Raw genomic sequence first — 144179 nt, 5'->3', positions numbered from 1 at the left:
ACTTCAGTTATTGAGAATCTATATTTGTAGCAACATTTTAAAAATATATATGTATAATTCCATCTAGTAACAATTTCGTCTGGCATGAATCTGGGTTTAAGGTTATACTGGACACACTTATTCTTAAAATCCTTTATTCTAGATTGTCTATTATTTCCTTGAATAACACGAACTGCTCTTCTAACATGAGTAATCTCAGTTGAAAATAAATCAAGGTCACTTTTAACAATTAAATTATAAACATGACATGCACACCTAACATGAAAATTTTCATCAAGAGCTGGTTGCAAATGCAATTTTAATATTGCAATTGCAGCATTATTGTTAGAAGCATTATCAAAAGACATACACAAAATTTTTTGCTTGAGATTATAAAATTCAACAACTTCACAAATAGTACTACTTATAAACGCAGCAATATGACCCCGATCTTCATCATATCTAAAAGCGATAATACATTTTTGCATACAAGTAGTATCATTTATCCAATGACATGTAATTGTCAAATAATCATTTTCATTAACAGCATGGCCAATATCAGAAGTTAGAGAAACTCTACAAGGAAGGTGGAAACAAATAACGTATGTATGTTTGATGTTGTCCATGAAGTCTAAAGATATCAGCTCTACATGTACTTCTAGGGATACTTTTAAATAAAGGACTGTAAATCCTTTGAATATACATAATAATATATGATGAAGAAGCAAAAGAAAAAGGTAGACAACCCAAAGCAATCATTTTTGCTAACTCCTCACGATCCTTCATTTTATCATATTTCACAAGACCTCCAGTAGTAGGGTTAAGAGTTGTTTGATTTCCATCACCATCAGCGCCCCATTCTATGGGATGCTCAGTTCTCATATATCTACTAAGCGTCCCAGTCCCCCCTAAATTTCCTCCAGTCAAATGTTTAAAATCACCTTTACAAAGTTTGATTTAACTCTATCAGTACCTTCTATTATTTCAAAAAAATTCGAAACCTTACTTCTTTTTCTACGATTAGTAGTCGGAGCCACAGATGGTCTACTACTAGTACCACGACCACCACCCCTTGTAGCAACTCCAACACTACTAGCTCCAGCACTAGTAGGTGTAACTGGTATCTCATCTTTCATTCCTAATTCATTATCTTCTATTCCAAAATCTTCTTGTAATTGTTCATAATATATATTATCATTAGGCGATGTTTCGGAAACATGTGTAAATGTTAATGGGTTATTACTATTACTACCAGATGCTGAAGGACTACCTCTTTTTTTATTTTCCCTACCAGTAACTTTTCTACACGCTCTTTTAGCAGCATTAAACATATTATAAAAATTAAAGTATAAGCTAAAATTAAATATGCAATTAAAATAGTAAATAAGAGAAAGAGTTGGAGGGAGTGTACTGAATTTGACAATAAATTGAGCACTTGATTACGCAATTCCGATGTTACCACGAACAAACGTCAAACAAGTATTTCAATTTTGAAGTTCAATTGTTCAAACTTCAAAATCCGAATGATAAAACACGATAAATTAAATTCAAGAAAAAGGAGCCAAATCAAATTAGAAGATGAATTGAAGACTTGAAGTCTTGAAAATTGGAGAATGAGAGAATGAGAGAAATTGAGACTGAGAAATAAGATTTGAGTGAAGAAATGAAGAAGAGGGTGGGGGGTATCTATAGTTTTAGAGAAGGTTAATTTTGTAAATTGAAAAAAGGTTAAATTTTTAAAAAAAGAGAGGCTATTTATGCAATTGACCCGTTGTCCAATGGATCAATTCCAGGTCTGACCGTTGCCAACGGTTAGTAGGACCCACTTAATTCAAAAAATTAAAAAAAAAAGTTATAATCGTTGTACCGATCCGAGCCGGGCCGGTTAAACCGGTACACGGTACTGTTCACGTGGACCGGGTTTGACCTGTCCGGTTAACCGTTATCAAAAAATAAACAGAACCAACCCCCTCTACCCCTCCTACCCAGCCCCACTCGGCCCCTATGTACCGGGCTGGTCCGGTTTCAATTTTTTCCGGTCTGGGCCGGTCCGGTTACGGGTCAACCCGGCCCGTTTAACACCTTTACACCAAACCTACCCCAAATCCAGGCCCAAATTTAAATTACCCGATCCAACCCCCCATCTAAAGCCAAACGACCCCGTTTTTGATCCCTTGAATCCTAATTGTTGATCTCGTGTGATCCAACGGCTGGGAACCGGCTTTGACTTGATATAAAACTATCCAAAAACCCTTCACCCCCATTTGAATCATGTCCCTCACTCTCATATTCCCTAACAAAACCCTAGATACAACCGCCCCAAAATCCTCGCCGCCTCTGCCGTCAACCACCCACTGAAAATCACCTCACGACGGCTCTGGTGCTCCAAACGCTCCCAAATTAACACCCCATAGTCTCCTTCCCTCCCCTTTCCGAATCCACAAAACTTTTCTCCAAAATCCCCACCCAAATCCTCAAATCTTAGATCTAAAAATCAGATTCTAAACCCTAGTTCACCCAAGTTCACCCAAAACATCATCACACAGTCTCCTCACTCCCCTCGACCTTAATACCTCACAGATTTTCCCAAATAACCCCGCAAAATTCTGCAATTGTAAATCCAAGTCAAGGTTCTGTCTGGTTCAAACTTGCTGGTTCAATTTTCGTTCGAAATCCAAAGCCCTTTGCTGTTTTCCTTCAAAGATTAGGCTCTCAAAAGTCTTTTCTTTTAAGGAGATTCGGTCAAAGCCATGCAAGACCGGATCCCTTGAAGGAAAAGACCTATGTTGGTCAGTCAAGGCGGAGACGAAACTCAAAAGCCGTTTTGTTTGCTTTCTACTCTTCAAATGGTAAAGTCTCATCTACCTCTCCAATTTCCTTCTCTTTTCTTCAAATTTCGGGTCAGTGTTCTTCCTAGTTTGATTTTTAGTTTGTTAATTTGTTTGTTCTTCATCTTTTTAACAGTCGTCCCTGTTTTAATCATTGGTCATATTCAAAATCATTTGCTTGGGGGGTAATTAAATTAGTCTCAATGCACTGATTAATTCAGCCTAAGTCTTGAGTGGTTTCTTTTTGCTGTCATAAGTTGTTAGTTCCCTTCTTGCATGATTAGCCTAAATTGTTAGTTATTTATTTTAATTAATGCATATTTAGATTAGGTTTAGTTTTTATTCAAGTTGTTTTGTGATTGTTTGTTTACTCGTCTGCCTATGCATTGTGAAGTTTCTTATGAACTTGGTCTGTTAGAAGTTAGGTTTATTTAAATTTTCAGATACTTATGCTTTTGATTCTTTTATTTGATTTGTTTTACTGGTATTGGCCTATTTGCCTATGTTTGCATAGTTTATTAAATTACTAGATACTCCTAGGGTGTTAATTGAACATATGAAAACTTAGGAGGGTAATTTGGGAAATGGGAAATAGGATTTTTAGCTTCTAGATTAGGGGTAGCTCAGTAGCCTCAAGTGTAATGACCCGACCGGTCGTTTTGAGCTATAGCGCGTCGTTCAGCAGTTGGAAGTCATGAACAACTTCATTTCAGGTATATAGACTTGTACGTATGGTCAGAGTTGAATTTCGGGAAATTCGGAGTCAAATTGGAAAGAAACTTTTCATTGCGGCAACCTTAAGTTGAAGAAAAAGGCTAAGATTGGAATTTGGAGTAAACGACCTCGGAATTGGGATCTGAAAGTTCTAGCATGTTCGTATGATGATTTTGGACTTGGCGTATGTCCGAATTTGGTTTTGGATAACCCGTGAGCATTTCGGCGTATATTGTGGAAGTTAGTATTTTAGAAGAATTTCATAAATTTGGGTTGGAAGGCATTTCAGAGTTATAGATGTCCGTTTGGGATTCTGAGTCTAGGAATAGCTCCGTATGGTGATTCTGGAGTTGGGAGCGCGATCGGAAGTGAATTTGGATGTCCGGAGGTCATTTTGAAGTCATTTGGCTAAATATAGAAATTTCAAGGTTTTTGAGAAAATTCGACCGGAAGTGGAAATTTTGATATCGGGGTCGGAATGTGATTCCGAAAATTGGTGCAAGTCTGTAATGTCGAATGTGACTTGTGTACAAAATTTGAAGTCATTCGGACTAGTTTTGGTAAGGTTTGAGACACTTAGTCTCTTTTAAGGAAGCTTAAGTTGAAAAAGTCAACCGGATATTGACTTGTGTGTTAGAGGGCTCGAAATATGAATTTTATGATTGGGATAGCTTCGTTAGGTGATTTGGGACTTAGGAGTGTGTCCGGAATATTTTTGTGATGACCAGTGTAGAATTAAGCTTGAATTGGCAAAGTTAGTATTTTGGCGAATTCCGGTTGATAGGTGAGATTTTGATCCAAGAGTCGGAATGGAATTCCGAGAGTTGCTGTAGCTTCGTTATGTCATTTTGGACTTGTCTACAAAATTTAAGGTCATTCGGACGTGGCTTGGTTGAGTTTTTGATCAAAAATGGAATTTGGAAGTTCTTGAGATTCATAGGCTTGAATCCGATGATGATTTGATGTTTTGATGTTATTTTGGGTGTTCCGAAGGTTGGGACAAGTTTGAATGATATTGTGGGACATGTTGATATAATTGGTTAAGGTCCTAAGGGCCTCGGGTGGATTTTGGAAGGTTAACGGAATGGAATTCGAACCCAAAAAGAAAAGAAAAAGTTGCTGCAATTTTTGCTGCTAAGCTGTCTTTGGACAGCAAATGTGCAGTCGTGGAGCGTACTTCGGAGGCCTATAGCTTTTGATCAACAAGGAACTTTGAGATGATTCAAAAATTAAAGTTGTAGCCATTCGTGTCTAGTTTCCATAAAGCTACGGAAATTATAATTTGGACATATGTAGGAAAGTTATGATCGAATGAAGATGACTGGTAGAGCAGTTTCTCCAGAATATTTGGATTTCATGGAGCCGACTTTAGAAGCTCATATCTCGGGATATATAATGAGTTATATGGTGTACAACCTATCAAATTAAAGATCTTCGAGTCTAGTTTCGAAATCTTCAAACCGTTTGTAATTTGGATATTTATACAAGACGTTATGGGTGTTTAAACAGAAGGTGTCCGACAAGGGAAAATTTTAATAGGATGTACAACTTGCATAGCACAAGTGCAAGGTACAACTCGACGAAGCACGGGCAGATTCTTTAAACACAGATTTGGCTTATTTCTTTCATTTCTTTCATTTGGCTTGGATGATTTTGGAGAGAATTTCAAGGGGGATTTTATCAAGCATCAAAGGTGAGTTGTTTCTACTTATTTCCAAGTTAAATACAAGATTATATGTGAATTAGAATTTGAAAATCAGTAGAAAAGTGGGGTTTTAGGGCTTGTGCTTTTGAGATTTTCTAGGGTCGATTTGAAGGGTCAAACGAGCTCCGATTTTTGTGTTCTTTATATGTACGGACTCGTGAGAGGATGAAGAACATCTTGGTATAAAAATTTCTGAGTTTTGAGACGTGGGCCTGGGACTCGGGTTTTTTCAAATTCGTGAATTTTGATATTTTTCGATTGCTTTCGATTGGGTATTGTCCCTTTAGCATAATGCGGCATATTCGTTGTGATTTTGGGCAGATTCGACACACGTGGAGGCCAATTCGAGGGGCAAAGGCGTCACGAGCTAAAGAAGTAGCTGGTTTGAGGTGAGTAATTGATTTAAATGATGTCCTGAGGGTTTGAAACCCCGGAATTTCACATCGTAACGCTATATTGAGGTGACTTGCACGCCGGATAACAGGCATGGGGTAGAGCATCATTGGGGATTGTGACTTAGTCCGTCCCGAGAGATGTTTTTACCGTGTTTTCTACTTGGATTTAATTGTTATATTTGGGCTTCTTGCCAATTATTTGAATCCTTCAGGGATTGACATCACTGTTTTCGCATACATGCATATCATTTGATCTCAGTCCAAGGTTTTAAATACTGTTTTGCAAACTCGGCCATCTTTCTAAGATTTGAAAACTTAAATTATATTTCTAAATGATATTTCGGGCTGAGAACTACTGTTTTACAAATGCCCAAGGGGCTTATTATGATTTCTAGACTGACCATGGATCGGGTTGTGCGCCGCAATAGTGATTTGAAACAGTGGTAACAATGAGACTGTATGATGTGACTTGAAACAGTGGTAACAATGGCACTGTATGGTATAAATTGGTCAGGTAACAATGACTAACCAGGACTTGATTGATGCCACGAGATGGCTTGTTATTGCGCTTGGGATGTAGGAGCCCCTCCGGAGTCTGTACACACCCCCAGTGAGCGCCGTCGACGATAAATAAATATGGATGGCTCGGTCTGCACGCCGCAGTGGGTACCAGAGGGTACCGTCATATGCATTGCATTACACTCATGCATTTATTCCTCATCTGCATTATCCGCCATAATAATTATGTGCTCTTATTTCATTGACTGGTTGCTTCATACTGTTCTGAGCCTGAGGGGCTGATACTGTTCTGAGATACTGAGCCCGAGGGGCTGATACTTTTTTGAGATACTGAGCCCGAAGGGCTGATACTTTTCTGAGATACTGAGCTCGAGGGGCTGATACTGTTCTGAGATACTGAGCCCGAGGGGATGATACTTTTCTAAGATACTGAGCCCGAGGGGCTGATACTATTCTAAGATACTGAGCTCGAGGGGCTGATACTGTTCTGAGATACTGAGCCCGAGGGGCAGATTTCTACTTATTATTTTGATACTAAGCTCGAGGGGCAGATTTCTACTTATTATTTTGATACTGAGCCCGAGGGGCAGATTTTTACTCGTTGTTTTGATATTGATCCCGAGAGGTAGATTTCTACTCGTCATTTTACTGCCAAATTACCTGTTTTTACTGGTTTTAAAGAAATTTCACATGATGTTTCACTGAATTGTTATTTTAAATGATTTCACTGCTTCTGTATAGAGTGTTGTGTGCCTTAACGTGTTTTCTTACCCTCAGTTATTATTTATTATTATTACTCACTGGGTCGGAGTACTCACATTACTCCCTGCACCATATGTGCAGGTACAGGTATTCCCGAGGCATAAAGCGAGTTTTCTACTGTTCAGTTTTCATCGGAGTTATCGAGGTAGCTGCATGGCGTTCGCAGACCCGTTTTCTCCCTTATCTTCTGTATTTATGATATCTTCAGATGTTGTTCCTAATTCCATACATTGTAGAATTTTAGTAAACTCTGTAGTAGCTCATAACTTGTGACACCCCGGTTAGGGCTGAGTTGGGTTGAATTTCTGGATTTTATCTATACTTTCCGCTATTGGATATTATTAAACTATGTTTACACTATAATTGTGTTAATTAATTGTCTTAAAAGGATGAATTGGGTTGAATGGTTGGCCTTGTCTTCATGAGAGGTGTCATCACGACCAGGTTCGAGAATTGGGTCGTGACAAGTTGGTATCAGAGCCTAGGTTACATAGGTCTCATGAGTCATGAGCAGGTTTAGTAGAGTCTCGCGGATCGGTACGGAGACGTCTGTATTTATCCTCAAGAGGCTGCAGAACCTTTAGGAAAACTTCACATTCTTGAATTCTTATCGTGCGTTCTTGATTCAGCTTGAAAAGTAACTCTTGAAATTCCTTCCACGCGTTCGCATGCGCGCATGAGCGCTCAGTATCAGATGTGCCTTGATGGCTTGTGATTCCCTGATTGAGGGGCGAGACGTGATCTCTATGAGTTGATGTTGGGCCAGTCTGAAGGACTTGAGGCCGGATATTTTCCTACGGCTTAAGCACCAAGGTACTGATTGTATGAGCAAGTGTTTTGAACTTATATGTCCGGTATTGCCCCTATTAGCGGGAATGACGGCTAGGTAGCAATGTGATGGGTATGTTAGTACTGTGAGATGTTTCTATATGAATTGGAAGTGTCGAGGAAGATCTACTGGATGATAGGTGAACTATTAAGTGTATGATTTCCATTGTGATTAGAGGTGTAGCTCCGAGTTATGGGCGTGAAGAATCTTTTCAAGTCTCCTGTTTGGAGTGAAGTGAATTTCATGTTACAGTATGAGTTTAGACCCAGGAAGACTAAGTGATTGTGTAATGTGTATGACGGTGGGAGGTATACAAAAATGTTAATTGGAGGCAAAGTAGGTGGGTTATCTCATGCGGAATAATCTACGTAGGTGTGTTCCTTATAATGTTGAGTAGAGAGTTTCTTTTCTACTAACAGGGTGTATGTGTTGAGATTTGAATTTGACTCTAATTGAGAAATTTGAGTTGATTGTCACGAGAATGAAGGTGATCTTAGTAGTGGAATTGAGGTATTTTACGGTCTGTGTTACCTAAGCTTGTGAAGAATATTTGTTCAACTAGCTGTAGTAATATGGCAATATTTCTGAGTTTGATGACCTGCGTGGCCTGGTTGAATTAGAGGAATTTAGTTCTGATAGCTTGATTAGGAGAAAATGGATTTTCAAGTGTTCTTGATGGTGTCTACCATGGTTTAAAATAGATACTTTCTACAGGTATGGGGAACGTGTTGTGTATTGTGAGTTCCTGTATATTTCTTCATTATTGATGGGGTACGAAGGTTTTGGAGCGAGGTTCTGTTTAATGTGGGGTTTCCTACTGGTACTTGGTTAGTTTGAGTGGTTATGGTGATCGAGAATGGTGTTGCGAGTATACGAGTTGTGTAGTATGTTATGCGATTATATCTAGGGTTATTGTTATGGCTTGACACAGTTTGTTCGGACTTATACAGTGTGTGTATATGAGATTCGGGTCTTGAAAAGAATTCTGGATGTTAGAAATTGGGCTCCAAGGATTTGGAGTAAGGTTAAAGTAATGTTTATTATTCACTACAATGGGTTTAATGTGTTTCGGAATAATTGGTTCCAACTTTTTTTTATAAATTATATGCCCTACCGGTATGAGGTTTCGTTATGTGCTATGAAAAAAAAATGTTTACGAAATTTATTGAGAAGAAGAAAGAAAGGAAATTGAAAACTGTAGTTGGCACAATATGAAATATTTAAACCGGGCTGCAAGCCGCGGTGGAGGTTATGTAAGGACAAGGTCCTTGTGGTAAATAATTATGAGTTTAAAGTTTTCCTTTGTAAAGTTTAATTCGTACGATAATATTAAAGAGAGTCATGCCAGTTAGGTTGATTTGATAATTCTTGTATATTTTATGTTCATATTCAGCCATTTTCGTACTGTAAACATTGAGTTTTAGCTTATGAGATGAGTTCCTAGGTGGCGTTAAATGTGACTCATTAATCCGAGTAAGTAATAATGGGGTCTTCATGCCTCACATTCTGTTGTCGGTATTGTGAAAATTTGAAATGAGGTGGTGGTTAATATGAGATTTATTGATAATGATGGAATTATTTATGAACAACTATTAAGACCAGAAATGTGGTTATGATTATACAAATGATGCGTTTCATGTCAAAATATCATTGTGATAATATCGGGCTTGTAATGCGGAGATTAGTGTTATTGATATACTTGTGGTGCTTGTTGGGTTGTGGACATGCTGTTAGGAGTTGTTTTGGTGTTACTCTGACAGGTGGATAGGCCCAATTACAAGGGAGACTCTGCCGAAATATTTGAAAAATCTGGGAGTTAGTCAAATTTTGGGGACTTAAGAAAGTTGAAATGTTGGAAGAATATCTAAGATCTATATGAAGTCGTTCGGTTCATTTGGTTGTGGATTGTGGGGTGTTGTCCCGGCTATGGTGGTAGTTCTTTCATGTTATGAGAAGAAATGACTTATTACGGGTCCAGGAAAGGCTATCATCCTAGTTCAGTGCGAGCAGAATCGACCTGAAGTGGGTGAATGGATTTAAATAGGATTATGGGCTTCATGTGAGTCAGATGTGTTCATTTTAGTATAGCTCTCCTCAAGGAGGGGTGTTGGAATATCATATGTTGTTCCGTGTTCGTCAACTCATGTAATATTGTGATTGTGCCATGTGTGCTATGAAACGGCTTGATAAATTCCTATTCTCTAGGGAAAAGTCCATATTAGTTGTGTGAGTTGAGCAGTCCATTCCTGAATCATTTCCTTATGTATCTTGTTCGCATTATGGCCTATTGGCGCATTTTTGCATCATGTGAGACCGTTGGTCATTGTCTGTGGTGATTGGTTGTCTGAGCAGCTCGTACTAGGTGAGGCGAGACTATTGGTATCTGGGACTATTGCAGTGGGATAATGTGAGGTATATTACAGGGCAATTACCAGTATTTGGGTAGTAATGAGGTGATGATTTTAGTCAAAAAGGAGAGAATTAATGTTTTGTTAACTCTGCAATTGGTTAGAAATTTCTGCACATCTCCTCCATTGTGGTTGTATCATCAGCATTATAACAGAATGTATATGTATATCATCATATGCATTGGGAGCATTAGAGTCGTAGAATTTTGGTTATTAAGGTTCATGGAGTGTCATTGTGGTTAGATGGTGAATTATGCGATGTATGGTGCTAATTCAACAAAGGTACGTAGTTGTGTTCTGGTACCTCGTGTGGTAGTTGATACAGTGTTTATATACAGGGAACAAGTCTAGCAGAGAATTTCAGGTGTTGGAATTGGGTTCTGAGCTTATTGTATGGATAAAAGAGGATATCTGCAGATTTGATCAAACTAATGTGTCCATATGAGTTGTGGTAGCACGGGCAGGTGCACGAGGTGTTAAACAGTGATTTCAGATAACTTAAGAGCAGTTCTTGGAACGTTCGAGGACGAACGTCTATTTAAGTGGGGGAGAATGTAACGACCCGACAAGTCGTTTTGAGCTCTAGCGCGTCGTTCAACAGTTGGAAGTCATGAACAACTTCATTTCAGGTATATTGACTTGTACGTATGGTCAAAGTTGAATTTCGGGAAATTCGGAGTCAAATTGGACAGAAACTTTTCATTGCGGCAACCTTAAGTTGAAGAAAAAGGCTAAGATTGGAATTTTGAGTAAACGACCTCGAAATTGGGATCTGAAAGTTCCAACATGTTCGTATGATGATTTCAGACTTGGGCGTATGTCCGAATTTGGTTTTGGATAAACTGTGAGCATTTCAGCGTATATTGTGGAAGTTAGTATTTTAGAAGAATTTCATAAATTTGGGTTGGAAGGCATTTCAGAGTTATAGATGTCTGTTTGGGATTCCGAGTCTGGGAATAGCTCCGTATGGTGATTCTGGAGTTGGGAGCGCGAGCGGAAGTGAATTTGGATGTCCGGAGGTCATTTTGAAGTCATTTGGCTAAATATAGAAATTTGAAGGTTTTTGAGAAAATTCGACCGGAAGTGGAAATTTTGATATTGGGGTCAGAATGTGATTCCAAAAGTTGGTGCAAGTCCGTAATGTCGAATGTGACTTGTGTGCAAAATTTGAAGTCATTCGGACTAGTTTTGGTAAGGTTTGAGACACTTAGTCTCTTTTAAGGAAGCTTAAGTTGGAAAAGTCAACCGGATATTGACTTATGTGTTAGAGGGATCGAAATGCGAATTTTATGGTTCGGATAGCTTCGTTAGGTGATTTTGGACTTAGGAGTGTGTCTGGAATATTTTTGTGATGACCAGTGTAGAATTAAGCTTGAATTGACAAAGTTAGTATTTTGGCGAATTCCGGTTGATAGGTGAGATTTTGATCCGAGGGTCGGAATGGAATTCCGAGAGTTTTTGTAGCTTCGTTATGTCATTTTGGACTTGTCTGCAAAATTTGAGGTCATTCGGACGTGGTTTGGTTGGGTTTTTGATCAAAAATGGAATTTGTAAGTTCTTGAGATTCATAGGCTTGAATCCGATGATGATTTGATGTTTTGATGTTATTTTGGGTGTTCCGAAGGTTGGGACAAGTTTGAATGATATTGTGGGACATGTCAATATAATTGGTTAAGGTCCCGAGGGCCTCGGGTGAATTTTGGAAGGTTAACGGAATGGAATTCGAACCCAAAAAGAAAAGAAAAAGCTGCTGCAATTTCTGCTGCTAAGCTGTCTTTGGACAGCAAAAGTGCAGTCGTGGAGCGTACTTCGTAGGCCTATAGCTTTTGATCAACAAGGTATTTTGAGATGATTCAAAAATAAAAGTTGTAGCCATTCGTGTCTAGTTTCCAGAAAGCTACGGAAATTATAATTTGGACATCTGTAGGGAAGGTTATGATCGAATGAAGATGACTGGTGGAGCAGTTTCTCCAGAATTTTTGGATTTCATGGAGCCGACTTTAGAAACTCATATTTCGGGATATATAATGAGTTATAAGGTGTACAACCTATCAAATTAAAGATCTTCGAGTCTAGTTTCTAAATCTTCAAACCGTATATAATTTGGATATTTATACAAGACGTTATGGGTGTTTAAACAGAAGGTGTCCGACAAGGGAAAATTTTAATAGGATGTACAACTTGCATAGCACAAGTGCAAGGTACAACTCGACGAAGCACGGGCAGATTCTTTAAACACAGATTTGGCTTATTTCTTTCATTTCTTTCATTTGGCTTGGATGATTTTGGAGATAATTTCAAGGGGGATTTTATCAAGCATCAAAGGTGAGTTGTTTCTACTTATTTCCAAGTTAAATATAAGATTATATGTGAATTAGAACATGAAAATCAGTAGAAAAGTGGGGTTTTAGGGCTTGTGCTTTTGAGATTTTCTAGGGTCGATTTGAAGGGTCAAACGGGCTCCGATTTTTGTGTTCTTTATATGTACGGACTCGTGAGAGGACGAAGAACATCTTGGTATAAGAATTTCTGAGTTTTGATACATGGGCCCGGGACTCGGGTTTTGTCAAATTCGTGAATTTTGATATTTTCGATTGCTTTCGATTGGGTATTGTCCCTTTAGCATAATGCGACATATTCGTTGTGATTTTGGGCAGATTTGACACATGTGGAGGCCAATTCGAGGGGCAAAGGCGTCGCGAGCTAAAGAAGTAGCCGGTTTGAGGTGAGTAATTGATGTAAATGATGTCCTGAGGGTTTGAAACCCCAGAATTTCACATCGTAACGCTATATTGAGGTGACTTGCACACCGGATAACGGGCGTGGGGTAGAGCACCATTGGGGATTGTGACTTAGTCCGTCCCGAGAGATGTTTTTACCGTGTTTTCTACTTGGATTTAATTATTAAATTTGGGCTTCTTGACAATTATTTGAATCCTTCAGGGATTGACATCACTGTTTTCCCATACATGCATATCATTTGATCTCAGTCCAAGGTTTTAAATACTGTTTTGCAAACTCAGCCATCTTTCTAAGATTTGAAAACTTAAATGATATTTCTAAATGATATTTCGGGCTGAGAGCTGCTGTTTTACAAATGACCAAGGGGCTTATTATGATTTCTGGACTGAGCATGGATCGGGCTGCGCGCCGCAGCAGTGATTTGAAACAGTGGTAACAATGACACTGTATGATGTGACTTGAAACAGTGGTAACAATGGCACTGTGTGATATAAATTGGTCAGGTAACAATGACTGACCAGGACTTGATTGATGCCACGAGATGGCTTGTTATTGCGCTTGGGCTGTAGGAGCCCCTCCGGAGTCTGTACACACCCCCAGTGAGCGTCGTCGATGATAAATAAATATGGATGGCTCGGGCTGCACGCCGTAGTGGGTACCAGAGGGTACCGTCATATGCATTGCATTGCACTCATACATTTATTCCTCATCTGCATTATCCGCCATAATAATTATGTGCTCTTATTTCATTGACTGGTTGCTTCATACTGTTCTGAGCCTGAGGGGCTGATACTGTTCTGAGATACTGAGCCCGAGGGGCTGATACTTTTCTGAGATACTGAGCCCGAGGGGCTGATACTGTTCTGAGATACTGAGCCCGAGGGGCAGATTTCTACTTATTATTTTGATACTGAGCTCGAGAGGCAGATACTGTTCTGAGATACTGAGCCCGAGGGGCTGATACTTTTCTGAGATACTGAGCCCGAGGGGCTGATACTGTTCTGAGATACTGAGCTCGAGGGGCATATTTCTACTTATTATTTTGATATTGAGCTCGAGGGGCAGATTTCTACTTATTATTTTGATATTGAGCCAGAGGGGCAGATTTCTACTCATTGTTTTGATATTGAGCCCGAGAGGTAGATTTCTACTCGTCATTTTACTGCCAAATTACCTGTTTTTACTGGTTTTAAAGAAATTTCACATGATGTTTCACTGAATTGTTATTTTAAATGATTTCACTGCTTCTGTATAGAGTGTTGTGTGACTTAACGTGTTTTCTTACCCTCAGTTATTATTTATATTTATTACTCACTAGGTCGGAGTACTCACATTACTCTCTGCACCATGTGTGCAGGTACAGGTATTCCTAAGGCATAGAGCGAGTTTTCTGCTGTTAAGTTTTCATCGGAGTTATCGAGGTAGCTGCATGGCGTTCACAGACCCGTTTTCTCCCTTATCTTCTGTATTTATGATATCTTCAGATGTCGTTCCTAATTCCATACCTTGTAGAATTTTAGTAAACTCTGTAGTAGCTCATGACTTGTGACACCCCGGTTAGGGCTGAGTTGGGTTGGATTTCCGTATTTTATCTATACTTTCCGCTATTGGATATTATTAAACCATGTTTATACTATAATTGTGTTAATTAATTGTCTTAAAATGATGAATTGGGTTGAATGGCTGGCTTTGTCTTCATGAGAGGCGCCATCACGACCAGGTTCGGGAATTGGGTCGTGACACCAGCACAAAATGCTGAAACCAATTAGAGGTGGACAATTGTCCCCAATTCTGTTGGAAAAGATGCTGTATGAGAGAATAATTCCTATTTTGTTTTTACAGCACATGGCACTCTTAAGGGCTATATGTAGACCCTTTATTTCACACGAAAGGAGAGATTCATACCCTAAGAAAATACACAAAAAGTTTTCTGCATTATTGGCTGGTCTTTTGATTTTCTTTGAGAACTTTAAGAGCTTTTCATGGAAATTCTAGTTTTCTGGGTCTAAAGAGGGTTCAAAGAAGCTGAAACCTACTGTTGATTGCTACTGTCTCATTACTTTTTTTTTGCTGAAACTTTCTTTCTGTTTTTCTTTGCTGTTTCAGGTATGTCTTGAACTTTGAAAGTGTAGAAAAATGAAGTTGTAGATCATTGCTTGTTAAATGGAATTGTTGCACTTCATTTCGAGTTACTGTCTAAAATGTTCATTTTATAGTTCTTCTACAGTTATTTTTATTTTAAGCATGTTATCATTGTTAGGATAGTTCTCATCACCTAGAGGTTCAAATCAAGTGATATATTATATCGAACATTTCATTAAACACTTTTAATATATAAGTGGACTGTTAAAGAACTTGGTTAAATAGGTTGTGTTTGTAAATTCTAGCCTACGTTTTATTTAACATTTGTACGCTGGATTGCAATTAATGCACTTAACTAGTTGTTATAAATTGTATATTCATTAAACTGATTTCATAATAGCATGAGTTAGTGTATGGTCAAATTTGAGGCTTAGTTCTTGTTAATGGCATGACTTAAATTAGATTTTTCTGTTGATTTTTGATGTTTTCGCATATGCTGTAAAAAGAGAAACTGAATTTTTTGGTTTGGGCTTGGCCAAAGCCCAGGCGAGGCAGCCTGATAGACCTTAGGCTGGGCTGCCTTCATTTAAATTTATTCATTATCTTCGGGCTCAACTTCAGGCCCAAACGACATTGAACTCCTGTTCTATTTCTTATGAATAATAAATTGGTTTCTTTGTCTAGGAACTGGGCTGGAAATCAGCTCAATTAAAAGGTCACACCATGGCAAGCCAGCCTATTCACCCCCGGTCCCCTGATTATGTATTGGGCTCTATTTTGAGCCCAACTAATATTGCTTGTTATCTGTGGATCACTCAACGGGCTACTGTTGGTCGAATTCCCCTTTAATAGTCAAAGGTTTCACATGCTCAACCAGGCATGCATTTTAATCATGTAAATGTTAAAATTCGATTCAGTTTTTCTGTTAACACTGAATACGTTTAGCTTGCTATAATTAGAAACCAATTTTTTTTAAAAAAATAGTTGAGGTGTTCCATCCAAATGATGTAGTCTATGGCCCTCATATCATTATCATAACTTGTCTAGAAAACACTTTGAACATTTGTAGTTTGCTTTAGGAACATTTTATAATAAACCATCATGACTATGGGTACGGTTCTCGTGGCATAGTCATGATACCTAATTCCCAAATTCGGGGGTGCATTTCATGTAACCCGATTATAGCAACTTCGATATTAATAAAATACACATATCATGAATTGCAGGTACATTTCATGTAGCGTGGTTCGCAGCGTGTTCTAAAACAAACAAGTGTACGACAATCGTAACTTGTTCAAGAAATAATTCCATAAATCCTAAAAGCGGTTTTAAAATAATTAAAAGGTGGTTATAAAGCTAAAAAAGCACAATAGTTTTAAAACATGTAATTAATCAGATAATCAGACCAATTTTAATAGTTTAAGCTACCGTGCTCGAATCACGGAACCCGGGAATGCCTAACACCTTCTCCCGGGTTAACATAATTTCTTATCTAGAATTTCTGGTTTCGCAGACTTTTAAATAAAGTCAATTTTCCTCGATTTGGGATTTTTAAAATAAACTGATGACTTGGGACACCAATTAAATTATTCCAAGTGGCGAATCTAAAAAATAAATAAAATAATCTCATTTCGATTGATGTCACTTTAGTTGGAAAAACTCCCTTATATACCCCTATCGGGTGGTATAAAAGGAGGTGTGACAACAATCCCGGACTGAAATCAGCCACAAAGTCGGCCAAAACTTGTGACTTAATCGCAGACCTAGGTTTATATTCTATGTCAAATTCACTCATTGCGACGGCCCATTTGGCCAGCCTACCCGAAAGCTCGGGTTATGAAGGATATTCCGCAGGGGAAAGGTGGTCACCACATCTATCCGGTGATATTGGAAATAAGGCCTTAGCTTCCGAGCAGTGACTACGATGGCTAAGGCCAACTTCTCTAAATGTGTGTAGCGAGTTTCTGCTCTAGTTAAAATTCTACTAACATAATAAATAGGATATTTCTTACCTTCATTCTCACGGACTAAAACGGTCGCTTACCACTACCTCCGAGACTACTAGGTAGATTAGCAGTTTTTCGCCTTCCTCCGGCTTTGATAATAACTAAGGACTTGACAAGTACTTTTTCAAATCCCTCAAATCCTGCTGACATTCCGGAGTCAATTTGAAGTTGTTCTTCTTTTTGAGTAGCGAGAAGAAATGAGGGCATTTCTCTAAAGACCGGGAAATGAAGCTGCTCAAAGTGGCCAATATCCTCGTGAGCTTTCGAAATTCTTTTATGCTTGATAGCTGGTCTGGGATGTCCTTGATGTCTTTGATTTTAGCGGAGTTAACCTCAATCCCTCTTTGTGACACTAAGAACCCCAGGAACTTGTCAGAGCTAACCCCAAACACACATTTCTCGAGGTTAGGCTTCATGTTATACTTCCTTAGGATGTCAAAAGTTTCTTGCAAGTGTTTAAGATGATCACCTGCGTTCAAAGACTTAACAAGCATATCGTCTATATAACTTCCATGGTTTTCCTTATTTCTTTTTCAAACATTTTGTTTATGAGTCGCTGTAAGTGGCTCTAGCGTCGTTTAGCCAGAAAGGCATCACATTATAGCAATATGTGCCGAAATTCGTTAAGAAGAAAGTTTTTTCCTAATCCTTTGAGTTCATTTTAATTTTGTTATACCCGGAGTAAGCATCGAGGAAACTCACTAACTCATGCCCGGTTCGGTAATGGGAATGAGTCCTTTGGGCATGCCTTATTTAAGTGCTTATAGTCTACACACATGTGAAATATATTATTCTTCTTTGGAACTACTATGATGTTGGGCATATTTCTATATGTTTTGATGTTACTTTACCTATGTTTTAACCGCTTTTTGTTGCTATTTGGTGTTAAAAATGCCCAACATGGTTTAATTATTGGTTTTATGACTATTTGAGTTGTGTCTGATGATTTAGGGTGTGTGGTGAGCAAAAATATGAAGAAAGGATGCTCCAACTAGAGGATAAGAGGGTGGATGCATCGCATCCAACCTTGAAAGAAGGTTACTTGGTCCACCCTTAGCAATGAAGTTGGCCCATAGCATCCACACCTGGGCAAAGCTGAGATGGAGGAACAAAGGGTGGATGCGAAGTATCCACCTTAGCATGCGAAACTGAGAAGCGGAGGATGAGGTGGATGTGAAGCATCCACCCCAACATCAATCCCTGAAGCTGAGTCGGACTAGGAATAGGAGAACTTGGGCCCACGACTTTTGTACGCAATATAAGACAAAAACACCCCTTTTAGGTCATCTAACACACTTTTTGAAGGGAATTCGACCTAGGGAGAGTACAGAGCCGCCGTAGAGGCCAAGTTCTATCTTTCTTCCACCAAACTGAGTATTTTTTATGTTTCTTTGTATGATTTGTTGTTTTGCCACCATGTCTATGTGGAGCTAAACTTCACGTTCTAGGGTTGTGGTTCTTTCATGACTATTGTTATTCGGATATTGATTTTGCCTTCTTGATTTATCATATTGGTTTATTTATTCAATCTTGCTCTTAATTATTAATTGATTGATCACCAATTGAATACTATATACGAATCTAGAATTGAACTCGAAAGTGGGAATTCTAGATTGCATATAGGATTGAGTACAGCAAGTTCTTGAACCTGGGCATCGAGGAATGGATTCGCGGTTAGGATAGACATATACCTAATTGCCTTGCTTGGTTGATTTACGAGAATTATAAATGCATTCTTATTGATTCTAACTCCATAGATATATAGGCGTTAGGTTATCTTGAATAGGCGAGTAAGAACTAGACAGATTCTTATGAGCAATATTAACCCTGTCAACCAATAAGCTAGATAAATTAGTCAGTCAATTCAATTAAAGAATGCAATAGGATTTTTAAATAGCCCATGATCCTAGATCGTTTTCATTACATTGATAACATAAAAATCTGCGCTTCCTCTGTTCAAAGTTCATTATTTATATTTCTTTATTTAATTAGTTTAGAATCAAATACTTCTAGGTTTAATTCTTATTTAGATAATTAGGATAGTCCAATTTAGTTAATAGTTAATCACAAGTCCTCGTAGGATCGACATTCGACTTTTAGTTACTTTATTACTTGACGATCACGTATACTTGCGTGTGCGTTTGGCCGCAATAAGTTTTTGACGCCGTTGCCGGGGACTTTGAAATTAGCTGTTTTTCTAGATCCATTATTTTTTGTATATATTTTTATTTTTATAACTATTTGATTTTTCTCTTAATGAGTTTCTAGTTCTCTTAGGATGATATCTGGGGATGAAATATCCAGAGGTAAGATTATTGACGAAGACGCTTGGCTGACGGAAGACTTTTATGGCCTATATTTTTGGTCTTGTCATGACCTGACCTCTTGGAAGTCTGAATTTGAATATGGGAGTAAGGGCTGGTATTGTGATGAATATTATCGAATAAGGGAATATGCTAAACGACGTTATTTATTAACAACGTTGGTGGATGACTGGTCTAAGGAGAGAGTTGATCTTACATAAGAAATTGACAAGTTTGGCTTGGTTGTGCACAACTTGGATATAGATTTTTAGTGCAAAGGTTGATGCGTGTAACGCCCAACAATTTAATGATGAGTTGTGTAAAGCTGAAAAAACTCTTCTAGACCAAATTGAGGAACTAAAACAAGAATACCAATCATTAGACCATATTTCCCTTGATGGTGCCAATATTGAGAAGAGTGCTCTAGAGTCATGTGAAGGAGTAGATAACATTACTTTTGGAGAATTGAGTGTGTGTATAAATGGGGATGTATATAGTAGTACAATTCTTGAGTTAGGGTGCATTAGACCTCATTCCAACCATTTTTCCACATTGTGTTTAGATAGTAAGATAGTAATCGAGTCATCTGAGCCTATGAGGGAGTCAAAGGGTGAGGATGAGAGTGCCTATATTCTTGAATTTGTTGTGCCAAAAAGCAAAATTACATTCCTCATCTAAAGGCCAAGAAGTGCAGAAAGAAAAATTTATTACTTGGCATAGTTATCTTTTTAGCCCCACCACTGGATCATAGCCGTAGAATGGATTCCCTGTTAGGGGTACAATTCATACGTTCAAGGTAGAGGCAAAAAGTTGTTCAAGTCGTGCCGCGACTTTAAATTAGGCGCTTGTTGGGAGGTAACCCAGCTTTACTGCTTTCTTTTAATTTTGTTTATTTTGTTATTTTTGTAGTGTTATTTTATTTTGTAGGATTATGAACATAGGAAAAAAGCCATTGAAAGTGTGCAAAAGTGAGCTAGTCGGTTGGAACTAGTATGAGGTACCCGCACAAAGGACCGCACAAAGGAGTATCACGTGAGCTACTATTGCTTCAGCCTTTGGCTTTTCAGGAAGTTTCTTGTCTACTGTTGTTATTGTTTTACTTTATTTGTACATTGGGGACACTGCACTTCTTTTAAGTGTGGGATGTGAGAATGTCTTCAAATAATTAGTAGTAGTATGTTAGTAAAAATGTTAACTCCTTATTTTTTTATTTTAGCTTCGTATTTTTGTTTTGGTAGTTGTGTAGTAATATAGTAGCTTAAATTTTTATACTTTTTTTAAATGTGAAAAATCAGAAAAAATCGGAAAAAAAAGTTTTAAAAAAAAATTGGACTATTCCCGACGATAGATCTCCTAGACAATTTTCTTGAGAGATTAAAATCTAACCAAAAATACAAACAAAAAAAAAACACAAAACATGTCTTTTAGCTTTCTTTAGGTAGTAATATCCCCGTGGTTTTTCTTTGTGCCTCGGTTCTTTTTCATGGGATGTAGTTTGAACCGGGTAATGTTTTCCCCCTTTTAGAGTAGATTAGAGTTTAGAAATAAATAGAGGAAGAAATATGAGATTCCTAGCCGCTCTTGACTTGTTTGATAGTAGCATATTTAGGCTTTGTCATGTGTAGTATCTTCCTTATGATTTGAAATTATTGACGATGCCTTGCATAGTTGGATAGCATGTCTTGTGACACCTATGTCTCATATTCTTGACTTATGTTCACTTTGTGCTTAACACTTAATATCTTGTGGCTCCGTGAATACTTGCAATAGTTTGAGAGTCGGAATGAGACCGTCCGTAATGAGTCATGTTCCATGTGTGGTGAAGTTTTTGTTTAATCAATGTATTGTAATTGTGTCTAGAATTTGCCCTGTATGTGAGTTGAAGTGAAATTTTAGGTAAGACTCGGTTTGAAAAATGATTTTAGGCTTCCGTTGATCTTTTTGAGCTTATTGCTTATCACAAATAAAATGTATCCCTAGTTAACCTTTTTGAGCCTATAGACTTTTATTTGACACCCACTTTACAAGCCTATACCTTTTTTATTCTTAATTGATGTTCTTTTGATCATTTTACCTCTTAAAGCACTTTAATTGTGAGATGAGCGCTAAAGGAAGTAAATAGGGGATTTGGGTGGTTTTTGAGTGTGTTAGAAACTAAGCGTCCACCAAACTATATAGAGAACCGGGTTCTCTATCAGTTCCCACTGTAAGCAACAGACTGTAAAACCAAACAATATAGGGAATCAGGTTCTCTAATTGTTCCCACAGTAACTCGGCAGTAAATAAAGAACACATAGGATTTTTACGTGCAAAAATCACGACCTACACTTGTAGGCTTTCAACTTCACTAACTTGTAAACACACTATTACAAGCCACTTTGTAATGACTCTATTACAAAGACTTCAACTCAACTAACTTGTGATACACTTACCACAAGCCACTTTGTCACTCACTAGTTACAAACACTTTAACTCAACTAACTTGTGATACACTTACCACAAGCCACTATTTCACTCACTAGTTACAAAGACTTCAACTCAACTAACTTGTGATGAACTTACCACAAACCACTTTGTCACTTACTAGTTACAAAGACTTCAACTTATGACTAACTCTAGTCACAACACAAACTCAGAAAGTTTATGGTTTTACAAAGAGGCTCCTACACAATGCTTATAACTAAGCTAAGTAGGAGTTACAAATGAAGAACAAATAACAAAGACTCAACAAACCTAAGGACTTAAGATAGCTTCAATCTTTGGATCTGGTCCTTGAGGTTGTAGCAGCTTTGTTCTTGAGAGAGGCTGTGACTTGCACTTGAGAGAATATTTTCTTTTGATTTTGCAAATGTTCAAGTGATGAAATCCCTTGCCCCATGTTGATAATATGTGTTTGTGATGTCTTCAAGGATGATGCAATAAAGTTCCCTTTAGTTTGGCCTTAGCTGTGCCGCTGTACTGCTGCCAGATGGTACAATACAGTAGTCTGCCAGACGGTACAGTGCAGCAGCTTTTACAGTTGTAGAGTTGACTGTCGCACCCCCTTTTTTCCCTTTTGACGAGGAAGTCCGGGTTTCGACATTCATGGGGGGAATAACTCATTTCCTTTTGGGAATTAGGTATTTGAAGAGTCGCCACCTAACGGATTATGGTGCGTTATGGCACCTTAGAGTGATTAACTCATGGACTAGTTTGCATTACCATAGATTTAGGGTAAGGGCTCGAAATAACCTTGAGGGAAAGGTGTTAGGAACCCCTCGCGGTCCACAACGGTGGTTCCCGAACGAACTTAAACTATGTGAATTAGTCATTTTAGCAAATAAACAGTTTTAACACGTACTTGCAAGTAAAGGCATTCTAAGCATATATATGACTCAAGTAATGGAACAGGGGAAAGGTTTGAACAAGTTGCATATATGTAAAGAAAAGTAAATTTATTTAAACAACGAGAGTTGGGAGGAGGGGTCCTAGGTTGGTTAGCCTATAGGATCACACCCACACAATGTCCGATAAACACTCCTCAACGAAGGGCTACACATGATATTAGCGCATAGTCATCATATTTCTTACTACCCAATTCCCTCCCATTGGTCATAGCCTAAAGCTTTCTAGCAACTTTGAAAGATATCCTCTGAGTGCACTACCTGTCCCTTCCTCGTGGCCCTAGAGGTATCTAGGACCTCTAATTTAGGTGGTTTAAGACCATCCTAAGGTTTTTAAGGGATAAAAGTCTAGGCGTCAATCAAAAAAAAATTAAGACTGCATTTAAAGCTGGAACAATTAAAGGCTCACATTTGCCTCCACAAGCAGAACAAATAAGTGCACGTCTCAAACAACAGCTTCAAGTATTTAAGAGAAAATCCTAGAACATGATATCTAGGTGAGCAGAGATTATACAGTACTAAATTAGAACCAAAGTGTCTAAAGACTTATTTAGCTTGCCTACTGGTTTTATACCTGTTGAATGTGAGCAATCTCAAATAACAACGCGCAGTTTTATAGTTGCAGGATTTTTAATCGCTCTATAGGCTTGCCTAGGTATATAACAGTGATGTCCTATGAACATGGTATCTATTATTGATTAAAAAATGTAACTAAATAGTAAATAGACGACAGTTTGGATCCTATAGGCATGCTTTCTAGCAATATTATTTAAGGCAGCGTTGAAACTTATTAAGGAAGTGGACAGATTAGTTAATCAAACCTATTCAGAATAAACACACATGAATTAAACCAGTTTTGAGTCCTATAGGCATGATTCCTAATTGAGCATAAGGTAAAACAAACAGCATTCATTTAATCAAAGTGAAACTCCTATAAGCATGATTTCTATTAAAGCTGATTTTAACTACTATAGGCATGGTATCTAATTATTAAAAGTTGATTTTTATCCTACAGGCATGACTTCTAGTTGTGTGAAAGTAAAGCATGCAAAATTTATTTTAAACCAAAGCATATCCTATAGGCATGTCATCTTACATATCATATTTGAATCAAAATAGACTCTATAGGCATGTTATCTACCTAATTTACCCACAATATGCCAGTAATCGCCCCAATGTTTGTTTACAATAATTATTACAGACCAAGAATTAGATAAAAAATTACATGCAATAGAACAGAAATTAATCTATAGGGAGCCCGAAGCAGGCCTAAAACAGTCATGGTGTACCAAGCCTTTACTGATCTCTAACACCCAAAGTTTCATAGCCCAATTCCTATCTAGGTGTGTCAGAGTTCCCTAAGAACCTCAAGGATCCCGGGTAGTTCTCACATCTAGACTTTCCTCAAACAAAGATTGATTATGTGCAGTGTGAAAGTGCCATCCCTAATATGCCAGAGTTTAGAGAGATCTCAAGGGTCTCAAAGCAGTACACATATTAGAGGGGCATAACTTAGCAATCTAATAGTAAGGTGAGAGTACATAATGATTTGAAAGAGTTTGGTAAAGAAGGTCTTAAGAATGAAAAAGGTTTTCCTGAAAACTTGTACTGGTTTGAGTGGAAAACAGTTTGAGAAAACATGAAGAACATGTTAGGTCATAGAGCAAGTCACAGAACACACAGTTTCAGAACAGACTTCACACTAGGGAAAGGGGTAGGGGGACACCTAGAATGCATCTTAGTGATGGCAGACAAATACACAGATTCCTCAAGAAGGCAAATTAGTTACAAATATATATTGAGAACACACAGGTCTTAGACATAAACAGGATCTCATTGGTGAAGTAGAGCAAGTTAGCCTTAGATGTACAAACTAGACAAACACTTCATGAAGCATTCAAGGTATTAGAAATACTAAACATATACAAAACAAGCAGAATCTAGACATACTGGGTGAGACAGTAAACACCCAATGCAGCTTAGACATACTAGTAAACAAGTTATCTAAATCAGTATTGGCATGCTAAGCAATATACCAATTATAGCTTTTAACAAAACAGATTTAAACATGTTGTATGATATAGTAATCTAAACATGCCAACTACACATTGACTAGAGTAGCAAATAGAACTGGAAATCACAATTAATGAACTGCAACAACCAGAAAACACATAGTTTTGGAATGTGAATTGAATCAGGACATACCAGTTAAGGAGAGAATACAGAGTATAGAGCAGAGATAGTACAAGTATCCAGCCTTGGCTTATAGCCGACTGGATTAGTAAGAATTACAAGTAACAGAAGAGAATAGAGAGCTTTTGAGAGTGTGAGAGTGTAGGTGAACTATTGTTCGTATCTGTAGAAGTGAGGAATAAAGGGAAGCATATATAGCAGTTAAGAACAAGGAAAAATAAGGTAAGGGAATCAACCCTTCTGCAATTAAGGAAGCCACAGAATCAATTATACATCAGTTAGTATAATTTTCCCTTAATTAAGGGTAATCAACCAACGGGAAAAGCAGAACACATTTAAGGAAAGAAAATCAAATGAGCAATTAGGGGTAAATAGATAAAATTTTAATTAAGGAAATGATTGGTAAAGAATCAGTAAATCATGGTTAATTGAACAAGGTAAGAAAGCTACTCAGGATTGTAAATAAAGGAAATAGTCAAGAATAGGTCTTAACAAAGCAAGCGGATAAATCAAAAATCCAAATTAATTACTGATTTAAGGAGAAAAGTATAAGTTTACCATGAATAGGTAAAAAATGAACATAGACATACAGAATCGGTAGAAGAGTCGAACCAAAAACATCAATAGAGGCATATTAGGATCAAAAGTCATCGAATTACGCTAAGAAGAATCACATAAACCAAGCATAGGACAAAGTCAGTACCCAAGTAACCTAGACAAACTCAGAATCTGAATAATAATGTCGAGAAATTAGGGCTTTTAGCATAAACAAGTTAAGGTTAAAGCAATCTTCATGAAATCGGTCAAAACGCATAAGAAACAGAATATTAAACACTCGAAATCATTAAATGTTTTGGAAAAGAAAATTTCGGGAAACCCTAGTCATAGAAATCAAAACCTGGAGTATTATAGTGTTTAAAATCAGTCAGTAGTAGAGGGAATAAGAGAAACTTAAAGAAAAATCACAGAAACTTGCAAAACATTTCAAGTATGCAGAGATTCAAACAGTAGATAGCAAAGAAACCAAGATATAGTGCTAAAATCGGTTAACCGTAAAGGAACAAGAGATCTTTAAAGAAAAATCATTGACAAACTCAGAACCCTTCCAGATCTACAAAGATTGGACGGATTCATGTCCAAAGATTAGGGTTTGAGGAGAAAATGGAGGGGTAAAGAGAACCTGGTTTTGAACCAGAGATTTGAACCATGGGATTTTAGTAGAAATCACTCGCAAACCATGGACGAACCTTTGAAGAGGCAAAAACCACATAATCGAACAACCAAGGGGATAGGAGACAGGTAGAGTCTTTGTACAACCATAGGATGCCATAGATCGGATAGGGATTAAAGGATTAGGGCTTGATTTTGGGTGACGGTGATTGGAGATTTAGGGTTTAGGTTGAGAGCATTTGAGAGATGAGAGGAAAAGATGACGGCCATGAAAGGAGGAAAATGATTAGGTTTTGGGGGGGGAGGTATAGGTTAGTTTATTTTAGGTAAGGGGAGATCTGGACTGTTGATCAAAATGATCAACGGCCAGGATCTAACAAGAGTTGGGTCTGGTAGATTTGTTTGGGTCAGATGGGTATTGGGCCTGGGGCTTTTGGGCTGGTTTAGGGGTTAAAATTGGGCTTAGTTAATAGGCTAAGTTTTAAATAAAAAGGGCTATTTGTTAAATACGTAATTAATTGCTAAAATAATTTTAATGCATGGAAATGCTTTAGAGTAATTACTTAATATTTAGAAAATATAAAAGGCTATTTTCTGGTAAAATAAGGTAATAATGCATGCATAGGCTATAATTACAAAGTAATTACAATTGTATCTTAAAATACAGATGTGACTATTTATGCAATAATTGAAACTTAATACGAATGCAAAGGATAAAATTAAGCCACAAAAGTATTAAAATCATTTTGGTGATGCAGTTTAATGATTTTTTTATAAAATAAATGCTGGGAGAAATTAGTTAAAAATATTTAAAAATACAGAAATTGTATGAAAAATACTAATTGATGCCCAAGCATAGTTTTGAAAATATTATGGGAAAAATTAGGTATCAACATTGACTCTACAACGACGAGGGAAACTGATCCCTTTCTGGTCCCTCTGCTGTTTCCTTATCTGATTTCATTGAGAATTGAACCAGACATCTGACTAGTTATTTTGAATGCAAGGGAACTTAATTGTATCATATTCCGTATCTTGTTCTCTCATGAAGTAAGTTGTTTTAACTTCCTTGATTGTATTTATACATGTGTAACATCACTTACAATGATGTAAGCAAGGTAGGTAAAAAGCCTTCCACAGAAAGTTAACTGTTGCATTGTTCCTGTACAGTAGCGTGTGCAGGCAGTAACTTTTCAGCTGGAGAGTTGACTTCATACAGTCTCCTCGGGAACTGGTAGGGACCTGTTCCCTCAGTTGTTCCTTCCACTCTGAAGAGTTGAGTTATATCTAAGCTGGATCCCAACCTGGAACTTTGTGATCTTAAGGTCTTGTAAATGTGTAACAGGTTCCTTATTTGGCCCAACCTGGAACTTTGTGATCTTAAGGTCTTGTAAATGTGTAACAGGTTCCTTATCTGGTTCTGGATGGTAAGTTTGTTAGATCATCAAAACATAAAGTGAAGACTTATGCCCAAAGTACCTGTAACCTATCATGAGTGGAACCAATAGAAGAAGAAAGGTGCACTTGTTATAATACACCACTAGAGACAATTGAAAAAGAAAAAAGACTAGTTGAAAAAAGAAAGAAAGAAAAATTCGAAAAGAAAAAGAGAAGTAAAATTTGAGATTATTAAATTGTTGTCTTGTTCTTGCTAGTGGGGTATAAATTAAAGTAGTGCCTAAAGAAAGAGGGAATCATTTTGGGAGTGATCTTGTTTGTGAAATTGAATTGGATTAAAGATTTGCGCTTAAAGTTTATTATGTGACGTGTTAAAGTGCTTAGGAGGGTGAACCACTAATCCTAAATATATCCTACCCGTCCCTTTGCCCACATTACAACTATATAAAGTCCTAATTGATTTTAGATCGAGTGAGCCTACATTAGTGGAGATTTACATTATGGGCAAGCTTATTGCATGCATGTGACTTCTTTGTAAGAGGAGAGATTTCTTTTATATACAAGTGAGTCCTTAAACTATATTTGGGTTGTATATGTGGACTCTCTTTGCTTTTGTTGTGAGGGCACATGGCTTCACGAGGGATGGTTACATTATTAGACTTATCTACGATGTTGAGTGTTCAAGCCATGAGTGCATTGTGACTTTGAGTCAGTTTTTGAGGCTAGGATTGTTATGAGTATGTTGTCTTTGTTTGAATATTTTTGAAGGTTGGCATAAAAAATAATATAAGTGTATGTGAACGCATATGCTAGAGCTTAATTGTTTCTATCAACCATGGTCATAGGTGTACTGTGCTTTAAATGATAAGAGCTTAATTTTGTTTCGTCTACTATAGTGATAGTCGGACTAGGAATAGGAGAACTTGCGCCAACAATTTTTGTATGCAATATATAAGACAAAAACACCCCTTTTAGGCCATCTAACACACTTTTTGAAGGAAATTCGACCTAGGGAGAGCACAGAGCCGCCGTAGAGGCCAAGTTCCATCTTTTTTCCACCAAACTGAGTATTTTCATGTTTCTTTATATGATTTGTTATTTTTCCACCATGTCTACGTGGAGCTAAACTTCACATTCTAGGGTTGTGTTTCTTTCATGACTATTGTTATTTGGATATTTATTTTGCCTTCTTGATTTATCATATTGGTTTATTTATTCAATCTTGCGCTTAATTATTTAATTGCTTGGTCACTAATTGAATACTATCTACGAATGCAGAATTGAACTCGAAAGTGGAAATTCTAGATTGCATATAGGATTGAGTAGAGCAAGTTTTTGAACCTGGGCATCGGGGAATAGATTTGTGGTTAGGATAGATATATACCTAATTGTCTTGCTTGATTGATTTACATGAATTATAAATGTGTTCTTGTTGATTCTAACTCCATAGACATATAGGTGTTAGGTTAGCCTGAATACGCGAGTAAGAACTAGACATATTCTTATGAGCAATATTAACCCTGTCAACCAATAAGCTAGATAAATTAGTCAGTCAATTCAATTAAAGAATATAATAGGATTGTTAGATAGACCATGACCCTAGATCGTTTTCATTACATTGATAACATAAAAATTTGTTCTTCCTCTGTTCAAAGTTCATTATTTATATTTCTTTATTTAATTAGTTTAGAATCAAATACTTCTAGGTTTAATTCTTGTTTAGATAATTAGGATAGTCTAATTTAGTTAATAGTTAATCACAAGTCCTTGTGGGATCGACATCCGACTTTTAGTCACTTTATTACTTGACGATTGCGTATACTTGTGTGTGCGTTTAGACGCAACATACTACTATGTTAGCTAACTAGTCTGGACACTTTACCTTTCGGATTGAACCAATATCAAGTAGGCGAGTTGCCTCTTCTTTGACGAATTTGTTTCTGGCCTCGGCAATAGGACATTTTTTTGTCTTACCGGAGGAATGCTGGGATCCAAGCTTAGCTTATGTACGGCCACTTTCGGTAGGATACCTGTCATATCCGCATGTGAGCACGCAAAATAATTGATGTTAAATTTAAGAAATTCAATAAATCCACACCTTAGTTTGGGATGTAGTCCTGTCCCCAAGTGGAATTTCCTCTCCAAGAATTTTTTGAATAATGTGACTTGCTCAAGCTCTTCCGTTATGGATTTTGTTGCTTCCGTATCTTCTGGTACCTAGAAATACCTTGGCAATTGATAAGATTTCGACGCCTCTTCCCTCTGGTTGACTTCACTTGACTTGGGAGCAGGCGCCGGTTCCTGTAATTACTATGCCGCACGCTCCTTCCCTTTGCCACTGGAGACCAAAACTGCATTTATCTCCCTTGTTGCCAGTTGGTCACCTCTTATGTGTTTAATTTTCTTGGGAGTTGAGAATTTCAGCAACTGATGATATGTCGATGGATACTTTGGTACTGAAAGATAAACTCTCTTGCGTCCTCGTTGCTGAAAGATAAAGTTCCTTCTGGTATGTAATCTCGAGTCCGTTTATCCCTTGTGATGGATACTTTGGTGCGCTTTAACATTAGACCTTGAGGAGCATCGACCCTTCCGATGATCATGTGGATGTCGTGTTGAGGTTCTTTCTGCTCGGCTTGTTTATTAGAGTCCCTATTTTTGAAATGATTCTTGGCTAGGTCACTCAGGAATTCTCGAAGATGTCCGTTGTTGAATAACCGGGATACCTCCTCCCTCAACTGTCGGCAATCCTCTTTTCTGTGGCAATGAGTGTCGTGATATTTGCACATCTGGTTCGGATCCCTTTGGGCTGGGTCAGATTGTAGAGGTCGAGGCCATTTGGTATCTTTGATGCGTCCTATAGCCGATACGATGGCAGATATCACACCTCCTTTTTCCTGAGGGGATAGGGGAGTTTTTTCAATTAAATTGACATTAATCGAAATGAGATTATTTAATTTCAGAGTCGTCAATTGGGATAATTATTATGGTGTCCCAAGTCACCGGTTTATTTTAAATCCCAAATCGAGGGAATTTGAATCTGTTTGAAAGTATGCGAAATCAGAAGACCGGATAAGGAATTCTGTTAACCCGGGAGACGGTGTTAGGCATTTTCGGATTCCGTAGTTTTATCAAGATCACTTTAATCATACCTGGCTTAATTAAATTGTTTAATTACTCGTTTTAGAACCTATGTACATTTACCTTTTTACCGTTTTTTAATATATGGCGCTTATGGAATTAATCTTGGAACAGATTACATGTGTGTAAAGCCATTTTATTTGGGGCATTTTAAATAATGTCACACGTACGTGTACATAATTTATCACGCTTTATTAATATTAAGATTATTTGTCCAAAGTTGCGCGAACGTATACTTTGATTTATTTTTGGGAATTGTAATCATGTCACGCGAACATGTACACAATCACGATAGTCGATTAAATGCGCGCCTAAAAGCATTTCTATGATTTTATGGATTATTCAGGTGTCTAAGATTTATCATTTGAAAATTCTACTATTAGAGAATGAAAGGCAATTCTGGATATTGAAAGGTCACGTTAGTATTACTATTTCACTGATATGTAAGCAAAGTTTTAGTACATTGTTTCCTTTTTTGAAATCAGTATTAAGTATTGTTGAAAGTGGACCCCTGATGATAAAAGATATGGAGTCCATTATTTGAGTGGACATGTAAATCCTTATTTGAATGTAAATGTCTCAACCCATTAGATACTATCTTCCTAGGTAAGATTGGACTATAAACAGATTACAAATACCGTGTAGTGTAATGTTTTATGGCCTTTTGAGATCTGGGCCACAATATGATAGGCCTAGTAAGACCTATTCTTCACCAAATCTCTTTAGAATCTCAACAATTGAGACCTGATGCGTGGGATTTACAACAAGCTTTCAAAAAATGAACCAATTTAACATAGGGTCCAAAAGAAAAGTGAGGCAATTCAAAATGGCCAAGTCCAGACACATATAATTGTAATTACCATTCTAGTCCAACACCATGCTTAAACATAATAAACATTAAATCTAATTTTATATAAAGGGTTCATCCATCTGTCAACCCTTCAGGATTTCAAACTCAATAAGAAAGAATCAGAAATAGTCACATTAGGTCTCCAACATTAACGCAAGTAGACCCAGATTACATAATTTATCAAAACCTTATTCGAAAGTTTGCTACACCATCAATCATTGTTTTCCATTTCAATGGTTCTTAGCAGGACATGAAGACACATATACTTACTCAATCAATTTCACAGTAATGCATTGCTCACTTAGAATAAGAATCAGATGAAAACCCAAAAAAATTACAAGCAAACGCTGCAACAAATAAAATTTGCAGGCCTCAAGTTTTATACAAACCATGTGCTGTAAATCACTAACTCTAAATTCTAAACTTCAAAAATTATGCTATCATAAAATGAACTCCAGCATCTTCTAAGGTAGTCAATGGATGTGATTAGCTGACTGGTGCAAATAGCTTAAATGAAAAGTAGATATACATAGTATGATTTTCAACATAGATATTCATGTGAGTTCACATGAATATTAAATTAATATCATAGATTCATAATTATTGAACATAGCTTCAATTTTCTAGCTTCTAATTAATAAACTATCCAAAACACTGAAATTCTAAAACTGAATCATATTTGAAGCAATAAGCATTGATCAGAAAAGGAATACAAGCATGTAGAAAAGGAATACAAGCAAGTTTCAGGATTAGGCAAACTAAATTCAAGAAATTAGACATAAACTCATCATGAACAAATCAATGTGTCATCCATAGATTCAGAGAAGAGAATACATATAAAGATTTACATACCTTGAGCAAAAATAATAAAGAAATGACCAAATAAAGGTCTGGAATCCAAATAAACAAGCTCAGCTAATAATAGAGAGACAGCAAGCAGAGAAGACCAAACAATGATCCTAACTTTAAAATTATAGCTCAAACACAGCCAAACAAGAGCAGAAACAACACAAATAGAAATAGCCCCAAAAACTCAGCTTGATGGAATATTTTGAGTGTTTTCCTCAATGTCAAAATCAGTATCAAAAATGAAGAAAAGGAGTCTGAATTTCAGAGGGTTTTTTGTGAGTCCAATATCTGTGAATAAAGGGAATGCGAGGCCTTTTATATAGGCAAATGATGAGTGAATAATTTTTGGGAATGCAGTCTCTAAAAATATGGAGAAAGGGCATTTTTGAAACTGAATTGGGACAACCATTGGAGAGCTGTCCATTCAGATATTTACTCACATTTTTTCAGCCCTTTTACTTCTGATTTTAACCCTTTTAACCCCAAAATCAGATCTAATTTCTGTTTTTAATGCACTTTAGTCCCTTCTAGAGACTTTCCCAAAAAACTGAAAAAGATTTCATATTTTCAATGCCCTTTAGCCCCCCTTAAGTTTCAGTTAATACCAATTAGTGCCTTCTACCGTAACTCTACTGTCCTCTTTCATTAAACAGAAACAACAATTACTAAACAACAACTAACTATTCTAAATTAAAATTAAACTATCAAGTACAATTTAATCAAAAACATCAAACTAATTAACCTATTAATTAAGTACAACGTAATTTTTAACGACAACCTAATTATCAATCGACTAAACTTCAAATAGTTATTTTGAAAGCTAAAGCATTTTAGGCATTTAATTATTAACCTAAGCATGTAGTGAAGCAAAATTGATAATTAAAGAAGAGGAAGTGATGAGATTTTACCCCGATTAAACTTGGAAAGAACAATAATGATGAAAGCCGGTGGGCGAACGAATTCTGGCCAGCCGAATATGGGTCGGTAAAATTCTGGCGACTTCAAAATGAGCCAAAAATGACACTAATCGATTGTTCTTATTGAGAATAATCGATTAGCATAAATTTCAAGTCAAATCGATCCTTGAAACTCAACGAAAAATCAAAAGAAGAAAGAAACTAGGATTTTTCTTTTTTTTTTTCTTTTTAGATCCGAAATTGAGGACATTCGGTAGGGATTTTGTGGAAACCAGTGGTAGGATGATGATCAGAGGGTGTTAGAGATTATTTTGTGTCAATTTGGGGTGGTTTGGGGGTGTCGCAGCCGCCGTGGGGAGATTTCCGGCGGGTGACACTTATAAGGAAAGGGGAGATCAGTTGTGGACCATTAGATCTGTGAAAATCAACGGCTGAGATTGCACAATGCCCAAACGGCATCGTTTGGACATAAGGCTGGACCGGTTGGGGTTTTGATTTGGGCTGGCGGAATAGGGGGCAAATTTGGGCCATTGAAATTGTTTTTGGCCCAGATTTAAACAAGATTAGCATTCTAAATCTCTTCTTTGCTTCTTCTTCTTTTTTTCTTCCTTTCTATTTGATTTTATAAATTTAAAATTCTAAACATACTAACTAAAATCCTAAATTAGATTCTAAATTAATCTATTTTGTAAAATTATTCTTAACTTATTTTCACTAATTTAAACGCTAACTAACTTATAACTAAAGCTATTGCAATTTAAAACTAAAAGCTAATTAATCTATTTTCACTAATCCTAAATTACTTACTTTGATTTTTGTTTAATAAAGCACTTAATTAATGTAATTAAATCCTAAATGCAAATATGTCACAACCCGAATTTTCCACGCCGTGATCGTAATGGCACCTAGCATTGAACCCGCTAGGCAATCCAACATTACTGATCATTTTACCCTTTTACTTTGTCCTTTAACAATTTATAAGTTAATATAAGGAAGCAGCACAAACAAAAATGCGGAAGAACAGAATTTAACAGTTTAACTTAGTACAATTACGAAATCATAATAAAACTCAATCCAGAACTAGTGTCATAATCTCACGGACTATCTACAAATACTACAAATAGTGGTCTGAACAAAGAAAATACACATCTGTCTCAGAAATAGATGACAATAGAAAGAAACAGGATAGAAGGGGAAACCAAGGCATGCGGACGCCTGCAGGACTACCTCGGGTCTCCACTAGATTGAAGGCAACAACCTCAATCTATGGTACGTATGGTCCAGTATCAGAATTTTCACAAAAAGTGCAGAGTGTAGTATCAGTACAACCGAACCCATGTACTGCTAAGTGTCGAGCCTAACCTGGGCGAAGTAGTGATGAGGCTAGGACACAACAAACATCATAACTTGTGCAATTAAACAATATCTAATAAAATAACAACAATAGAAGCTAAACAGAAATTAATGGGAAGGGGCAACATGCTATGGGGAATTCCAAAATAAGGAAACACATAAGTAACGGGAACGAAATAATTAAGGCACTTGATCTGATAACAACAATTAATCACAGCAAAAGGAAAATGAATGCACGGCATCACCCTTCATGTTTTTACTCTCAATCCTCACCATGCAATCAATAATGAAAATGTGCACGGCATCACCCTTCGTGCTTTATCACTCTTTCTAACTATATGAATATTAGAAATGTGCACGGCATCATCCTTCGTGCTTTATCTCTCTTCCTCACCATATGCATCAGTATAAATGTAAATATGCACAACATCACCCTTCGTGCTTTATCACTCTTCCTCACTATATGCATAAGTATGAAAGTAAATGCGCACGGCATCACCCTTCGTGCTTTATCACTCTTCCTCACCATATGCATAAGTATGAAAGTGCACGGCACCGCCCTTCGTACTTTATCGCTCTTTCCTCACCGAAATAACAAAAACAACAACATCTTGGCAAGGGAATCAATGATAGAAATAAATACATCCCAGTAAGGGAATCAACGACAGAAGAAAATACATCCTGGTAAAGGAATCAGCTGTAACCAATCTCGTTCCAACAATTAACTTCACAAAATAAGTCTCTACTTGGGCCAATACTCAACAATGGACATATACCAAGAAAATATCATAAATCTTGTTCAACATAGATAATCATCAATTTAGGCATAGATAGTACATAATATGAATCACACTCGTCACCACACCTATACATCATACACAACACTAACACATAGAAAATAAGATACAACACCTATTCCCTCAAGCTAAGGTTAGACCAAACACTTACCTCGGATTCCACGGCCAAACTCAAGCCTCAAATACCGCTTTCCCTTTAGATTCTACTTTCAATTCACTTGTATCTAGCCATAATTAACTTAACAACATCAATAAATGCTAAATAATTCAACTCCAATGCTTAATTATAGGGTTTTTATCATTTTTTCCAAAAAGTCAAAAATCGACCCCGGGCCTGCACTCAAGGATCAGAGCAAAATTCGATTACTCATTCACCCACGAACCCGAATATGTAATTAGTTTCAAATTCTGATACCAAATCGAGGTCTAAATCCCCAATTTTTCCAAAATCCCTAATTTCTACCCTTAAAGAATACGATTTAGGCCTATAAATCTAATGGGTGATGATGGAAAATAAAAGAAATGAGTTTAAGAACACAAACCTAGGATTTAGTATTGAAACTTCTCTTCAAAAATCGCCCAAGGTCGAATTCTACAGAAGGAGATATGAAATTTTGAAGAAATCCCGACCTAGGTTCTGTTTTAAAATCACTAGACAGACCTTTTTCGCGTTCGCGAAGGGCCTGTTGCGTTCGTGATGATTTGTGGCCAAAAGGGACTTCGTGTTCGCGATGAGCTACTTGCATTCGCGATGGTCTGTTCCCCCTGACCATCGCGCTCGAGGGCCTGGGACAGCGTTCGTGATGAGCAACTCAGAGACTCCCCCAGCCACCTCCATTACACTACGCGTTTGTCTATGGTCGGTCGCGTTCGCGAAGAGCAATCCCCCCAGTGCTCCGCATTCGCGACCAAGGACTCCCCCCCCCCCAGCCCAACTTGCACTATACGTTCACTAGAGTTGCATCGCGAACGCAAAGAACAAAATATCAGAACACCAGAAGCAGAAATACAGTAGAAGTTCTTTAGTCCAAAACATCTCGAAACCTGTTCGAAACTCACCCGAGCCCTCGAGGCTCCAAAAAAACATGTACACAAGTCTAAAAATATCATACGGACTTACTCGTGCGATCAAATCGCCAAAATAACAACAAGAACTACGAGTTTAGCATCAAAATCAAGGAAAATCTCAAAAACTCTTAAAGTTTCCATTTTCACAACCGAGGGTCTGAATCACATCATATGAATTTCGTTTCTCGGGATAGGGACCTCGGAATTCAGTTCCGGACATACACCCAAGTCCCATATTTTTCTACGGACCCTTCAGGATTGTCAAATTACGGGTCCGGGTCCATTAACCCAAAATATTGACCGAAGTCAACTTTGAAAGTACAAGAGGGGTGAATTGTAAATATTTAAACTTAATTACTTATTAGTTGACTAGTTAATCTAGTAGTCGACTAGATATAATAACTTAAAAGTTATAATGACAGAAGGTAAGATGTAGAAAGTAAAAGCAGGACTTAAAGACACCAGGATTTTATATTGGTTCAGATTCAATGTGAATCCTAGTACAGTCCCCTTGGGTTGCAAGGGAGTTCTCTTTAGTAAATGTGTTTCTCCGAGTACAGTTGAAGTGAATTGACAACACAGTTTCTCTAGCACTCATTTCTTTTTTATATAATGCCTCACCAGTGTTATACTCTCTTTTTTCTCTAACTTGCTACACAACAGATCTTAGTAAACTACAATGTTTGTTTGCAGTAGAAAAAAAGAGGATTTTTGGTTCGATCAAAGTATATCTAACTAAGGTTTAAGTCTAGGTATAAATACTTTGATGAAGGTCGAGGCTTGACAACCCAAGAGAAAAAGAGATTGATTATTTCCAAGAATAAGATAGCTAGCCATTGTTTTTCCTTGATTTCCTTCTTTCAGCAGATGTATGAAATGAAGACTTGCTCCTTGATTGTTGGTTCTTCCGAAATAAGTCGTGTATCAAACTTTACAGGATCTTCGATCTTCCGGGATGTTGGCCTTGATTCATGCCTTAAGTTTAGGCTTGTTTGATTCTCTCCATCGCAGCTGGCCGTTACTCTTTACTGATTGATTTGCTGATTGAGTTCTTTCCTTGGTTATCCAGATTTGCGAGTTCTTTCCTTAGGCATCAGATTTGCTGATTGATTTCTTTCCTTAGGCATCAAGTTTGACTCCAGCAATCTTGTAGTATCTTCTTGATTCCTTGTAATTGATTTCCTGCATATGTATATTATTTGCATCATTAAAACTGGATCTAACAATCTCCCCTTTTTTATGATGACAAAATAATATATAACATATACCAGTTGACTTCCCTGTATTTTACTCCCCCTCAATGTATGTAGTTGACTAGTCCATGATACTCCCCCTCAATGTATGCAGTTAACTGGTCTATGGTAGAGTCGACTTCTGCCACAAACTGTACCTGTACAGATATAACATATACTCTTTCTCCCCCTTTTTGGCATCAGCAAAGAGGGAACAAGCCAAGAACTAAACAAAATATATAGCATTTAAATAGGAGAGTTCTAGGAATCATCCAACGGTTGAGAACACAACCCATAAAAACAGCACAGTAAAAAATATAAATTATCTAAAGGCTGAAAACACAGCCCATAACCAGTAGAGCAAAAGAAATTGTCATAAAACAACCACACTAACGACGCAGAAAATAAGTAAGGGTGTTGCAGATGGCCTCCTTCAACTGTTCAAAGCTTGCATTGGCTGAGATGCTCACTCTATCCAACCTGTCATGAATCTTCCTGAAGGCTTTGACAGCATTTTCCCTAACTCTGAAAACAACAACTCTAATTTTGGACACATTAGACCCTGTCTCCTTAGAAATGGCATGAATGTCACCAACAGTAGACTGAGTGGCTGTGAGAAGATTTTTGATTTTAGAGAGTTGAGAGTCAATAGCACGAAGTCTGTCACCAAGATCAGGGCTGTCAAGACTGGGATGAGGAACAGAGGGTGAAGGTTTGGGCTCTACAGGGGCATGCTTTGCTTCACTATCGTGCTTCTTAACCCAGGAGCCTTTTACACTCACATATCCCATACTAGCAAAGGCTCTAGAATTGTAAGACTTAGATATAGTGATGAAGGGATAGTTTGAGAGGGAAATTTGATGAGCTTCCACAATGTGAGTGATTGTCATGCCATAAGGTAGACTGGTGGGATCTTCAGCACTCTCAATCATGAAATTGATGACCTGGGAGGAAAGCTTGATTTTGAGTTTGGTCATGAGGCAATAGACGAAGAAGGTGTCTCTTTAAGAGAAGGTTGAAAAGAAACCAGTACGGGGAAGCAAAGTAGTTGCTACAATATGGGCCAGAATGCGAGTTTCAAAACTGACATCACTGGGACCTAATTGGTTTGGAAGGGAGTCAGAGGGACACTCAGCAATACACTGTTTGGCTTGGTCAAAGGAAATTTCAAAGTCATCAGTCCAGGTGTTTTTAAACAGCATAGGAAGACCAGAACAACGACACTGAAAGAGCGAATCAAATAGGGCATAGTCAAGAACAATGCGCTTACCTAACACTAAAGATTCCAACCTATCAGGTTTACTAGAACGAAGATTTGCATAAAATATTTTTACTAGGGGTTCATATATCATAGGCGGAGGAATAGAGAAGAACATAACCCAACCTTGATGAACGAAAAGGAATTTGACCTTGCAGTTGAGGGCTTCCATGTCGTTGTCACACCTCCTTTTTGCGCGCCCTGCCCCGAAGGGTTAAATGCGCGAGGGGAGTTTTTCCAATTTAAGTGACAATATTCGAAAATGGGATTATTTATTTAATTCAGAGTCGCCACTTGGGAAAGGTTTGGCTTTTGGTGTCCCAAGTCACCGGTTTATCTTGAATCCCAAATCGAGGAAATTTTCGACTTTTCCAAATGAAGTCTGCGAACCAGAAATTCTAAGTAAGGAATTCTGTTGACCCGAGGGAAGGTGTTAGGCACCCTCGAATCCCGTGGTTCTAGCACGGTCGCTTAAATTGTTATAATGGCTAAATATCTGATTTAAATACATGTTATGACTTACGTGCTTTTATTAAGTTTAAAACCGCTTTTATTATTATCATTTATTTTTATAGAATCGCCACGTCGTAAAAAATGCATCTCGAACCACGTCACAATCAATGCACCCGTGGTCGTCGACATATTTTGACTCCGTTGAGGTGGATTTGGGTCACATCAATGTGCACCCGTGTTTAAGAATGTGATTTAATTAAACCGCGCCAACAGAGTCTAACGCGCTATTATCTTTGTAGAAGGCCATGAAATTTATTAAATGGCCCATCCTGAATTCTAGATAATTATCAAGGTTATTTATTGAGGGCCCCGCGATTTACATCTCATTTGGCGAGGCTCGTCTCATTATTTTAGAAGGAACATCCTAAAACGGTTACATTTCTGATGTGTTTATCTCTTAAAAATAGAAGAAAAGATACGTGCTATTTTAACTATGTGTTTGGTCCAAATCCGGATTTTAGCTAATCGTCTGATTAACCATTTACGGACTGAAGAAACATTGTACCTCATGCAAACATGCTCTGAACTTGATAAAATAAATGTATATGGGATTGATGAAATGCTACGACTGTTACAAGAACTCCCTAACTTTAACTTATTCAGACAAGATTAATTAGAATTGCTTGTTTAGGAAATGTGACTAGTGGTATTTGAAACTCATCCTGTAAACTGCTTCACGCAAACCGAAACTCAAGAGTTTGAAACTGTATTGTCTTTAGCTAGAGCTAAACAATCATTTGCCCTTACATATTCGAAACATGCTTAAATAGCGAGTTTGAGTTAACAATTGTATTAAAATGGCTGCACATTTCATGGATTGTATTTACATCTTATGTACTACTAAACGAATAAAATGTCACAGTTTCAGATTGGCATAAACTTTAATTAAGTACAACCTTACTAATGTGTCTCTATTAGGCTAATCAGACCAAGAAACTACAAATCTTAACAACATTAAAAGGCAATTCATAAGCAATACAACAGGTGCTTCTAAATCCTTCAAATCTTTTGATTCATGCTTTCATTGCTACATCAAATGCGAGTCTTAGTATGTACCTGGATATTGGATACCACAGAAGGAGCAAGGGGTCAGTAGGGCAATAGCAGCGATACCAAACAACAGCAGTAACAGCAGGTACCAAAATAGAACAGAAATCCCAGTGCAAGAGGCCAATAAAGCCAATGGAGGAGAGGCAGAATGAAACAAATTCTCAGTAGTAATGGAATCAGAGAATCAAGCAATCCAATCCCAGGGGAAACCAACAACACAAATCCAAACAATAAACTTAACTGACACTTGAAGGAAAACAGGACTAACTTGGACAGTTTGAACAAAATGAGAATCGAACAAACAGTAGGGAGAAGACAATTCCTGATTTTTGTGATATCCCTCTCCCTATCTCCTTTCTTTTCAAATTCTAATGCCAGTCCTCAATTCGAAATCTATTTGGATTATCAAAGAGAAAACTTTTCCAGTTTCTATTTTTCAGAATTTGAAATTCTCAGATGTTCCCTCTCAGTGTCTCCCTCTATCTCTGTATGCTTTTTCTGTGTATCTCTATCAGCTCTCTCTTTCAAAACTTCTCACAGTGTGTGTATTTTTCTTCTTTTTTTTTTCAGTTCTGATTCTCTCTATCTTTTTTTCTTATCCTAATTCTGTCCCTCTCTATATCTCTCTCTGTCCTCCTCTCAGATGGTTTCCTATCCCCCCTTTTATAAGCCTCAAACTCAAACCTTTATCAGCCTGTTGGATTAATCAAATAACCCCTCCCATGTGCTCCCTTTTTCAGTTCCATTTAGCTATTTAAGTATTAATCCCATGACATTCCCTTGGCAGGCTTTAACTTTTCATTTTATTATCTAAAAGCAAGCATGGGCAGCAGAATCTATCTGACAGCATATGCTGTCAACACATTTTAAATTTGAAAGCCCCTTTTAAGAAGGAAACAGGCTGTGCACAATGCACATGCTGTGCACAAGTGCACATGCCATCGACTCAGATTTCAATTAACAGACCAAGCCTTTTCTGAAATCATATTAACAGCTATAAGTAACTGGACTTGGTTCTTAATTGTTTTCAACAAATGTTCAACAGAAGCAAATCGATTTACTACGCTCAGACAGTTGAAATTAATTGACGACACATGTCGACTCGACTATATTAGTATTAACATACACAATCGTAGCCAAAAATCAGACATTCAGAAGTATGGGACACATGACTCAACTTATACTGATTAAAACAGAATTGTACTTTGAGGATTTAGTCAGTACAAATTCGGAATACCACCAATACACATGCCTTAACAGAATAGGAGGGGAGGGATTCAGACAAACACAGAGGTTCAAACAAAGTGGACAAACAAAAGTAGATAAAATTAGAACAAATATGAACAGTCTTTTAAAACAAATCATACGGACTAAAGCAAATAAAGGAAAGAAAGCAGACTCACCTTAAACTTGAAAAGTTAAAAAAGTTTGAACCCGGATTTGGACAGACCTTTCTTAAGGCTGAACGAACTTTAATCGAAGTGTTTCTCAGATGAGAAACACTTCGATTAAGGTCCATTAAACCTTAATCTCTTTGGCTCGGACTGGCATGGGCCAGCGATGAAGAACTACAAAGTTCTCAGAACTCAGATCTGGGATTCATGCTTCCCTGGTCAGATTCGGACCAAACCAAGTATGGTTCGGTCACGAGGGGGGTCTGGGGAGTATCTGGTACAAAACTGGGATTGGTTGGGTCAGATCGAGTTTTGACTCGAATCTTCGAATGAAGATTCGAGGACCTGGGGGGTGATTCGAAACATGGGGTTGGTAGATTTGGGTTCAGGATGGCCTGGGGGTCCTATGGTGTTCAAGGGAAGGTCACCGGCGTCCATGCCGCCGGCTTTCATGGCGGAAGTATGCTGAGGCGGCTAGGGTTTAGGGCTGTTCGTTTGGGGAGACGAAGCAGCTGGGGTATTGGATAGGGGGGTAGGGTAGTGTTATGTACTTATATAGTTAGTGGGCAAGTGGATCCTGGCCGTTGGATGAGACGAGATGAAGGGCCAGGATCCTTCGGCTAACAGGGAACGATGTCGTTCCAAGGGTGAAGGGTTAGGGTCGGTCCGGGTGAGACGGGTCGGGTTTATTGGTGGGTTATGGGGATTGATCTTGGACCGTTGGATCGGCTTGGTTTAAACGGTCGTGATGGGTTGGCATCGAAACGACGTAGCTTTGGTGTTAAACTACGTCGTTTCATGGCGGGGGTGGGCTGTTTGGACTGGTGGCTTGGGCTGAGTTCGTTGGGCCAATTTTAACAAATTGGCCCAAGTCCGGAAGGGCCTTTTCTTTCTCTTTTTTTTTATTTTTATTTCTTTTCTTATTTATTTTAAAACAAAACTAAGCCAAAAAAATCAAATTAAAATTAAATACACACTCAAATATAATTATTTGCGCACATACTAAAGTATTTCAAAACCGGTAAAGTCAAACCAAACAAAATCACGGACGAAAAATGCCTGTTCACGATTTTCTATTTAACGACCGAATTACGGTTTGAATTACGCAGGACACATATATATTTTTTTTGAATTTTATTTTAATAAAGTAAATAAATAAGAATGGGCCAAAATCACAAATAAACCCACAAGGTGCCGCACAGAAATTCGAAATTGTACAGCGGGGCCAATTATATATATTTTTTTTTTTTTTTTTTATTTCTTTTTGGAGCGATTGTCGTGTGAAGCAAAAATCACGTGCTCACAGCTGCCCCTCTTTGTTCGGAAACACGAAGGGTTTTCGTGCAAAGATCAAGTGAGCGTGTATGAGCGATTTTTGCCTATAGACCACTCCGTATGAAGCATTTTTTGAAAGATCTGACCGAATCTTGCTTCAGAGATTTCCTACATATCCTGGGCTAAACAGGAATCAGGTCAATGTAGTTCGAGAAGTTTTGGTAGCTGGGACTACCATGGGACTGCAATGCTTGCCGCTACTGCTGCCGCTGTTGTCACTGCTACGTCACTGACCGCCTTATTACAACCAAGCGAAAATTGGAAACTGAACTTAACTACTTTTATGCATGTCAACTGCTAGTTACAAGATTCCTATCTATGATTCTTTTACGACTTGATCTTGGGTCTTAGCTGATTCTGCTTGTAGACTCTGATCTGAATCTTGATGCTTGCGAGTTGTGGCGACTTGTTTTTTAATCTCCGGGATACCGAATAAAATGTGTCCGGCAGAGGTCAGGACGTTAGTCAAATGTTGGAGTCGATTTGCTTTCCCTTTACTCTGATATCTCGGGATATCTCTTTTTTTGTCTTTTTCTTCTTTGATTCCGAACTGGGATTCATCTCGTGGGTCATTTCGATTCATGTGGCTCGAGGTCAGACCTGCGGGAGAAAACAAACGAACGAAATTTTCTGCCCCAGTTTCACTAGGAAAATTTCGTTAATTATTCACTAGGTAGTTCATAAAATTGATGAAAGAGGATATGCATGCTCAGTTCAGGGTTGGAGCCCTAATATCGACTAGCTGGGGAAAAGTTCAGTGTAGGGTTTAAAACCCTAACGCCGAACAAAGGAAGAATTCAGTTTAGGGTTTAAAACCCTAATGCTGCCTGAAAGGAAAAAAAAGTTCAGTTTAGGGTTTAAAACCCTAATGCTGACTAAAAGGAAAATTCAGTTTAGGGTTTTAAAACCCTAATGCTGATTGGCTGGAAAAGCTCAGTTTAGAGTTTAGAACTCTAATGCTGGCTGAAAGAAAAAAGTTCAGTTTAGGGTTTAAAACCCTAATGCTGACTAAAGGAAAATTCAGTTCAGGGTTTAAAACCCTAATGCTGATTGCACGGAAAAAGCTCAGTTTAGAGTTTAAAACTCTAATGCTGGCTAAAAGGAAAAAGTTCAGTTTAGGGTTTAAAACCCTAATGCTGACTAAAGGAAAATTCAGTTCAGGGTTTAAAACCCTAATGCTGATTGGCTAGAAAAGCTCAGTTTAGAGTTTAGAACTCTAATGCTGGCTGAAAGGAAAAGTTCAGTTTAGGGTTTAAAACCCTAATGCTGACTAAAGGAAAATTCAGTTCAGGGTTTAAAACCCTAATGCTGATTGCACGGAAAAAGCTCAGTTTAGAGTTTAAAACTCTAATGCTGGCTAAAAGGAAAAAGTTCAGTTTAGGGTTTAAAACCCTAATGCTGACTAAAGGAAAATTCAGTTTAGGGTTTAAAACCCTAATGCTGATTGGCTAGAAAAGCTCAGTTTAGAGTTTAGAACTCTAATGCTGGCTGAAAGGAAAAAGTTCAGTTTAGGGTTTAAAACCCTAATGCTGACTAAAGGAAAATTCAGTTTAGGGTTTAAAACCCTAATGCTGATTGGCTAGAAAAGCTCAGTTTAGAGTTTAGAACTCTAATGCTGGCTGAAAGGAAAAGTTCAGTTTAGGGTTTAAAACCCTAATGTAAAGGAAAATTCAGTTTAGGGTTTAAAACCCTAATGCTGATTGGCTGGGGATAAAGCTCGAGAATACTACACGATCTATTTTTGAGTTTTCTTGTTTTAGATAAAAGGGAGTTTCGTGGAAGCTTACCTTTCGAGTGAATTCCTCATTGCCAAAGTATTTCTTGTACCTGTGTACCTTCTTCTTTGGGCGACACCTGCTTCTTGCACGGTTGTCTTGGATTATACCTGTTTCAACTTTTCAGACAAAGAACAATTGTTAGTTCGGAAATGACGGTCGGTTCGGTGACCTTGATCGTTCCCAGTTGCTATGTTGCGTCCTTATTTCTGTCGCGAAGTCCCGCCGTTGATTCAATTCTAATGGCGAAACTCTTTTGACTGCTTAGGCTTTGTATTTCCAGATTCTGTGATGATTTGCCTCGTAAGGCCCCCTTTTTTTTGTGTCCCATCTTGCTTGGAGATTCTCAACGGGGATTTTATTGGGGATACTCTGTGGGGATTTGTACAAGAGGAAGCTCTGTGGGGGGAATATTTACAAAGCGGATTCTTTGTGTGGATTTTCGTACAATGGGCATGCTGGGGATTTATTTCCAAGTGGGATTTCCAGGATTTGTTGGGGCAAGCCTGTTGGGGATGTCTACAAAAGAACTCGCTGGGATGTGCTGGGGAGATTCCATTTTTTCTTTTTCTCTCTTTTTTTTTTTTTTTTTTGTTGTTTGGGGAGATTTTGTGGGAGATTGTACAAGACTCTGTTGGGATTTGTACAGGGGGAGACTCTGTGGGGATTTGTCCGAAGGTGGACTTGCTGGGGAAGATTTCAGGATTTCTCTCTTTTCCTTTACTCCGGAACACCATCAAACGTCATGATTCATCATGCTTGGGTAATCATATCAACGAGATGAGGTGCTTTCCTTCATGAGATGGGATTCCGTGCGAACAAACCATGCCACCTGCCCTTTCCGGTGCGTCCTGAACTCCGGGTTAAAATGCAAAAAGGGATTCGAAAAGAAACAAAGCAGGGGAAAATAAATCAGAAAAGGAATACCCTTTTCGGGACGAGAAAGACTTATCTGAGGAAGATAACGCTGGCTTTAAATGACATGACATGCCTTTTGGACTGGACGTCTGACCTTCTAAGAGCTTGCGTTTTCCTGAACCAGAACAGATCTGGGATTCCAAAACCGGTGGAACTTTGCCGAGACCTTCTTGGGGTGGCGTCATTCCTTTTCGGCCAACAGCGCCCTTTGCGGGTTTTCACTGGCTGACCTCTCTCATTTCTCTTCCTGTCATCGCTTGATAGCACTCTTTGCGAGTTTTTACTAAACAAGCTCTCTCATTTTGGTTTCTCTACTCCCGTCGCCTCGTGGTGCCCGAAGGTTTTCACCGCCGAGACTCTCTCATTTTATTTCTCTCAACTCGGGGTGTGCCGGTTTCTATTTGTGATGCTTATCGGTTTCCCACTATCTTTGGTAATTGATTTGAAGGCTTGTACCTGGTAAAGAGAGGTAGCTGATACTAAACTTCTCAAGTGTCCGACATGCCCCGGTTTTCAATTTCAGGGTGAATGGGATTTTGTTGTTGGTGCGACTGAACCTCAGGGAGAGGCTGCCTACGTATCCTTTCGGAATCAAGTCAAACGTAGTTCAGGCCTCAATCAATTTTTTTTTTTTTTTTTTTTTTTTTTAACGGCTCAAAAGGTGGTAGCGAGAATTGGGTAGTGTTTGGGGAGTAGTGGGGAATAAACACCTTCGCCCTTTTCAACGTGTCAGGACCACTTGGAGTGTGATCTAGACGTAGTACCTCTTGACTGCATCTGCATTCACCGCTGTGTCAGGGTCATTTCCTTCGATATCACCTAAATACAATGCTCCTCTTGGCAATATTTTCCTTACGATGTATGGGCCTTTCCAATTTGGGGCAAACTTTCCTTTTGCTTCTTCATGATGCGGCAGAATACGCCTCAGTACCAATTGTCCTACTTCGAAATTCCGAGGTCGGACTTTCTTGTTGTAAGCACGGGCCATCCTTCGTTGGTATAACTGTCCGTGACAAACTGCAGCCATCCGCTTTTCATCAATCAACGTCAATTGCTCCAGTCGAGTCTTAACCTACTCGCTGTCCTCGATTTCTGCTTCGACAATGATTCGAAGTGAAGGAATCTCTACCTCTGCCGGTATTACGGCCTCGGTTCCATAAACCAAAAGATAAGGAGTCGCTCCCACCGATGTGCGCACCGTAGTGCGATACCCCAATAACGCAAAAGGTAACTGCTCATGCCACTGTCGGGAACTTTGTATTGTTTTCCTCAAAATCTTCTTGATGTTTTTATTTGCAGCTTCTACAGCACCATTGGCTTTTGGCCGATAAGGAGTGGAATTCCTGTGTGTTATCTTGAATTGCTCGCACACGTCTCCCATCAAGTGACTGTTCAAGTTTGCTGCATTATCTGTAATGATAGTTGCAGGAATACCGAAGCGACAGATAAGATTTGAGTGTACAAAATCCACTACAGCTTTCTTGGTGACCGACTTGAGAGTGACAGCCTCTACCCACTTTGTGAAGTAATCGATGGCAACCAGTATAAACCTGTGTCCATTCGAAGCCTTTGGTTCAATTGGTCCAATGACGTCCATGCCCCAAGCGACAAATGGCCAAGGTGCGGACATGGGATGCAGTTCCGTGGGAGGTGCATGAATCAAATTACCGTGCACCTGACACTGATGACACTTCCGGACAAAGCTAAAGCAATCCTTTTCCATGGTCATCCAGTAATAACCTGCTCTAAGGATCTTCTTCGCTAAGACATACCCGTTCATGTGAGGTCCACACACACCTGCGTGTACTTCGTGCATGATCTTTCTCGCTTCCTCGATGTCGACACATCTTAAGAGATTGAGGTCCGGAGTCCTCTTATATAACAATTCACTGCTCAAAAAGAAACCACTTGCATGTCGCCTAATGGTCCTCTTTTGATCTCTAGTTGCATGCTCGGGGTATTCTTGTGTCTTCAAGAATCTCTTGATGTCATGGTACCAAGGCTGCGTATTTGATCCCGCCTCGATTACACTGCAGTAACCGTGTCTTTCCTTGATTTGGATTTCCAAAGGATCGACGTGGGCATCGCCCGGGTAGGGTAGCATAGAAGCCAGAGTAGCAAGTGCATCTGCCAGTTCATTGTGACACCTCGGAATATACCTGAATTCTATTGAGTTAAAGCGCTTGCTGAGGTCCTCCACATGTTGTCGGTATGGGATAAGTTTGACATCCCGAGTTTCCCATTCGCCTTGAACTTGCCGGATGATCAGGTCAGAATCTCCCATAATCAGTAAGTCTTTGACATCCTGATCGATTGCCATATGTATGCCCATAATGCAGGCTTCATATTCAGCTGTATTATTTGTGCAGAAGAAACGAAGTCTAGCTGTGGCGGGATAATGCTGACCGGCAGGTGAGATCAAAATTGCCCCAATCCCTATACCCTTGGCATTCACGGCTCCGTCAAAGAACATCTTCCAAACATGAGCTTCCTCTAAGATCACTTCTACGGTGTTTACCTCTTCATCTGGAAAATAGGTATCCAATGGCTGGTATTCCTCATCGACCGGGTTTTCGGCCAAATGATCTGCTAACGCCTGGGCTTTCATTGCCGTGCGAGTGACATAAACTATGTCGAATTCCGTAAGCAAGATTTGCCATTTAGCCAGTCTCCCAGTAGGCATTGGTTTCTGAAATATATATTTCAAGGGATCCAACCTGCTTATGAGGAATGTAGTGTGGGCTTGGAGATAATGCCTCAGCTTTTGAGCAACCCATGTGAGAGCGCAACATGTCTTCTCCAACAGAGTGTATTTGGCCTCGTAGCTGGTGAATTTCTTGCTCAGGTAGTAGATCGCTTGTTCCCTTTTCCCGGTCACATCGTGTTGCCCCAGGACGCAGCCAAAGGAGTTCTCCAAGACTGTCAGATACAAGAAAAGTGGCTTCCCTGGTTCGGGAGGGACCAAGACTGGGGGATTCGAAAGGTACTCTTTGACTTTATCAAAGGCTTCTTGACACTCCGTTGTCCACTTAATCGCCGCATCTTTTCTTAACAACTTGAATATGGGCTCACACGTGCTTGTCAGCTGGGCAATAAACCGACTGATGTAGTTCAGTCTGCCCAAAAGACTCATCACGTCTTTCTTCGTTCTTGGGGGAGGTAGATCTTTGATAGATTTTATCTTAGTCGGATCTAGCTCGATACCTCTCCTGCTTACGATGAAACCCAAAAGTTTACCCGACGGAACTCCGAAAGCGCATTTGGCTGGATTTAGCTTCAAGTCATACTTCCTTAGCCTCTCGAAGAATTTCCTCAAGTCTTGGATGTGATTATCCTGTGTCCTGGACTTGACTATTACATCGTCCACGTACACCTCTATTTCCTGATGCATCATGTCATGGAAAATGGCGGTCATGGCCCTCATATAAGTAGCCCCAGCATTCTTTAAACCAAACGGCATGACCCGATAACAGTAGGTGCCCCAAGGCGTGGTGAAGGCAGTTTTCTCGGCATCCTCTTCATCCATCAATACCTGATGATACCCAGCGTAACAATCTACGAAAGACTGTATCTCGTGCTTGGCGCAATTGTCAACGAGGATGTGGATGTTGGGCAGCGGGAAATTATCTTTAGGACTTGCTCTGTTCAGATCTCGGTAATCTACACATACTCGAGTTTTCCCGTCCTTTTTCGGTACTGGAACCACATTCGCCAACCATGTTGTATATTGGACTACCCGGATCACTCCTGTTTTCAGTTGCTTGGTGATCTCCTCTTTAATTTTGTCACTGACCTCGGTTTTGAACTTTCGTTGCTTTTGTTGAACCGGAGGACAATCAGGATGAATCGGCAATTTGTGAACCACTAGATCGACACCTAGTCCCGGCATGTCATCATATGACCAAGCAAACACGTCTTTAAATTCAAGAAGAAGTTGAATTATCGCCTCTCGCGTTTTCTTGTCCGTGTGAATGCTTATCTTGGTCTCCCGGATTTCTTCCGGGGTTCCTAAATTTACCGGTTCAGTGTCATTCAGATTTGGCTTAGGTTTATTCTCGAAATATTCCAACTCTCGGTTTATCTCCCTAAAAGCCTCTTCCGCATCATATTCTGGTTCTGGATCCATTAATTCGCAGTTAAATAGCTCATTGTGATCCGGGCGTGAAGTCCGCAAACATGTCATATTTAAAGCCGCATTATTAGGACTGAAAAGGAAGATAAGAGGAAAAGTAATAAAATCAGAACGAAAGAAAGAAAGGAAAGCAATGAAGATTTTTTTTTCATTTTCTTTGGAAAATTGGAAGACAACAACGTTTACAACTAGGAATTCGGAACAAAAAATGAAAAGAAGAAAACGTTCAAGTTATGTCCCGGAGATAACTTGTGATACAAGAAAGGTGGCAGGACAGGTCTACCCGGACTTCCGTCTAGTTGGGAATGGCGTGATCTCCCAGTTTTGGAGCTTGGCGTTTGGCCCCATGTATATCATCTCAGCAGTGCTCGTGCCTTCACCTGGTTGAACCATGTGGACCTCGTAGAGCATTTCCCTCATTGCCCCACATATTTCCTTGATTTCCTCAACTGTGAAGACCTCATCTTCTTCTTCTTCAGTGTACCCTGGCCTGACAAAAGTCGCATGTAAATCCGGCAGTGGTTGAGGCAACTTCCAGCCCTCATTTCTCCTTTTCTTTGCCCATTTTTCGTCTGCTGGAGTAGGTTTGAAACCTAGTCCAAAAGGTTTCTTGATGACTGGTAAAGTAATGGGTTCCGTCATTCCCTGAAGGGTTCGTCCAAGCCCCTTCCCTGGCCTAAATCCGTGTCGGATCATCTCTTTGGCCACCATAACCGAAGCGTTAGACAAGAAAGGCTGGGGGCAAGGTACTCCCTCTTCGTGCTGCTCTGCCAATACCACCTCGAAAGCTTGATAGACCGTATGCTCACTCCCTTCTCTTGGTTCAAGATACGGGATAGATGGGTCCCGATAAATGGCATGTTCATCTTCTCCATGGACCACGATCTCTTGGTCTTCATACTCGAACTTCACCATCTGGTGAAGAGTAGAAGGCACGGCTCCTGCCGCATGGATCCAAGGCCTGCCAAGGAGGAAATTGTAAGATGTGTCCATGTCGATCACTTGGAAAGTGACTCGAGATTCGACTGGTCCTATGACCAGCAACAGGTCTATTTCTCCCATGGTGTCTCTCTTGATACCATCGAAAGCTCTCACGCAGACGTTGTTGGGTCGAATTCTTCCGGTCTCAATTTCCATTCTTTGCAGCGTGGAGAGCGGGCAGATGTCAACACCTGATCCCCCATCCAGCATCACCCGCTTGACATAGTAGTCCTCACATTTGACTGTTAAATGCAATGCCTTGTTGTGTGCTGCTCCTTCCGGGGGTAGATCGTTCTTGCTGAAGGAGATTTGGTTGACGGCGAAGAATCTTTCGGTCATCCGCTCTAGTTGCTCCACCGAGGTTTCGACCGGTACGTATGCTTCATTCAGGGTTTTCAGCAGGATCTTTTGATGCTCGGTTGATCTCATTAATAGTGACAGCATGGACACCTGCTCAGGGTGCTTGCGCAGCTGGTCTATCACTTCATAATCCGGCATCTTCATCTGCTTGAAGAACACTTCCGCTTCTTCAACACTCACAGGCTCCTTTGGAGGGAAGCGCCTTTGTGTGGCGTTGTTCAATCCTTGGGTATTTGAGTACCCTCCAACGAAAGTATTTTCTGGAAGTTCTTCCATGACCTCCTTACCTTTGTATGTTACCAAAGTCTTTTGATAATTCCACGGTACTGTGGACGGGTTGGTCATTGGCTTTTGTGGCACGCGTCCGATAACCACTGGCTCATTCAGCCGAGGTGGTTGAATCGTCCCCCGGACCACATAGGCCCCTTTTGGCACATACATAGGTTTTGTCTTTTTGATCCCGAAGTTCTGCGTCTTCTTGGCTTGACCTCGCGGTATGTAAAGAACTCCACCCTTTGCCGGTACCACTTTCTTCTCCACCTTCTTTTCAGGCTTGCTTTCTGCAGCCTTGGCCTCCTCCCCCTTTCTGATTTCTGGTCTGTTTCAGGCCTCCTCGCTGTGTCGACAATGGCGATTATGGCTTTCAAGGCAGGGTCGAACTCTTTGTCTTCACAAATCATGCCGATCAGCGGCCCACTATTGTGAGCGGGCAATGGATTGTTAGTTACATTTGGGATCTCTTCGTCCCTTAGCACTATCTTCCCCTGCTCTATCAAATTTTCGACCACTCTTTTCAATGACCAGCAGTCGTTTGTATCATGTCCTTCGGCCCCTGAATGATAGGCGCATCTGACTCCGGCTTTGTAAGAAGGAGATGTCGGGTTGGGAATTGGTTGCAAAAAACCCAACTGGACTAGCTTAGGGAACAATGTGGAGTATTGTTCACCAATGGGCGTGAAAGTCCGCCGTCGAGGCGGCTCTTGGGGGCGGTAGTTATTTTGCGGGGGTTGTGGGTTATAGTGGTTGCGGTAAGGAGGCTGATTTCTGGGAGGTGGAGCTGGGCCTCGGTTGGCTTGTTGTGGTGAATGGTTATAAGGTTGGGCATTCATGACCATATAAGGTTGATGAGCATATGCCACATTTGAGTGGGGGTAGTAGTGTTGTGGGGCCCTTTCCGGAAAATGGGGCCTGGGATGACGATACTCCCTTGCTTCAGAGGCTGCCATAGCCGTTTCTTCCTTCTTCTTCCCCCTTGTCGTTCCTCCCGACCCGCTTTGGACGGCCTGGGAGGTTGCCCTTATGGCTGCTTGACTCAGAATCCGACCCGTTTTCAACCCATTCTCTACCATCTCTCCTATCTTGATTGCTTCCGCGAATGGCTTACCCATGGCCGACATCATGTTTTGGAAATAGTCAGACTCTTGAGCCTGGAGAAAGGTAGTGACCATTTCCACTTCATCCATGGGAGGCTTCACTCTCGACGCCTGTTCACGCCACTTAATAGCATACTCTCTAAAACTTTCCGAAGGCTTCTTCTTCAAATTCGACAGAGAGTTTCGGTCTGGCGCAATGTCGATGTTATACTGGAATTGCTTTACAAAATCTCTGGCGAGATCATCCCATATATGCCATCGGGACATTTCCTGATCCATATACCATTCCGAAGCTATCCCTACTAAGCTTTCCCCAAAATATGCCATGAGCAGTTCTTCTTTTCCGCCGGCTCCCCGCAATTGGTTGCAGTATTTCTTAAGATGTGCAATGGGGTCACCGTGCCCATCATATTTCTCGAATTTGGGGGTCTTGAAACCCGTTGGCAGGTGCACGTGAGGGAACATGCACAGGTCGGCGTAAGAGACGCTCTTTTGTCCACTCAACCCTTGCATATTCTTCAAACTTTGTTCAAGGCTTCTCATTCTCTTAGCAATCTCATTTTGTTCTGCAATCCTGGGGTTCTGATCCTGTCCCGGTGCGAGTTCGCACTGAGGCGGTAGAGGATTATTGTTGGTAGCGAACCTGGTTGGTTCCATTGAGAACGATGGTGCTTGGAATGTAAAAGAGGATGAGTCGAAGCTTGGCTTGTATGTGGCAGGCTGTGCCGTAGCCGGGCAAGGCGATGCAGTAAAGATATTCATGCTTGCATCGGTGGCCGACATTCGGGGATGAGGCTCAGAAGGTGATCCGGCGGAGAAAACGGAGTTGGCTGGGTACCCGAATGGGGTAGCAGGGTAATTTATGGGGTCATTAGAAGTCCCACCTGACCTGGAGAATAATTCAGGGAATCCGGGGACGACACTTGGCGGCTCTTTCCCATTGTTCCAATCATCCAGCATTTCCAACATGCGGAGCCGCAGGATTCTATTTTCTTCTGCAGTTGCGGATTCAGGCGTGAGGACGGCTGAGATTGAGCTCTCCTCAGAGACGGGGACTGTTTGCAATGGAATTTCCGAAGACATTTCCACACTTCCTTTTGACCTGGTGAAGTAGGTGTGAGTACTGTTTCTGGTCCTAACAATAGGTAGTTGAACACCTCTCCTTGACCTCGTGAAGTATGAGTGCGAGGCCAGACTTTCACCAAACCAACCGTCTTTTCAAAAACCCTGGATATTGCTCAATGACAAACGCACGGTTAATTTGCAGCAAATAACAGATAGTTAGTCTCACATAGGGCATGATGCACCTATACAATTAAGTGGATTACTATATGTCTGCTACGAGAGCATGCGTCATTCCGGTATTTTTCCTTTTATTTTCCCCCCCCCTTTTTTTTTTTTTTTCTTTTCATTTATTTTTCTTTTATATTTTTTTTTGTAGCAAAATAAAATGCGATCGGATCCGATGAGGATTGCCTACGTATCACGATACTCACGTGAATCAGATCATTACGTAGTTCGAAAACACAAATGAGCATGAAAGAAGCAAATTCTTTATTATTGAAGCAGTCTATTACAAACTACATTTTGCAAAAGAAAAAGCAAACTTTGAAAATAAACCTAGACTCAAAAAATAGACTAAAAATCACCCTGATGAAAAAAAAACAGGCAGAAGATGCTAAGATACAGATTTGACCTATGAATGCATTATGGTTTTAAAAATTGGTTTCCGCGGGGCGTCGTTCGGCCTCGCCGCGGTCCTAGGCGTGAGATCCCTCTCAAGTTGCTCTAGCTCGTGCATAGTCTGCTTGACATAAACCATTACTGCCGAGAGGAAGGTAACACTAGACATGTTCTCACATCGTAGACATCGTCTGGTGATGGCGTGGGCAACGGCTTTGATCCTATCTCTGGTTTGCTTCTTCTCTACAAGCAGGTGCTTTATCTGATCGCTGCATATCTTGAAGACTTGAAAATCTTGCACGTGTTGATGCTTCAATCGCCGTACTTCCAATTTCATATGGGCTATTGTGTCATACCAGTATCTGCTTTCCATTTGGAAATCCTTGGCCTGACTAGCTGCTTTGATTTCAAGTGCTGCCATCTCTCTCTTTATTTTAGCAATAGTCTTCTCGTGGTCGCCTTCCAATTGATTCAGGTGTCTGCGATGCTTATCTGCTCTTGTATCCCACTGTGCCTTGAGCTCTGCTATGATGTTTTCAGATTTCTCCAAACCATCTCGCCATTCCCTGATTTCACCTTTTAGCCCTTTTATCAGCTGCTCGTCCGATCGACGCCTTGGTTGTCTATCTGCATCCCACCTTATCCGTTTGATCTGGGTTCTGAGCATTTCATTTTCTTGAATCAATCTGTTCCGTTCTCCCAGATCGGTAGCAACTTGCACGTTGTGTTCATATTTCAATTTTTCCACTTGTTGCTTTAACCCGCTGATTTCGGTGCAATAGCCTCTTTCTTTTGCTAACCAATCCCACTGCTTTTGTGATGATTCGGTAAAATTCCGGATGTGGGGTCTCTTAGCTGGCCTTTCGTGCTCGAGTTCCCTTCTGTACCATGCAAGGTAACCTGGCGCCGTTTCTCCTTTGGCTTGATCCCGCACGCAAGTATCTGATTTCAAATATTGACCCTCATTCCAGATTTGGCGAATCTTTGCTTCTGGGAACTGTCCGTTAGGACTTATCTCGATTGCTTGAGTGCTTAGATCTTCCTCACGAGGTACTGTCTGGCATTTTCCGAACTGTCTTAAAACTCGGCCGGGTGCGTAAGGTTGAATGCTCTTAAGCCCCATTAGCAAGAAATGAGTTTTAGTCGCTGACATATATAAGACCTCATCAACGGGCAACCATCCCAACTTCCATTGTATTTGGCTGGCAGTAAGAGCTTGAAAGAACGAGGTCCAAGCCAGGACTCCTTCGGGCAAACTGATCTCTTTGGCTCTTGCGTAAGATTCTTCTATGCGGGTCTTATCCGGGGAACCACGGCTCAAAATCTCGGAATGATGGCAAAGGTGCTCGGTCATCCATATCTGCAGGAGCAAGTTACAACCTTCGAAGAAATTTCCCCCAGCTTTACAAGCTGTGAGAGCTCGAAAGATGTCGGATACCACCATAGGCGCGAGAGTACTGTCACTTTGCGTGAGTAAAGTGCTGACGACCCCCGATATCTTCAAATCAATGTTTCCATCTTTCCTGGGAAATACCAGAAGTCCCAGAAACGTTATCATGAACGCCACCCGTCTGTGCTCGTCCCACTTCTGACGAACTCCTTTGCTGCACAGTTTGTTGATTGGATTATTGAATCCCCCCTCGTGACCGTATCTATCATATATGAAGCATGGAGTACAGAATCCGGCTGCTAGATCCGGGTTGTGGACTGTTCTAGGTATTTTCAATGAATCCAGGAACCGATGTACTGTGACGACTCTTGGGGCGACCAAGTATTTTTCCCTCAGCGGAAGTTCAGTATTCCCGATGTATCCGGCCATTTCTTCTAAAGTTGGGGTGAGCTCAAAATCAGAGAAATGGAAAACATTGTGCGCCGGGTCCCAATAGGTAACCAAAGCTCTTATGATATCTCCCCGAGGCTGGATTTCCAACAGACCCACAAGACCTTTTAGATTTTTCTTAACCTCATTTTGCCCTTCAACACCTAGATCATTCCACCATAGCCGTAACTTGATAGGGATTTTGGTCATTATTGAAAAATGTTCATTTTGCATCGTGCTCATCCTGCACATTTATTAAGGTGATTTTAACAAAAATGACTGACTCAAAATATTTTACAGAGGGGACCAAGCTTTGAACACGGCCTTTAAGCACTTCGGGGAAGAAGATTTTAAGGCTGTGTGGGTCTAAAAATGCTAATGAAAACCCAAAAGTGGCTATTTATGCAAAGTCAACCTTCCGGCGTCCCTTTCGAGAACATTCGGCTATTCATGTCAAAAACAGCATCACCTGACTTATTTATGACTCTTTAAAAATTTGAAACATATTTTTTTTTGATTTTGGCTATTTTAGCAAAATGGGGGTTGAACCCGACGAGGGTTGCCTACGTATCTCACATCCGGTGAGAATCAAACCGGCGTAGTTCGGGGATACCGCGAATAGAGAAAATTAAATAAACCTAAAAATCAGAAATAAGTATTTTTTTTTATTATTCTTGAAGAAAGATAAAGACTAAAGAAAAAATAATTTTTTTTTGCAATATTTGGACTATCAGTCTGAATTTATAAAAAGGGTATTACAAGAGAAAATTTTTTGAATTATGAGTTTTCCATTTTTTTTACTTTTAAAAATAAATACCATTTCTTTTTTTTTTTATTTTGAAAGCGAAAGAATTTTTTTTTTTTTATATATACCCCCTTTTTTAATAATTCAAACTAAGAAGACAAATTTTGTTTTTATTCTTTTTTCTTTTTTCTTTAGAACAATTCTGGTGAGGTTTTGACAATACTTGAACATTGGTTTTATTTTTCCAAAATAAGTAATTATCTCCCCACGTTGCTACTTTCCTCTTTTTTTTTTAGAAACCGGTCAGCATGCGGAACCGAAGCAAATAAATGCACAAAACAAATAGGATGCAGCAGGGTGGTCTTTTCAATTCAGGTTGCCTGTCCTAGACGGACCCAACCCCTGTGTTGAGCCCCCTAAGTCAAGTGCATCATGATGCAAATAAACGTTCCTACTAGGGATCCGGCATGAAGTTTCGTTATACTAGGTTTAAACCTTGGTATTTGTTCTAGACTGTGTACCCGAGCGGACCAACTCGAGTCGAGGAGGGGCTACGTACCGGGGACCCGCGAGATCGTCCGGCTTTGTAACTTGTCCGTCCTCTTTCTTATTTTAGGTATTGACATTAACAGAATAGGGAGTCTCGACCAGCGAGCTTCTCCCCGGAGGTAAGAAGAGAAGGGTTTCGGCACAGTTTATATACAGTTCAGATAATATCAAAGCGGTAAAAGACAGCATTATGCAAAAACATGTAATAAAGATCAGATAATAAAGCCAAATATAACAATTATTCTAAGCTCGAATTCTTGAACCCTGAACCAGTGGTTCTGGGTCCACTAATCCCCAGCAGAGTCGCCAGAGCTGTCACACCTCCTTTTTGCGCGCCCTGCCCCGAAGGGTTAAATGCGCGAGGGGAGTTTTTCCAATTTAAGTGACAATATTCGAAAATGGGATTATTTATTTAATTCAGAGTCGCCACTTGGGAAAGGTTTGGCTTTTGGTGTCCCAAGTCACCGGTTTATCTTGAATCCCAAATCGAGGAAATTTTCGACTTTTCCAAATGAAGTCTGCGAACCAGAAATTCTAAGTAAGGAATTCTGTTGACCCGAGGGAAGGTGTTAGGCACCCTCGAATCCCGTGGTTCTAGCACGGTCGCTTAAATTGTTATAATGGCTAAATATCTGATTTAAATACATGTTATGACTTACGTGCTTTTATTAAGTTTAAAACCGCTTTTATTATTATCATTTATTTTTATAGAATCGCCACGTCGTAAAAAATGCATCTCGAACCACGTCACAATCAATGCACCCGTGGTCGTCGACATATTTTGACTCCGTTGAGGTGGATTTGGGTCACATCAATGTGCACCCGTGTTTAAGAATGTGATTTAATTAAACCGCGCCAACAGAGTCTAACGCGCTATTATCTTTGTAGAAGGCCATGAAATTTATTAAATGGCCCATCCTGAATTCTAGATAATTATCAAGGTTATTTATTGAGGGCCCCGCGATTTACATCTCATTTGGCGAGGCTCGTCTCATTATTTTAGAAGGAACATCCTAAAACGGTTACATTTCTGATGTGTTTATCTCTTAAAAATAGAAGAAAAGATACGTGCTATTTTAACTATGTGTTTGGTCCAAATCCGGATTTTAGCTAATCGTCTGATTAACCATTTACGGACTGAAGAAACATTGTACCTCATGCAAACATGCTCTGAACTTGATAAAATAAATGTATATGGGATTGATGAAATGCTACGACTGTTACAAGAACTCCCTAACTTTAACTTATTCAGACAAGATTAATTAGAATTGCTTGTTTAGGAAATGTGACTAGTGGTATTTGAAACTCATCCTGTAAACTGCTTCACGCAAACCGAAACTCAAGAGTTTGAAACTGTATTGTCTTTAGCTAGAGCTAAACAATCATTTGCCCTTACATATTCGAAACATGCTTAAATAGCGAGTTTGAGTTAACAATTGTATTAAAATGGCTGCACATTTCATGGATTGTATTTACATCTTATGTACTACTAAACGAATAAAATGTCACAGTTTCAGATTGGCATAAACTTTAATTAAGTACAACCTTACTAATGTGTCTCTATTAGGCTAATCAGACCAAGAAACTACAAATCTTAACAACATTAAAAGGCAATTCATAAGCAATACAACAGGTGCTTCTAAATCCTTCAAATCTTTTGATTCATGCTTTCATTGCTACATCAAATGCGAGTCTTAGTATGTACCTGGATATTGGATACCACAGAAGGAGCAAGGGGTCAGTAGGGCAATAGCAGCGATACCAAACAACAGCAGTAACAGCAGGTACCAAAATAGAACAGAAATCCCAGTGCAAGAGGCCAATAAAGCCAATGGAGGAGAGGCAGAATGAAACAAATTCTCAGTAGTAATGGAATCAGAGAATCAAGCAATCCAATCCCAGGGGAAACCAACAACACAAATCCAAACAATAAACTTAACTGACACTTGAAGGAAAACAGGACTAACTTGGACAGTTTGAACAAAATGAGAATCGAACAAACAGTAGGGAGAAGACAATTCCTGATTTTTGTGATATCCCTCTCCCTATCTCCTTTCTTTTCAAATTCTAATGCCAGTCCTCAATTCGAAATCTATTTGGATTATCAAAGAGAAAACTTTTCCAGTTTCTATTTTTCAGAATTTGAAATTCTCAGATGTTCCCTCTCAGTGTCTCCCTCTATCTCTGTATGCTTTTTCTGTGTATCTCTATCAGCTCTCTCTTTCAAAACTTCTCACAGTGTGTGTATTTTTCTTCTTTTTTTTTTCAGTTCTGATTCTCTCTATCTTTTTTTCTTATCCTAATTCTGTCCCTCTCTATATCTCTCTCTGTCCTCCTCTCAGATGGTTTCCTATCCCCCCTTTTATAAGCCTCAAACTCAAACCTTTATCAGCCTGTTGGATTAATCAAATAACCCCTCCCATGTGCTCCCTTTTTCAGTTCCATTTAGCTATTTAAGTATTAATCCCATGACATTCCCTTGGCAGGCTTTAACTTTTCATTTTATTATCTAAAAGCAAGCATGGGCAGCAGAATCTATCTGACAGCATATGCTGTCAACACATTTTAAATTTGAAAGCCCCTTTTAAGAAGGAAACAGGCTGTGCACAATGCACATGCTGTGCACAAGTGCACATGCCATCGACTCAGATTTCAATTAACAGACCAAGCCTTTTCTGAAATCATATTAACAGCTATAAGTAACTGGACTTGGTTCTTAATTGTTTTCAACAAATGTTCAACAGAAGCAAATCGATTTACTACGCTCAGACAGTTGAAATTAATTGACGACACATGTCGACTCGACTATATTAGTATTAACATACACAATCGTAGCCAAAAATCAGACATTCAGAAGTATGGGACACATGACTCAACTTATACTGATTAAAACAGAATTGTACTTTGAGGATTTAGTCAGTACAAATTCGGAATACCACCAATACACATGCCTTAACAGAATAGGAGGGGAGGGATTCAGACAAACACAGAGGTTCAAACAAAGTGGACAAACAAAAGTAGATAAAATTAGAACAAATATGAACAGTCTTTTAAAACAAATCATACGGACTAAAGCAAATAAAGGAAAGAAAGCAGACTCACCTTAAACTTGAAAAGTTAAAAAAGTTTGAACCCGGATTTGGACAGACCTTTCTTAAGGCTGAACGAACTTTAATCGAAGTGTTTCTCAGATGAGAAACACTTCGATTAAGGTCCATTAAACCTTAATCTCTTTGGCTCGGACTGGCATGGGCCAGCGATGAAGAACTACAAAGTTCTCAGAACTCAGATCTGGGATTCATGCTTCCCTGGTCAGATTCGGACCAAACCAAGTATGGTTCGGTCACGAGGGGGGTCTGGGGAGTATCTGGTACAAAACTGGGATTGGTTGGGTCAGATCGAGTTTTGACTCGAATCTTCGAATGAAGATTCGAGGACCTGGGGGGTGATTCGAAACATGGGGTTGGTAGATTTGGGTTCAGGATGGCCTGGGGGTCCTATGGTGTTCAAGGGAAGGTCACCGGCGTCCATGCCGCCGGCTTTCATGGCGGAAGTATGCAGAGGCGGCTAGGGTTTAGGGCTGTTCGTTTGGGGAGACGAAGCAGCTGGGGTATTGGATAGGGGGGTAGGGTAGTGTTATGTACTTATATAGTTAGTGGGCAAGTGGATCCTGGCCGTTGGATGAGACGAGATGAAGGGCCAGGATCCTTCGGCTAACAGGGAACGATGTCGTTCCAAGGGTGAAGGGTTAGGGTCGGTCCGGGTGAGACGGGTCGGGTTTATTGGTGGGTTATGGGGATTGATCTTGGACCGTTGGATCGGCTTGGTTTAAACGGTCGTGATGGGTTGGCATCGAAACGACGTAGCTTTGGTGTTAAACTACGTCGTTTCATGGCGGGGGTGGGCTGTTTGGACTGGTGGCTTGGGCTGAGTTCGTTGGGCCAATTTTAACAAATTGGCCCAAGTCCGGAAGGGCCTTTTCTTTCTCTTTTTTTTTATTTTTATTTCTTTTCTTATTTATTTTAAAACAAAACTAAGCCAAAAAAATCAAATTAAAATTAAATACACACTCAAATATAATTATTTGCGCACATACTAAAGTATTTCAAAACCGGTAAAGTCAAACCAAACAAAATCACGGACGAAAAATGCCTGTTCACGATTTTCTATTTAACGACCGAATTACGGTTTGAATTACGCAGGACACATATATATTTTTTTTGAATTTTATTTTAATAAAGTAAATAAATAAGAATGGGCCAAAATCACAAATAAACCCACAAGGTGCCGCACAGAAATTCGAAATTGTACAGCGGGGCCAATTATATATATTTTTTTATTTTTTTTTTTTATTTCTTTTTGGAGCGATTGTCGTGTGAAGCAAAAATCACGTGCTCACAGTCGTCAAGGTTGACAACCCTTCCATGAGCAATAGGCTTGTCTTTCGGAGCAATGAAGAAATCCCTATTTGGGGAATCCCAGAAAATGAGGTCAGATTCAAGAGAGGCAGAGATATCAACCTTGGATTTCTTTGGGGTGGATGAAACAGGGGGTTCTTCCATGGGTCGCTTACCTAAAGCTTTTTCTCCTAGAGGTTAAGAATGTTCAGAGAATCTCCCTGAAAAGAGGCAAAACCCTCAGAGTGATCGGACCCTAGGTCTACTTGTTCTGGGGGCATAGAAGAGGGTTTTGCTTTGGAACGAGTGCTTTTTCTGGTGGAGGCAGAGGGATTTCTGGGATGTTTGGACATTGTAGAGAAGGGGTTTGATCAGAACTTTTGGAAAAGAGATAAAGATGAGAGTGATTGAAAAGGGTTCTCCGCCTTAAGAAGAGGGTTTTTGACGGTTGAGTACAGAAAAGGAAAAAATATCAGTTGAAGAGACGTGATGATTGGCTTTCCAACTTTGAATGACAAAATGATGTGAAAGAAGAGAAAAGAGAGGGAAAAACTAAGGCGTAATTAATGCATGGGTAAAGGAAAATTATTGCGAAAAAAAAATTAACAGTACACATAGGTCCTAAGGGTTATTAGTAATGCAAGTAATACCAAGTAATTTTCTTAAATCACAAAATCTCTCTTCTAATAAAGGTTTAGTAAAAATATCAGCTAACTGATCAGTGGTTCCAACAAAAGATATTTCTATGTCTCTCTTAAGAACATGATCTCTAATAAAATGATGCTTGATATCTATATGCTTTGCTCTAGAATGATGCACATGATTTTTTTAAAGACAAATAGCACTAGAGTTGTCACAAAAAATTTGTATAGGCTTAAACGAAAGTTCATAGTCACCCAATTGATGAGACAACCACAGTAGTTTTGCGCAACATTGTCCAATAGCAATGTATTCAGCTTCAGTAGTAGACAATGTGACTGATGCTTGTTTTTTACTGTTCCAGGATATCAATGCCTTTCCCAGTAATTGACATGTAACACTTGTGCTTTTTCTATCGTCCTTATCACCTGCAAGGTCAGCATCTGAAATACCTTCTAATTTAAAAGAGTTAGAGAGAGGGTACCATAGTCCATAAGATACAATCCCAATGAGATATCAAATGATTCTTTTTATAGCAGTCAAATGTGAATCCTTGGGAGCTGACTGAAACCTGGCACATTTAAATACGCTGAACATAATATCCGGTCGACTTGCTGTCAGATACAGCAGTGATCCAATCATTCCATGATATTTAGTTTCACAACAGGAATATTATGTTCGTCTTTGTCTAGATTTGTGGAAGGGCTCATTGGTGTGCCAATGGATTTTGCATTGCTCATACCAAATTTTTGAATCAACTCTATTGTGTATTTGGTTTGACATATAAAGGTTCCTTCTTTAGATTGTTGAATTTGTAATCCAAGGAAGAACGTTAGCTCACCCATCATACTCATTTCGAATTCGCTTTGCATAAGATTTGAAAATTCCTTGCACATGAGAGGGTTAGCACTACCAAATATAATATGATCGGCATAAATTTGAATAATGAGGTTACCTCCCGATGATCTTTTAATGAACAAGGTAGTATCTATGTTACCTCTTGTGAAGCCATGATCAACAAGAAAGGAACTCAGTCTATCATACCAAGCACGTGGAGCTTTTTTATCCTGTACACCGTCGTAGTGAGCATGTATACATGGTATGGGAATTTTGAATCTACAAATCCTGGAGGTTGTTTCACATATACTTCTTCTTCGATAAATCCATTCAAAAAGGCACTTTTAACATCCATTTGAAACAGCCTGAATCCTTTAAATGATGCGTATGCCAGAAGAATTCGTGTGGATTCCAAATGAGCTACTGGGGCGAAAGTTTCATCATAGTCGACTCCTTCCTATTGTGAGTAGCCCTAAGCAACTAGTCTGGCTTTATTTCTTATGACCTTTCCATCCTCGTTCAATTTATTTCTAAAAACCCACTTTGTTCCGATTACTGACACATTATATCAGATTCCACACTTGATTCTTACTGAACTGATCTAACTCTTCCTGCAAAGCTTGCACCCAGCTTGAATCTTTTAGTGCTTCCTCTATCTTCTTTGGCTCAATCTAAGAGATCAATGCAATATGTGATTTCTTTTTGAGATCTCCCCTGGTTTTCATTCTTTCATTTGGCTCCCCTATAATGAATTTCTGAGGATATTCAGGCTCGTTTCTCCATTCATTTGGACGAGCTACATTAGTAGTTGACTCGATTGGTTGATCTGGTACATTGTTGTTGTCTTCACCAGTTGACTCTGTTGCAACAGATGTATCAGTCAACTCTTGAGATTTGCTTGTCTCCTGAGTTTCTTGAGCTTGATCTTCATCACCTGCAGTAATTCCTGATTCATCTTCAATAGCACATCCTGTTTTCTTAAAATTTACCTCATATCCTGAGTTACAGAGTTGACTTATGCTCAAGAGATTGTAGTTGAGGCCATAGACAAGATAAACTTCAGTGATGTCACAATTGTTATTGAAGGGAATTGTTCCAGTACCAATTATTTTGCCTTTTGAATCATCCCCAAACTTAACACTTCCTCCATCAATTTTGTAACTTCTTTGAACATGTTTTTGTCACCTGTCATATGACTGGAACATGCACTGTCTAGATACCATTTTTTTTGCGGCTTATTCTATGGTGTTCCTGCAAAACAAGATGATTACTTTCTTTTAGGTACCCAAGCTTGCCTAGGTCCTGGAGGGTTAGTGTTACCAGGTTTAGAATTTTTTGGTTTCCAAACCCATCGTGAAACGTTTGTTTTGCGAAAATGACAAAATGAATATTTATGCCCACTTTTGTTACAGTAATGACACATAACTTCTGACCTACTTTTAGGTCTTTCATTAATGTTAGTACTAGTCAACTTGATTCTAGCTGCTCTTTTTCCAGTTGACTTGTAAGTTGTCTGGTTTGACCTAAAGAACTGTGACTGGTGGACTTGCGCATGCCATTGAGTTGCATTTGCAATTCCACAAACACTTCTTGAAGTACTTCCTTTTCTATTTCACATACTTCATGTTTGAGTTTCCAGTCTTTAACTTCCTTATTGAGTCTCTTAAGTTCATTCATAATTTTTTTAGACTCCTTCAAAGTTAAATCAAGAATATTCTGCAATTCATTGCATCTTTCACAGTTATAAGATCTTACCTCACTGGTTTCACCTTGTGCCATGAAACAGTTTTCATTTTTGTCATCTGAAATGTCTCGTCTGTCCAGCATCCTGAGAATTTGTTCATTTTGTTTTCCAGAATTGTCATGAAGCAGAGATTTGCTATCTCTTCGTGGTCTGAATTATCCTCATCACTCCAGCTTCCGAAGGATTTGTTCTTGTTGAAGCCTCTAGAGATCTTCCTCTTAAGTTCTGGGCACTCAGCTTAAATATGCCCAAATCTTCCACATTCATAGCATTTTCCATCATTCTTATCCTGTTCGTTGTATTGTCTGGATTGTCTTGATGGAATTCTTCCTTTCTTTGTGTTCTTGTATCTTCTCATCAATCCATCCATATTTCTTGATAGCATAGCAATCTCTTCTTGCAAAGCTTCAGGATCATCATCAATTTCGTTTTCAGCTATTTCAGTAGAAGTCTTAAATGCAACTATTTTCTTTTTCTCTTCTTGATTGGTCTTCTTGAGATGCGTCTTTTCAAAAGCAATGAGTTCTCCTCGTAGTTCATCATAGGATAATTTGTTTAGATCTTGAGATTCCAGTGTGACTACTTTGGTCTACCAAGTGGTTGGCAAATTCCTAAGAATTTTTCTAACTTGATCATCACTGGTGTAAGGCTTGCCAAATGCCTTTAGATCGCTAATTATTTTGCTAAACCTGACAAACATCTCTTCAATAGATTCTCCTTCTTTCATTGAGAAGAGTTCGTAATCATGGACCAGCATGTTGATATGTATTTTCTTTACTTTGCTGGTTCCTTCATAAGTGACCTCAAGCTTGTCCCACATTTCTTAGGTTGTGTCACAGCTTGAGATTTTCTCATATTCTTCACCATAGCATTATGGAGCAGATTTCTCACTTTGTTGTTAACTTGTACCACTTCCATTTGCTCTTTTGTATATGAATCTATATCTTTAGGATCAACAAGTGGTGGAGTGGCAGCTGGTAAGGGATAGTTTCCCTTTTTGATGACTCTCCAGACTTTGACGTTATAGGCTTTGGCAAAGATCTCCATTCGTACTTTCTAGTGGGAGAAATGTTGTCCATTGAAGTATGGTGGTCTAACTTGTGAAGTTCCTTCCTGAAAGAGAGCTCTTATGATAACTTGACTTGTCATGATCTTTTCTCACAAGCTGTTAAGCAAAAGTAAAATGTGAGCTTTGCTCTGATACCAATTGAAAGTACAAGAAGGGGGTGAATTGTAAATATTTAAACATAATTGCTTATTAGTTGATTAGTTAATCTAGTAGTCGACTAGATAGAATAACTTAACAGTTATAATGACAAAAGGCAAGATGAAGAAAGTAAAAACAGGAATTAAAGACACCAGGATTTTATACTGGTTCAGATTCAATGTGAATCCTAGTCCAGTCCCCTTGGGTTGCAAGGGAGTTCTCTTTAGTAAATGTGTTTCTCCGAGTACAGTTGAAGTGAATTGACAACACAGTTTCTCTAGCACTCATTTCTTTTTGATATAATTCATCACCAGTGTTATACTCTCTTTTTTCTCTGACTTGTTACACAACAGATCTTAGTAAATTACAATGTTTGTTTGCAGTAGAACAAAGAGAGGATTTTTGGTTCGATCAAAGTATATCTAACTAAGGTTTAAGGCTGGGTATAAATACTTTGATGAAGGTCGAGGCTTGACAACCCAAGAGATTTGATCCTTGGAAAGAGATTGATTCTTTCCAAGAATAAGATAGTTAGCCGTTGCTTTTACTTGATTTCATTTTTTCCTTGATTTCCTTCTTTCAGCAGATGTATGAAATGAAGACTTGCTCCTTGATTGTTGGTTCTTCCAAAATTAGTCACGTATCAAACTTTACAGGATTTTCGATCTTCCGAGATGTTGGCCTTGATTCATGCCTTAAGTTTAGGCTTGCTTGATTCTCTCCATCGCAGTTGGTCGTTACTCTTTACTGATTGATTTGTTGATTGAGTTCTTTCCTTAGTTATCCAGATTTGCGAGTTCTTTCCTTAGGCATCCAGATTTGCTGATTGGATTGTAATCTTTGCTGATTGATTTCTTTCCTTAGGCATCAAGTTTGACTCCAGCAATCTTGTAGTATCTTCTTGATTCCTTATAATTGATTTCCTGCATATGTATATTATTTACATCATTAAAACTGAATCTAACAAACTTAAATTCAATTTTAAAGGAAAAATTAGCATTTTTCTCAAATTTTCACATAAGAATTTTTTGGAAGCGCGCCCAGACTGCGCATGCAAATCGAGGAGAAATAAAATGAGGTCTTGAAGGCCTCGAAACCCTGGATTGGGTTCTAAAACACGAGATGATATTTTGGGTCATCACATTCTCCACCTCTAAAACAACCGTTCATCCTCGAACGGACATAGAAAAGTACTTGAGTGGGGGAAACGATGGGGATATCGGCTACGCATATCGGACTGGGACTCCCAGGTCGCTGCCTTAACAGGCTGACCTCTCCATTGCACACGAGCTAAAAGGAAATTCTTCGATATCAACTAACGAACCTGCCAGTCTAGAATAGGTATCGGCTCCTCCTCATAGGTCAAGTCCTTGTCCAACTGGACAGTGCTAAAGTCTAACATGTGGGATGGATCACCGTGATACTTCCGAAGCATGGGCACATGGAACGCTAGATGCACAGCTGATAAACTCGACGGTAACGAAAGTATGTAAGCCACCTCTCCCACTCGATCAAGAATCTCAAAAGGACCAATGAACCTAGGGCTTAACTTGCCCTTCTTTCCAAATCTCTCACGCCCTTCATGGGCGACACCCGAAGCAACACTCGCTCTCCGACCATGACTGCCACATTACGAATATTGCGGTCGGCATAACTCTTTTGCCTGGACTGAGCTGTACGAAGCCTATCCTGAATGATCTTAACCTTGTCCAAGGCATCCTGTGCTAGATCTGTACCCAACAACCGAGCCTTTCCCAGCTCAAACCACCCAACTGGAGATCGACACCGTCTACCATATAATGCCTCATAGGGAGCCATCTGGATGCTCGACTGATAGCTGCTGTTGTAGGCAAACTTCGCTAAAGGAAAGAACTGATCCCACGAACCTCCAAAGTCAATAACACATGCTTGGAGCATATCCTCCAAGATCTGAATAATATGCTCGGACTGTCCGTCCGTTTGAGGATGAAATGTTGTGCTCAACTCGACCCGTGTACCCAACTCACGCTGAACTGCCCTTTAGAAATGCGAGGTAAACTGCGTACCTCGGTTTGAAATAATAGACACAGGCACACCATAAAGACGAATAATCTCCCGGATATAGATCTCAGCTAACTTCTCTGAAGAATAGGAGACTGCCACATGAATGAAATGCACTAACTTGGTCAGCCTATCCACAATAACCCACACTGCATCGAACTTCCTCTGAGTCCATGGGAGTCCAACAACGAAGTCCATAGTGATACACTCCCACTTCCACTAAGGAATCTCAATCTTCTGAAGCAAACCACCAGATCTCTGATGCTCGTACTTTACCTACTGACAATTCAAACATTGAGCTACATGTGCAAAAATAACTTTCTTCATCCTTCTCCACCAATAATGTTGCCACAAATCCTGATACATCTTAGCGGCGCCTGGATGAATAGAATACCGGGAACTATGGGCCTCCTCTAGAATCAACTCACGAAGTCCATCTACATTAGGCACACAAACTCGACCTTGCATCTTCAAAACTCCATCATCTCCAACTATAACCTGCTTGGCACCTCCGTGCATCTCCAACTAAATGAGGATCATCATACTGGCGATCTCAGATACGCTCAAATAATGAAGAACGAGCAACTGTGCAAGCTAGAACACGGCTGGGCTCAGAAACATACAACCTCACGAACTTATTGGCTAAAGCCTGAACATCCAAAGCAAGAGGTCTCTCATCGACTGGAATATACGCAAGGCTGCCCATACTGGCTGACTTCCTACTCAAAGCACCGGCCACTACATTAGCCTTCCCAGGATGATACAAGATGGTAATATCATCGTCTTTCAACAGCTCTAACCACCTCCTCTGCCTCAAATTTAACTCCTTCTGCTTGAACAAGTATTGCAAACTCTTGTGATCCGTGAATACCTCACATAATACGCCATATAAATAATGCCTCCAAATCTTCAGTGCGTGAACAATGGATGCTAGCTCCAAATCATGAACTGGATAATTCTTCTCATGAATCTTCAACTGCCGCGAAGCATATGCAATAACCTTGCCATTTTGCATCAACACCAAACCAAGTCCAATACGAGATGTGTCACAATACACTATATATTTCCCTGATCTTGTGGGCAATACCAACATCGGTGCCATGGTCAAGGCTATCGTGAGCTTCTGGAAGCTCGCCTTACACTCGTCTGACCACCTAAACTAGGCACCCTTCTGGGTCAACCTGGTCATCGGGGCTGCAATAGATGAAAACCCCTCCACAAACCGACAGTAATTGCCCGCCAAACCCAAGAAACTCCGGATCTTTGTGGCTGATGTAGGTCTAGGCCAGTCCTTGACTACCACAATCTTCTTAGGATCCACCTGAATACCCTCTGCTGATACAACGTCACCCAGGAATGCCACCGAACTCAAACAAATCTCACATTTTGAAAACTTTGCATACAACTGACTGTCTCTCAGAGTCTGAAGAATGACTCGAAGATGCTGCTCGTGCTCCTCCCGGCTGCAGGAATAGATCAAAATATCATCAATGAAGACAATCACGAAGGAATCCAAATAAGGCTTGAACACTCGGTTAATCAAATCCATGAAAGCTGCTGGGGCATTTTTCAACGCAAATGACATCACTAAGAACTTATAATGCCCTTACCGAGTGCGAAAAGCTGTCTTGGGGACATCGGATGCCCTAATCCTCAACTGATGGTAGCCAGACCTCAAATCAATCTTCGAAAGTACCTTGGCACCCTGAATCTGATCAAACAAATCATCAATCCTCAGCAATGGATACTTATTCTTGATGGTGACTTTGTTCAACTAACGATAATCTATGCACATCCTCATCTATCCATCCTTCTTCTTAACAAACAACACCGGCGCACCCCAAGGCGAGACACTAGGTCTAATAATGCATTTATCAAGTAGGTCATGCAACTGTTCTTTCACTTCTTTCAACTCTGGCGGGGCCATACAATATGGCGGGATTGAAATGGGCTGAGTGCCCGGAGCCAAATCAATGCAAAAGTCAATATCCCTGTCGGGTAGCATCCTCGGTAGGTCTGAAGGAAATACCTCTAGAAACTCACGAACAATGGAAACAGAATCCATAGAAGGAACCTCAGCACTAGAATCATGAATATATGCCAAATAGGCCAAACTCCCTTATCAACTATACGTCGAGCCTTCATATATGAGATAACCCTGCTGGTAGAATGATCAGGAGTCCCTCTCCACTCCAAACGAGGCAACCCCGGCAATGCTAAGGTCACGTTCTTGGCATGATAGTCCAATATAGCATGATAAGGGGATAAAATAATCCATCCCCAAAATGTTATCGAAATCCACCATATCGAGAGGTAGGAGATCTACACTGGTCTCAAGACCCCCAATAACAACCACACATGAACGATAGACACGATCTATCATAATAGAATCACCCACCGGTGTAGACACATATACAGGCGCACTCAAAGAATCATGAGGCACAACCAGATAAGGGGCAAAATAAGATGACACATAGGAATACGTGGACCCTAGATCAAATAGAACCGAAGCATCTGTACTGCAAACTGAAATCGTACCTGTGATAACTGCATCGGAGGCCTCAGCCTCAAGTCTGGTGGGAATAGCATAACATCGGAGCTGGGCCCCACCACTCTGAACTGCATCCCTAGGACAGCCTCCCGCTGGCAGGCCTCTACCTCTAGTTGCCTGACCTCCACCTCTAATACCTCGAACCCTACCTCTAGCTGGCTGAGTGGGTGGTGGAACACCCAGTGCTAGGACCATAGCACGATAACCCTGGTGCTGATAATTGCTCGAGGCTCAAGGGCAAAATCTAGCAATGTGCCTCTACAAGTATAACAAGACTTCGGCTGGTGAGACTGCTAACCCTGAAACTGACCCTGATGGCCTGAATAACCACCCTAAAAACTCTGGAGTGGAGGTGCACTGATAGAAGTTGGTGGTGCATTGTAGGGAAACTGATCAGAATACTGCATATGAGAACCATAGCCACCTGGAGCACCGTGAGAAGCCTGAAGTGCTGACTAAAATGGCGTGGAAGGATGGCCTCTACCAAAAAAATCCCTACCTCCAGACGAGGCACCACTGAATATGCCAGAATGATAAGGCCTCTTATCAGACCCCTGACCGCTCCCCTGAGCTAGAACCATCTCAACCCGCTTGGCCACATTGGCCGTATCCTGAAAAGAAATCTCGCTCCTGGTCTCCTTATCCATCTGCAATCTAATAGGCTGAACGAGTCTCTCTCTCTCTCTCTTTCTCTCTCTCTCTCTCTCTTGGTAGGGAGTATCAGAAGCGCATGACGAGGAAAATTAATAAACCTCGTTTCATACTGGGTAACAGTCATATAACCCTGCTGAAGATGCTCGAATCGTCAGCGGTACTCCTCTCTCTAAGTGACGGGAATGAACTTCTCGAGAAATAGTTGTGAGAACTGGCCCCAAATGAGAGCTGGTGACCCAGCTGGTCTGGCTAAACAATAATCTCTCCACCATTTCTTAGCATAACCTGACAGACGAAAAACAGCAAAGTCGACTCCATTGGTCTCCACTATCCCCATGTTCCGAAGAACCTCATGACAGTTGTCCAAATAATCCTGGGGATCCTCTGAAGATGTACCGCCATAGGTAGTAGTGAAGAGCTTGGTGAACCTGTCCAATCTCCATAAGGCATCTAAAGACATAGCTGACTCATCACCGGTCTGAACTGTAATACCCGATGGGACTACCCAAACTGGCTGAGCTGCTGGAGTCTGAAACTGGGGAGTCATCTGCTCCAGAGTTTGAGTAGCGGGAGTCAGTGCTCCTCCCCTATCCTGAGAGACGGCTGGTGCTACAGGAAGTATGCATGCCTTATTGACACTCTCCATAAGTCCCACTAGACGGACCAGAGCATCCTGGAGTACCGGGGTAGAGATGAACCCCTCTGGGACCTGAGCTGGGCCCGCTGGAACTGTCTGGGCCGGAACCTCATCACCAAACTTTACCTGAGGCTCTGCCGCTGGTGCTGCTGCTCTGGACTGAGCTCTGCCCCTGCCTCGGCCCCTAGCACGACCTCGGCCTCGTCCTCTGCCCCTCGTAAGAGCAGTCGCTGGGGGCTCGGGCTACTGATCAGCTGATGAAGCGGTACGTGTTCTCGCCATCTACGAAAGAATAGAGTAGAAGTTCAATTAGCATCGATAAATCAAACCGCACGACAGAGATAAATAGAAATGAAACTGTTCCTAACTCTGTAGCCTCTGGGGATAAGCACAAACGTCTCCGTACCGATCCCTCAGACTCTACTAATCTTGTCTATGAATTGTGAGACCTAAGCAACCTAGAGCTCTGATACCAACTTGTCACGACCGGAATTTCCCACCGTCGGGATCGTGATGGCGCCTAACATTGAACCCGCTAGGCAAGCCAATGTTACTGATCATTTTACCATTTTACTTTATCCTTTAACAATTTACAAGTTAATATAAGGAAACAGCGGAAACAAAAATGCGGAAGAACAGAATTTAACAGTTTAACTTAGTACAATTACGAAACCATAATAAAACTCCACCCAGAACTGGTGTCACAATCTCATGGACTATCTACGAACACTACAAATAGTGGTCTGAACAAAGAAAATACACATCTATCTTAGAAATAGATGAAAACAAAAGGAAACAGGATAGAAGGGGACGCCAAGGCATGCGGATGCGTACAGGACTACCTCGGGTCTCTACTGGACTAAAGGCAGCAACATTAATCTATGGTCTGTATGGTCCAATATCGGGATCTGCACAAAAAGTGCAGAGTGTAGTATCAGTACAACCGATTCCATGTACTGGTAAGTGTCGAGCCTAACCTCAGCAAAGTAGTGACAAGGCTAGGACATAACAAACATCATAACCTGTGCAATTAAACAATATTTAACAAAATAGCAATAATAGAAACTAAACAGAAATTAATGAGAAGGGGCAACATGCTATGGGGAATTCCAGAATAAGGAAACATAGAAGTAAAGGGAATGAAACAATTAAGACACTTGATCCGATAATAGCAATTAATCATAGCAAACGGAAAATGAATGCACGGCATCACCCTTTGTGCTTTTACTCTCAGTCCTCACCATGCAATCAATAATGAAAATGTGCACGGCATCACCCTTCGTGCTTTATCACTCTTCCTCACTATATGAATATTAGAAATGTGCACGGCATCACCCTCCATGCTTTATCTCTCTTCCTCACCATATGCATCAGTATAACTGTAAATGTGCACGGCATCACCCTTCGTGCTTTATCATCTTCCTCACCATATGCATAAGTATGAAAGTAAATGTGCACAGCATCACTCTTCGTGCTTTATCACTCTTCCTCACCATATGCATAAGTATGAAAGTGCACAGCGTAACCCTTCATGCTTTATCGCTCTTTCCTCACCCAAACAGCAGAAACAACAACATCCCGGCAAGGGAATCAACAATAGAAATAAATACATCCCGGTAAGGGAATCAACAACAAAAGTAAAAATATCCCGACAAGGGAATCAGCTATAACCAATCTCGTTCCAACAATTAACTTCACAAAATAAATCTCTACTTGGTCCAATACTCAACAATGGACAAATACCAAGAAAATATCATAAGTCTTGTTCAACATAGATAATCATCAATTTAGGCATAGATAGTACATAATATGAATCGCAGCAATCACAATATAAGACTCACGGGCATGCTTGACACCAACGTATAGATACTCATCATCACACTTATACGTCAAACACAATACTAACACGTAGAAAATAAGACACAACACCTATTCCCTCAAGCTAAGGTTAGACCAAACACTTACCTCGGATTCCACAGCCAAACTCAAGCCTCAAATACCGCTTTCCCTTTATATTCCACTTTTATTTCACTTGTATCTAGCTATAATTAACTTAACAACATCAATAAATGCTAAAGAATTCAACTCCAATGCTTAATTATAGGTTTTCTATCATTTTTCCCAAAAAAATCAAAAATCGACCCCGGGCCTGCTTGGTCAAAACTCAAGGTTCGGACCCAAATCCGATTACCCATTCACCTACGAGCTCAAATATGTAATTAGTTCCTGAATCCGACCCCAAATCGAGGTCTAAATTCCCAATTTACAAAATCCCTAATTTTCCCAAAATCCCGAATTTCTACCCTTAAAGAACAAGATTTAGGCCTAGAAATCTAATGGGTGTTGATGGAAAATGAAAGAAATGAGTTTAAGAACACAAACCTAGGATTTGGTATTGAAACTTCTTTTGAAAAATCGCTCAAGGTTGGATTCTATGGAAGGAGATATGAAATTTTGAAGAAATCCCGAAATAGGTTCTGTTTTAAAATCATTGGACAGACCTTTTTCGCGTTCGCGAAGGGTATGTCGCGTTCGCGATGCTTTGTGGCCAGAAGGACATTTGCGTTCGCGATGAGCTGCTCGTGTTCGCGATGGTCTGTTCCCCCCTGACTATTACGTTCGTGGGCCTGGGACCGCGTTCGGGAAGAGCAACTCAGAGACTCCCCCAGCCCCCCTCCATTACACTACGCGTTCACGTATGGCCGGTCGTGTTCACGAAGAGCAATCTCCCCAGTGCTCCGCGTTCGCGACCAAGGCCTCACGTTCGCGTAGAAGAAACCCCTCCCCAACCCAGCTTGCACTTCGTGTTCCCGAGAGTTGCATCGCGAACGCGAAGAACAAAATATCAGAACACCAGAAGCAACAATACAATAGAAGTTCTTAAGTCCAAAACATCCTGAAACCTATCCGAAACTCACCCGAGCCCTCGGAGCTCCAAACCAAACATGCACACAAGTCTAAAAATATCATACGGACTTACTCGTGCGATCAAATCGCCAAAATAATACCTAGAATTACAAGTTTAGCATCAAAACCAAGGAAAAATCTCAAGAACTCTTAAAATTACGAGCCCGATACCAAATTTTACAACTGAGGGTCCGAATCACGTCATATAAATTTTGTTTCTTACCAAATTTTACATACACAACTTAAATACCATATTAAACCTGTACCGGGCTCCGTAACCAAATTACGAGCCCGATACCATCAAATTCAAACATCGTTAAATTTCTAAAAACTCTTATATTTTCAGTTAAACAATTTTCTTCAAAAATTCATTTCTCGGGCTAGGGACTTCGTAATTCAATTCCGGGCATACGCCCAAGTTACATATTTTTCTACGGACCCTCCGGGACTGTCAAATCATGGGTCCGGGTCTATTTACCCAAAATATTAACCGAAGTCAACTTAAATTTAATTTTAAAGGCAAATTAGCATTTTCTCAAATTTTCACATAAGGGCTTTCTGGAAGCGCGCCCGAAATGCGCACACAAATCGAGGAGAAAGAAATGAGGTCTTGAAGGCCTCGGAACACCGGATTGGGTTCTAAAATACGAGATGACCTTTTGGGTCATCACAAAATAAGATCTAAAATGCTACGCAATGAAGAATTAATGTTTTTGATATTTTTCATGACTTTAATATATTAAACATGCATAAAAATGAAACTAAATGCAAACAATTAACAAAAAATTCCTAAAAATTCTATATAAAAAAATTCTATTTATTGATTTTTGTAGGAGTATTTTTGGTGAGGCAAAAATTACGTGCTCACAGCAGCAGCATCGACGCTAAAGTTATATTCTAATAACCTCGGTGCTTCTTTGGGTCTGATAGGCCCATCGAAACCATTCTTGCTCATAAGTCCCCGGTTGCTCTAGCCTCGCTCATTTCTTTTTTCATTTCGTATAGAACTTCGTCTGGACCTATTGCTTCTTCGATCCTCATTGTACGGCTGATACCGATCTTTGTTCGACCTTGGTTCACGATCGATATCTCTCTCAACTCTGTTGATGGGTCTAACAGGATAAACGGACCCAGAAGGAGCCCCTAGTTGATTATCTTCGACTCTGATCTTCGATTGATATTGGCTATGCACATCAACCCAGGTGACAGCCAAATATTCTATCAGATTCTGTTTCAACTGCTGTGAAGCCACTGAACTTCGAATATTCAGTCCTTGGGTAAAAGCTTGAACGACCCAATCATCAACGACTGGTGGCAGGTCCATCCGTTCCATTTGAAACCGAGATACAAACTCTCTGAGCATTTCATTATCCTTTTGTCTTACTTTGAAGAGGTCTGATTTCCTGGTTTTGACCTTGATAGCCCTGGCATGTGCTTTCACAAAAGATTCTGCAAGCATAGCAAATGAGTCAATAGAATTAGGGGGCAAATTATGATACCATATCATAGCTCCCTTTGATAGCGTTTCTCCCAATTTCTTTAACAAGACAAACTCGATCTCATCATCCTCCAAGTCGTTTCCTTTGATGGCGCATGTGTATGAAGTGACATGCTCGTGTGGGTCGGTCGTTCCGTTGTACTTAGGAATTTCGGGCATGCAGAATTATTTAGGGATCGGCTTCGGAGCCGCACTCGGAGGGAAAAGTTTCTGTACAAACTTCTTGGAATCAAAGCCTTTCAATATTGGTGGCGCTCTCGGGATCTGGTCGACCCTAGAATTGTAGGTTTCCACCTTTTTGTCGTTTGCTTCGATTTTCTTCTCCCCTGATTCTATTCGTTTTGTCAGCTCCTCGAGCATTTTTATGATCTCGGGGTTATTAGCCGACCCATTCCACTCGTCCTTTTCGCGACCAATATCTCTCAAAACGGGTCGGGCTCGATCCTGCTCGGTACGCGGCTCTGGTTTTGTAGCTGAGCTATTGCCGCTTGTTGACCCTGCAACATTTCAAAGATCATCCGTAGATTGACCCCGTCTCCTCCATTGTTTTGAGTGTTCTGTGATGTTGACCAAGCTCCACCACTGATGCTATTCTCGGGGTCAGTAGGGAGTCTTGTGTCGATAGCCACATGCAAATTAGCGTCCAACGGGTTCGCAATTGGAATTCCAACGGGATCAACAAGTGGTACCTCGTTACTGGGCGCTATGTTATTGTTTCACTGTGGTGACCAGACTCACCGTCAGCAGGCAGAGGTGCTAATTGTGAGTTTGAAATTTTGAGTTTAAGCCTGAAATCAGAGACACTTCAAAGAACAAGTGTAAAATAGTATGTGTTATGAAAATTCGTATCAAATAACCATTATTATCCTTAGCCCCACGGTGGACACCAAATTATTTACCCTTTAAATCAGATAATAATTAAATTTATAAGTGGTTTTAAGGATACGTGGATTAATCTGGCACAAAGCAATGGATTGAATTATAAACAAAGAAAATAATAATAAAGTAAATTCAAACCGTGTGACTTGAATAGTTATAACCTTGGGAAATAAGTTTCACTTGAATTGAATATGATCCAAATGATGTCAAATACAGAACAGTGGCTTGCAGTAAGAAAATAATATTATAATACTTTAGGATGCTTGTTACAATATGTATTACAAAGAATCAGACCCCCTTTATATAGTAGGAAAATCCTGCTTTAGATACAACTCTATCAAAGGTAGGGCTGCTTATCGGGCGGATTGGGCGGTTATTTACTCTTAACGGTTTGGCTTATCGGTTATCGGCTTTTAAATGTATTAATCTGCTAGCCACCCAATAAGATATCGGACGGATTGATATCAGTTTAGCTCTTATCGGGCGGTTTATCGGCCTAATTCAATCAAAATAAAATAAAATTTAGTCTCTGTATGTTTACATAGGTGGTCGACGTACTAAGAGGGACGAAGCAGAAGAGACACCGTGATGGGTAAATCATCTGTCTAGAATCTTATTTATGTTTATGCACATTGGCCTTAGTCCATGTGAAAGATTTCTTGGTGTGCTAATATTATGATTAGAAGTGGGCATACTGTATAGTTTAACATGTCATCTGCTTGGACAGAATTGCTAGGCCAAGAGTTCTGTTAGTTAGAACTTACAAATATATATTTGCCCAGGATAAGAAAAAACAAATGTAATTTTAGGTGAAAGTAAAAATTAGAATTTCTAATTTATAGACGTAGAAGTCACAGAAATAATTTTGTGTCAATTAGTACAAAATCATACATTAAAATCTTAATCCTATTGTATAGAATAGAAATAAAACATATAAAAAGTTACTACACGATGACTATATATAAAATGAATAGGAGGAGATTTCTTTACGAATCAAACAATGTAGGATCACAAAAAGTTTATAAAATTATTACCTACTAATAATTCAAAACAATTGAAAAGAAAATCATGTGTCTTGATATTATGTTAAATAAGATAAAAGTTATCGGTGTGTATAAACCTTAATACTCGAAAACAGTGAAGAAGAGAAATATGAGTTTGAAACAGTTATCAATTTGAACCGGGAACAATTTCAAATTCCTGGTGGATTGACAAAAATTCAAGTAGGCAGAAGTTTAGTTGAATTCAAACGTCGAAAATAATTGGTAAAGTTCAATATTACAATTCTATCCAACATAAATTATCTCGTTGAAGGAATTTAGTCTTGTAAGGGCATAAAAGCCGATTAATATTTTGAGGATATTTTTATCAATCAACATTTAGCGTAGAACATTCGTACTTTTATAATAATATAGCTAGATATGGATAAAATAAATTATATATATATTCTTAACAGGTTAACGGATTATCCGTTAAGAAAATTGAATAATCCGCCCCTCAAACGATAAGCCGCTAATAAAAAAATTCAATATGTTCTCCGTCTGTTAAACCGTTAACCCGATACTAATAAGCCATTAAGCTTTGATTTTCGGTTTCGATTCGGTTTTGAACACCCCTAATCAAAAGTAAGAAATCTCATGATTTGCTAATTAATAGGTCTCTCATTCATATGTGCCGAGATTTCCGTCGTGATATTCGACCGGTTGCGGATATTTTGGCCTTCTGTTATTGAGTCTGATAATGTTTCCTCGAGCTTATTCGGAGTTGGGGTTGGTTCCGGAGTCATGGGCTCGAAGATCTTGGAGACGTATGTTCTGACTTCGTACTTTGGTTCGATGGAACCTGTAGTCGACCTTCAATCCATCACATTTGGTTCCGATTCGTCATGCAATAGATGAGTTCGGTTTCAGCCGTATACATAGTGTTTGGCCATAAATTTTTAAATTTTCTCTTGAAGATGAATTTTGAAATTGTTCGAAAATTTGGAAAAATCCAAAAAAACTATTTTTCAAAATTTTCATTCAGATCACTCATAAAAATTTAAAAAAAAAAATTATATTCATTTCCAAAAATAACTCTAATTTTTAAATATCATTTTTACTTGAAAAAAAAAAATTCACTTTCTCTCGAAATTTTACAATTCTTATGTCCAAACGCCAACTAAATTTAACGGGAATTCTACTTTAGTCTTTAAAATGAGCCAAGTCAGAGTGGTTTATGTATCGACCTTTCCCTCTCTTCCTTTCTTTTTTCCTTGGGATTATTACTTGAGTCAGTAACCGTCACCGACTTAAGCGGGACAACTATTTAACGGCTACTTGTCATTTCTGCCTTACGAAACTTCCAAATTTTGAAACTCTTGAGAATCCAATTCCCCTTCTCTTGCCCATACAGTTCCCAAAAGAAGGAGAAGAAGAAGACTCACACCATTTTCTTCATCATCTGGAAGGAGAGAAGAACTGCAAAGCTCTTCAAAAATTGGATAACACCCCCCAATTCTGTTCTATCAGAACTTGTAGTGTAAGGTTTCTTTTTGAGTTCACTCATTGCATTCTTTGTTTTCAAGACGCCATTTTTAAAAAACATTCTTTTCCCCTTAATTCTTAGTTTATCTTTTCCTCTTTTATCATGTTTTCTTGGTGTGGAATTTCATTTTCAATCGGATTATTTCATAACAAATTGCCATACTGAAAAAAAAAATGGTAGAAATCTTTTCTTGCATGCAATTCCTTCCACTGCTGTAAACTTCTTTTCTTGATTAATTGTAGAGTTTCCAGAAAGTGGAGTGAAGATGAACGATCTCATGACGAAATCGTTCTTAAGTTATGTGGAATTGAAGAAACAAGCCCAGGTGGATCTTGAAACAGAGAGGGATTTGGAGATGGGCCAACTCAGCCGCACAGATGAAGACAATCTTTCCAACTTCTTCCATGAAATCGAGACAGTGAAAGTTGACATTCAAGAGATTACTAATCTCTTGATTGATCTTCAAAATCTGAATGAAGAGACTAAGACCACTCACGGCCCCAAAGTTCTTCGTGGCCTTAGAGATAGAATGGATTCAGACATGGTTTCTGTCCTCCGCAAAGCCAAGATTGTCAAGGCAAAACTTGAATCACTCGACAAATCAAATGTGGCTAATCGCAAATTATCAATGGCATATGCAGAAGGCACTGTGGTTGATCGAACGAGAGTTAATATGACCAATGGATTGAGGGTCAAGCTTAGGGACATTATGAATGAGTTTCAGGCTTTAAGAGAGAAAATCATATCAGATTACAAAGACTGCCTTAGAAGGAGATATTATAACGAGACGGGTCAGGAGCCAACAGAGGAAGTGATTGAGAAGATGGTGTCAGGAGGAAGTGGGAAAGTTGAAATATTTGCAGGAAAGACAGAGATGAATGTGGAGGAGAAAGATAGGCATGAGGCTGTAATGGACATACAGAAGAGCCTGGAGAAACTTCATCAAGTATTTCTTGATATGGCTGTTTTAGTTGAGACACAAAGTGAACAGATTGATGATATTGAGCGCAATATGGCTACTGCTGGAAGTTTCATCAGTGGTGGAACTAACAGTCTTTTCTATGCTAAGCAGCACCAGAAGAAGAGAGTGACTTGGGTATGTTGGGTTTTGGCTGTGGTGTTTATCATTTTGATGGTTTGTTTCATTGCTATGTTGATCTCTTGATAATACCCAATTTCATTTTAGTTTCTGCTTTGTGAGGCAACAGTTTTTAGTATTCGGCTCTGTAATTACTCTCGTTTGGCCTTTCTGAGCTTGAGCACTTTTACCATTCTAAGAGATAGTTGGAAATGTTTTGAATGCAACAAGCATAATGTAGGACTCAGTTCAGAATGAATCAAGAACTTGCATTTCCTTTTTCTTTTCCTTATACATAGTACATTTCCCCCTCAATCACAAAATTTGGAGAATCCAACATACATGTTTGGCAGCTTCATTTCCTAACTTTGAGGATTTGGCAAATAAAGTGGAGATTAAAGGGGGAGAGAAGAGGGAAAGAATATGAAAATATCACTTCAACACTCTAATTGCCATGAAAATCATGCCATGCAAGATACAACATTATTTTTTTATTGTGTATTGTCCTTCTCAACCATTGTCCAGAGATTAGCCTTTTAACTTGAAAAGCAGCAAAGATTTCTCCAAAAAGTTGATTTCTCTACTCATCCATCTTTAAGCAACAGTTAGATGTTGTACAGCCGTCCAAGATTGCTCCGGTTCCAGTTGAACTTTTCCAATCTGATATGAACGAGGGAAAATAATAAAAAGGAATAAATAGCAAATGAGGTCAAGCATCCGAAGCTTTTCAACCATAAATAAGAGAAATAACATGCAATTGGGTAGGCAACAGGTTACTAATTTTCAATTAGATCAAATGTATGTGGAAATCACATGCAGAATGTCAAAGGAAATGGGTCGAAGAAATCTAGAAACACATTTCAATGTAGTAACACAGAGAGATCCTATATAAATACCTTGGCATTTTCAACGCAAACAAAGTCTTTGTAGCTTTGTTCCATGGTCAGATGAGGGTTCCATAGAACAGCATCAGACCAGCTGCACATACAAAACACATTCAACTTGCTAAATTAGACAACTGGGGGCAAAGATAGTACTTTGACCAACTAACTCCCTCTCCATGAAGGTGGGTGGGAAGTAGTAACTCACTTGGTGTTTTTGATGGATATTTTATCACCTAAACCATTATCTAGCTGTAACTCATTAGGTGCATCAAGATAAACACAGTCCACAAATCCAGGAAATGTCACCACATCCCTGTAGCAGAGAAAAATTGTCAGAATGTGGATTAGTTTCTGCAGAATGCATGAACAAATACCATTAATCTGAGAAAATACCATAAAGAAGGTATGTTCTTATTTGCAGTCATGAAAAATGATAATAAGTATATCCTGGTAGAAGAGAATGACTCTTTCTTGATCTATTTGAGACCTCATACTGACCTTTCCTCCTTGCCCTCCACAGGATTTGTCGGATCAGGAACTTTGTTTAGAGTTTTGCAACCTTTTAAGCCACTAACTGATGCACCTGTTACAGAAGCCTGGAGAATAGAACAATGGATGAAAAAGATTTTTCTTTTTGGTATAACAAGCTTACTAATGATCATGAATCAATTTTATGAGAAAGAAAATGAAATTCTTAAGGAAATGAGTTAACTTTCATCACCCCCAAAGCCAAAATGTTTGAGGGAAAAGAAAGAAAAAAGAAAAAAGGAGAGGTTTATTAGAGGGAGACAGCAGACCAAGATTATTCAGTATTGACATCTTATTTATTCTTTTGGGATTAAACAATATCTTATTATTCCATTTCCCAACACTATAATTTGACAGGCCTTGAATTCCTGATAAAGTTCAAAAGTTTCAGGAGATGTGCCCCAATTATGGAAATTTCTACTCATAAGTTGCCAGAGAAATACTTACGCGGAAGTAAGTATGAAGAGCAGTAGTAAATGAAAATGGTTCGTTGTCAGTATTTGTAACTGTGAATTCCGTGGAAAGGGTCTTCTTATCAAGAGTGATCTGCAAGAAATTGCAAAACGCAAAGTTAAAAGTTTTATCATGTATCATGCTTGATCAAAAGAATGTGGATTGTAACTACGCGTTACTGGATATGTATACAGTATACCATAGCCATCTATCACATCAAATAGGTGTTTCACCAAAGTACGTAAATGAGAGTCCCTTATCAGATTCCTTTACATAAAAGTCACATACCAGTGATAGAGTTTGGATTTGAGAGTTGTGGGCCGATAGATATAGGGAAGAGGGTAATATAACTTTCTCAGAAAAATTGGAGGGAGGTGGGGGGGTTACTTTTGAAAATTGTTTACTTCTGTTTTGCAGTACCTCCTTGGTGCTTACATTAACAAAATTTACTTACCTTTTCAAAAAAAAAATGTACTAGTTAGTTTTGAAAAATTACAAATTAACATGGGCAAACATCATTTTGAGATGCAAAGGTAGCAGGGCATTTTCCCCATAGCTCTGCCAATAGCTTTCAACGTTTCTGTATACTCAAACAGGTATTTATCCAGTTTAGCCCTCTGTGACCGGCTAATTAGCTGCAGAAGCAATCTAGGAATATGAGGATAAACAAGACGACAATTTTGATTGGTAAATGCAAAGATGCTAAAATTCTACTACTCGAACCTTGTAAAGAGCGTGGAAACTATAGTCCCACATCGCACGGCTGTAAGGGCCATCCTTTAGCTCCACAGTAACAATAGGATTCCCTTCCACATTTTCAGAGCTAACAAGAGACCAATTCATGTTCCTTCCAAATCCGTGCTGTCAATCAGATGAGCACATGTAAGACTCAAAACCAGCATCCAGAAACTGATCAGATAACTTGTCCAAGAATAAGTTGACATATTTGCGTGCCGTAATTACCAATATAACTCTAAGTGGAGCTTTAAAATATTTTTCTAGCATCTAACTAAGTGCTAGAGTTTGTTGGCAGCAGATATTGTCAGTTGAAAATTTTGTAAAAGAGTTGCTTCTCCAGTAAGAGATGCTGAGCTCTCTAACTATAAGTAGTCTAAAATATATACATCGAAACACGTGAAGCTATTTACCTGCTGGATTGGGCCAGGTCCAAATTGGGGGAAACAATGTGGTATTCCTCCACTATACAACGTAGAATAGTCAGTAAGGAAGGTGATACAACTTCTTTAGCTCTTTCAGTTTCAAATAAGAAATTTAAGATACTGCAGCAATAACAAAATTAAAGGAAAACGGAACATGTACAAAACCTGATTGGTTTTTGACCATTGAATACAGCGTCTGGTCTAACAAAAAGAAGATCTTTACTGTCTACTTTCCAAGATGTGAGACAAGCTCCAAATAGATATAGCTCTGCCTCACTGCAAAATAAGGGAAAGAAAAACTTGACATCCGACATTTTTCAGAACAACTAGTTTTTTGTCCAGATTGTGATCAGTTCAACATGAAGAACTTGGAAGATCTTCACTACCCTTGTCATTACATTACTATTTCCTTATTCATCTTTGAGAACATAGCCCAATATATTTAATCCTTCAAGATTAGACCTTTTCTGAGTAATTAATATAGTACCATTATGGTTTAGGATTAAGCTTCTACATCAAATGGCTGACTTCTGTTGCCACAACTATTTCTTACAATCCTACTTGGACAGAAAATTTACAATTTTAGCTAGCCTTCACAATCAGCAATTAATAAATTAACATCTAATCTGAACCATTAAGCTAAAAACTAAGAATGCACCTTCCATGAGGAGAAGTCAAAACGACCTTGGGTAAATTCCCCAACCCTTCAGTAGATTTCACACTTGCAAATGCCATCCCTGGATATCTGTAACCAACCGCAACCCGTTAATTCAACCAATAACCATCCACTTAAAAAGATTGCATTTTTAAGACTTACAAAGCAAAAAAAGATTGTCTTTTTGAAGAATGAATCAGTAGCTGGGGCAGAAAATTGATCGATAAAATGGGTGAAATGAAAGAAGAAAATAATACCCAAAAACTATAATTAAAAGACGGAATGGAATTTGATATAGAGAAATGAAGGTAAAACTCACCGGTTGACTCGCCTAAATTTGGAGGAGGTTAAGGGAGAGCAAGACCAAGTCATAGACAGTGCTGCCATCTTCTATTTGATGGCAAAATTTGAAGAGATTTGCAGAAAGTACGTCCTTTTTTTTATATATATATTCAACTGGACATTGCTCTCATTTTTTAATTTCTGTGTGTAGCTCCATGTAGTCCACTGAACTACTTAACTGGATATTGTGCCTTCCAACGAGTCGAATATTCTTTTTTCTTTTTTCACTTTAATTTTATATAGTTTGCTATTGTTTATTGAAGATAATTCTTGAATTTGCACTAATATTAAGTAGCAACAATGTTTTTACCATTTTTAAAAGGGGTTATTTTTATAAATCATTATTATTATTATTTTTATTTTTATTATTTATTGTTATTATCGCATTTACTGTTGCAACTTTTTGCCATTGCATTTTGACCACTTCTTTCTTAAACTAATTTCTTAACTATTCAAGTTACTTGGCTTTAAAGTTGTCACGACCCGAATTTCTAACTTCGGTACTGTGATGGCGCCTAACATCTATTTGCTAGGTAATCCAACATTAGATAATTATTTAACTATTAACAACTTAAAGCCAATATTAGATAACCATTAACAACTTAAAGCCAATATTAAATAACCATTAACAATTTAAAATAGAGTGATAACAGTTGTTAACGACTAATAAAGTTGTAATACAATAAAATAAAATCATAATATATGTTACGCAACGCCTTCCTGATGATCTTTGGAAGGGCAACGTAAGGCTAAGCAACCGATGTCAGTGCGGTTGCTGTCCGCCAATGAGGTCCTCGCCGCACGCTAGACTAGATTGTCAGTGCCGTGCGGGAAAACCAATGTCGTGGGCAATTGCGGAAGCTTGAGAGAGAATTGGGTTTTGAATGCTGATGATGATTTTATTGATGACTGAAAATGATGATTACAATGATGTGGTGTCGAGGGGGAGAGACACCAGAAAATGCTGATTGAAATGTTTGATTGTTTGGTCCCCCTTAATAATGCTTAAAAAAATAAACCAACATGACAAGACTAGTCCTAATAAAGCTGTAGAAGCACACTGAAATGAAAATGATGAAAACTAGTCTATGATTACAATGAAAAGGACTTAGATTATTACAAGGAAAAACTAAGTCCGATGGCAGCATCTTTGTCTTGCGGGTCTGCGCGCGCGTTGCTGTGGGCGCGCGCGACACTTGATGTGCTGGTCTGAGGCTGGGCACTGGTGCTTGGCATCAGGGTCTGTGCGCGAGGCGCTGCTGGAATGGGCCTGCAGCTGGGCGCTAGCGAGGCATCAGGGTCTGCGCGCGCGGCATTGTCAGGGCGCGCGGCGCTGTTGTCATTGGCCAGCCCTTGGGCGCTGGCGAGAGGCATCGGTGGGGCGACAGAGGCACATGCGCGCTTGTCACTTGGCGCAGCCAAGACCACGGGGCCGACCATGGCGCTAGGCATTGTGAGGCTTGCTAGGCCGCCATGGGGCGCGACCAAGGGGTCATGGGGCATGTCTGGAAAGCAGCCCATGACATTCTCCCCCACCTGAGTTGGCGCCGTCCTCGGAGCCTTATGATGATGATGATGATGATGATGATGTTTCTGATGGTGGTTGGATGGGAGGTCTGCGCCCCTCTGTTGTTTGAGCTTGCTGTTGTAGCGAAGCAATGATTTCATGCGGCTGACATGGAAGACTGGATGGATCTTCCACCAGGATGGAGTTTTTACCTGGTATGTGGACTCCCCAATGCGTTTTTCAATGGACAGGGGCCCGATGTATTTTTGTTGCAGGCGAGGGTCATGGGTCCTTTCTGCAAACAAGTACTGCTTTGGGACGCGTAGCATTACTTTGTCCCCTGGTTGATGTTGGGAAAAGCAACGCTGTTGTTCGGTGAACCTTTTTGCCCGCTCTTGGGCCCTGATGAGATAGCTCCGCACTATCTCCATGTTGCGCTCCCATTCGCTCGAGAAGTTGGCAGCTCGAGGAGATTTCGGCATGGTTGAGGCATTCACCGTTTGCGGGAGAAGCGGTTGTTGTCCAGTAACAATTTCAAAAGGGCTCTTGTTTGTATGATGGTCCTTTTGAGAATTGAAACACAGTTGAGCAGCATCCAGGAGCTTCACCCAATGTTTCTGTGATCCGGTTGCGAAGTTGCGGAGATATTCCTCCAGCATGTCATCGAACCGGTCTGTCTGGCCATCCGATGGTGGATGGATGGATGTGTTGTGACTCAATGTTGACCCAAAGCACCTGAAGAGGTGGGTCCAAAAGTTGCTAGTGAAGCGTGAGTCGCGCCTACTAACAATGTTCTTGGGCAGGCCCCAATGTTTGACAATGTGCGAGAAGAAGAGTCGAGCTGTATCTTCTGCTGAGATGTTTTGCGGGGCTGCTATGAAAGTTGCATAGTCTGAGAACTGATCTATGACAACCATGATGGATGCAAGATTGCCGACTTGGGGCAATCCCGTGATGAATCTGAGGGAAACACTTTCCCATGGTCTCTGAGGGACATGTAATGGCTGCGAGGGTCCCGGTTGTGATGAGTGATCCGACTTGTCCTTGTGGCATGGCTGACAAGTCTTCACACGATGATGAGCGTCACCAGTCTTTTGAGGCCGATGACATGATGGCTGATTGTTGCTGCGAAGGGTAGCCTGAACTTGAGGTTCATGTCTGTTGACTACCTTTTCCAACTGCATGGCCGAGATGTTTTCAGCGGCCATCTTTATGGGAAAGCATGGTATGGTGCAGGGCTTGGCCCCGTTTTCTCCCATCATCAGGAGCATGTTGGCAAATGGTACTGGAATGGTGTTGGTTTGCCTCATGAAATCCAAACCCACTATGATGTCGAAGTCATCTATGATTGCGATGCGCAGGTCGATGCTTCCTTTGTATGGGCCAAGTTTCACTGGGACATTTGTAGCTGTTCCACCCAATGTCTGAGGTGGTGAGTTGATAGCCTTGACGCAGCCTTTGCTCTTTTGTACAACAAGACCTAGGCGCTCTACTTGTGTTGATGACAAGTAGTTGTGGGTGGCACCCGTGTCTATCAAGGCGTGAAGGGGCTTGCCGTTCACTTTCAATTCGACGAACATTAGGGTCCTCGCTTGTTTAGGAGGTCCTTCGTCCATCTTTTCTTTCCCTTTCCTGGTGATCGGGACTGATGTTTTCTTAGGAGGAGATGCACTGGTCCCCGCTAAGGCATGAGGGATAGAGCCAACAATTGCATTGAAGGCGCCTACCTGGTCGTCGTCTGATGAGTCTGATGTGTCTAACTCACCCTCGACAGTCTGATGAGCATTGACCTTGATGTTTGGGCATTCATTGTTCCAATGTGCCCCGCCGCAATGATGGCATTCTGAGGGAGGCTTTCTCCCCTGATTGTTGTTGATGGATGCAGCACTGTTGCTGTTGGAGGGAGGAGTCTTAGTTTTGGATGCACTCCGATCTCCCCCACTTTTGCTTGGGCCACCATTGCTGGGATGGTGCCCGTTGGATCCCCCTCGGACAGACGGCTGGGGCCTGTCATTCTGAGTTCCCAAATGATAGTCGCCAAGGCATTCTGCAGCTTGAATGGCCTTGGGCAGGGTGTCTACCCGTTGTCGCTGTAGTTCCATACGGGCATGAGGTTTCAAACCTTCTATGAATGCGAAGAGTTTGTCTTTGTCCCCCATGTCGCGTATGTTTAGCATGAGTGCGGAGAATTCGCACACGTACTCCCTCACTGATCTGGTGTGGCGGAGGTCCCGTATCTTTCTCCTTGCGTTGTATTCCACATTTTCGGGAAAGAACTGCAGGCGTATGGCTACCTTCAATTCGTCCCATGTCTGAAGAGTATCTTCACCGGCCTTGATGGCTTCGTGTTTGACCCGCCACCAAAGTTTGGCATCGCCCTGAAGATACATGGCAGCAGTCGCTACCTTTTTGGATTCCTCCAAATGGCCCACGGCATCGAAGTATTGTTCGATGTCGAAGATGAAGTTTTCCACTTCTTTAGCATCCCGGGATCCGTCGTATGGCTTTGGCTCCGGTATCTTAAGCTTTTGTGGAATGGGGGTGAGGTTTGCTGCACCCTGATGTGATGGTCGCCTTCTCGAAGTAGGCTCTGTAAGGCAGCATTGACAACGTTGAGCTTGTCAGTCAAGTCGTTTATGGTTTGCTGCATGGCAGTTAGTCTGTCTGCCTCATGTTGCTGATGGGCTAAATCGTCGGCACGCTCCTGTTGGAGGTCCTCAAATTTGCCATGGATGTTGGCAGTTTCAATGGCTGCCGTTTGTCGGTCCTCGTCGGAGTCACGACTGATGTTTGCAATGTCATTTTCGGCCTGCCGCATTCGGCGGTCCAGGTCGTCCAACCTTTGCACTAGGTTGTTGCTTTGATCAGGCACCGTTTCTACGATGGGTCGTAATCGGTCAACCGTCTCTTCTAGGGATGCTAGACGCTCCCCATGATTCACCATGGTCAAAAATGGTGATGATGGCAAATGTTTTCCCTCGTCCGATGTCGAGCCTAGGCTCTGATACCAACTGTTACGCAACGCCTTCCTGATGATCTTTGGAAGGGCAACGTAAGGCTAAGCAACCGATGTCAGTGCGGTTGCTGTCCGCCAATGAGGTCCTCGCCGCACGCTAGACTAGATTGTCAGTGTCGTGCGGGAAAACCAATGTCGTGGGCAATTGCGGAAGCTTGAGAGAGAATTGGGTTTTGAATGCTGATGATGATTTTATTGATGACTGAAAATGATGATTACAATGATGTGGTGTCGAGGGGGAGAGACACCAGAAAATGCTGATTGAAATGTTTGATTGTTTGGTCCCCCTTAATAATGCTTAAAAAAATAAACCAACATGACAAGACTAGTCCTAATAAAGCTGTAGAAGCACACTGAAATGAAAATGATGAAAACTAGTCTATGATTACAATGAAAAGGACTTAGATTATTACAAGGAAAAACTAAGTCCGATGGCAGCATCTTTGTCTTGCGGGTCTGCGCGCGCGTTGCTGTGGGCGCGCGCGACACTTGATGTGCTGGCCTGAGGCTGGGCACTGGTGCTTGGCATCAGGGTCTGTGCGCGAGGCGCTGCTGGAATGGGCCTGCAGCTGGGCGCTGGCGAGGCATCAGGATCTGCGCGCGCGGCATTGTCAGGGCGCGCGGCGCTGTTGTCATTGGCCAGCCCTTGGGCGCTGGCGAGAGGCATCGGTGGGGCGACAGAGGCACATGCGCGCTTGTCACTTGGCGCAGCCAAGACCACGGGGCCGACCATGGCGCTAGGCATTGTGAGGCTTGCTAGGCCGCCATGGGGCGCGACCAAGGGGTCATGGGGCATGTCTGGAAAGCAGCCCATGACATATAGCACGTTCTAGTCTAATCCCAAAAATTTGGAGTCACTAGTATATGAGCAATTGGAATACTACAAGTATGGTTTAAATGAAATACAATTATTTGAAATGAAATAAACAGTAAAGACAGGAATGGAATGAGACTTCAGGAACTGCGAACGCCAACAACTCTACCTTAAGTCTTCGCTGTAGAAATGATCCGAGCAGAAGCACCACTAGACATCGCTGGGACCAACATCAGTATCTGCACAAGAAGTGCAGAAGTGTAGCAGTACAACCGACCTAATGTACTTCATAAATGTCAAGCCTAATCCCGACGAAGTAATGACAAGGCTATGACAAGACGCCTACTGAGATCTTGAACAGATACATACATGAAGCAACATAAATAACAGATAAGGTTTTAACAAAATAACGAGAATGGAACATGTAGAAAAGGAAAGTACGATAAGAATAGCAAGCACAAAGTCACCAAATAAACTTCTTCCAAGATAAACAACAATGCAACCCACAAATCACAAAATCCAGAAATCAAATAAAGCGATGGAATCATCAATGGCACGGAATCACCTTTCGTGCTTTTATTCTCAACCTCACCATATAATGATGATATGATAAATGAAATGGCTTACTCTCTTCCTCACATAGTAGGATAAATGATAATAAGAAATCCAGTGCATAGCATCACCCTTCGTGCTTTAATCCTCACAATCTCTCAAATAAATGATAGCATATGCAAATAAGGCACGGCAACGTTTCGTGTTTTTCACTCTTCCTCATAAAGCAACAATAATAAACCAAGGTATCAATGCAGGAATAAATTTCACTTCAATCATACTGTTATGATAAGCAACTTAAAAATAAACGATGATCACAAAATCGTATAATTAATGAGATAATTTTCAAATTGAAGCAGGGAAAGCATCAATTAATCAATTTCCACCCACATGCATTAACCCTAATGACAACGCGTATATACTCGTCACCTTATATATACGTCGTTCTCACACATAAATCACGTAGCAAATAGGCCAAACAAGTCATAATTCTTTCAAGTCAAAGTTAACCACGATATTTACTTCACGCTGCAATCAAGTCAATTAACCAACCACAACTTGCCTTTTGAATAAGCCTCCAAACCAACCAATTATCGATCAAACAATTCAAAATAAGCTTTAGAAACTACTCACAAAGGAAAAAGGTTCAATCTTTGATGAATTTGAAAAAGTTAACCCGGGCTCCACTTGGTCAAAACTCAAGATTCGGACCACAATCCGATTACCCATTCAGCTCCCGAACCTGGTTATGTGATTTGTTTAAATTTGTCTCAATTTGAAGTCTAAATCTCAATTTTACAAAATTTCTAATTTATCCCCAAATCCCTAATTTCTACCATTGGAATTCTAGATTTGATGTTAAAGACACATGAAAAGTAGTGGGTAATTAAAAGAAAATTCGTTAAAGTTGCTCACCAATAATTGTGGGAAAAAGAAACTCTTGAAAAATTGTCTCTAGAGTATTTAGGGTTGAGAAATGGTTTAAAATGAGCTAAGTCCCGATTTTTTCCTCTTTTACCCAGTTGTGGATGTCGCAGTTGCAAAACATAGGTCGCAAATGCGAACTGTTCCCCAACCTGCATAAGTCACAATTGCGACAAAACTATCGCATTTGCGATATCCCATCCAACCGCAAATACGATCAAAGGTTCGCATTTGCGAACCTGCCTAAGCCCCATCGCAAAAGTGAAGTCTGGGATGTCAACAATTGCGAATATTTTCTTGCAAATGCGAAGACTACCCTGCCCAGTACCCGTCGGAATTGCAAGCTCAACTTCACAAAAACGGAGTTTGCATTTGCGAACAGATCATCACAAATGCGAAACCTACAGCCCATCACCAGAACTAGAGCACACCAACAATCTTCAACTAGCCCAAACTCATATGTAGCACCTCCGAAACTCACCCGAGTCCCTTGGGCTCCAAACCAAATATGCACATAAGTATAATAACATCATATAAACTCGTTCGCACGATCAAAATATCAAAATAACATCTAGAAACCACGAATCGGACATCAAAACTCATGAAATTTAAAAGAAAACTCAAGAATCTCTAGAATCACAAACCGCGTGTCCAAATCCTATCAAACCAATTCTGAATTGCACCAAATTTTGCAGACAAGTTTCAAATAGCAAAACGGGCATATTCCAAGTCTCGAAATCAAAATTCGAACCCGGTAACTATAAAGTCAACCTACGTTCAAACCTAAGAAAATTTCAAACTTTCAAATTGCTAACTTTCGGCAATACAAGTCAAACCAACATAGGGACATTCGAATTCAATTTCGGGTATGCGACCAAGTCCAAAATCACAATAGGAACCCACCAGAATTGTCAAAATACCGATCCGGAGTCGTTTACCCAAAATATTGACCATGATCAACTCTGTATAATTTTTAGTCAAATTTTTTATTTTCTTCAAAATTTCAGATAAAAGCTTTACGAAAAGCAACACGGACCACACATGCAAATCAAGAAATATCAAATGAAGTTACGGGAGGTCTCGAATCATGAAAATTAAGGCTAGAACTCAAAACGATCCATCGGGTCATCATAAAAGTAACAGTAAACCATCTCTATAACAATCTTGTTTGTTCCAAGATTTTTTACGGCTATAGTAAAGTGCTGTTATATAGAACATATATTATAACATACATGTAACATAATAAATGATTTCGAGAAAAACTTAACTTTTACCGTAAATGACTGTTATACGAGGGTGCTTTATAGATTTGATTGTAGTAACTTTTTCACCCATACTAACGCGTTTCGGGTTTAGTGATATTTTCAAACATAAAAGTTTCACAAAACATTTTTTGTGAAACCAAATCCAAAACATGCAAAGTTTTCTCAGCGTTGCCAAAACAAATTCTCCGAAAACCAAACATAAATACGATCAAACGCCACCTAGGAAATTAACATATGTCCTTTTCTGCTAATTGTAAATTCTCTTCTAGAATGAAGTACACTTTCCCTTTCTCTCAGAACACAAGCTCATCTGAGCTACATTTGATGAAAACGTACAAGAATGCACTACTTCCCAATTTCTCTCTTTCTCTTTATAAGTGCAAGCTTATCTGGCCTAAATTTGATCAAACCTACATGATTTTGTTTTTGCATATTTCATGGAGGTTACTCACGATTCTAGGTATTTTGCTCCCATATTTTGGATACTTGTCGATGTCTCTTTCGATTTTTCGCAATTACAGGTGGGTTTTAAATGAGAATGATTTATGTTGCAACCCATTCTTTCTCTTTTTCTGCTGCACCTTTTGGCCACTTCCACATTACTAATCTCAGTAGCAAAAATCATATAATTCGCAAACTTTAGGACATCAGATGTAGAAATTTCATCTTGTTCTTTACATTTGCTGTAATAGTTCTGATGAATTGGTTAAGTATAGAAAAGGTATGAATACCTCATTAATATTTGAAGTTTAGCAAGCATAGCTTTCACCAAGAAAGTGACCAAATGCTCTATTTTGGAGTGCTCGCTTCACGACTTCACGTCTTATTTGATTAGTTGATCGCTTAAATGCTTCTGCTAATTCGTATAATCTCGTAAAATTGAACTTTTATGTGGTGTATTGAAAAATATATCTAAATATCATTGTTTCAAGAAAGAAAGAAAAGAACTTTGATTGAATTCTATGAGTACTTTCGACAAGAACATGTTATTGTATGTTGATAAAGAAATGATTTATCGATAGGTGTAATAGTCAACATCAATGGAGCCTCTCCGCTGATAGAAAAACTTCTCCTATGATACCAACACGCGAGCAAGATTAATTCTTAACACTGCTGACAGAGGAGGCAGTTGTCAAAGTGTTTGCTTCAACTTAGTCTAGCATGAAAGCTCAGGACTAAGGTTTGCATTCTCTACTAACATCTGCTGATCATGCATTTATATTTCATATTTCTCTTACTGCAAAAGTGCTTTCTGCTTACCGATAAACTATGATACAATAAGAATCTAAAAGCATTAAGCTGTACGTAACTTTAAAATGGAAACATTTAAAGCATTTAAACATCACTAGTATTATTGACTTCAAAGCCCTCATCAAAAAATGGATCTACAAGCATTTGATGTCCTTTCAAATAGCACCCATCAATCCCTATAATTGGTCTACATCCAGCTACTAACCCTTGTTTACAAGCTGCATAGCAAACGTAGAGCGTAAAAAATCTTTTCTTGCCTCTGACAATTGTTCTTGGATAATCATCCATCATCCAGCTTCAAAATACATGTAGTCCTTGGATTACTCCTTCATAGCTCTGCACAATGGTCCCGCAACATATTAACTTGTTCTTCTTTGGTTCCTGTAATTACGTCTAGTGCCTTCCCCTTTGCCCTGTAAGATTGTTATCTACGAAGTGTCCACTTGCGAGTTCTTTTCACATGAGCTTGAAATTCTTTTACTGCCCAGCTTGGTTGTCACATGAATGATTAGGGCCTATTGTCTTGATCATGATAGGTTCATCTTGATTAGCATTTTATGCGAATTATGAACCATTTTGAGTTTGGCACGTTACAAATTGCTCTTGACCTCCTAGTTCATTCTTTACAAGCTTAATGTCTCCTTTTCTTCATCATTGCATGTATATCAACTGTTGCAACTTTTTGCCATTTGCATTTTGACCATTTCTTTTTTAAAACTATTTTTTTAAAAATAATTCAGGCTAGTTAGCTTTAATATATCTTTTCCACCCATATTAATCAATTTAGGTTTAGTGATATTTTCAGACGCAATAGGTGGCGTAATATGCAAATTTTTTCAAAAGCCAAAGTCAAAACTAATTCTCCCAAAACCAAACATAAATCAAACCCCAAACCCATCAAGCACCACCTTAGGAAATTAAAATGTCTTTTTCTTCTGCTGTTTTTTAACAAAATAGCTAGGATGTTGGTTTTCCTGAAGTATAGACAGTTACTTTAAAGTGTTTTCTTGGTTTTATGGGGGCATCTTGGCATTATCTTATATGGATGATTGAAATATTTTAGGACATCCAGGTGCTTAATTAGATTAATTCATGTTTGCTATAGTTGATAAATTTATCAAGTCAAAAGCAAGTATCGACATATGTATTTCAATGCAACTAATAGATATTAAATGAATCAGGGAATTTCATAAAAACAACAGTCCAAAATCTTGTGGACCTTTATTACAACTCAAACTACAAACAAATCCAAACGAATCTCTTTAATTTTCTTGATAGAAACTCCTTTCTTAGATGTGTATGATCCTTGAAGCCTTTTGCCTCCATATGGAACATGAAGCAAAATTTGTAAAGATGCACAAGATATCCATCTGTATAGATAAGAACGAAGGCCTGGTGAATTAGCAGCGTGGAAGATCCTTGGGTGGAGGCAGAATATTATGATCTGATCCTGGTCCATTTTCCACTAAAAATGCTGTTTTAAGTCCCCATCCTGTGTGCAACTCCAGATGACAGTGGAAAAACCAGACCCCTTCACAAAAAATTGGATATGTTAAGAATAAATGAGAAACAATATATAGAAAAAGTTCATTAACTAAAGTTGGTTGTAAACTAGGTACCTGGATTATCAGCTCTGAACCGAATAGCAGTCCAACCACCCGTTGGAACACCTACAGTATTTCTTTCTACAGGATCAACCAAGTTATATTTTGCTGGATCCTTTTTGGGATCAAAGTTTCCGACGCCAGTTCCAACCACAAAGAAATTGTAGCCGTGGAGATGGAAAGGATGTGATTCCACTGATAACAAGTTGGTGTCCTGAATTACTATTTCAACTGTGGAATTGAAAGCAATTTTACTAAGCCTTGTGCCTAGATTTGTCCGTAGGTTGGCTGTAAGAGGTGCCCCTGTAAAATTGAATGGAGTAGGTGGTTTGTCTGGGAAATCTGGAGTGTACACACCCTTAATGTTGAAGTAATGAGCTTGAAGAAGTGCAGTTTGTGGCATGCTAAAGGTAATGTTGTTGAGAGAAGCTGTAAACCGAGTTCCATTTAGACAGGTGGGACAAGGATTTATTCCTAGGCCTACTGTAAGCAAGAGGTGTCGATCAACATTTAGGGGAACATTTGCTGGATATTTAGGGGTATTTAGGCTTCTGAGTTTAGAGTTATAGGTCAAAGCAAAGTTTGTGTCATTTTGTTCCGGCAAGGTTGGAAGTTTTGGCAGTAGAGTTTGTGGGATTCCCTTGTACTGGAATATAGCAGTAGCAGTCTTGTTATCCACAGAGATTGGAGCATCCATAAATGCTCTTGCAGCCATGAAGTATCTTCCTGGAACTTGGTTGGCACGAACCAGAACGTTTGTTGTCTGGCCTGGCGCAATCAGAATGGCCTCTGTGCTGAATGGTTTCGTGTACACTGCATCAATTTCCACCACCGTGAAGGTATGATTAGCCAGCGCAAAAAAAAGCTCATCATTGAGAGCAGCATTGACGATTCTCAACAGGTATGTCTTCCCTTTTTCAACTTCCATGGCAAAAGTATCTGAAAAAGATATGCAAATATTAAATGATGTTGGAGTTGAACACTCTTAACAACCATATTTTTCCTCATATACAAGGTTGAAATACTCCAGTCAATGTCAATCTTACGTTTCTCAGAACATGGGAAAAGAGGCCCTGGCTTTCCGTTGATTGTATGGGCATCAGACATATTAGGAGGTATGCCCAAGGCGTTTCCTTGTTTCTCGACTTCTTCAACATCAGCATTCCACCATTCTCCTGCAGCATGATCAAATGAAGCAACGTCGTGTTTTATTCATGCTTTGCCATAAAAGAAGTTCAACAAATTTCGGGGTCGAATTCTATATATATTAATGAATGCCACACTCACCTAGTACAAGTACTTCTTCCCTATCTGGTTGAGGGAAAGGGAAGGGAGTTCCTTGTTGTGGCATGATAACTATAGCACCATAGACTGTTGCCCTTAGCCAAAGAATGTGTGCATGCCACCATAAGGTTCCTCTTTGTCCTGTTATATTGAAGTCATAAACATGGCTATTTCCTGTCTGAATAGGGCACTGTGTTATGTAGGCTGGCCCGTCTGCCCAACCATTGCGATATTGTTTCAATCCATGCCTGCAAGAATCAGAATAAGAACACTGATTATCTGAAATTCTGAGACTTGAAAGAGTTTTGCCATGTGAATTTAATGTTTCTTACCAGTGGATGGACAAGTTATATTGTGCATAGTTAGTAACATTGATTTGCACTCTATCTCCTTCTCTAGCATATATAGTTGGCCCCGGAAATCTCCCATTAACTGTAACAATTGGTTTTGCATGGCATAATCTGCTCACATTTGCCACTTGAACCTGTAAAAGACAGAAAGTTGGCCATGATGAAAAAATGAGGGTATAAAACAAAACATTAGCTACGAACCAAACACTAAACAAAAGCATATTTTTTTGAAAATTGGAGGCACAAACATCAAACTGATATTTCTTGAGGGCAGCCTCAGCAGGTAGACAAATGAAACAAAGAAATCCAATGACGAGGAAGCCTAGGACTGGACAGAAACTTGTCTGCTTTGCCATTTTTCTTAGCTAGAAAGTCTCAAACAACAACTGTGTGAATGGATGATGAGAAAAGGAATTAAGAGGCATATTTATATAAGTGAAATGGTAGAGACAATTTGTTCAGAGGGAAAGGAAGTTGTAACAGAGATTAGGTAGAAAAGGATTTCAATGGGCTGTACTACAAAGCTTTTAAGCAAAATTCAGATGTAGACATTTTTAAAGCTTTGACTAACGTAGAGGCTAAATTCAAAATCCACCACACTCAAGCTAAAAACGAGGAGTAGAAAAATAAACATTAGCATATGAAGTTTATCTTAACGGTAAAGAAAAGAAGTTCGTCTAGATTGTTTGGTGCTATAGTATAAGAAGGTGCATGTTAATTAGCATGTAAAATGAGGCAGACCTCAAGTAATATTTGACGGCAGTTTCATTGGCTGGTCAAGTCATAGCATTTGATTTCGACATAGATTAAATGTTTTTATAGTCATGTAGACCTACTATAAGTTTCACCATTTTTCTTATGTTTTTTGTGGGTAATTTATTTTCTATGACACTGAAATAGCACCTTCCGCCATCTGAGTTGTCTATCCTTTACTCTTCTCTCAACTAAGTATTTCTCTCTTCTTTTCTTTTTTCTTCTTGCCTTGGTGTTATTTAAAAAAAAATTGACCGAGTGAGGGAGGGGAACGTAAAAGATTGAAACCTTAATAGAACTGTATCCCCGCACTTCAAAAGGTTTGGGTAAAGTTTACAATCACTACTTTAATGAATTTTAGAAATAAAATGAACCACTAATTGATTCGATTATGTTTCTGAAATCAAAACATTATACAAGGTTTAAATAGACTGCAGCACTATATAGAAAACATTACAAATTAACTTTGCGAACTTTATGCAATTAATCAACCCTCTTTATCATTGAAATATAGTACTAAAATCTGTATTACTATTTTGATTAATTTGAGAAAATATCTCAGGGAGTGAGGTACAAACAGAAAGGCTCTAATTAGTTTACTTAAGAATGAGCAAAGACACTAGAGAATCGACGTTTCTAAACTTGTATCAATTTCGTCATGTAGTCCCTGAACTGTTTATTTTCTAGTATTTGATTTTGTTTCACTTAGTTTTTTTAAACAAATGTTACCGTCTAACACCTCTAAACTGAAACATTGGATAATTGACAAGTACTCCCAAAGGTTTAGAATTTTCGCATATATACAAGACTTAAACTTATTTACCCGGTTTGTCTAAGTTTTTATATTTGCAGAAAATAACTAACGGATTTTACAAAAAATTATACAAATTCTATCAAAATCTACAGTTTATCTACCACAAAAATATAATCTTTTTGTATATAATTCGGTCAAAACCTACAATTTACATACAATTTATATACAACTTGTATACAACCTTGTAAGTTGTAGATATTTTGTATACTATTTTTACACTTGATATACAAAATATATACAATTTGTTTATGTCTTTTTTTTCGAAGTTCAATCTATAATTCCAACCAAAACCACCTCGAATATTCACCAAATTCTCTCAAAATTGAGATATAAACTTCAAAAGATATTCTCGATCATTTGCAACAACAATCCAAACAAAAAAATAATTTTGCAAATCATCCAAACAAAAAATAATTTTGCAAATTTTGATTTTCGATTATTTCTCGAAAAACTGATTCGATTGATGGGATTTGGTATGAGATCGATTATCTCGATGAGATTGATATTCCAATCTTTCTTCTTAGAACGTATTGATTTGACCCCATAAGCGGGACCATATGTTGCCGCAAGAAGCAGAACCCTGTATTTCTTCTAGAGAATCTCCTAATTGTTCCAGAGCAACTAGAAAGAGATTCTTTAACCATAAAGAATTCGGTTAAGATATAGAATACCTATCCAGAAGTTTTCGCAACTCAATTATAGATGATGTAATCATCAAAGATTTGACTTTTTCGAACTCTGTCTGTAACTCACTAGATTTAAAGCTTCTAAGTTTTCTAATGGGCAATGGCTATCAATGGAGTTTAAGCTCATGATACACAACCAACTTCAATTTAGTTTCAATTACACTATCAATTAATTTCAGTTTAGTTTCAAACACCACTCTTGTCGGCAATTTCTTGTTTATTCATCTAAAAAAAATTTGGTAACCCCTTTGTATTGGTACATATTCAATGGCTTTTAACGAGTTGAATTATTTTTTTTCACCATTTTTCAAAGCTCGAGTATGTTCATCTGCAAAAGCCGATGCGAAGAGGAACGAGAGAGAAATATCTATAAAGAGAAGAAAAATAGAGAAGAATAAAACCTAAAATGGATAAGATTGGAATCTAATATGTTATTTGTATATAAATGGTAAATTGTATATGCTAATGTAATTAAGTAATAACCTCTCTATGAGGGGTAAATAAGTTTATAATGTAGTATAAATAGGTAAAAATCCCTATTATAAATTAGAAAGAGAAAAAAATTAAACCTATGCATAAAAACATTTATAAATTCTTAACGTCTAGATTATCAAAAATTTAAAATAAATAAGAGTTTACAAATTATGGCCATCTATAATACATGTTAAAGTAATAGATATGTGAAATTCAGTAAAATTAATAAGAACAGTTTCATTTGAACAATACTATTGTACGTTACTAATTTTTTTTTAAATTTTATTTGTTGTTTCATTGGATCATGAGTTTTATAAATAAAATGAAAATTTAATTTTATTAATACAATTACCAATTCTCAAAAATAAATGAAGAATAAGTTTTGTTATCTTGCAAAGGATAGAAACTTACAATAGTTCTGTAAAATATCTTTTGAATACGATTAAAATTAAAATGCGTGAACTCTCATCTTTCTATAGTGCTCACTTTGAGTAAAAATATCATAACTTTTAGTTTTGCAAAGAAAAGTTCAAGGACAAATCATTCAAACTGTTGGAAAATGAATTTCAAAGGCTACAATTTCCCTTTAGAAATCATGGTCAAATTCTTTCTATGAATTATATGGTTCTTACTAGTAGATATTGTATTTAAGGATAGTTTAGTCATTTTTATGTACATGTAAAATACTATAAATATCTCTCCGTGTACTACGATACAGATTGTTGTGAAATACACATTGTCACATGATATCAGAAGTCTAGGTCATCTCTATATTGATTATTCCTCTCTTTCATCAAATTATGGTTTCCTCTTCCCCTACGGAATCAACACCTTCTCCACCTACCTCCATGGTAAAGGCTTCTTCCCTTCTCCCATCATCTCATTATGTTATTTTTATCTCGAACATTAAGAATCTTATTGCCACGGTTCTTGATTACATAAATTATATATTATGGAGAGAATTTTTCTTGCCTGTTTTCAAGGGTCATGGTATCTATGGCTTCATTGATGGAAGTATCCCTTGTCCCGAGCCTTCTATTTCTTGTGATGATGACACATCTGTGTCTAATCCCGCTTTCAGATAATGGGTTCAACTGGACTTTTTTGTTCTTTCACGGATTCAGGCAACAATTTCTCAAGAGATTCTCCAGGCTATAATCAAGCCGCCACACCATACTCTCACTGCTAGGGATGCTTGGCTTCAAATTAAGCGTCCATTTCGTGACCAAGTCAGTTTCCGAACTCTTCAACTCAAGGTCCAGTTTCACAATCTTAGGAAAGGTGATCTTTCAATAAATGAATATGTTCACCGTTTCAAGTCCATTGCTGATGCGTTAACATATATCCATTGGTAATCTCGTCTCTGATTTGGATCTCGTTTTACAAATACTTTCTGGCCTACCTCCTGAATATATGTCTGTGAGCACTTCTATCTCTACTCGTATCCTTCCTCCCACCTTTGTTGAAACCAGATCCCTTCTTTTTCTTCATGAAGCTCAGTTGAGTAGTATCTCCCATCCACCTAAAGATAATTCTACTACTGCTTGTATGACTAAGCTAGATTAGTACGATCAATAACTTGGCCTTTGTTACAACCCATATTTTTGTACGGGAAAGTACGTCGTAAGTCCGTTGATGTAAGCTCAGAAATGAGATCCTCTTGGAAAGTATATAAAGTGATTTAATGGTGTTACATCCCATTTTTTTCTTGCAAGCCTTTGAGAGTTAATATTCAAGGATAAATATTTACAAGGGTACATGTTGTTACGCCCCGTACTTCAGATGTTACTATCATTATAGGATTATCTAATGCAAACTCAAAAAGGATGAAATCCTTCTACAAGGACAAGAAAGGTTTGCCGAAGTGTTATGCAAGTTAAGATAAATATGATACTTGTTAATCATGATTTAAATGAGTTTAAAGCCATGATATAACTATATATGATGTTTGTATATGGAGTATAAAGTTTGAGAATAATCGGATTTAAGTTACGAAAAAACCGACTAAGGATTTGTCTTGTAATGAAGCTTTTTGAGTAATAAATTTCGTGTGCTATATGAGGTCTTTTTGGGACATATTATATATCAAATTAAAGGTCTTGGAATGTAGTTTCCAACGCTCTTAACTGTTTGCTCATACGACACCCGGATAAAAAGTTATAAGTATTGGAAGACGAGCCAATTATAGGGTGTCAAGTAGCACCTTTTGACTTTTCAACAAAATGGAGATTATCTCCTTTATCTCGTCTCTTTCTGCATATTTCCAGAGAGCACGACCAAATAATACCCCTAACATCACCCTTAAGCTCTCTACAAGGGTTTCAAATAATACCATCATCCCGGGCACGAAATCACGAAGCAATAACACAAGAACGATCCCCACGACGTAAGTATTGCTATATAACCTTTCTTTTTCTTTATAGTTTGAGTGTTGGAAGGTATTTAATAGTTAAGAAAATTCTTAATTTTTGGTTTTAAGCTCTTAAATATCAAGTAAGGTTGATTAATTCATTTCATAATATTTAGAACTCACGGGAAGGTGATCGGAAGCCGTGAGTTCGAGTTATTTGATTTGTAATGGACTGTTTTGTGGGCTATTTCGTGTAGCTTTTGGGCTGTATCTTTTGCTGATATTTAATGGAGTTTTTGGAGGATAAATAGTTTGAAGAAATACCACATATTTGTGAAATAATGGATTAGTCATTCTTTGTAATATTTCCGGGGTGTTGGACACTACTATAGTCGTTGTTTTTGGTATGAATTGATTGGGGTGTGTTGGGCTGTTGTAAGCTAAATATAATATAGATTTCGACTTGCATCTACTGTAGGAGGTAATTATATTGTGTTCCAACAAGTGCTTAAGGTTATATTGACATCGGTTGAGTTAAATGGATGAACTAGACATGAACTAGTGAATAAAGTTGCTAATTAAGAATAATTGGAGTTGTGGATCATTTTCTTTGTTATGGATATATGGTATAAGGTTGGAATTATTGATGAATGACTTCATTATCATGTTAATGATACTATTAATTTAAAGTAAAAAGTCTATAAGGGATGATAAGGGATATACGAATTCCAATTGGAGCTTGTCGCTCGTCGTAAAATAGTTATGACTTGTTGTAGTTTTATGGTGTCTTGTTATTGATAATTGGTATTGATGGATTTCTCTGGTAATTGTTGTTGGTATATGGTATTGGAGGAGGCTCTTGTTACTGGGGAGATGCTGCCCGAATTTATATAAATGAGCTACAAGTTTAAGTTGCAAACTTAGCCTTTATTCAACACTAATTTTGAATCTCCTTATGCAATGGTAGATTGAGTCGAGTTGTTTGAAGTGTTGCTTAAGATATATTAAGGACTCACCATGGTTAAGGTATGTTAAGGCACTTCCCTCTTTCTTTTGGCATGATCTAAAGTGAAATGAATACACTATTTCGTAACAGATCCACTCCTAGAAACTAAGGTTGCCCATGTTGTTCTTTCCTTATAAAGTTATTCTAAGCAAGTATGTATGATCCTCGAATCCTATAGAAGCTCATATTGATGGTATGATGTCCATAATGTTAATCGAAGGTGCAACGACCTTAAGTCACTTCAAAAGGTTTAGAACGTGATTCCATGAGTTTAGCATGCATTATATATAATATCTATTTTACTCTACCGAGCCGCACTATAGTAGGCCGGGTACGATATATATTGTGTAACCACTGATCAGTTGGATTTACCGAGCTCCACGTGGCCGGGTACGATTCTACCGAGCCTTATGATGGTCGGGTACGTTTTTACCGATTCCTCTTTGAGGCCGGGTACGATATGATGATGATGATGATGATGATGCCTACAGACGCGTATATTTTTAAAAGTTTATGTATATATATGTATTACGCATTTCATGTCAGCAGCCCACAGAGGCACGCAGATGTTACAGGTTGTATCTCCTCTATCTCTCTTTATATTACTATTCTTGTTTATGCTTTCTTGCTTTACATACTCGGTACTTTATTGGTACTGACGTCCCTTTTGCCTGGGGACACTGCGTTTCATGCCTGCAGGTCCCAATTGATAGGTTGACATTCCTCCTAGTAGGCTATCAGCTCAGCGGAGGTGTTGGTGCACTCCACTTGCTTCGGAGTTGCCTATTTGGTCAGTATGCTTTAGATATATACTGATTGACATGGTGGGGCCCTGTCTCGACCTTTATGATTTTATGAACTCTTAGAGGCTTGTAGACATATGTTATGTATATGAAAATCATATGGCCTTATCGGCCTATGTTCAGTGTATGAGTTATCACTTTGGTTTTATAGGCACGTATGTCACATGTATAAGTTTTCATGTCATGTCAGGTCGTCCAATATTTAGTATTCCCTTATATTTTATTTTTGTTATCTCATGACGACCTTTCTAGGCTATTTGCTCATGATATTATGATATGACATATACGTTATGTTGGTACTCGGTTAAGTAAGGTATCGGGTGCCCGTCACTGCCCATTGGTTGGGTCGTGACAGAAGTGGTATCAGAGCAGTTCTGTCCTAGGAAGTCTACAAGCCGTGTCAAGTAGAGTCTTGTTTATAGGTGTGTTGTGCACCACACTTATAAGCATGAGGCTACAGGGCATTTAGGATTGTCACTCTTTCTTCTTGTTCTAGATCGTGTGCTAGATCTCTGTTATAAGAATTCAAACTCCTAAATTTTGTTTTATTCATAATACAATGATACTTACATCCAGAAAGATAGTTGGTAAGAGGTTGAATTTTGATGCGAAAGAGTTGAGTCAGAGGAACTCGATTTTGCATCATGCTTATGATGACTAAATATGAGGTCTTCAACAGATCATATGTGTATTTAGATGTGTAAAGCTCTTGATAAGGATCCCTAAGACAAGAATATCTATCCACTCGTATGGTAAAAAGGAATAAGAGAATCGGAAAGTAGACACAAGTTTCACCAAGTAAAACAAGCAAGATGCTGAAGGGTACGAGGTACCTAGTTAATGAAGATTATCAGTATTTACAATTCAGGCAGAGAAATGTAAGTATTGGTGTTACCTTCAATATTATGGAGATATATACAATTGGCCAAACCCATCTGAGTTATGCCATATGGGAGCTAACAAATATAGTTTAAGAGAAGAATGTGATATCAAGATTCAGTTCGGGTTTGAGTAACCCAAAGATTATGGATGGATTGTTATCATTAACTAATGTTTCCGAAAGATGGTGCAAATGTGGTAATAGATCTCCTTATGAGATACCCAAATGGTGAACTCTAGAGTAGTACAATCAAATATAAATACTGGAATATTCAGAAATTTCAGAAGATAGGCAGTGGGATCCTAAAAGGGACAAATATTTACCTTAGTATGACTCTAGCCCTAAGTAAAAACAAAATAGGAGAATGTTAGGCATTCCAAAGAGCCAGTAAGATGAAGCTAGGGGAGCAAAAAGGGAAAGAACTTTTTGTTGGAATTTTCAGAATAAAGTGATAGACAAAAAGTATTATCCGGAGAATAAGAAGAGAGTAAATGAAGCATTATGAGTAAGATGTGATATATGGGTGATAACAGTAAATCAAAATATGACACGATGATAGAGTCTATAGTCAACTGAAGGAAAATACAAGAAGTGATAGTCCTTGAGGCAATAAAAGAGTATAAACCATAAAGTCATATCCTTATTTCGAGAAGTGAGTTGGTGACTTCAGCGTGATTACAAGGAGGAAAGGTTAGACCCCAGAGTAATAAAAATCAGTATGGGCTGGTGAACAAGATAAACTGAACATGAATTAGGGACTGAAGGATTTTATAATGGTTGATATCATGAGAATTTCAGAGATAATATTCCGACAATAATAGAATGGACAACAAAATAATAACATTTAAGGTTCATTCAGGAAGATGCTTCCCAAAGCAAGTACGTGGAGCAGAGTTAAGCCTAAGGGAGTAAGTGTGCCACTTACACTAAGTGTCACCCTTATGCGTAATAAATTCAATTATCCCCGGTATAGAAAGGTTACCGCAAGGCGAGTAAGATGTTAGTGAAGATGTGAAAAAAATGACAAAATGAAGAGGTAACTATGGAATAGTAAATGAGGAATGCGGCAAAAGGGTGAAAGGAATGAGATTGCATCTATTCAGATCCTATAGATATGATATGACTCCAAAACATTATGCAAGTATGATACCGGAGAGAAGCGGTAAGGGTTGCACACCCGATGATTGATAAAGAAGTACAAATGAACACTTGATATATAAGGAGTCAGTGTGAGAGGTAACTTAAGACAAAGTAATTAACTAAAGAGAGATTACACAGAATATAGATATGAGAATGGACCAACGAGTAGTTTGTAGTTGATTTAGGAAGAGCCAAGTTATGGCTATACAAGAGGTTATAAGCAAATCAGCAGATCATGCAAGATAAACATAGTGAATCCTAATCTAGCAAATTCAGTCTCGCAGATATGATGTCGTAACCTTGAGAAATGTTCAGATAGGAGTTGGAGTATTTAAAGGTATTGTATAAGTGTTACGGAAATAATGGAGAGCGCCACGAAGGAGATAATCAAAATCTGAGTTTAGAATTAACACAACGAGTACAAGGGCACGAAGGTATGTAACTAAGGATGTTTGTAGGCGAGTAAGAATATCGAAAATTCCTTCGGGTATATAGTATAAAAAGATCGTAACTTTACAAGATCCAGAAGGTCTCCTTAAGTAATACAAAGAAATACTAGCTGAGGAAATAAGGAAGAAGGCTTCAACTTAAGCATAATGACATAAAGAAGATATGGTTGGGTAACAACAGTCCCACTACAACATTGTATGTACTCAATACGAAAGTGGAACCTATCGTGACTAATGAACGGGAAGTCAAAAGTGATATTTGAGATCAAATGAGTTATAGGAAATTCAAGTATTGGTGGGAAATAAAATAAGCCAAGTATTCATGCAACAAGTGGCAAAACGACCAGGAAAAGTGATTGCTTACATTTAAAGAACGATGAGAAGGCACGAAAGGAATTATTCAATCAATGATCTAGAGTTAATTACGTTGTGAATGCACTTAAGACTTCAGAGTTATATCCATGCAGCATATATGTTGACATTCATACAACTATAGGAGACTCTAGTATAAGTTAAAAGAAAGAATTAAGTCCACGCACCTATAAAGGCTTGAATTGTTAAAAGATTATCTCATGGATGCTACATAGAGTCCATGAAGGGCTAATGTAATAGCTAATACCATAAGCTGAAGATTGGAAGATAGCCTAAGCTTAATTAAAGGCTGATAAAGAAGAGGAAGCTCGAAAGTTACATCACGAGTCCGATTGTTAGACCCAGATGATTATAGAAATCGTGACTCAAACCATAGCAGGAATACTTTTAATAGTAGAGGTATAAAAGAGATAGTACAACAATCATATTCTATAAAAGCTCTACGATAAATCAATTAGAAGAGTACCATCCTCATAAGACGTTAATGCGAAGCTCCCACCAGATTGTGTATGCACCAGGGTTGCAAGTATTATAGTAGAGCTTTAAGGTATGGATGTGAATTCCACTAATGTAGAAGGGAGGTTATGAAATTGATAGAATATACGGTGCGAGATTTAAAGGTAAGTATGGTAAATATGAGTGAGAAGATGGAAATAATAGGCAAGGTCTCAGGATTAAACCCGTCAAAACAAGAGGTCTAATGATTTCCATGAGCTATAGAAAGCTCGGTACACTTTGAATGAACTTAGAGGAGTATAAGAACATGAGCAATTAGAAGAGATGGATTACTGCTGCCCTGGTAGTAGAATAAGGGTGTAATTGTGATTGTTAAGAGAATAACGTTTGGGCCTTCGATTGAGTAATGATTTAAAGAAAAGAGATTTTATGGATGACACGGTATTAGAATGCCCCCATAAGATTAATACGTTGGGATGTTATGAAAATGCAGTTATTGAAGTATAGTATCATCCCTAAGTGCATCAAGAATATCACTTCAGATGTTCCCTGATGAGACGCGAGCCTTAGTGACAATGTATTACATCCGAGGCGATGGTTGGAGTTAGTGAAAGACTTTGACGTTTATACTTTATATCATCCATGGAAAGAGAATGGAGTAGTCAACGCCCTCAATCGTATATCTATGTTTAGCCTATCATATTTAAAGGTATAGAAGAGTGAGATAGCTTGCGAGCTTCATCTGCCAGCTAATCTTGGAATTCGATTACTAGATGCAGGTGGTACCAAAGTTACTACTTAGGACATGGAAACCCCATCTTTAGTAACTGAAGTGAAGGAATGCCAGTATGAAGATCATGTGCTAGATCATTAAAGAGATACAACCCCTCAAAAGGAGAAAACACTATTTGAGATTACAGGAGATGGAGTCCTCAGATATCAAGGTCGATTATATGTTCCTAATGTGGCAGGGTGAGATGGAGTACTAAGATATTGAGGTCGATTATATGTTCCTAATGTGGCAGGGTTGCACCGACAGGTTATGGGACAAGCAATGAGAAAGTAACCTATAGTTGTGTAGCACACCTCAGTAATAATACCAAGGCTATAAAACGAATTATAGCAATAGTCGTACATTCAGCAAAGTACCAAGCGAAGAGCTTAAGTATACCTATATATGCCTAGAGGGACATCATGTCTTAGTTCTATATATGTATTCACAATGTGAAGCCAAGAGATTGGCAAAAAGCTGGAGGAAAAAAAAGAGAAGAGTCGTGCATAAAAGGACACAGTCATATATGACTCATTATAGAAGGTAGTCGAAGTTACGAGATTGGAAAAACTATGGCCATAAGTCGCGATGTGAGAATAGGCCTAAAAGGGGGAATGCCCTAGTTTTTGGATTTCTTCATAGAACAATTGCCTAGATGGCAAAGGACAATATTAAAGTATTCATAAGAGCCATATGGTATGATAATGAGAAGCGCATCAGTCAACATTCGAGGACGAATGTTCTAAAGGGGGGAATAATGTTACAACCCATATTTTTGTACGGGAAAGTACGTCGTAAGTCCGTTGATGTAAGCTCAGAAATGAGATCCTCTTGGAAAGTATATAAAGTGATTTAATGGTGTTACATCCCATTTTTTTCTTGCAAGCCTTTGAGAGTTAATATTCAAGGATAAATATTTACAAGGGTACATGTTGTTACACCCCGTACTTCAGATGTTACTATCATTATAGGATTATCTAATGTAAACTCAAAAAGGATGAAATCCTTCTACCAGGACAAGAAAGGTTTGCCGAAGTGTTATGCAAGTTAAGATAAATATGAGACTTGTTAATCATGATTTAAATGAGTTTAAAGCCATGATATGACTATATATGATGTTTGTATATGGAGTATAAAGTTTGAAAAAAATCGGATTTAAGTTGCGAAAAAACCGACTAAGGATTTGTCTTGTAATGAAGCTTTTTGAGTAATAGATTTCGTGTGCTATATGAGGTCTTTTTGGGACATATTATATATCAAATTAAAGGTCTTAGAATTTAGTTTCCAATGCTCTTAACCATTTGCTCATACGACACCCAGATAAAAAGTTATAAGTATTGGAAGACGAGCCAATTATAGGGTGCCAAGTAGCACCTTTTGACTTTTCAACAAAAATGGAGATTATCTCCTTTATCTCGTCTCTTTCTGCATATTTCCAGAGAGCACGACCAAATAATACCCCTAACATCACCCTTAAGCTCTCTACAAGGGTTTCAAATAATACCATCATCCCGGGCACGAAATCACGAAGCAATAACACAAGAACGATCCCCACGACGTAAGTATTGCTATATAACCTTTCTTTTCTTTATAGTTTGAGTGTTGGAAGGTATTTAATAGTTAAGAAAATTCTTAATTTCTGGTTTTAAGCTCTTAAATATAAAGTAAGGTTGATTAATTCATTTCATAATATTTAGAACTCACGGGAAGGTGATCGGAAGCCGTGAGTTCGAGTTATTTGATTTGTAATGGACTGTTTTGTGGGCTATTTCGTGTAGCTTTTGGGCTGTATCTTTTGCTGATATTTAATGGAGTTTTTGGAGGATAAATAGTTTGAAGAAATACCACATATTTGTGAAATAATGGATTAGTCATTCTTTGTAATATTTTCGGGGTGTTGGACACTACTATAGTCGTTGTTTTTGGTATGAATTGATTGGGGTGTGTTGGGCTGTTGTAAGCTAAATATAATATAGATTTCGACTTGCATCTACTGTAGGAGGTAATTATATTGTGTTCCAACAAGTGCTTAAGGTTATATTGACATCGGTTGAGTTAAATGGATGAACTAGACATGAACTAGTGAATAAAGTTGCTAATTAAGAATAATTGGAGTTGTGGATCATTTTCTTTGTTATGGATATATGGTATAAGGTTGGAATTATTGATGAATGACTTCATTATCATGTTAATGATACTATTAATTTAAAGTAAAAAGTCTATAAGGGATGATAAGGGATATACGAATTCCAATTGGAGCTTGTCGCTCGTCGTAAAATAGTTATGACTTGTTGTAGTTTTATGGTGTCTTGTTATTGATAATTGGTATTGATGGATTTCTCTGGTAATTGTTGTTGGTATATGGTATTGGAGGAGGCTCTTGTTACTGGGGAGATGCTGCCCGAATTTATATAAATGAGCTACAAGTTTAAGTTGCAAACTTAGCCTTTATTCAACACTAATTTTGAATCTCCTTATGCAATGGTAGATTGAGTTGAGTTGTTTGAAGAGTTGCTTAAGATGTATTAAGTACTCACCATGGTTAAGGTATGTTAAGGCACTTCCCTCTTTCTTTTGGCATGATCTAAAGTGAAATGAATACACTATTTCGTAACAGATCTACTCCTAGAAACTAAGGTTGCCCATGTTGTTCTTTCCTTATAAAGTTATTCTAAGCAAGTATGTATGATCCTTGAATCCTATAGAAGCTCATATTGATGGTATGATGTCCATAATGTTAATCGAAGGTGCAACGACCTTAAGTCACTCCAAAAGGTTTAGAACGTGATTCCATGAGTTTAGCATGCATTATATATAATATCTATTTTACTCTACCGAGCCGCACTATAGTAGGCCGGGTACGATATATATTGTGTAACCACTGATCAGTTGGATTTACCGAGCTCCACGTGGCCGGGTACGATTCTACCGAGCCTTATGATGGCCGGGTACGTTTTTACCGAGTCCTCTTTGAGGCCGGGTACGATATGATGATGATGATGATGATGCCTACAGACGCGTATATTTTTAAAAGTTTATGTATATATATGTATTACGCATTTCATGTCAGCAGCCCACAGAGGCACGCAGATGTTATAGGTTGTATCTCCTCTATCTCTCTTTATATTACTATTCTTGTTTATGCTTTCTTGCTTTACATACTCGGTACTTTATTGGTACTCACGTCCCTTTTGCCTAGGGACGCTGCGTTTCATGCCTGCAGGTCCCAATTGATAGGTTGACATTCCTCCTAGTAGGCTATCAGCTCAGCGGAGGTGTTGGTGCACTCCACTTGCTTCAGAGTTGCCTATTTGGTCAGTATGCTTTAGATATATACTGATTGACATGGTGGGGCCCTGTCTCGACCTTTATGATTTTATGTACTCTTAGAGGCTTGTAGACATATGTTATGCATATGAAAATCATATGGCCTTATCGGCCTATGTTCAGTGTATGAGTTATCACTTTGGTTTTATAGGCACGTATGTCACATGTATAAGTTTTCATGTCATGTCAGGTCGTCCAATATTTATTATTCCCTTATATTTTATTTTTGTTATCTCATGACGACCTTTCTAGGCTATTTGCCCATGATATTATGATATGACAGATACATTATGTTGGTACTCGGTTAAGTAAGGTATCGGGTGCCCGTCACTGCCCATTGGTTTGGGTCGTGACAGCCTTATTCTTCATTACAAGGCCTAGACAATTTATGCAATGCTTGTCAACGTGGCAAACATCACAAGTTACCATTTATGGATTCGTGGTCTTTTTTTGAATCTCCTTTTGAATTAATCCATAGTGATATTTGGACTTCTCCAGTTCCTTGATTTACTGGTTTTAGATATTATATTTTTTTTCATGATGATTTCACTAAGTTTTCTTGGATTTTTCCTATAAAGCTGAAATATGAGACTTTCACTATGTTCAAGCAGTTTTATGCATATGCATTAACTCAATTTTCAATAAAAATTACATCTCTCCAATGTGATGGGGCTGCTGAGTTTGTTAAGCTTCAAGAATTTCGTTCCTTTCTTAATAACAACGGTGTTTTTCTTCGCTTTTCATGCCCTCATACTCACCAACAAAATGGTAAAGCCGAACGCATGCATCGTACAATTTTAAATATGGTTCGTTTTTTATTATTTCAGTCCTCTCTTCCATCTCAATTTTGGGTTGAAGCTCTTAACAATGCTGTCCATCTTTTAAATATTATTCCTTCCTCTAAACTTAACTTTAAGACTCCTTATGAAGTTTTTTTGGTAAGCCTGCCACATACCATCACTTACGTATCTTTAGTTGTTCGTGTTATCCTAATTTACGTGATTATTCATTACATAAGTTGAGTCCTAGATCCAAACACTGTATTTTTATTGATTATCGCTCTAATTATGAAGGATATACGTGTTTTGATCCTTCAAGTAATAAAGTATATATCTCTAGACACGTTATTTTTAATGAGCACTCTTTTCCTTATCCTCATCTTCTCTCATTATCCTCACCTGGTTCAATAAGTCCTAATTTTAAGCTTCCTTCTGCACTAGAGTTTCACTCTTATCCCTCACAATATTTCAAAGCTACATATGCTTTTTCAGTTTCAACTGTGAGCACGTGATTTTTGCCTCATACGAATTACTCCAAAAGAATTCCCAAAATTAGGACTTTTCTTTAATTATGTGCTATTTTTAGGAATTATTGTGCGATTTTCCTGATTGTTTGCATATGTTTGTATGCATGTTTAATTTTATTAATGCATTAAAAATACAAAAAATATAGCATTTGCATTTAAGATTTGATTTTTTATAATTAATTAATAATTAGATGTTTTACAAAAATGAAAATTCACAAAAAATAACATATTTTTGTATTTTGGTCAAATTGTGTGATTTTCTTTTAATATAGTGTTTAATTATTTGTGATAGGTATTATTTAAAGTTAATTAATATTTTTAATCTAATTTAGGTCTTTTATAATTAATTTAGGATTTTTAAGTTTTAATTTTTGCAAGAAAAAGGAAGAAAAGAAAAGAAAAAGAATTAATGAAAGAGAAGGAAGACAAATTTGGGCCAAATTCAATTTAATTCAAGAGGCCCAAATCAAATACACCTGAAAACCCCCCACCCCCAGTCCGGCCCAAATCCGTTCCAACCCGGCCCATCACCAGACTAAACCAAACGACGTCGTTTGGACATGCTTTAATCTGGGCTGTTGAATTAATTTGATCGAACGGTCTAGAGCTTCACCCACAACCTGACCCATTCCCACACCCGGACCGCTCCAGTTGAAACCAAAACGACCCCGTTCTCATTTACGATTTAATCGGAGCCGTTGGTTTCCAATCATCCAACGGCCCTAATTAAATCAAACATTTAATATATCAACCCCCCCCCAAACCCTTACCCCTCTCAGAACCCCCCCTCCTTTGTCTCTCTTCAGAGACACCCCTGTCTCCCACCGCCTCACACCACCGCCCTCCGCCCACCGGAAATCGCCTCACAGCGGTTCCGGTAGCCCAAACAACCCCAAATTAACACCATCGATTCCCCTTCATCTCCTCATGCCAAATCCTCACTCCCTTTTCCTCGAATCACCCCATAACTCTTCGAATCTTGGATCGAAGATCGGACCCCGAACCCTAGCCTAGCCAACCAGCCCCAAATCGATACCCCAGGACCATCTCACTACCCTCTTTCCAAATCTCCACTTCACACCCTTTGAATGACACCAGAATTGTTCGAATCTTAAAGGAACCCTAAAATCCCAAATTCCAAATCGGTTAAATATTGGAAGGTTTGAGGTCGAAATCGACCTTAATTGTGTGGAAGATTTGGTCTGGTTTATTCATGAGCTTTTTTAGCTATTATTCATGTCATCTGAATTCTTGATTTCTTCTTTTAATTATGGTAACCTCTAAGTCCTTCGTATTCTAGGTTTAGTCAGAATGATTAAGATTAGTTTAATAATTTGGTTTAAATTCTTGTTTAATTGTGTTGATAAGAATTGATTATTATAAGTTTATTACAAGTGGTCACTAATTGAGAAGCTTCTAATAGTGGTAGGGTAGTATTTGCATTATTGAATTAACTAAAAGCACTAATTTGAGTGGATAATTTAAAATGGAGAAGATAAGTTGTAGTGAAAAATGCACTAATTGAGACCCATTTAAGGGAGCTGAAAATCAGAAGAAGAAGAAGGGGGAGATAGAGCTTAAGATATAGAAGAGAGAGGCTGGCAGTTAAGAATACAAAGAAAATAACTCCGAAAATACTGGAAAAAACTGGAAATTACTGTTTTCATTGATTTCTATTTTCTGGTTTTCAATTTCGAATTGGCTGAAATCATCTTCCATATACTGTTTCATTGAACTATCTGGGGTTAATAACTGTTTTTCTTGGATTAAAATTGGGATTGTTTTGTCGATGCTGTCGATTTCTGCTGTTTATGTTCTGATCTCAACTCAGTTTTTCTCCTTTTGTGTTGCTGTTTGTTACCAGGTATTCATCTCACCTTCCAAAGTATGAGAATGAATAAATATGAAAATTAGTTCCTTTAAATAGAGATTTGTACTAATGCAGTTGGTTATTCAATGTTTCTGCACTTTCAGAACTGTTTAGCTTAGCTTGATCCTCTTATATTTCTTTCTGTTTGATCTGAGTATGGACTGTTGTAGTAGTATTAGCTGGGTAGTTCATTGTGGGGCATCAAAGGTGAATAAAAGGTCATGTTAAATGTTTGGCAATATTTGAAAGTCGTAGGTATCTATGAGATTGGATAATTAGTACATTTGGTGATCAACATATAGGCCTGATTCTATATTTATATTGAAAGGAGTGTGTTCAAAGTTAAGTTGTAAATGTGATTCAGTATAGAATCCATGCTAGAAAGGAGAGATGTGATTATATAGTTAGTTGTTTCAGTGGTGTTTCAATTTTTAATATGTGAATAACATCTTGTGAATGTGTTTCATGGCTGTGGATTGCATGGTATTCATTCCAATCGATCTCTGCAGTAGTTTAGTGAGTTTGATCTAAATGTACCTTCCATTAAACATGTATTAAGTAAGAGCTTCTTAGTTTGCCGTAATATATTTGGATCTGCTATGCATAATGGATGTGTAATTACTAAAAATGGAATTTGGTTTATTAATTTCAGGGGTGTTTCTAGTTTAGTGGTATCTATGTTTATACAATGTTGCAAATTTTTTTTACTTTTATATGTTCAAAGGGCCGTTGGTGTAATTTGGAAAACCTATGAGTCAATCATGTTGTTGCAAGGATTCGACCTTGAATCCCTGCGTGGCCATTACATTGTGTCATTGAATTGGGCTGGCATTGGTAACATGATACTGGGCTCATTTTGGGCCCATGATTTAGATAGTATCTGGACTCATTAGTAATTAAAATAAGGTAGGCTGATGGGCTCAGGTTTGAGCCTAAACTGGGCAGCCTTGTGTTAATTAAACCATCAGTCCATTAATTGAAGAAGTATAAAAAAATAGTCATTAGTTGGGTTGTTGGGATTACTGCTGAATGAGACAGGAATCCGGGTAATCGGAAGAATGAACGGTTTGAGTTTTGGTCATGTTATGCATTGGGCTTAATATCAACTTCATTTTTTTTCTTCATTTATACTAGTAGTATATTTATTTAAGGTAAATTGCTTGCATTCGAATGCTGAATATTGTTTGGTTTATTAATTATGCGAGTTTGCTTTAAGTGGTTTAGGCTAGTCCATATAATAAAATCTGGGTGTTGTAGTGCCATGATAAAAGTCATTTAATTGTTGGAATTTCACATTTCAAGCCTAAGGCTCAAGAATGCAAAAGGTGGTTATTCTCGTAAATGTCTCTACTTTAGTGTAAGGCTAGTTATTCTTGCAAATGGCTGTTTAATTAATGAGTAATTAAGGCTGCAAATTAGAATAGTAAGCGCAGTTTCATAGGTGGGAGCGAATTAACTAATTAATGTAAGAATTTAATTGAGTCATGCCGAGCAAAAATGACAATTGCGTGGCCCTCGCTTTAATTAATTTTCAACTCAACTTTAGAATTCGAGGCGTGCCATTTAGCAAAACTCCATGGCACTCGCAAAGTTAAAACGCGTAGTTGCTTTAGGCGCGTATTTTAGTCCTAAACTCGGGTGCACATTTATGTGACCCAAATCCAAATCTTAACAACGTTAAATAAAATATATCGCGAATCGTGGGTGCATGTCATGTGGCATGATTACGGGTTCCAGAATTAAGACCAACGTATGCGTTCGCGCAACATCGGGCGAAACAATCTTAGTCTTAATAAAATACTATCGTGGTCGTGTACATGTTCGCGTGACATAATTACGATTCTAAAAGCAAAATCGGAGTATGCACAATTTTGGCCCAATTTTCTTAACATTAATAAAGCGTTATTAATCGTGGACACGTATGCGTGACATGATTTTTGATGCGCCAAATAAATGGGTATACGTGTGCGTAACCCGTTTCAAGATAATTTTCTTAATTAAAAAGCGGTTAAAATTAAAATTGCACGTAGGTTCAAATCGTTCTAAATCAGATAATTAAGCCAATATAACAGTTAAGAGACCATGCTAGAACCACGGAACTCGGGAATGCCTAACACCTTCTCCCAGGTTAACAGAATTTCTTATCCGGATTTCTGGTTTGCGGACTGTATTACAGAGTCAATCGTTCCTCGATTCGGGATTTTAAACCGGTGACTTGGGACACCATAAATCTCCCAAGTGGCGACTCTGAATTTAATATAAATAATCCTGTTTCGATTGTCCTTTAATTGGAAAAACTCTCTTATATTTACACCCCTTTCTCGGGGGTGTAGTAAAAAGGAGGTGTGACAGCTCTGGCGACTCTTCTAGGGACGAGAACCCAAAATCTCTGGTTCAGGGTTCAAGAATTTGAGCTTAGAATAATTGTTATATTTGGCTTTATTTATTATCTAGTTTATTCACATGTTTGGGCTTAATGTGCTAAATGTTGCTTTTTACCGCTTTGATATTATCTGAACTATATATATAAACTGTTACGAAACCCTTCTTCTTTCTGAGTCTTCTGAATTTATGGTGCACACGTGCGCGTGACCCACCTTTTTGTTAAAAGTCATACCAAATAGAACGAAGTTAGGCCAAGTAACTAGGCCGGGTAGATTTTCGTGCTCCCGGTACGTTGCCCCCACTTCGGCTCAAGATGTCCGCTTGGGTAAGCCAGGTCTAGAACAGTATACCCTAGGTTTTACACTTAGAATAACTCCGCTTCATGTCGGATCCCTATTATGAACGTTTGTTTGCATCATGTGCATTTGACTTCGGAGACTCAACACAGGGGTTGGGTCTGTCTAGGATAGGTATACCCGAAATGAAAAGACCATCCTGATGCATCTTACTTGCTACTTGTGCATTCATTTGTTTCGGATTTGCATGTTGACCAGCTTATAGGAAAAAGTTAGAAAAGGAAAATCAATGTGAGAACCGAGAAAGAAAATTGGCTGTTTTCGAAAAAAAAAAATTTCCAAAATATGTTGAAATTCTGTCGAAATTTTGAAAAGAAAAGGAAATGTTGTGTTTCTTTTAAAAATAGTTTTATTATTTCGAACTACGTAAGTTTGATTCTCGCCGGATGTGAGATACATAGGCAGCCCACATCGGGCCCAACTATTTAAAAAAATATAAGAAAATAAAATAGATAATAAATAATTAAAATGTGGGTACGTAAATGTCATTGTATTGTCATAAGTAAGGCAATGCCATTCTTGTCCAAAATATGCCGAACGTCCCCAAAAGGGCGCCAGAAGGCTGTTTTTGCAAGAACAACCGCCTTTGGTCGTTTTTTTTTTCAAAAAAAAAAACAAAAAAAAATTGCCGGTTAGCAAACACAACCTTTAAATCTTCTTCATAGAAGTGTTTTTTTATATTAATGATTTTTTCAAAATGAGTCTTGATTTTGTTTTTTAAAAAAAAACTAAAATCACTCACAGGTACAAAATGAGCACCGTCCAAAACCCACCGTTCACAAATGCAGATGAGTTTCTATTTCGGCTTCAGATGTGGTGGCGTGAGTTAGGACGATATGGTCAAAAATGGGTCATTAAGTATTTGGGAGCTCTCACAGATATTATGAAAATTAAACCACGCGATGATTTGATTACGGCACTAGTGACTTTTTGGGACCCTGTTCACAATGTCTTTCGCTTCTCTGATTTCGAGCTTACTCCCACATTAGAAGAAATAGCTGGATATTCTGGTTTTGACGGAGATTTGAGAAACCTGAATCTTATATTCCCAAAGGCTCCTTCAGTACACCGATTCTTTGGTCTTCTGAATATCAGTAATCAAATCAGAAAAAGCAACATTGTTAAAGGGTGTTGTTCTTTCAACTTCCTATATTCAAGGTTCGGAAAGCCGGATGGATTTGAAATTTATGAAAAGGGCCTTACTAACAAACAAAACAAGGACACCTGGCAGATTCACCGACGCTTCGCTTTCATGGTGGCTTTTCTGGGAATCATGGTCTTCCTAAACAAAGAGCGGACGATTGATATTCGCATAGCCAGAGTCGTACAAGTCCTCACTACCAAGGAACATCACACTCTTGCCCCGATCATTCTCTCAGACATTTATCAGGCGTTGACTTTATGTAAATCCGGGGCAAAATTCTTCGAAGGGTGCAATATTTTATTGCAAATGTGGTTGACTGAACATCTCCGACATCACCCCAAGTTCATGCAGTATGGTCCGAGCAAGGACAATTTTATTGAGAGTTATGAAGAAAGAATAAAAGATTATAAATTTCCAGAAGGGGTGGAAGCCTGGATATCCCATTTAAGATCTTTAATGGCAAGTCAAATTGAGTGGACTTTGGGATGGCTCCCGGTAAGAGAGGTGATACACATGTCAACCTTAAAGAGTTATTTGCTGTTGTTGGGTTTAAGAAGCGTCCAGCCGTATGCGCCACAGAGAGTTCTAAGACAACTAGGGAGATACCAAGTGGTGCCTGATGATGAAGATTTGAGTGTGCAAGTGATTGAGCTACACCCCGAAGCCACTCTCCCTGAGGCTTTAATCCAACAGATTTGGAATGGTTGTCGATACTTGAAAGATGATACCCAAGTTCCAGATCCTGCGAAAGGTGAGATAAATCCGGGTTATGCTAGGTGGTTTGAGAAAAGATCCCGTGTGGATGATGCACCAGAACCTGATCCTAGAAGGCCCATAAAAAGACCGCATGTTCAAGCCTTTGATGACAAAATCCAAGAACGGTTGGCTTGGGGTGAAAAGGAAAAAGGGTACAAAGCAACTATTCATGCCTTAGAAGAAAGCCCGAGGAACTTTAATTTGGAAAAAGACTTACAAGCACAAGAAGCAGAAGGTGAAAAGAAGAGTCTGATTAGCGAGAATAAAACTCTCCGCGCTCAGTTTCAACAGATGAAGAAAGCCTCTGAAGCGCCAGTGAGAAGTTAGAAAGATCAGAAAATCATTGCCAATCTGATGGAAAAAAATGCAAGATTATGACTCCATCTTGACAAAGACTGAAAAGGCGTTAGACAAAGTTAAGGAGAAAATCATACAGTTAAATGAGGAGGCCAAACGTAGTAAGGAACGCCAAGTAATGAGATGTGAAGAAGAAATGGCTCAATTCAAGAGAGAGAAGGACCATTGGATACATTCAGAAGCTCAACTCCATGCACAATTGGAAGAAATGAGAAGGTACAATAGAGAACATCAGCACGCAGATATTGATAAGGAGAGAGCACATGCAAGACTCGATCAGGCCAGACTTCGAGCTCAATTGGAGTCAGCTTTAGATCGCGAAGACCACACAAGAGATATATCCACAACTCGCCAACAGCAATTGCAAAACCAAGACCAAAATCTCCAAGATTTCAGAGCACAAATCCATGATTTGGCCATTTATACTTCTCAAAGTTACGTAAATTGCCAAGGGATGGATTATGAAAGGTTTCTAGAGCATGCACCTACTTTTGCCCGTCATCATGCAATGGAGTTAGAGAGGATGTATCGTACACTAGGAGGTCAGCCGGGTCAAGCCCCACCGTGAGAAGATGTTCCAGTGATTAAAAGCAAAAGATTGTGGAGTGAAGTGTAGTCATAGTTGTTGGAACTTTTCATATAATAGTCATGTTTTAGTTTAAGTCCATGTTGAGTCTTTTTAAACAATTTTCTTAAAGTGTTGTCCAAATGTAATGTCATTTCTGTCTTTGTATTGTTCGTTTGTTAAAAATAATAAATAATTGTGTCCACCAGAACTACGCTCGGTCTGATTCATGCAGGGTCATGATACGTAGGCAATCTTCATAAGATTCGACCACAACCAAAAGAAAGGAATAAAATGAAAAAGGGGAGGGAAATAAAAGATAGGTGTGAGTGACAATAAAAGGAAAAGGTCAGGAAAAGCTGGGATGACACAAGCAACCGAGCAAATACATGGTAGAAATGACTAATTGCCTAGGTGTATTGCATCCCTATGTGTGGTTGTCTATTTGTTAAAACTCTGATCACTAACAAGTTTGGTTGTCATTATCCAGAATTCAAGCAATTAGTACACCTAAGCATACTGGCAACCCACCCCTACCAAACCAGATCCAAAGGAGAAATAATCATGTCTATCCCAAATGTAGACACCAGTGTCATGGAGGGAGAAGAGTTGGACGTTAACGCCATAAAAGAAGAGATGTACAAATTAAAACAACAAATGGCCGAAATGTATCAGGCTTGGGCTAAAGGACAACCGCCATCCGCCTACCCGGCCAACCCTACCTTCACTCCACCACCGGCTCAAACTCAGGTTCATCCTGCCACCGATCTATCCCCGAGCTTTCCCATTTACCAACACTACCGGGGCACCACTTCTCATACACCACAATCTCCACCACCTAAACCAATTCCATACCCTCCTCCACCAGTAACTCCTGTCTTCGTAGCACCTCCACCAGCTACACTCCACAAATCTCCTAGCGAGCCTATGTTCCAGGCCCAGGACAACTAATACTACTCCTCGGAGCCCACTTTCAAAGCTCCAGAAACCCATTCCTATACTCCTCTCTTTGACCTCCCGATAGAAGCTGATAAACCAGTCAAAAATACCAAACAGAAGGAGATGTTCAGGAAAGTTAAAAGCTTAGAACAATCATTCAGAGACATGCAGGGGTTGGGAGGCAAGTCAGTGTGGCCTACAAGGACCTATGTCTGTTCCCAAATGTGCAATTACCGGCAGGTTTCAAGATGCCCAAGTTCGATCTATACAACACACGACGATCCAGTAGCCCACTTAAGAGGTTTTTGCAGCAAGATGAGGGGAGTTGGAGGAAAAGATGAATTGTTAATGGCTTACTTCAGTCAGAGTTTGGGTGGATCAGCATTGGAATGGTATACCCACCAAGAACATGGGAGATGGTACACCTGGGATGATCTGGTGCAAGCATTTGCTTGTCACTTCTAATACAATCTTGCGATCATTCCAGATCGACTGTCCTTGACTAAACCTGAGAAGAAGTACAGAGAAAGCTTCAGAGAATATGGTTTCCGATGGAGGGAACAAGCAGCAAGAGTAGATCCCCCAATGAAGGAAAGTGAGATGGTAGATTACTTCCTACAGGCTTTGGAACCTACTTACTATGGCCATTTGGTCTCAGCTGTGGGAAAGTCATTCAACGAAGTAGTAAAGATGGGGGGCATGGTAGAAGAAGGCCTCAAGTCGAATAAAATCATGAGCTATTCGGCTATCAAAACAACTACTCAGGCTATTCAGGGCTGCATAGGAGGGATTGGGAAGAAGAAAAGAGAGGAAGCAGCAATGGTTGATTCAGGAACTTGGTCCGGATCCAGAGGTTCACCTTACCACTACAATAAACCTCGACCCCACCAACAAACTTATCACCACAATCCATCCCAACACTATTATCCCCCACCAGAACCTCATTTTTCCGTCCACCATGCACAAGCATACAACTAACCTCCTACCCACACTCAATGGCGTGCTTCTGTCCTACCAAATACTTATCCATATCCACGAGCCTACCAAAACACTCCCAGACCAAGTTTTAGGCCTAGTCAAGCACTCAAAAGTGAAAGGTTGCAGAAAAAGAAAACCTTTACTCCGTTGGGAGAATCATACACTAGTCTGTTCCATAGGCTAAAACAGCTAGATATGCTAAGGCCGATACAGTCCAAACTGCCAAATCCTCCTCCAAAGAATCTTGACTATACTGTCAGCTATGAGTATTGTTCTGGTACTCCGGGTCATGATACAGAAAAATGCTGGCACTTGAAAAGTGCGATACAAGAGCTTATTGATACCAATAGAATTGAAGTTCAAGCTCCCGAAGTACCCAATATCAACAGGAATCCGATGCCAGCCCATCAGGAGGCAAATATGATCGAAATAGTGCATGCGGAGGGGGAACACAAGAAGCCATCATAGACCGTCATGATGATTCGGTCTAGTGGAGTCGAGACAGATGAACAATCAGCAGATGAGAAGTTGGTGCTCAAGCAGAGCAAAAAGAATGTTGAGCCATCTGTGGCAGTTGAGAAGGGGTCTTTAAGCAAAGTTGCAACGAAAAAGGAAGGGGTAAAGGTGATTGTACCGGGAGCGGCTAGCAAACCCATCATAATCATGGAAGGAGCCCGCGCAGATCGGGTTATCATCAAGCTGGTAACCCAGTTACCAATAATCAACAGCAAGGCTATTCCATGGAATTACGAACGGGTAACAGTAATGTACAAAGGGAAGGAAGTCAAAGAAGAAATCTGTGAAGTATAGGGTTTAACTCACTCGGGAAGGTGTTTTGCTCCCGAGGAGTTAAGAAGAGCTAAAAATAATCCAGCACTCATAAAGAAAGCCGTAACTGAAGAAGAAGCAGAAGAATTATTGAGGAAGATGAAGCTACAGGACTACTCTATCGTGGAACAATTAAGAAAGACGCCTGCTCAAATTTCCCTATTATCATTATTGATCCATTCGGATGAGCACCGTCAAGCTTTAATGAAGATCTTGAATGAGGCGCACGTTCCCGATAAGATCTCCGTGAATCACTTGGAAAAAATAGCCAACAAAATCTTCGAAGCAAACAGAGTCACGTTTTCAGACGATGAATTGCCTATAGAAGGTACTGAGCACAGCAGAGCTCTTTACCTCACATTAAAATGTGAAAACTCTGTGGTGACCCGGGTATTGGTTGACAACGGGTCAAGCGAAAACATCTGTCCTCTCTCTACTCTAAGCAAGTTGAAAATAGAAGATGAGAGGATCCATAAGAATAGTATTTGCGTGTGGGGATTTGACGGTGGAGGTAAAGATTCGGTTGGGGACATAGTGCTGGAGCTGACGATAGGGCCAGTCGAGTTCACAATGGAGTTTCAGGTGCTGGATATAGCTGTTTCCTATAATCTACTGTTAGGTCAACCATGGATCCACGCCGCTAAAGTAGTCCCATCAACACTACACCAGGTAGTCAAATTTGAATGGGATAGACAAGAAATAGTTTTGCATGGGGAAGACAGTTTATGTGCTCGCAGCAATGCCATTGTACCTGTCATTGAAGTGGAAGATGACTAGGGATCAGAGGTCTACCAGGTTTCTGACTCGATGTCGGTAGAGAAAGTTCCGGAGGGGAAATACATTCCAAATCCAAAGATAACCGCTGCATCAGTCATGGTAGCCTATGAGATGTTGAAGAATGGTTTTGTACTAGGTAAAGGTTTGGGCTCATCTTTGCAAGGCATCATACAGCCGGTGTCTCTTCCCAAAAATTTGGGAACATTTGGTTTGGGATTCAAGCCCACTGCTGCAGACATAAGAAAGGCCAGAAAGCTAAAACAGAAGGCATGGGTCCTTCCAAAGCCAGTCCCACGTCTTTCCAAATCATTTGTCAAGTCCGGTACCAGAAGTCGCCCAGTAACAACAAATCCTAATTCTATGATTACTCCTGACAAGGAGTTAATTGAAAGATTTGAAAAGTTGTTTGACAGTGTGAACATGGTGGAAAGTGGTGAAGGTCCTAGCAACGCAGAAATTCAATTCGTTGGGCCAGAAACAAAGCTTAATAATTGGAAAGCCACTCCTCTCCCCATTCGAAAGAAGTCTTGTTCTTTTTACGCTGGCTCTAGTGATATGACATGCATAAGGAATCCTTAGCCCAGTCTTAAGGGCTAAGGATTCCGAAATAATAGTTCAAGAAGTAGATTGTGATTACGAATCAGAATACTATGAGGATGAGGCCTTCGAAGAGATTAGTAAGGAGTTAATTCACTTTGAAGAAAAACCCAAACCCAACCTGAATGATACAGAAGCCATCAATTTAGGAGACACAGATAATATCCGAGAGACTAAAATAAGTGTCCACCTCGAGCCAAAGATCCGGAAAGAGTTAATCAAAGCACTCATCGAATTCAAAGATGTTTTTGCATGGTCATATGACGACATGCCGTGTTTAAGCACTGATTTAGTGTTCTACAAAATGCCCACTGATCTAGTGTTTCCTCCCGTCAAGCAAAAGTTGAGGAAATTCAAAACTGATATGAGTGTGAGAATTAAAGAAGAAATCACCAAACAGTTGGATGCAAAGGTCATTCGGGTCACTCGATATCCTGTTTGGTTGGCTAATGTCATGCCTGTGCCAAAGAAAGACGGCAAGATCAGAGTATGCGTCGATTACCACAATCTCAACAAAGCAAGTCCAAAGGACAACTTTCCACTACCCAATATCCACATTTTGATCGATAACTGTGCCAATCATGATATAGGATCTTTTGTGAATTGCTATGCCGGGTATCTTCAGATTCTAATGGATGAATAAAATGCAGAAAAGACTGCATTCATTACGCCATTGGGAACTTATTGCTACCGAGTAATGCCATTTGGTTTAAAGAACGCCGGGTCAACTTACATGAGAGCAATGACTACGGTGTTTCATGATATTATACATAAAGAGATTGAGGTATATGTGGATGATGTGATCATAAAGTCAAATCATCAAGCCGACCACGTTGGGGATTTGAGAAAATTCTTCCTAAGACTTCGCAGGTACAACCTCAAGCTTAACCCTGCCAAGTGCGCATTTGGTGTTCCATTTGGAAAGCTGTTGGGATTCATAGTCAGCTGGCGAGGCATCGAGTTGGACCCATCGAAGATCAAAGACATCCAAGAATTGCCACCTCCGAGCAGCAAGACTGAAGTGATGAGTCTGTTAGGAAGGTTGAACTATATCAGCAGGTTTATTGCTCAACTCACGGCAACTTGTGAACCTATTTTTAAATTGCTAAAGAATGATGCTGCAGTCAAATGGACTGATTAGTGTCAAGAAGCATTTGATAAGATAAAAGGATACTTGTCAAACCCACCTGTGCTGGTTTCGCCAGAACCAAGGAGACTTTTGATTCTTTACTTGACAGTCTTGGAAAATTCATTTGGCTGTGTACTGGGACAACATGACATTACCGGCAGAAATGAACAGGCTATCTACTATCTCAGCAAGATGTTCACGGCTTATGAGGTTAAGTACACTCATCTGAAAAGGACATGTTGCGCCCTAACTTGGGTGGTTCAGAAATTGAAACATTATTTGTCATCCTACACTACTTACCTCATTTCGCGCTTGGATCCGTTGAAGTATATCTTTCAAAAGCCTATACCGACAAAGAGACTTGCAAAATGGTAGATATTTCTCACAGAGTTTGACATCATCTATGTGACTTGGACTGCGATGAAAGCCCAAACATTGGCCGATCATTTAGCCAAAAACCCGGTCGATGAAGATTACGAGCCATTGAGAACTTATTTTCCCGATGAAGAAGTGATGCATATCGATAAACTAGATCAAATTGAAAAATCAGGATGGAAACTTTTCTTTGATGGGGCTGTCAACATGAAAGGAGTCGGAATAGGAGTTGTGCTTATTTCTGAAACAGGGCATCACTATCCTGTTACGGCTCAGCTTCGGTTTTATTGCACCAACAATATGGCTGAGTATGAAGCCTGTATTTTGGGTCTAAGGCTAGCTGCAGACATGTATATCCAGGAAGTCTTGGTCTTGGGAGACTCGGATCTTCTGGTACATCAAATTCAAGGAGAATGGGAAACGCGAGATTTGAAGCTCATGCCGTACCGACAATGTTTGCATGATCTTTGTCAACGGTTTCGATCAGTGGAGTTCAGGCATATTCCAAGGGTCCATAATGAGGTCGCCGATGCTTTGGCTACCCTGGCATCAATGTTGAACCATCCGGACAAAGCTTATGTCGATCCTCTGCATATTCAAGTCCGAGATCAGCATGCTTACTGTAACATGATTGAAGAAGAACTTGATGGCAAACCATGGTTCCACGATATCAAGGAGTACATCAGAATGAGGATATATCCAGTGCAAGCCACGGGGAATCAAAAGAGAACAATTCGACGGTTGGTAAATGGATTCTTCTTAAGTGGAGGAGTTTTGTATAAGATAACACCAGACCTTGGATTATTAAGATGCATAGATGCTAGACAAGCTACGGCTGTCATGTCCGAGGTACATTCGGGAGTCTGTGGACCACATATGAGCGGATATGTGTTGGCAAAGAAAATTCTCCGAGAAGGCTATTATTGGCTTACCATGGAGCGAGATTGTATCAATTTTGTGCGCAAATGTCATCAGTGCCAGATACACGGAGATTTGATTCATTCTCCACCATCGGAATTGCACACAATGTCGGCACCATGGCCCTTCGTTGCTTGGGGCATGGATGTCATTGGACCAATTGAGCCAGCAGCATCCAACGGGCATAGGTTCATTCTGGTAGCCATTGATTATTTCACCAAGTGGGTTGAGGCCAAAACTTTCAAATCAGTGACCAAGAAAGTAGTGGTCGATTTTGTTCACTCAAATATCATCTGTTGATTCAGAATCCCAAAGGTGATCATTACAGATAATGGTGCTAATCTTAACAGTAACTTGATGGAAGAGGTATGTCAACAGTTTAAGATTACACATCGCAATTCTACCCCATATCGTCCCAAGGCGAATGGAGCAGTCGAGGCAGCCAACAAAAATATAAAGAAGATACTTCGGAAAATGGTAGAAGGTTCGAGGCAATGGCACGAAAAATTACCATTTGCGTTGTTGGGATATCGCACTACTATTCGTACTTCGGTAGGTGCAACTCCTTATTTGTTGGTATATGGCACTGCAGCAGTAATACCTGCAAAAGTTGAAATTTCTTCCCTTCGGATTGTCGCTGAGGCTAAGATTGATGATGATGAGTGAGTCAAAACCCGTTTGGAACAATTGAACTTGATTGATGAAAAAAGATTGGCAGCAGTATGTCATGGCCAGTTATATCAAAAGAGAATGGCAAGAGCATACAACAAAAGGGTGCGTCCCCGAAAGTTTGAAGTGGGTCAACAAGTGCTGAAACGTATCCTTCCACATCAGGTTGAAGTAAAAGGCAAGTTCGCCCCGAATTGGCAAGGGCCATTTACTGTAACCAGAGTATTGTCCAATGGCGCTATATGTTTGACAGATATCGAAGGAAAATGTATAGACATGGCCATCAATTCCGATACAGTCAAGAGATATTATGTATGATTTCTTTGTTATAATTGTTGATTGTTTGTATTTGGCATTGTTTCGAAGATTGAAATGACGAAGGCAATTCGTTCTGCTATCTAAACACTTTACCCTTTGTTCCCCCTTTTGAGTCGCATTTGTTTCTTTCATACCCCTCTTTTGGAATCATAGAAAAAGAGAAAAGAGAAAAGAAAGAAAAGGAGAAAAGAGAAAAGAAAAGAAGTGAAAAGAGAAAGTATAACAACAAGGAAATTCAGGTGTGAACAACGTTTGACCTGATTCCTATTAAGGATACGTAGGCAGCCTCACGGCTCAGTCATAGTAAAATAAAATATCAAAAGATACCCAAGCGAGAAACTGGGGCAGAAGTTATACTAAGAAATGTGATTCCAAGAGTTGTAATTTTTAAAACCGCTATCAAATTGTTTTGAGCCTTTGATACCCTTTCTTTCTAACCCCATCCAGAAGTCCACATTACGGTCTAAAGAAAGACCTTTCCGATCAGTCTTCGAGAGATGCCAAGTTAAGCAAATAGAGATGATTCATATCAGGATAACACTCTGGTCCAAGTAGGAAAAGTAATAAAAATGAGAGAGTCTTATTGGTGAAAACCCTCATGGGCACCATGAGGCGACGAAAGTTGAGAGAAAGTAAAAATGAGAGAGTTTTATCGGTGAAAACCCTCAGGGGTACCATGATGCGACGAAAGCTGAGAGAAAGTAAAAATGAGAGAGTCTTATCGGTAAAAACCTTCGCGGGCACCATGAGACGACGAAAGCTGAGGAAAAGTAAAAATGAGAGAGTCTTATCGGTGAAAACTTTCGCGGGCACCATAAGGCGACAAGGAATTGAGGAACAAACGAATGAGAGAGGTTTGTCGGTGAAAACCCTTCAGGGCACTGCAAGTCGAACAAGGTCTGTAAGTTGGCGGAAAGTAAAATTGGGTTGTGGAAATCTTGGAGAACAAAGTAAAACAATTGGAAAGGAGATTGGTTAAGTAGACTGGGCTGATTAATCCAAAATGCATACCATGATCATTAGTGCCAGTGACTCCACTCCAGTAAGTTCCTTTTTCCTATCTCCAACAGTCATCCAAATTTGGATTTTCTTCTTTATTCTTAATTCTCAAAATCGTCGCATTTCATTGCTGTTAATTTTTATACCTCCAAAGCTCTTCCAAGGTTAGCCCTGTTCCAACAAATAAGAAGGAATATCAAAGTATACTACCAGATTCAAAATTGTACAAAGCAAAATACGGCTAGGACATGCTGGAGATAGTATGATGAAAATTGGGACCTGGGGTGTAAGCAAAGGTTAAATCGGTGGAATGGTTCAGTAATGTCATGAGAGATGTATGGTTACGAATAAAAGGGTCAGAAGTGAAAAATAACAGTTGGGGGACCCCACAGTCAGGGATCAGTCAGAAGGTCAAAACAGTCTTTTTGACTAGTTCAAGGCAGTCGGATGAAGCAAAGCATGGCAAAGAGAAAACCACCCCCATCAAGAATGCCACAACTAACCACCACATTTTAAACTGACAAGATTTTCTTTGATTTGAAATAGGGGCAAAGATGGCGTTTATTTCAGGAAGCACCCTGTGAAGAAAGCAAGTACCATGCAGAAAATTTTCTTTTGTTTTGTCTATTTTTGTTGAAATCAGGCATCCACCTGGAGAACAAGGAACAACAATTAAAGTATTAGCAATCAGGCGTCCACCTGGAGAACAAGGAACAACAGTTAAAGTATCAACAATCAGGCGTCCACCTGGAGAACAAGGAAAAACAGTTGAAGATTCGGTAATCAGGCGTCCACCTAGAGAACAAGGAATAACAATTCAAGTTTCAGCAATCAGGCGCCCACCTGGAGAGCAAGGGAGTACAATTCAAGTTTCAGCTTTCAAGTTCTTACTGATTTTTGGTAACATGATTTAGTTTACACTCATATATATACCCAGCTACCAAACTGGGGCAGAAATTTTTCTTTGCTTTTGTCTATTTTGTTGAAATCAGGAGACCACCTGGAGAACAAGGGAATATAATTCAAGTTTCAGCAATCAGGAGCCCACCTGGAGAACAAGGGAATACATTTCGAGTCTCAGCAATCAGGAGTCCACCTGGAGAACAAGGGAATACAATTCAAGTTTCAGCAATTAGGAGACCACCTGGAGAACAAGGGAATATATTTCGAGTCTCAGCAATCAGGAGCCCACCTGGAGAACAAGAGAATACAATTCAAATTACAAGTAGTTAGGAGCCCGCCTGGAGAATGAAGGGAAGAAGCAATTCAAATTTCAAATAATCAGGAGACCGCATGGGAAACAGAGGAAAGGAAACAATAGTCACAGGAAGACATTTAAAAGGTTCAACAATCAAGTGCCCGCCTGGAGAAGAAGGGAAAGTATTTCAAAGAATACCATTCAAGTCAGCCACAAAGGAACTTCTGAAGAAAATACAAGTCAACGAGGAAACATCAGTCACAAGATCAAGTTTGGAAATAAATCTTTGTAAAGCATATATTATAGCTTAGTCTAGCTTCTTCATTTTTGTTATGATGTAATAGGGAGGTCAGTAGGCAGTATCAACAGCCACAACAGCAGTAACAGTAAAACCGTAGCTTCATGGTAGTCGCAGCTACCAAAACTTCCCGAACTACATTGACCTGATTCCTTTATAGCCAAGGATATGTAGGAAACCTTTGAAACAGAAGTTCGGTCAAATCTTTCAAAAAATGCTTCCCACGGAGAGTTCAAACAGGTAAAAATTGCTCGTATCCGCTCACTTTATCTTTGCACGAAAACTCTTCATATTTCCGGACAAAGAGGGGCAGCGGTGAGCACGTAATTTTTGCCTCATACGAATTACTCCAAAAGAATTCCCAAAATTAGGTCTTTTCTTTAATTATGTGTTATTTTTAGGAATTATTGTGCGATTTTCCTGATTGTTTTCATATGTTTGTATGGATGTTTAATTTTATTAATGCATTAAAAATACAAAAAATATAGCATTTACATTTAATATTTAATTTTTTACAATTAATTAATAATTAGATGTTTTACAAAAATAAAAATTCACAAAAAATAACATATTTTTGTATTTTGGTCAAATTGTGTGATTTTCTTTTAATATAGTGTTTAATTATTTGTGATAGGTATTATTTAAAGTTAATTAATATTTTTAAGCTAATTTAGGTCTTTTGTAATTTAATTTAGGATTTTTAAGTTTTAATTTTTGCAAGAAAAAAGGAAGAAAAGAAAAGAAAAAGAATTAATGAAAAAGAAGGAAATCAAATTTGGGCCAAATTCAATTTAATTCAAGAGGCCCAAATCAAATACACTTGAAACCCGCCCCAGTCCAGCCCAAACCCGTCCCAACCCGGTCCATCACCAGACTAAACCAAACGACGTCGTTTGGACATGCTTTAATCTGGGCCGTTGAATTAATTTGATCGAACGGTCCAGAGCTTTCCTCACAACCCGACTCGTTCCCACACCCGGACCGCCCCAGTTGAAACCAAAACGACCCCGTTCTCATTTACGATTTAATCGGAGCCGTTGGTTTCCAATCATCCAACGGCCCTAATTAAATCAAACATTTAATATATCAAACCCCCCCAAACCCTTACCCCTCTCAGAACCCCCCCTCCTTTGTCTCTCTTCAGAGACACCCCTGTCTCCCACTGACTCACACCACCGCCCTCCGCCCACCGGAAATCACCTCACAGCGGTTCCGGTGGCCCAAACAACCCCAAATTAACACCATCGATTCCCCTTCATCTCCTCATGCCAAATCCCCACTCCCTTTTCCTCGAATCACCCCATAACTCTTCGAATCTTGGATCGAAGATCGGACCCCGAACCCTAGCCTACCCAACCAGCCCCAAATCGATACCCCAGGACCATCGCACTACCCTCTTTCCAAATCCCCACTTCACACCCTTCGAATGACACCAGAATTGTTCGAATCTTAAAGGAATCCTAAAATCCCAAATTCCAAATCGGTTAAATATTGGAAGGTTTGAGGTCGAAATCGACCTTAGTTGTGTGTTCTCAGTCGAGAACACTCGATTAAGGTCTATTCCGGCTTCATATTCAAAAATTGAAGATCTAATTCAAGACGGGGTTTAATCATTTGGAGGTAGGTGTCCTGATTTTAGTTTTTCTAATTCTTTTTTATTATCATCCTCCATTCCTTTCTTTAATTTTTAGAATGGTTATTTGGTCGGATTCGATTTGTTTTTTTAGTTTAGTTTCTGTGTCGAACTAAAAATTGTTCGTCGATTTGGTCTGGTTTATTCATGAGCTTCTTTAGCTATTATCCATGTCATCTGAATTCTTGATTTCTTCGGTTAATTATGGTAACCTCTGAGTCCTTCGTATTCTAGGTTTAGTCAGAATGATTAGGATTAGTTTAATAATTTGGTTTAAATTCTTGTTTAATTGTGTTGATAAGAATTGATTATTATAAGTTTATTGCAAGTGGTCACTAATTGAGAAGCTTCTAATAATGGTAGGGTAGTATTTGCATTATTGAATTAACTAAAAGCACTAATTTGAGGGGATAATTTAAAATGGAGAAGATAAGTTGTAGTGGAAAATGCACTAATTGAGGCCCATTTAAGGGAGCTGAAAATCAGAAGAAGAAGGGGGGAGATAGAGCTTAAGATATAGAAGAGAGAGGCTGACAGTTAATAATACAAAGAAAATAACTCTGAAAATACTGGAAATTTTTTTTGGAAATTACTGTTTCATTGATTTCTATTTTCTGGTTTTCAATTTCGAATTGGCTGAAACCATCTTCCATATACTGTTTCATTGAACTATCTGGGGTTAATAATTGTTTTTCTTAGATTAAAACTGGGACTGTTTTGTCGCTGCTGTCGATTTCTACTGTTTATGTTCTGATCTCAACTCAGTTTTTCTCCTTTTGTGTTGCTGTTTGTTACCAGGTATTCATCTCACCTTCCAAAGTATGAGAATGAATAAATATGAAGATTGGTTTCTTTAAATAGAGATTTGTACTAATGCAGTTGGTTATTCAATATTTCTACACTTTCAGAACTGTTTAGCTTAGCTTGATTCTCTTATATTTCTTTCTGTTTGATCTGAGTATGGACTATTGTAGTAGTATTAGTTGGGTAGTTCATTGTGGGGCATCAAAGGTGCATAAAAGGTCATGTTAAATGTTTGGCAATGTTTGAAAGTCGTAGGTATCTATGAGATTGGATAATTAGTACATTTGGTGATCAGCATGTAGGCCTGCTTCTATATTTATATTGAAAGGAGTGTGTTCAAAGTTAAGTTGTAAATGTGATTCAGTATAGAATCCGTGCTAGAAAGGAGAGATGTGATTATATGGTTAGTTGTTTCAGTGATGTTTCAATTTTTAATATGTGAATAACATCTTGTGAATGTGTTTCATGGCTATGGATTGCATGATATTCATTCCAATCCATCTCTGCAGTAGTTTAGTGAGTTTGATCTAAATGTACCTTCCATTAAACATGTATTAAGTAAGAGCTTCTTAGTTTGCCATAATATATTTGGATCTGCTATGCATAATGGATGTGTAATTACTCAAAATAGAATTTGGTTTATTAATTTCAGGGGTGTTTCTAGTTTAGTGGTATCTATGTTTATACAAGGTTGCAAAATTTTTTATTTTTATATGTTCAAAGGGCCTTTGGTGTAATTTGGAAAACCTATGAGTCGATCATGTTGCTGCAGGGATTCGACCTTGAATCCCTGCGTGGCCATTACACTGTGTCATTAAATTGGGCTGGCTTTGGTAACATGATACTGGGTTCATTTTGGGCCCATGATTTAGATAGTATCTGGACTCATTAGTAATTAAAATAAGGTAGGCTGATGGGTTCAGGTTTGAGCCTAAACTAGGCAGCCTTGTGTTAATTAAACCATCAGTCCATTAATTAAAGAAGTATAAAAGAATAGTCATTAGTTGGGTTGTTGGGACTACTGCTGAATGAGACAGGAATCCGGGTAATCGGAAGAATGAACGGTTTGAGTTTTGGTCATGTTATGCATTGGGCTTAATATCAACTTCATTTTTTTCTTCATTTATACTAGTAGTATATTTATTTAAGGTAAATTGCTTGCATTCGAATGTTGAACATTGTTTAGTTTATTAATTATGTGAGTTTGCTTTAAGTGGTTTAGGCTAGTCCATATAATAAAATCTGGGTGTTGTAGTGCCATGATAAAAGTCATTTAATTGTTGGAATTTCACATTTCAAGCCTAAGGCTCAAGAATGCAAAAGGTGGTTATTCTCGTAAAAAATGTCTCTACTTTAGTGTAAGGCTAGTTATTCTTGCAAAAGGCTGTTTAATTAATGAGTAATTAAGGCTGCAAATTAGAATAGTAAGCGCAGTTTCATAGGTGAGAGCGAATTAACTAATTAATGTAAGAATTTAATTGAGTCATGCCGAGCAAAAATGACAATTGCGTGACCCTCGCTTTAATTAATTTTCAACTCAACTTTAGAATTCGAGGCGTGCCATTCAGCAAAACTCCATGGCACTCGCAAAGTTAAAACGTGTAGTTGCTTTAGGCGCGTATTTTAATCCTAAACTCGGGTGCACATTTATGTGACCCAAATCCAAATCTTAACAACGTTAAATAAAATATGTCGTGAATCGCAGGTGCATGTCATGTGGCATGATTACGGGTTCCAGAATTAAGACCAACTTATGCGTTCGCGCAACATCGGGCGAAACAATCTTAATCTTAATAAAATACTATCGTGGTTGTGTACATGTTCGCGTGACATAATTACGATTCTAAAAGCAAAATCGGAGTATGCGCAATTTTGGCCCAATTTTCTTAACATTAATAAAGCGCTATTAATCGTGGACACGTATGCGTGACATGATTTTTGACGTGCCAAACAAATGGATATACGTGCGCGTAACCCGTTTCAAGATAATTTTCTTAATTAAAAAGCGGTTAAAGTTAAAATTGCACGTAGGTTCAAATCGTTCTAAATCAGATAATTTAGCCGGATATAACAGTTAAGCGACCATGCTAGAACTACGGAACTCGGGAATGCCTAACACCTTCTCCTAGGTTAACAGAATTCTTTATCCGGATTTCTGGTTCGCGGACTGTATTACAGAGTCAATCGTTCCTCGATTCGGGATTTTAAACCGGTGACTTGGGACACCATAAATCTCCCAAGTGGCGACTCTCAATTTAATATAAATAATCCCGTTTTGATTGTCCTTTAATTGAAAAAACTCTCTTATATTTACACCCTTTCTCGGGACTGTAGTAAAAAGGAGGTGTGACATCAACTACCATTCCTAATTCAATGCACCAACTTGCTACTACTTCTAATGCATCTTCTATTTTTTCTCCACATCATATTGGTCACGTAAGGAGCAATATGTTGCAAGAAAATATTTTTAATCCAGTATTGACTCAATCTCCTACTCTATCTCTATAGTCTCCATTACGTAATCAACTTCATTCAAATCAAATACATTCTACAAATTTTCCTCCATCTCCTCAATCCTCGTCTCATTCTGATATTCCCTAATCTGTTTCTCCTTTCTCTGCGCAGCTAACTATTGATGTTGTTACGTCCTCCGTACCAGCAGGACAACTCTCCTCTATCTCAAATACTAGATGGATGTAGCCCGTGCCAGCACGGGCCCAGTGACCTGTTAGTGTTTATGTCTTACTACCCTATTGTTTTGGAATTTCAAAACGTTCGAATGTAATTCTTGACAAGGATAAAGTCCTTCCAGGATCACTGCAAGGTAATCGCCTTATGTACAAGGACTACAGTTCCTAGCAGGACTTGCCCTAGCATCGGCCCAACATTGAGTAATTTTTTTCCCCTTCAAATATGAGTTAGATTTATTTTTGGTGTTTGTCTCGAGTGTAGTCAAATATGGACAACCCTCATAAAATACCCATGTTGTATAAAAGATATAATCATATATCACATAGTTAAAGTATAAGGTATAACCACATAGATAAAGTAAGATAATAATCTTTTACGTACTATCATTTTAGTATCTTTACACAAGGTTGAGTCCTTCAAACACTAAATAGATCTTCAGAATTACAAAGGGTATTCACGTTCGGCAGATAACTCGCATTATACTTTTTTTATGGACTTTGCTGATATATCTGTTATGCTCAAATGATGAAGTGCCAAGTTGTAGCATCCTTCGTACCCTGCAGCATTATTAATAGTTTAGAACAATTACTATGTCAATTAAAAAATTAAGATTGTCACCTAAGATTACCAAATTTAACCATCAGTTTTGCTGGCTTAAACATATGAAAACTAAAGTGTTCCTTGTTTGGGGTTATTTGCATTCTTCAAAAGTAAAACGTAGCCTTGACAACATTGAAGCTAAGGCTCTCAGCCACTTTGGTCATTTTTTGATAATGTTTTCTATGCACTTAAGTGTGTGTATGTGTTCATCCAGCAACATTAAAAATATATATATTTATGATCCATAATAATCCTACAATATAACCAAAACTCTGTGTCAACTTCGTTTTTACTGGTTCTTTACTAATGTATCACAAGCTCAATAACATACTATCCAACTTCCAAATGAAAAGAACTACGTTGATTGGATGTTGGAACTGAACCAAATAAAAAATGTTAAAAGATCAGAGTCCTCCGGAGTCTAATAAGATCTTACATATTGAGCTATACATCTACGAAACTCTACTCTTTCTCCCCTTTCTATAATTTTTTCTATCTCCCAGCTTCCTAGTCAAGATTTGTATTCACCAATTATAGACAAAAGTAAAATAGCGGGGACTAAATTGCAAGAGGAATTTCATACCTTTTTCCATATGACAGAGGAATTCCAAAATTCGTGTCCTAACTGCATAGCCAGAATCCTCTAACCGTTTTTCCCTAAAATTATTTTTGCATCTACATTAATGCATTCACCAATATTATAATAAGCATAAGAACCTAGTGGTGAAGGCAAACTCCTTACATAACACAATTATCATTGTTTAAAAAATTATTCAAATTTAAGAGTCGCATTCCTCTTTTAAACCTTTTCTCTTTCATTAAAATCTCATATCATTCATCAAGTTAGTACTAATTTTTATTTTTACGGAAAAGCTTTAAATAAAAGAAGAGATGACAAGGTATATGTATTGGAAAAAAACTGAGTTTATATTAAAAGATGATGTGGCATGACACGTGGATTAATTAAATGGTCAAAGCGCAGCAATTGACTAAGAGGCACGGATGGAAACAACCACGGGAAGAAGAATTTAAATAGGCACAAGACGACGTATAGATACGAGTCTCGTACCAATTTAAATCATTTACAACCAACGGATAGAAGGCATTGAAAGCAAAGATCTGGTGACAGAAAGGAGTCCAAATTCATTATTAAATACTTGATACGTTACGAAATTGGTATTTAATAGGAATGATTGTATAACGGCTTATTTAATATCATTTATTACTCATGATTATATCATTAAAGCTGAGGCTTCATTCCTTTACCTAGAATTATCTATAAAAGGAAGAAGTATCATCATTTGTAAGGACACGGAATACTATTGAGAATTTATTGAAATACACATCTATTTGCTTCTTTACCATTGTTCTCAAAAGTATTTTATTTTTGTCTCCTGATTATCAGTAACCCAAATTTCTTTTTAATTTTGACCAAAGACTCAGATTTTTGGTTAAACAAATTGGTTCCGTTACCGAGAATCTGATAATCTTTCCTTTTAAGCTATATCTTATCTATTGGCGTCACCATGTCAAACAACAACGCCAACAACAATAGTAATAACACATTGGGAAACCATGAGAATCAAATACATCAAAATCAAGATAACGTGGTTCCCTCTCCTCTAAATTCACCACGTCAGTCTCATGAAGGCACTCCTGTTACTGAATCTCGTGCTGATCAACAAGAGCAATCTGAACATTTTGAAGGAGTTACAACTGAAGCTTTGCAAAAGCTAATTGATGCACAGGTCGGCAAAGCTCTTCAGGCACTTGTTAGTCGATTGCCTGTTGCGCCACCTACACCAACTCCTAATAATAATACATTGGAGAACCCCCGTTCTGGTCTTGATAATTCTGGAAACGGAGCAACCCCCAGTGAACCACAAGAAGGGGGACCAGGTAATTTAAATAATTCGTATTTGCAAAATTTAGTACTAACCTTGCAGAAACAGCTTAAGGAACAAAATGAGCGTATTGAACAAATCCTTGGAGTTCCACCTGTAATAAAAGGAGTAGACATGGACAAATACTCACAACAACCATGGAAGCCTAGTGCTGCTCCCCTTCCAATTCCGAAAAAGTTCAAAATGTCTGACATCCCGAAATATGATGGTACTACAGACCCACGTGACCACGTGACTGCATTTACAACCGGCGTAAAAGGCAACGACTTGACCAAACAAGAAATTGAATCAGTATTGGTCAAGAAATTTGGAGAAACACTCACCAAAGGTGCATTAACCTGGTATTCTCTTTTATCTGAAAATTCTATTAATTCTTTTGCTGAGCTTGCAAATTCTTTTATTAAAGCACATTCGGGAGCACAAAAGGTTGAGAAAAGGATGGAAGATATTTTCAAAATCAAACAAGGGGATTCGGAGTTGCTTAGAAACTTCGTTGATAGATTCCAACGTGAAAGAATGACTCTACCTCGTGTGCCTGACAATTGGGCTGCTATAGCTTTTGCAAGTAATTTAAATGACAAAAGTTCTGAAGCCACGAGACGACTCAAAGAAAGTCTTCGAGAATTTCCTGCAACCACATGGAATGATGTTTACAACAGGTATCGCACGAAGCTGCGAATCGAAGAAGATACCGTACCTAAGCTCCATCATGAAGAAAGGGGCGGTACCCGAAGGTCAGAAACCGAAAAAAGATCAGGTAAAAACAGGTACGATCCATATATGGGACCCGCAGGAAAGGACCCACGGTCGAAACAAGATAGCCAGCAATACGATCAAAAATCAAGGAACCGAGATTCTGGCTCTTCTTCAAAGTTCAGGAATGATCGGAACAGACAAGAATCACGAGATGATGACAGGAGTTTAAAGGCACGATTCAGTGGATATAATTTTAATGTCTCTACCTCCGAGCTCGTAGCTGTTTTAAGAAGCATTGGAGATAAGGTACGGTGGCCAAAAGAGATGCAGTCAAATCCAAATAGACGCAATCCGGATCATTGGTGCAAATTTCACAACGATCACGGGCACAAAACTTCAGAATGCAGATTCCTGCAGAGTGAAGTGGATCATTTATTGAAGCAAGGGTACCTCACTGAGTTATTTAGTGAGAAAGGAAAACAAGCTTATATGAAAAACAGACAAGAGCCACCACAACCTCCTTCACCCAAGAGGACAGTGAATGTCATAAGCGGGGGAGAGGACATTCACAGCGTAACCTACACAGCCTCCAACAAGGTTTCTAAGGTAACAATTACACACGGGAAACGGGTGCGGCAGGTCCTTGAAAATAAAAGTATTTCATTCGATGACGCAGATACCGAAGGAGTGACAACTCCACATAATGACGCACTGGTAATATCTTTACTTGTACATGATACTAATGTAAAACGAGTTTTGATTGATCCAGGGAGTTCTGTAAATATTATATTACTAAGGGTACTACGAGAAATGCAAGTTGAAGACAAAATGATACCCAAGGCGCACACCTTGTCAGGCTTTGACAATTCAAGTGTAGTAAAAAAAGGTGAGGTATTTCTAACAACTTTTGCTATGGGTGTTGTGAAGGAAACTAAATTTCAGGTAGTTGATATGGAAATGGCCTACAATATGATCATGGGAAGACCATGGATACACGATATGGACGCTGTCCCATTAACTCTATATCAGGTTATTAAATTCCCATCACCATGGGGAATTTGCCAAATTCGTGGGGATCAGCAGATGGCTAAAAGTGTCAACGCTGTAACAAGTACGAGCGCCGAGAATAAAGAAAAGTAGCAATTACAGGAAACAGTTGAAGGTAAAAAAGATCAAACTTCAACTGAACAGGAAAAGACGGATTTGGACTCAAGACCTGACACAATTCAAGAACCTGAAGAAAATGAAAGCATCAAAACGACAATTGAAGAGCTTGAGGCAGTGATGTTATTTGATCAATGGCCTGAACGGAAGGTTTATGTCGGGGCCAATTTAAGCACGAACATGCGAGGTATGATAATCGAATTTTTAAAAGCTAACTTAGACTGCTTTGCTTGGTCCCACGCTGACATGACAGGGATTCCACCAAATGCGGTGACTCACAAACTCAATGAGGACCCTTCTTTCACACCAATAAAGCAAAAGAAATGGAAACAAGGTGCTTTCAAGAACCAGGTGATTCAGGAGGAAGTCCAAAAATTATTAAAAATCGGATCAATTCGTGAGGTAAAATATCCTACTTGGTTAGCTAATACGGTAGTCGTACCCAAGAAGAATGGTAAGTGGCGTGTTTGTGTAGATTATACCGATTTAAATTAAGTCTGTCCAAAAGATTCCTTTCCCTTACCGCATATAGACCAACTAATTGATGCAACCGCAGGTCATGAACTTTTAAGTTTTTAGATGCATACTCAGGATATAATCAAATTAAAATGGATCCTGGTGATGAAGAAAAAAACTTCTTTCATCACAGACAGGGGGACTTACTGTTATAAAGTAATGCCCTTTGGCCTCAAAAATGCTGGGGCAACCTATCAAAGGTTGGTCACCAAAATGTTCCAAGAACATTTAGGGAAAACAATGGAGGTATATATAGACGATATGCTCGTCAAAACCCAGCAATCTCACGACCATATTTCTCATCTACCTGTTACTTTTGAAATTTTGCGAAAATTTAATATGAAACTCAACCCAGAAAAATGTGCATTTGGTGTTGCATCAGGTAAGTTTTTGGGTTTTCTTGTTTCTAATCGTGGTATTGAAGTGAACCCTTCTCAGATCAAAGCAATAGAAGAAATCCCGGATATACTTACTAATAAAAAAGAAGTATAAAGATTAACGGGAAGAATTGCAGCTTTGGGAAGATTTATTTCCAAATCCTCGGAAAGGTGTTTTAAGTTTTTCTCTGCACTTAAAAAACAAGATCATTTTGAATGGAATGAAGATTGTCAACAAGACCTTAGAAATTTGAAAGCTTATTTGTCAAAACCACCGTTGTTGGCAAAACCGAAGGTAGGGGAAAAACTTCTCATTTATCTGGCCGTATCTGAAGTCGCAGTAAGTGCTGTTTTAGTCCGCGAGGACCAAGGTAAACAATCTCCTATTTATTATGTAAGTAAGTCCTTATTGGAAGCTGAGACACGATACCCACAGCTAGAAAAATTAGCATTAGCTTTGATCATGGCATCTAGAAAGTTAAGACCTTATTTTCAATGTCATCCCATTGTAGTAGTTACTGCTTTTCCACTTCGAAATATTTAGTATAAACACGAACTTTCAGGAAGATTAGCAAAATGGGCTATAGAACTAAGTGAGTATGAAGTTATTTATCAACCCAGGACCGCTATAAAGTCTCAAGTACTAGCTGATTTTGTGGCTGATTTTAGCCAGGGGATGCATTTAGAAGCAGAAAAAGAATTATTAGTTTTTAATGGTGCGAACCCGGGGACTTGGGTTTTATACACTGACGGTTCACCTAATGTAAAAGGGGCAGGCTTAGGAATAGTCCTCGTACCACCTGCGGGTGAGACCATTAGACAGGCTATAAAATGTCATTCTATAACTAACAATGAAGCAGAGTATGAGGCTGTGATTGCAGGTTTAGAATTGGCACGAGAACTCGGCATAACACAGATTATAATCAAGAGTGATTCTCAACTCGTGGTTAATCAGATGCTGGGGACTTATACAGCCAGAGAGTCACGAATGCAAGAATACCTCGCAAAGGTACGAGAGTTAATAAAGCAATTCCAAACTTGGAAAGTAGTGCAGATCCCAAGAGATGAGAATGTAGAGGCAGATGCTTTAGCAAACCTTGCATCCGCAGCAGATGTGACAAACAATACAGATGCTTCAGTCATACATCTATTTCATTCCGTTCTTGAACCTGATAAAAACGAGGTAAATTTTAATCATCTAACATGGGATTGGAGAAATGAAATTGTTGCCTTTTTACAGCACGGAACCGTGCCTAATGACAAAGGAAAGGCTTACGCGCTTCGCAAAAAAGCTGCACGATATTGTTTATATCAAGGTAATCTTTATCGAAAGATGTTCGGCGGACCACTAGCAAGGTGTCTCGGTCCCTCTCAAACCGAATATGTCATGAGAGAAGTACATGAAGGACATTGTGGGAATCACGTAGGAGGACGGTCACTGGTAAGAACGTTAATTCGCACATGATATTATTGGCCTAAGATGGAAGAAGAGGCAACCAGTTTCGTGTCCAAATGTGATAAATGTCAAAGGTACGACAATAATATGCACAGACCAGCTGAGTTACTACATCCTGTTTTAGCCCCTTGGCCCTTTATGAAATGGGGAATGGATATCGTAGGTCCACTTCCACAAGCAAAAGATCATGTAAAATTTCTACTTGTACTTACAGATTATTTCACTAAATGGGTAGAAGCAGGGGCATTTAAACAGGTATGAGAAAAAGAAGTTAAAGACTTCATATGGCGAAATATAATATGCCGCTTTGGAGTACCAAAGGAGATCGTGTGTGACAATGGACCACAATTCATTGGAGCACAAGTTACAAAATTTCTTCGAAGTTGGCAGATCAAAAGAATAACGTCTACGCCATATCATCCAGTGGGGAATGGACAAGCAGAATCAACTAACAAAGTTATTATCAATAACTTGAAAAAGAGGTTACAAGATTCAAAAGGTAATTGGCCTGAGGTGTTACCTGGAGTACTATGGGCTTATCGTACAACGACCAAAACAGGCACTGGAGAAACACCATTTTCAATGGTTTATGGTACGGAAGCCTTAATTCCAGTAGAAATAGGTGAGCCAAGCACACGATACGATCAGGCAATGGAGGAATCTAATAATGAAGAGATGCAGGTTAGCCTAGATTTACTTGAAGGAAGAAGAGAAGCTGCTTTGATAAGGATGGCCGTACAAAAGCAAGTAATAGAACGATATTACAATCGGAAAGCACGCCTCAGATTTTTCAAAATTGGGGACTTCGTGCTTAAAAAGGGGTTCCAATCTGCAAAAGCTGCTAACTCAGGAAAGCTAAGTCCAACATGGGAAGGACCATACAAAGTCCGTGGCATTGCGGGAAAAAGAAGCATACCAGTTGGAAACAATGGATGGTAAAGTTTTACCCTCACATTGGAATGCTGTCCACTTAAAAAGATATTACTTTTAAGAAAGTACCTACGGTCAGGTATCATCATGTTAAAATTTCTCTCTTGGGTTATTAATATTTTACTAACGATTTTAGATGCTAGGCAAAATATCCTAACTCGTGCCAAATGATGAGTCACAACCTACAAGGCAAAATGGAGTATTCTTAAATTCCTAGCCCAGGGTTACAATTAATCTGATGGAAATACACACGAGTTAGGCAGTCTTCATCTATAATCGCACCGTCGAGTCCCATATATCTTTCTGTTTCAGGAAAAGGGCCAAAGTAAAAGAAGTAAACAAGTGCTCGAGGCTTCATACTTCATCGCTCAAACACCCGGGGGACTACATATTATACACAGATATGTGTAGACAAACAGATACGGGTATCGAACAAAAATCGGCCACAAAGAAGCAAGTGTTGAGAAAAAGTTACGAAGTCTTCAGCATTCATGAGAACAACAGAGTCATCTCTCAAACTCATAAACAAAGTCACCTCTCAAACCCTTCTTAACATGTAAAGATAGGGTCATGACTATGTACTGAAACAAGTTATGAAGAAAAACCTTGTTTATTTTATGTTATTTACAAATCTGTTACAAGAAAAACAGTTACGAGAAAGTTGTAGATGTAT

At 39.0% G+C, this 144179-nt stretch overlaps 3 protein-coding genes and 3 long non-coding RNA genes across 7 annotated transcripts; 4 read left to right on the top strand and 2 right to left on the bottom strand.

The window, feature by feature from the left end:
* Window positions 1-79882: 79882 nt before the first annotated feature.
* On the top strand, window positions 79883-81379 carry LOC107785826 (syntaxin-112-like). Its single transcript, XM_016607211.2, has 2 exons — window positions 79883-80018; window positions 80267-81379. The coding sequence occupies exon 2, from the start codon at window positions 80290-80292 to the stop codon at window positions 81187-81189; it is 900 nt and encodes a 299-aa protein (XP_016462697.1). The 5' UTR covers window positions 79883-80018; window positions 80267-80289; the 3' UTR covers window positions 81190-81379.
* On the bottom strand, window positions 81351-85279 carry LOC107785825 (putative glucose-6-phosphate 1-epimerase). The gene is made up of 10 exons (XM_016607210.2): window positions 85102-85279; window positions 84786-84872; window positions 84293-84403; window positions 84116-84167; window positions 83691-83828; window positions 82962-83060; window positions 82485-82582; window positions 82192-82299; window positions 81999-82080; window positions 81351-81762 (listed from the first exon to the last, which is right to left on the bottom strand). The coding sequence occupies exons 1-10, from the start codon at window positions 85167-85169 to the stop codon at window positions 81697-81699; spliced, it is 909 nt and encodes a 302-aa protein (XP_016462696.2). The 5' UTR covers window positions 85170-85279; the 3' UTR covers window positions 81351-81696.
* Window positions 85280-93325: 8046 nt separating this feature from the next.
* Window positions 93326-97721, top strand: LOC107809810 (uncharacterized). The gene is made up of 4 exons (XR_012707845.1): window positions 93326-93723; window positions 94225-94382; window positions 95747-96958; window positions 97073-97721. It is a non-coding gene; the product is annotated as an uncharacterized LOC107809810 (long non-coding RNA).
* On the bottom strand, window positions 95567-98148 carry LOC107809792 (laccase-11). Its single transcript, XM_075249939.1, has 6 exons — window positions 97940-98148; window positions 97674-97825; window positions 97345-97589; window positions 97104-97232; window positions 96073-96996; window positions 95567-95984 (listed from the first exon to the last, which is right to left on the bottom strand). The coding sequence occupies exons 1-6, from the start codon at window positions 98045-98047 to the stop codon at window positions 95854-95856; spliced, it is 1689 nt and encodes a 562-aa protein (XP_075106040.1). The 5' UTR covers window positions 98048-98148; the 3' UTR covers window positions 95567-95853.
* A 4536-nt stretch (window positions 98149-102684) lies between these two features.
* On the top strand, window positions 102685-104749 carry LOC142179502 (uncharacterized). Its single transcript, XR_012707844.1, has 2 exons — window positions 102685-102804; window positions 103736-104749. It is a non-coding gene; the product is annotated as an uncharacterized LOC142179502 (long non-coding RNA).
* Window positions 104750-109873: 5124 nt separating this feature from the next.
* Window positions 109874-112213, top strand: LOC142175090 (uncharacterized). Of its 2 annotated transcripts, XR_012704278.1 has the most exons (3): window positions 109884-110204; window positions 111135-111193; window positions 111846-112213. It is a non-coding gene; the product is annotated as an uncharacterized LOC142175090 (long non-coding RNA). The 2 variants fall into 2 exon arrangements; XR_012704277.1 differs by having other exon boundaries at window positions 109874-110204; window positions 111135-112213.
* The last annotated feature ends 31966 nt before the right edge of the window (window positions 112214-144179 follow it).

This window comes from Nicotiana tabacum, chromosome 3 (assembly GCF_000715075.1).
Source record: "Nicotiana tabacum cultivar K326 chromosome 3, ASM71507v2, whole genome shotgun sequence".
NCBI lineage: Eukaryota > Viridiplantae > Streptophyta > Magnoliopsida > Solanales > Solanaceae > Nicotiana > Nicotiana tabacum.
This window is presented reverse-complemented; position numbering and strand designations above follow the sequence as displayed.

What these genes read in the sequence shown, in the direction of transcription:
- LOC107785826 (XM_016607211.2), top strand. Translation starts at nt 80,290, where the DNA reads ATGAACGATCTCATGACGAAATCGTTCTTAAGTTATGTGGAATTGAAG.
- LOC107785825 (XM_016607210.2), bottom strand. Translation starts at nt 85,169, where the DNA reads ATGGCAGCACTGTCTATGACTTGGTCTTGCTCTCCCTTAACCTCCTCC. An exon ending in AATGGTCAAAAACCAATCAG is followed by an intron (nt 84,168 to 84,292) that starts GTTTTGTACATG and finishes TACGTTGTATAG; the next exon opens with TGGAGGAATACCACATTGTT. An exon ending in GTGGAGGGCAAGGAGGAAAG is followed by an intron (nt 82,300 to 82,484) that starts GTCAGTATGAGG and finishes TCTCTGCTACAG; the next exon opens with GGATGTGGTGACATTTCCTG.
- LOC107809792 (XM_075249939.1), bottom strand. Translation starts at nt 98,047, where the DNA reads ATGGCAAAGCAGACAAGTTTCTGTCCAGTCCTAGGCTTCCTCGTCATT. An exon ending in TCAAGAAATATCAGTTTGAT is followed by an intron (nt 97,826 to 97,939) that starts GTTTGTGCCTCC and finishes TGTCTTTTACAG; the next exon opens with GTTCAAGTGGCAAATGTGAG. An exon ending in GTTCAGAGCTGATAATCCAG is followed by an intron (nt 95,985 to 96,072) that starts GTACCTAGTTTA and finishes TTTTTTGTGAAG; the next exon opens with GGGTCTGGTTTTTCCACTGT.